The sequence below is a fragment of the Rhinolophus sinicus genome, chromosome 12 (genome assembly GCF_057876585.1).
Source record: "Rhinolophus sinicus isolate RSI-liver-muscle chromosome 12, RSI-T2T, whole genome shotgun sequence".
Taxonomy (NCBI): Eukaryota; Metazoa; Chordata; class Mammalia; order Chiroptera; family Rhinolophidae; genus Rhinolophus; species Rhinolophus sinicus.
In genome coordinates, this window is record NC_142512.1 from 16,238,296 (window position 1) to 16,371,531 (window position 133,236).

Below are 133,236 nucleotides of genomic sequence, written 5' to 3' on the forward strand. Positions count from 1 at the left end.
ACTCTGCCCTCTAGATTGTCACCCTCAGTAAAAACTGCCAGCCTCAAGACTGCTGAGGAGAGACAAATGTTCCTCTGCGTCTTCAAATGGTATTTTTATTGGTGGCGAGAGGAAAGGCGAGACTCTTTGTTCATCAGATTCTCGCACTAATGAGTATACCTGAAGTAATGGAGCAATCGTAATTAGGCCAGGAGCTCTACATATTTGAAAGGACCATAAATAAGAATGAGGCTTTACTTAACCTTTCCATGAAAGGCCTGAGAGAGGGAGGGATGGAGAAAGAGGCTGAGCAGGGAGTGTCTCCCTCCCAAATAGCAGCTACTCGGAGCCAGTCAGGATGGCCCTTCACCTATGGACCATTCAATCAAGGTGAAATTCAAGGGCGAGTCTCTGGTACGAAATTTGGAAAGCCCAGGGCGAAAGAACGAAAACCAAGTGTCCAGATGCCGTCTGTCAGAGGACCCAAACCTGGACTGCCATGTTGTCATCACGCAGACGGTTAACATGGGGAGAGGCCAGGTCTCCCACGCTTTCCATGGAGGATCTATTATTTGGGGAGAGCAGGAGCCAGGGACGGCCCAAGTGGCCTGTCACTCCCCAGCTCTCTCCACCCTCACTGGCTGCCAGGACCCCATAGGAGCATAGTGACCCCATAGGAGCATAGTGACCCCATAGGAGCAGTGACCTTGTAGGAAATTAAAAGAAGTGCCAGCTCTGCTCTGCTTAGTTTGGCTCGTCCTCACCACTGCCACTTATTGAGCACTAGACGTGCGGGTGAAAGGATGCCAAGCTTTGGATCCAAGCCCTGTGTGTGTCAATTCCAGGCTCGGCCACTCACAGCCATGTGACCTAAGCAAGCCATGTCCTCCCCCTGAGCTGAGGCTCTTCTGCCAAGTGGCACAAACACTGCCCACCAGGAAGCAGGAGAAGGCACTCAAAAAGGGTGCCAATTAGTCCTCAGGGCTCACACCAGGCCTCCTGCAAAGCCTGTGCCCTTGACGGCTGAACTGTTGGCTGAATGCATCTGACTGAGGTTGCCTGGCCATTTCTTGTGGATGAGCAGGTGTTTGCCATGGCGTCTACCTTGAGATGCAGGCCAACCCTTAGAGATCACTGCTGGCTATACCCTCCTCACAGCTGGCGGTCCTACAACTGAGGGTATCCTCACCTGAGAGGGGGCTGTGCTCCCGTAGGACAGAAAAATGCTGACTCTAGTCCCCATTTGTGGCATCTGGGCCTGAATTCAAATTCTGACCCAGCCCCTGACGAGCGGGGAGACCCAGCACATGTCAACCTCTCTGTGTTCCTTTCCTCCCTCCAGCCTGGAGAACACTTGATACGTGAGCAGCAGGGTCCTGGCAGAAGATGGGGCCCACTCAAAGGGGTGGCTGTGGAGAGCTGAATGAAGGGGCAGGTGTGATTCAGGGGACCAGTCAGGAATGGGGAGCACCCAGGGACTAGCAGGGTGAGAACAGTTGTCACACTCAGTCCTGAAGGGCCCAGGGAAGGCATTGCTGCTCAAGGGAGCAGTGAGAGCTGGGGCCTGGAAGGGCTGACTAACACCAGTGCCACCACGGGTCAACGAGCACAGCCACTGCAAACCCTCAGCCCGGCAAAGGGGGGAGGGAGAAAGAAAGGCCCATCTTCCTCTCCTCCACGCAGATCTCCTGCTGGTGCCTCCTGTTGCCAAATCCAAATGGAGGCCGGAGGCCCAGGGAGCCAGGAAGCATCAGCATGTGTGGCCTGTCAGGGGACAGAGCAGGCCAGAGAACAAGTCTGGGGACAAAGGGAGACTGTGGTAGGTAGGCTCTATGATGGCCCCCAAAGATGCCATATCCTAATCTCCAGAACTTGTGACAGGGTTACCTTGATGGCAAAAGAGACTTTGCACATGTGATTAAGTGAAGGGTCTTGAAATAAGGAGGTGACCCTGGATTATCCAGGGGCCCCAAAGTATCACAGGGTTCTTACACAAGGGAGTCAAGAGGGTCCCAGACACTCACAGGGGATGTGAAGACAGTAGCAAAGGGACACAGAGAGAGCCTGGAAGATGCTACGCTGCTGGCATTGAAGATGGAGGAAAGGGCCACCGACCAAGGAATGCAAGTGGCCTCTAGAAGCTGGAAAAGGTAAGGAAACTGCTTCTCCCCTAGAGCCTCCAGAAAGAACACAGCCTTGCTGACCCTTTTGAGGACTTCTGAGTTCCAGAACTGTAAGAGAATAAATCTGTGCTGCTTTCAGCCATTAAGTTTGTGGGAATGTGCTATAGCAGCCCTAGGAAACTGAAAAACCTGCAAGGGAATCCCTCTGGCCACGCAGCCCCCTCTCTGGTCTTCAGATCCACATCAAGTGTGGCTAGACACAGGTCAGAGGGTGCCTCATACTTGGGACCAAATGCCATGATTAACCAATAATGATGCTTAGGAGGCGGCCCACACAAGCCCCTCTCACGTTCATCCCTCTAACTGCTCCCAAACAAACGCTACAGACATGCTCTGTGTTGCTCCCTAACAGAAGTTTCATATTTTCCTCCTTCCCTTCTGTGTGTGTGTCTGTGTGTGTGTGTGTCTGTGTGTGTGTGTGTGTGTGTGTTACATCACACCCATGTATGGACTGTTTGGTGAGGGAAGCAACATAGTGTGGAACAAAAAGCCCCAGCCCCAGAAGTCTGGAAACTTGGATGCTAATTCTGGGTCTACCCCAGCTCTGAAGTGGGATCTAGAAAGTTACTGCCCTTCTTTGAGCCTCAGTTTCCCCAATTGTGCATGGGGGTGGGACTGAGGCCCTAGTCTAGTGGCATTCTGATTCCATGGTCCTAAACACCTCTTTCCCTGTCACCAGCCAGCCTGACCCTGTAGGAATAGGGTCATCAGGGCTCACGGGGAGCCACCACATCTGGGGCTCAAAGCTTTCTCTGGAAGATCCAGCTGACCCCCAGTTCCTGACCCAGGGACCACAATCTGCTTATCTTCTGCTGCCCCTGCTGGCCACTTGAAAAAAAGGCTTCCAGTTGGATCCCTTGCAAAAGGTTAACAGTTTAAAGGGACCCTCAGGATGCCCCCCTGCAAGCTTCTGCATCTGCCTGCCCAGGACTTCCCTGGAGGCTATTCTCAGAAACCACAGGAAGCCAATGCAGGAACCAAAAGATGGGGAGGCTGCCTGCTTGGGGCCTCTGGGTCAGCTCTCCCCATTCCTGTATCCACCTCCTGTGCACTGGTGAGTTGAGGTATGAGAGGCTGTGAGTTCTAAAAAGTGGTGCTGTTGTCCCATTCTCTGCCTTTGAGTGATCGTGACAATAGGATGAGGTGTCCCTGTTCTCTCTCTCTCTCTCTCTCTCTCTCTCTCTCTCTCTCTCTCTCTCTCCCTCTCCCTCTCACAAGAATTCATACAAGAGCAGCACACTAATAAGTAAGAAGTGTGCTTGACAAGGCAGACAGTACCAGTGAGAAGTGCACTGACAAGGCGCCAAGAGGGCTGCCTCCAGAAAAAGAAGACAGGCTGTGCAATACCATGATTAAGAGGCTGCCTAAACCTGAGGCATGTCAAAGGCACATTATTCACCATAAAGAAAGACAGGGAATTAGAAATGCAGGGCCAGGTGAGGCCGGGTCAAAGCCGACCAAGAAAGTCATGAACCAAAAATGTGGCTTGATTTCAATCCACTGGATGGCATATAAGAAGGAATTCCTGGGGCCTTTCTAATAGAAATGTCCCAAACAACTGTGGAGGAGAGAAAGGGGGTCTCCAGTTGTTTCAGTTCAACACCTCCTCAAATACTAATGCCACAACACTCCATGGGCATCCGGGCCCCTACCTTTCTTTTTTCTTGGGCTTGCAAATGTCCTGGGGCATCAGGAGCGGAGGCATCAGGAGCACACAGAAGGAGTTGGACAGGACCAAGCAGGGTCCTGGAAAACATTCAGGCATCAGTTCTGCTGAAAGGACCACAGCTGAAGTGAGATCCTCACTGTCCCAGAAAAGGGGTGACTGGTGGGAATGCTGCATACAGAAAATGGACAGGACAATGAAGTCTGAGAGGTCAGTAGGAAGTCCCTGGTCCTCAAATAATGCCCTTTGCCACTCTCTTTATCTGCTTCTGAGCCTGAGCCACACTTGAGACTCTGGCGGCTCAGACACCATCAGGAGCAGGGGAAGGTCCCCTCTGCTCTCCTCTTCCAGCCTCCACCCTGCCCACCTTCTCCAGCTCAGGGAGCTCTCTCTGGCCCCAGGAAACTCCTCCCTTCCTGCTTCTACAGGTCATAATGTCTCCTTCCTTTGTCTTCCTGTAAAATCTCCTCCTGGTTGAGTTCTAGTCAAGATGGTAGCATAAATAAATGTTATGCTTACCTTCTCCCATGACCACGTCAAAATTACAACTAAGCCACAGAACAATCATCATTGAGAATCACTTGAAGTCTTGCCAAACCAAAGCCATACAACTAAGGACATACAGAATAAGCCACCTGGAAACTGGTAGGAGGGGCAGAGATGCAGAATGGGCTGGTTGCACACCCACACGTGACCATTAAAAATTGGGAAGGATGTCTCGACTGTGGAGGTACACACACACACACACACACACACACACACACAACAGAGGAGTGAGAGGTCCCAGCCCCTCCCCAGCCCAGGGTTCCAGTGCTGCGGAGAGAAGTCCTCAAAATTTCTGGTTGTAAAAACCAGTAGAGATTGTGGCTGAGTAAGATGGAGGGCAGCTGGAGTCCCAGGGACTCCTCTAAAAGGGACCGTGCTGGACTAACTCACCAATGGAATCACTGGCTCTGAGCTCCAGCACCAGGGAAGCAGCTGGAGAGGTGACAGGAACATATGGGAGGGAACTAAGTTGTCTGGCTTCCAAAATGGGGAGACAAAGAAACATGTCCCAAATAAATGAACAAAACAAAGCTCCAGAAAAGAAATAAACAAAATGGAGACAAGTAATCTACCAGACGCAGAGTTACGTACAAGGGAGCTCCCACTGGTTATGAGGCTCAATGATCTCAGGGAGAACTTCAACAAAGATACAGGAAACATAAAAAATGGAGATAGAAACATGTTTTTAAAAGGTCAGAAATAAAGAATACAATAACTAAAATTAAGAATACATTACAGGGAATCAACAGTTAATTAGAAAAAGCAGAGAATTGAATCAGCAATTTAGAAGATAAGGTAGCAGAAAACACCCAATCAGAACAGCAAAAAGAAAAAAGAATCCAAAAAAATGAGGAGAGTTTAAGAGGCCTCTGGGACAACATCAAGCACACCAACGTTTGCATTATAAAGTAGCAGAAGAAGAGAGAGAGTAAGGAATTGAAAACCTATTTGAAGAAATAATGACAGAAAACTTTCCTAACCTGGTGAAGGAAATAAATACACTAGCTCAGGAAGCACAGAGTCCCAAACAAGATGAACCCAAAGAGGCCAACACCAAGGTACATCATAATTAAAATGGCCAAGGTTAACAACAAAGAGAGAATCTTAAAAGCAGCAAGAGAAAAGCAGTTCGTTACCTACAAGGGAGCTCCCATAAGACTTTCAGTTCATTTCTCAACAGAAATTTTGCAGGCCAGAAGAAATTGGCAGGAAGTATTCAGAGTGATGAAGAGCAAGGACCTACAACCAAGACTACTCTCCCCAGCAAAGCTATCATTTAGAATTGAAGAATAGATAAAGAGCTTCCCAGGTAAGAAAAAGCTAAAAGAGTTCATCACTGAACCAGTATTACAAGGAATGTTAGAGGGACTTCTTTAAGACAAAAAATAAAAAATATGAATGTTAAAATGGCAATACCCACATACCTATCCACAATTACTTTCAACATAAATGGATTAAATGCTCCAATGAAAAGATAAGGAGGCTGAATGGATAAGAACACAAGACCCATATATATGCTGCCTACAAGAGACTCACTTCAGATCGAAAGACACAGACAGAAAGTAAAGGGATGGAAAAAGATATTCCATGAAAATGAAAACAAACAAAAATCTGAAGTAGCAATACTTATACCAGACAACATAGGCTTTAAAACAAAGACTATAACAAGAGACAAAGAAGGACCTAGTAATCCCATTTCTGGGTATTTATCTGAAGAAATCCAAAATACTACTTCGAGTCCCATCTATATGTTCATTGCAGCATTGTTTACAATAGCTAAGATATGAAGGCAATCTGGGTGTCCCTGAATAGAAGAATTGATAAAAAGAGGTTTTATATATATATATATATATATATATATATATATATATATACATATATATATATATATATATACATATATATATGTATATATATATGTATGTATATGTATGTATATGTGTGTACATGTATATATGTATATATACACATATATGTATATATAAACATATATGTATATGTATATATATACATATATATGTATATGTATGTATGTATATACATATATATATACACACACACAATGGAATATTACTCAGCCATTAAAAAGAATGAAATCTTGCTATCTACAACAACCTGGATGGACCTAGAGGGTATTGTGCTGAGTGTAGTAAATCAGACAGTGAAAGACAAATGTCACATGATCTCACTCATAAGTGGAATCTAAAGAACAAAATAAACAAATAAACGAACCAGAAACAAACTCATAGATAGAGAACATTTTAATGGTTGCCAGATGGGAGGGGGTTTGGGGGTGGTAAAAATGGGGAAGAGATTAAGAAGTACAAATTGGTTGTTACACAGTAGTCACGGGGATGTAGGGTATCGCATAAGGAATATAGTCAATAATATTGTAATAACTACGTATGGCGTAAGATGGGTACTAGATCGATCGGGGTGATAGATGGGAGGGGGGTTGGGGGCAGGGTAAAAAAGGTGAAGGGTTATGAAGTACAAACTGGTAATTACAAAATAGCCACAGGGATGTAAAATAAAGTATAGGGAATATAATCAACAGCACAGTAATAACTATGTATAGTGCCAGGTGGGTACTAGTCAGGGGGATCACTTTGTAAATTATATAAATGTCTAATCACTATGCTGTGCACCTGAAACTAATATAAAATAACATTGAATGTCAACTTTAATTGAAAAATTAAAAAGGGAGGGAAGATTAAGGGGAATAAGAGGTTCAAAGTTCCAGGTATAAAACAAATAAATCTTGGGGATGTAATGTACAGCATAAGGAATATAGTCAATAATATTGTGATTGTGGTACAGTGTCCAGTGGTTGCTGGACTTACCACGGTGATCACTTCTTTAGCATAGGGAATATGATCGATAATAATGGTAATAACTCAGTTTCAGGTGGTTACTGTTGAACAACTTTGATATACACCTGAAGCTAATATAATATTGTATGTTAGCTATATTTTAATTAAAAATCTTTAAATAAATAAATTTGCACACATAAAATAAATAAATAAAACCTCCTCCTGGTTCTCTCTCAATATACCTGGCCACCAAGGTGCCCACTAGACACAAGCCTGAATCAACCAAAAATTAACCTCCATGGTGGGAGGGCTTGAACCTCAAATTACCTAGTGCCGCAAAAGCAGGGAAGAAACGAAAAAAATAAAACACTCCCCCTTAAAATATCTGCTGCTACTTCCCATGGAAGGATATCCTCAATCTATGGCCTGGGATCATAAATTTGGAAGCACAGAAAAAGAAACGCAATCGCAGCCCCACTGCGGGGCCCTTCGGGAAAATATATTCACAGGGCCATTTCATGTAAATGCCATGTATTGATTTTCGAATTTTAGACTCACCCTTTGGACCAAGCACAGAAGACGGAATTTTGGAGCCGGGATCACGGAAAAGTAAAGGTACATCAGACCGCTAGGTAGGAGGGAAGTCGGGGTTGGGGGGAGGGTCCCAGTGCTGTCACCCTCATACTATACAGAAGAGAGACAATGGGATTTGATAGAGTTCTGGCTGAAGTGGATAAAGTTACAAAAAATAACCAAGCAAAGAACCAAAAATATAGCTACCCAAAACTGAAAGAAGGGGAAGGAAGGAATGAAGCATCAGAGCATTAAATTCTCATTTTTTGTTGACATGGGCTAAAAATGACACAGGGAGAAATTGTGATTTAAACATATTATTTGGAGATAAACTACTAAAAGAGTAAAAAACAGGGTCTAACTGCTGGCTCTGGGCTAAAAATGGAAGGGAAGATATAGAGCAGGAAACCTCACTTTTATTTATAAGCTCTTCTGTGCCCTTTGGGTTTTTTTGTTTGTTTACCATGGGCATGCACTATTTTGATTTAAAGGATTAATTTTAAGTTTTAAGAAGTGACACCAAAATCCTAGCCAACTGAGCCAGAAATGGCCAGGCCATCTGCTGGCTGCCGGGTGCCCACTTGTCTGATGGGCACAGAGGGGTCAGTGAGGTGGTAGGTGCCCTGGTTGGAGGAGGGACCGGGAAGCCAAAGAGGCAGCGGGAAAGGCCCAGCGCACGCGCCTTAGCCCAGCATGTTCCGGCAACGCAGCCGCTCCTCCTCCCGCTTCTCCTCCACGCGGCTCGCCAGCAGCCTCAGCTCCCTGTGCACCGCCTTCCTCATGGAGGGCTCCAGCTCCAGCACCTTCTCCAGGTCTGCCTTGGCCTCCGCCTCGTTCCACACCTCTGCGTGAGCCCTGGCCCGCACGTAGTAGGCCTTCACAATGCCTGTGGGGAGGATCGAGCTGGAGCCGCTGCCCAGTCCCAGAGGCAGATCCCACCCACGGGGCCTGCCCCGCTTACGAAATCTGTGACCTTGACCACGATCCCTAACTTCTCTGTACTTCCGGAGCCCCGAGTCCACGACTATGAAATGGGGATGATGATAATAATAGCGGTTGCTACTCCTCACCCTGGTGCAGACCCTTCCAAGGCCTCATAACTAATTTCATATTCATAACTTTCTATTCTTTTACTTATAGAGGCTCCCCAAATGGCAAACACTTCAGGCCCTATCCTTGCACCTACCCTGTGTGGTTATTATGCGGATTACATGACAGGACAAATACGCAGAATTTAGTGCCTGGCGCACAGTAAGTGTCTGATGCTGTTGTTAACGTGGTTCAAATACCATTGTCACAAACGGTCCTGTGATCCTGCCACACCCATATAGCACAGATACTAGTATTTACTTAGTAGCGTTCTCTGTACTGATGGCCCCCTTTTAAAAAAAAGTCCTGTTTACTGCTTCACACAATCACAGGCTTGTCAAGCTACTTCTATGTTTGTCCTAATGCACATTAAAATACCTCTGCAAGAAGCATTGCTTGTCCATCACCTGTCAGATGGCTCCAGACTAGGGAAACCCTGCTGGGCCCAGGCAAGGTTTGGAGCCTTGACAGCACCAGAAAAGGAGCCCATAGAGGTCTGTGCAGGTGACTGCAGCGCTGGGCCGGACCCCACCCCCTCCGACCCTGCCCCGCCCGCCGGCCAGCCACCTGGGTGCTGCCGAAGGATGTCACTCGTGTGCTCCAGCACCTCGTAATACTCCCCCCTCCTCAGGAGGCACTGGCAGTAGTTGAGGATGAGGGTGTTTATCATCTTCTCCAGCTTCAGCCACTGCGCCTCCCAGGGCTTCTCCTACCCGTGGAGAAAGGTCTGCCGTGAGCTCGGGCTGCTGCCGGACACCCCTCCCCCCCAGGGCTCTGGCCCTGGCCCCGGCAAGTCTGCTCCCCCAACGGCGGACCTCTTCCCACCTTGGTCTGCAGGTTCCTCAGGCAGACAATGGCTTCCTGGTACTTGGTGGAGGCCTCCTCGTAGCGGCCCAACTTGAAGAGCCGGTTTCCTTCTCCGTGCAGAATGGGCACTGCCTGCATCTTCTCCGTGTTGCTCAGGTTCCAGGTCTCTCTCTGGTACTCACTCGGGGCCTCCACCTGGCCCAAGAGATGCAGGGTAGCGAGGTGGGGCCCCAGGGGCCTGCACCCCAGCAGGCAGAGACCCCAGCACATCTCACTGAGGTCAGCTCTGCATTTTCCACAGTGAGGGTTCACCGGCACAATCATGCTTGCTGATCAAACACATATAAACAGGGAAAGGAAGCAACTAGGTCCCAGGGGCCCCACCTTAAATCAGCGCCTCTGTGCAAATTAGGAAAAGACACCACTTTGTCAACACTCTTTACTTCCAATATTCAGAAAATTGCCATAATATTTGTGTCATTAGAACAAGACACTTAATTGCCATCTGCTGGAGAATTGTCATTATAAAAGTACAAATATACAAAGTCTATAATGAGCATCTTAAAGGTGATGCCCTGGTTCGGTGTACAACTGTTCAAACAGGCCCTTAGGTGACAGTTTCGTATTTGTTTGTTTTCACCCACATAGGCCTCGGGCTGAGCCTCAGCTCAGCCATAGCTGAGTCCCTCACCACCCCATAAACACGGGCTATCACTCACTCTGGGTCAGTGAATGTGGACAGTTCCACATTGCCTCTTCTATTAGAGAACCAGGTCTGAACCCACAAACCACCAGGACTAGAAATGAGGATATAATTCTAAACTTTTGAAAACAGAAATGGAAGTAGAGAACCAATAGGAGTAAAATGCCTCCAAAATGAAAACGAATGACATTTTTAAAAAATTGGTCCCAAATGGGCTTTTCCCTTGGAAAAGGCAAAAGTTATCTTTTTGGGGGAGGGGTTCAAATTCCAATTCTCCTTTGGTTTATGAACCCTTTCTTGTTCTTTAAAGGGAAAATGGGTGATAGCTAATGACTTGTGGTGTTGGGCTCCCATGATGCCCACTGGCCCTGGTCTCTCTCTGATGCTGGGACAGCCCTCTCCCCCCCACCTCCCACCCCCAGGGTCCCACCTGCAGCAGCTCAATCACAAAGATCAGAGGCTGCGGCTCCTTCTGCAGCTCGTCCAGGTCCTCATAGCCCAGTGTGTGGTAGGCGAACATGTTGGCCAGCCCGCATGTATGCACATGCCACTCGGTGGGGTCCTTGCCCTCTGCCATCTGACGCAGACTCCGGGACAGGATGGGGTACACTCCCGTGTGCTGTGCGAAAGACAGGCAGATGGCATTGGGGTTGTCTGCTCTGAGCTCACTGGACTTCCGAGTCCCTGATCTGAACCGCTCCCCAGCAGGAATCCTGCTGCCCCACTACACCTACCCCATGGCTATAACCACCTATTGCCCCCAACGTACCCCCACTAATAGCTGAAGGTAATTTTGCGGTGGGCAAAGTGCTCTACATCTGTTAGCTCCTTCCATTCTTAAGATGACCCAACAAGGGAGGCACTTTCACAGATGAGGAAGCTAGACCCCAGAGAGGTTGAGTAACTTGCTTAAGGTCACACAGCTAGGAAATGACAGAGCCTGGATTCAAACCCAGCTCCAGAGGCCACGCTGTAGCCACAATGCCATGCTGCCTCTTGCTGACCCTTGTAGTCAACTCTAATGAGTTTCTGTCCCAAGGATACCCCGAGTCCATAAAGCCTGTGACTCGCAGGCAGGGAAGTGTGGAGTGCACTGGGAGCAGCAGGGCTCTGGGGTCTGAGAGAGCTGAGTGGGCATCCTGACAGTGCTGCTGGTTAGCAGTGAGCCCAGATCACCACCCCTCTCTGTGCTCCGGTCCCCTCGGGTGCACCTGTCTAGTAGTAGGGCTGTGACAGGGATTAAATGAGATGGTACAATATAGGTCCAGCTCACCATAGCCTCAGCCTCGGGGAGCTGGGATTTGCCACCTCGAGGTGGAAGAGGGCTGGGGAAATCAGGCTCTTGGCCTCAGGCCAGGCCTCTGCCATGCTGGGCCTCAGCTGCCCCATCTGTAAGCTGGGAAACCTCATAAGACGGTCTTTGAGAACCCCTCTTCTTGGGCTGGGTCCTGACCTGGCCCCTCTCAGGCTCGTGCACAGCAACTCCAGTAAAGACACACTGTTGAGAAGTGAAGCGGCGGAAATGGTTCCGCTTGTCTTCCAATGGGGATGAAGGTCACCCTCTCCCACCAGCCAGGATCAGCCCCGAATGCCCTAGGCTTCTCTGAGAGGTAACCAGATGGCAGTTAAATCTGTTGGGATTAAGGCTGAACTACGGGAGGGAGAGGCCCCCAGGATTAGCTTGCTACAGGAAAGAGGCACTCCTGGCCCTGGCGTGGCAGCCCCCAGCTCACAGGCCTCTGCCCCCCACCAGTCGAGTGTGAGCCGTGGAACCGAAGGTCAGGTGGCTCTTTGGCCATGACCTCCAAGGCTTTGTCCTGCTTTACACAGCTGCCCTAGCGCTGCCAGGGCCTGGTAAGCATGGTGGGCTATGGGATGTTGCCAGGAGTGGGACAAAATTTCAGGAAGGAAGATAAAGGTGAGAGAAGGAACAGAACTCCAGAATCCCACCCCCACATGGCAGCACCTCGCAGGGAGGAACAGAGTAAAGGTCTCAGTTCTGTGCCTACTCTTGAGGCCCTGCTTGCCCAACTGCAGGCCAGAGGGGCAGCCGGAGTCACAAGAGGGTCTCTTTGGAGCTAGACTCTGGCCTTTAGGACTCACTCAGCCCACTGGACTGTGACTGGGGCAGGGGGCACCCGGGAACACTGCCCCCCTCTGGGGCTTCAAGGCCAGAGCCTGGTTCTAAGGGGCTATATTTATTCTGAAGTTTGCAAACTGGCGTGCTGCAGATGGGTTTGTCTCATCCTTCACGTTGTGGGACTTTCTGTTAATTAGTTGCCAACATTTAAACACTGAGAGAGTTCACATACTAAGGAAGATTTTTGGCTTGTCTCAAAAAGTCAAACGATCCAGCCGCATTGGGTCTGCCCCTTTCACATGACAACCATCCATGGGAGCTGAGGGTAAGCTGGGCCCCCTTTGGATAGGGCAGACAATCTCCAGTCAATCAGGGCTCCTAACACCTTGTGGAATTTGAATTTGCAACCCCTGGCCTCACAAGATTGGGTACCAGCAAGATGCCCACATAGAAACCAGGATCCTCCCCAGGAGGGGGAGGGGGAGGGTGGAACAAGGAGGAATACATTTCAGGGCAGAAGCTCCCTGAGCCTCCTGACTGACCCTGCCTGGGTGGTTTAGGGGAGGGGTGGGAGGGAGGAAGCCCCCTGCCCCTGCAGAGACCTAAACGTCAAGGTGATCCAGTGAGGACTGCCCAGGAAGAGGGTTCTGCAGGGAGTGACAAGCAGCAACTGCTGGGGGAAAACCAGGCCTCCTAAGTCCTGTGTCAAATGACACGATTGCCCCACTGATTGCGGAGTCTTTCCAAAACTCAGATTCTGAAGTCAAGAGAGGTCCCGTAGAAGAGAGGGGCCAACTAAATGAAACATGCCAAGCTGTTTCACACTTCCTGGCCTGGAGCTGCCTCCCGTCACACTTCTAGAGCTGGTGAAATCCTGTGCATCCTTCAAGACCCAGCTCAATGTCATCTTCTTGAAGAAGTCCCCCTAAGGCCCTCACGCAGTCGCCCCTCTTCTGTGGCCTTAAAGTACTCTGCCGTCACTTAATGATGTCGTCACACTAGCTGCCTGCACTGTATTTACTTAGGTGTCTGCTCCTCCTCCAGAATGCAAGTTCTTTGAGGGCCAAGGACATCGCTTGTTTTATTCCTGACACCCAGCAAAGGCCAAATCTGGTGCCCAGTGAATATTTTCTAGATATAAGGTTGGTGCAAAAGTAATTGTGGTTTAAAAGGTTAAAAATAATTGCAAAACCCGCAATTATTTTTGCACCAACCTAATAGATAGCTAGATAGATGCTTAGTGAGGGAAGTCTGAAGTATGAATACTATTGGTTGAAAGAAAGGATGGATGAATTGATACCTGGGTGTGTGGATGGATAGAAGGATGGATAAAACATGGATGTGTAAGTAGGTAAATGACTCAAGAAGGGGTGTGCGTGTGTGTGTGCATGCGTGTGTGCGTGTGTGTGTGTGTGCCATCATAGCAGCTGTGGGCCAGTAGATGTGGGGAGGTGGAGAGGCCCTACTGGAAAAACCAAGTCACTGTGGTATAAAAGTTACCAGCCTGTGAGATGGGCAGTGCACTTGTGTGACTACTGATGTGGCCCAAGGAACACAGACAACACAGGAATCAAAGGGCCATGCCCACATTACGGAAATAACCACAGCTTGTGTTTTCGAAAACAACACATCAACCAATCAAGAATCTATTGACAGCCTTCTATACACTCAGCTTACCTCTATCAGCAAATACACAAATGGAGAGGGAGCCCTTGTGGTGACCAAGCCTCTAACCTATGGCCTAAATTACAGGTACATATGGGTCTAAAAAGTGCAGGAACTCTTCATTGTAAGAAAGTCAGTAGATATCACTTTAAACTGAAACCACAAAGAAGCCAATTTTCTGAAGACCTGACTTGTTAAAAATAAAACATCTTTTTCAAAAATTCAAAACATCGGGATGAAGAACAACACAGGCATTGATGGTACAAAGGAAAGATGTGCAACTAAGTAATACTGAGTATTTTGCTAAGCGGATGAAGAAATGAATAACGCATTGAACGGGGTCCCCTAGTGGTCGAAGACGATATTGCAGCCTGACTCCGCCATTGTGAGGAGAAACACGGGATAAGGAGTGAGGGGACCAGAGGACCCACCCTGATTCTGTCCCTTAACTTATTCCACCAAGAGCAAGTTATTTTCCTTCTCTGAGTCTTAAATTTCCTCATCAGTAAAACAAGAGAGTCGGTCTCTAATACTCTTCTACTTCCACATACTAGCTCCTACTTTTCAATTGCCTCGTGCCATGATTTGCCCTTGTATTCATCGTATCATGTAATCCCCACAACAGCTCCTTCACTTAGGGATTTGTTTATTTATAAATGAGCAAATAGATTTCCAGTAGGGAAAAATGACTTTCCCAGGGTCACACAGCTAATAAACGACAGAGCAAAGTTCAAACTCAGCTCCCTATCTGTCCATCTCCCCCAAATTGCTCTCCTGGAAGGTCAGTGGCCCCTGGCAAAATAATGAGTCTGGGCATCTGCCACCAATGGCTGCTGAATGCATTAGGTGACAGTCAAGGGGGAGCTTTGTAATGACTGGATCAGGCTGTCAACATCTGAACCCATCAATCAATGAGAGGTAAGCAGACATGGAGTGCCTCCCAGGGGGAAACACAGCACAATCTCTAGAAAATGCAGGGGGTAGAGGAACATGTTAGATAACCCCGTGGCGAAGCAATTAGCAAAATCAGAATGTGGGGACTTCTACAGGACGAGTGACCCAGTTCCTCCGACAAATCCATGTCAAGGGTAAAAAGAGGGAGGAGAACCCACAGATCAAAAGAAGCTTGAGAGATGTATCAACAAAGATCTATGCATTGACTTTGCGGGGATGCTTATTTGAATAGGCCAGTCCTAAAGAGTAAATGAGGCCACAGTGGGAGAAATTTGAACAGTGCCTGGATATTAGTTGTTATGAAGGAATTATTGGGGTTTGTAAAAGATGTAATAATGATGTTGAGGTTATTTTTTTTAACTGCTTTCTTTTTAGAGACATACATTTTAGTATTTACAGATGAAATGCTCTGGTGTCTGGAATGTACTTAAACCATGTGGGATAAAGAAGAGAAGTGGATTATGGGGGGAATGAAACAAGACTGGCCGTGGGGTGACGGTGGCTGGCACTGGATGATGAGAGCTTGGAAGTCCAGAATATTTTTGTCAACTTTTATATATGTTTGAGAGTTTCCGTAAGAAATGTTTGTGTAAAGGCCAGTGAGTTTTGCCATTTCTATCTGGGCCACAGAACAAGCAGGCTAATGTGTATGGGTGATTTGTAAGAGTGCCATAAATGTGAAAACAATTTTGCAATGTGGGCAGAAGTGGGGAGGAGGACAGAAAAGTGACCAATGGCTGAAAGTCTCCAGGATCTAATAATCCTGTACAAAAGTGAGGATTGTGAAGTGGGCAGGCTGCTCCTACGGGGCATGGCCCTGCTCCCACCTCTCACCAGCCAGCCGTGACACTGATTGTCACTTTAGGGCTTGTTCTTTCGGGTGCATCCATCTCCATCTATATTGTGGCAGGGAGGGAGAGTGCAAGATGGGGCTTGCAGAGGTTTGTCTTAACCCCACTTTCCTGAAACACAGCAGCCCTGCAAAATGCACGGGGGTGGGGAGGGCTGTATAAGGCAAATCCAGGGAATGGGCCAGCATGGCCTACTTACGATGGTGTCACACCAGAACTCAGCCACTTCTCTGATCCGCATGGACGTCAGCAGGATTTCCCAGACCTCCAGCTTGAACATATTCCCAACGACAATGCGCATGGGCTGGCCCACCTGCTTGCTGTCATCTATCACCGTCCGCTCCTCATCGCATTTCATGGTGCGGAAATGAAAGGTCACCTGGTCACCAAGAGAGTGGACCCTGGTCTAGACATACCTCCCAAGGCCCAGCAGAAGCCACCCCACTATCACCAACTCTCAGGGCTGTCCTCAGGGATCAGCTCACCCAACCCCTCAGATGCCTCAGACCCCCAGAGCATACCTACGCTGCCTGCACTCCCCCATGGACAAGGAACACACCCCCTCCTAAAAGACCCCATCCCATTCTTGACCACTTTGCAGGTTAGGATGACCTTCCTTAAATAAGCCCTAAATCTGAGGCCACAGACCCAGCCGCTCCATCATCCAGGGAAGTCCACCAGAGATTTGTGGACAAACACCATGACCCCTGAGGGCCCTTCCTTCTCGCTTAACATTTGGGACTCCAGAAAAATTCCCAAAGCCTTCCCCCCACCCCGTGCTGAAGTTTAATTTACAAAGTATTAAACATGCCCAATGAATGGGCACCAATTCGGAGCTTCCCAGATGCCGATAATTCCAGGGAGGACCCATCTTACTATTTTTTGGAAACACTGAAGCCTGTTAGCAGTTCCATTGGGGCTCAGTGGGAATGCAGAGGCTTCCGTGGAGGGCCCCTATCTGGTCTTGGGGGCCAGGCCTCACTCACTCACTTGGGATCCGGTGAGGAAGTTTGGGAGCTCCCCCGTGCCCCCATGCAGAATGGTTTTCTTGATCCCTTCCACGTTCAGGAGCAGAGCAGCTTCCATGGCTCGGGGTGGAGGACGACGCCCAGCCCAGGCTGAGATAATCTTGCTGGGGAGAAGGCGCTCAGGCTGAGATCTGGGGATTTGCCGGGCCGGGAGGGGTGCAAACAAGAGGAGTAAGGAGGGGTTGGGCCCAAAGCTGGTGTAGGCTGCTCTCAGGGCCACTACCCACAGCCCAGCCTTCTGCCCCATCCATCCACTGCTCCTCTCAGGGATGGGAGGCCCCTACCTGACATTATTACACCAGTTTTAGTTTTGTCCCACCTCAGAAAGAAAAGGAAATCAGCTGGAGCTTTCTGAAAGAAGACAAGGGAGAGGGAAGAGTGAGCAGGAGAGAGGCCTCAGGCCACCAAAGGGGAAAAGGAAGGAAGCCCCTCTGCCCTGCCTGGCCCCTGGTGCTTCGTCCCTTTAGATGCCAGGCCAGGGCCCTGCAGCCTCTGCAGTTCCTGCCTTCCTTCTTTCCTGTTTCCTCTCCCTTTCTCCCCCAAGCTTGGTCTACCCACAAGAGGATGTGACATGTGGCAGGAGTGGCAGATTTCTGGCTTGGGAGAACACTAAAACAGAGTAAGAGAAGGGACAGGCTTGGGGAAAGTTGAGGAGCCCTCTCCCAGCCCCACTCCTGCTTCCCCTTCCCTACAAGGTCTGGCTGGAGGCAGCGGGGCTCTCTCCTCCCCTTTGGAGCGTCTCAGCCCTGTGCCACGGGACCCAGGCAGAACTTACACCGGGCATTGAGATCCCCTTTCTGGTTTCAAGTGAAAAATCATGTGAAGATTTGGTGTTTGGTGCCACCTTGTGGCCAGTTCAAGTTTTTATGCCTTGGCTCCTCTGAGTCTTGGGGGTGAGGAGATTCCGAAAGCCAGCCACAAAACTTTTTTCTTCTTGACCAGAGACTGACGTGTTACAGAGAGAAGGGACACAGGACCTTACCACAAGGAGAGATGAGAACACTGGACGAGGAGCCAGCTAGTGCTGCGTCCAAAGGGCTGATGCCACCTCTTATTTCCTGATATTGTGGCCTTGGGTGTCTCCTCTCCCTAACTCTATTTTCTCAACTGAGACAGGAAAATCGACCTCTCCTGCCTCCCTCTACTGGAACTTGAGAGGTATCCTGGGAGCACTGAACCCGACCCCAAAACCCAGCACCCCTGAAGGTCTTCCGTGAGGAGCCATCAGCATACAGGAGGCCCAGCTGGGGCCAACTGGTCTGGGCCTAGGAACCAAGAATGGGGTCCCTGCAGGACCCCACCCTAAGTGATCAGGTTCCCCCCCCCCCCCAGGCCCAGCTCCATTCCTCTCTGGGGGCAGGACATCAGGCTGGAGAGGACAGAGGTCTTCTTTTTCTTCTGTTCCATCCTTTCTCGGGCCACACAACAACACAGAGCAGTCTGCATAAAGTGTTTCCCCAAAAATAAGACCGGGTCTGTCACGCAGGGTGTCATGCGGGGTCTCTGGTCCCTCTCCCCACATAAGAACACAGGATAGGGTGAGGCCAAAAAGGAACACCCACAGAGCCACAGATAGGGGAGTCATACCACTATAGTCTCGCTGGCGGCTGGGTTGGAGACACAGGAAGCAGGAGCCACACTATCTGCAATCCACTGCCCACTTCTCTGCCAACCAATTTCACTTGCTAGCTTCACATGGCAATCCGCCATGCTAACTGCAATCCACTCTTGCTAGCTCAGCCACCATCCTCTTGCTAGCCGCCATTTACTGCTAGCGTAGCCACAGCAGCTATATTAGTGGCCAATGGCTCACTGGTTATAGCTGATGGCCAAATAGCCACAGCTGATGGCTATCCAATCACAGTTGATGGCCATTTACTACCCGAGTGAGCACCTTTCCACATGAGGGTGAGAGCCTGGAAACTGCACTCCTGGCTCTGTCCCCATAGGGCCTTATATTAATTTTTGCTCCATTAGGGCGTATTTTCAGAGGATGTCTTATTTTTTCATGTACAACAATCTATATTTATTCAAATACAGTCACGTCATCTTCTTCTGGAACATGGTCGTAACGTACTAAATGCGATCGTCTGGCTGATGATCTTAATTGGGCCTTATTTTCAGCGTAGGTCTTATTTTGGGGGAAACATGGTACATAGGAGGAAAGATGGATGCTTCGATGGTAAAACTATAAAGAAAATAAAAGTGATTACCATAAAATCCAGGAAGGGAGGGAGGACACTCAGCGGGGTGGGGGTTGCTTCTTCTGGGGTCCTGGTAATGTTGTTTCTTCACTGCGTGATGGTGTCTTCACATGGATGTTTGCTTTATAAGTATTCATTATACTAAGCTTCCTGATTTAGGCATTTTTCTCTGTGATATAATTCACAATGGAAGAAAAAGAAATAATCATGTCTCACCCTTAAATCTCTCCTATTGTTTAAATTGCTTCCCTTTATAAAAGGGTCAAAGGACGCACAGGGATTGCAATTATCAAGAGGACGTAGAGCTGATCCACTGGGCCTGTGGTTGCCAGGGTGGGAGGTGGGGGGCATGCGGGGAATGGGATGTTGAAGCTGATGCCAGTGGTTTCGATTTCACTGCTGAGAACAACAAAGTGCTCCAGCCACAGCTTCCAGATGGACCCCAGCCACCACTTGGCCCCCAAAATAACCTCCTAACCGACTTCATTAAAATGTAACTCTAATAACTCCACTCCCCTCTTCGAATTCAGCCAAGGCTTCCCACTGCCCTCAGGATAAATTCTAAGCTCCTTTCCTGCCAAGGAACCCTGCAGCTCCTGGTTCTTGCCATCGCAGACCCTGCCCTCTATGTCTCCTTCTCTGGTCCTGGAACCTGGCATGTTCTGGCCTCCCAGCATTGGCCTTTGCAGAGCCCTCTATCAGACAACCTCGTCCCCTCACTTTGTCCCACTAACTCCTCAGCTAAAATACCATATGCTAAGGGCAGCCTGCCCTGACCTCCAGCTCCAGTGGAGTTCCCCATCCCCTTACACACCATGGTTGCCCCCGAGCACTTGGCATTTGTGGCATTTTTGCAGTTTAATGTCTGCTGCTTCCCTCAGATTGACAGTTTCATGAGGCCAAGGAAACTGGTGGAAGCTTTGCTGTTGGACAGGGTTCCCCCAGGGCAGGGCAGGGCTGGAGCTGGACCCCAGAAAGCCTCAGCTTGGAACAACGGACTGGCTTTCCTCCTTACAAGGAGCTGGAGCCCCTGCACGCCCCCCACCAACCCCTCAACTAGTAGTCTGCTAGCTTCAGCACACCCTCCTTCCCACCCCCTCACTACACCCCTCCCTGAAAGGCAGAGGGAGAGCCTTCTCATTCAGAAAAAAATGTTTCTTCCTTCTCTCGTTGCCATGGAGACTGTTCTTCCTTCACCTGGTCTGCCAGTTACAGTTCTAAGAGAAGGGGTAGGAATGCCCCAAGCAGGGAGAGCCTCTTCCTACATTTACTCATTTGTCCCCCGATGCTTGATGAGGCCATTTAATTAAAGGTTAAGAATTCAGATATTACAGTCAGACACCCAGGGTTCAAGTTCCAGCTCTGACTCTGTTCCAGCCTAGGCAGGACACTTCACCCATCTGAATCTGTTTTGTCATTTGTAATGGGAATAAAAATACTCTACTTCATAGAGTTGCTGTGAGGATTAAGGCAGAGTAAAGAAATGCACTTAGCACACATGTGGTAAGGGCTGGACAGATATAAGCTGCTGTATCGATGCCCACGGCATACCAGGCATTCTGACAGGTACTGACAGACAACTGTGACAAGACAACCCAACTTGAAAGACTTTCTAAGTGTTTCACCTTCACTGAGTCTTTCCCACACTTTCAATTTCATTTTTCTAAAAATACTCTTGCTTTCCCTCCACATATTTCACTGGTAAAGGACATGAATTAATTACAATAACAAATACCAGCATAAACAGGCTTGGGAACAAACACGTCTGACACTTGGGAAACAACTCTATTAGGGAACAAGGTGAGTGAGCAGGCAAACTAGAGCAGTGAGCCATTGTAAAATAAATGTAATGAGCTGTCACCAGCACTAAAAAAATAATAAAATAATAAAATCTCAAAGGACATCACACATAGTCAAGTACTGTTTCAGGAAACGTTTGTTTCAGTTATATATATGTGTGTGTACTGGGTGACTTACCTGGGGACTAGTCCCCTTGATATTCCCTGTGCAAGAACCCCACACACATGGCACCACACACACACACACACGCACACACACACACTCACACTCAAACACAAACATACACACTCAGACACACACATTCTTTGTTTGGTTAACTCATTCTCTAGGCCTCAGACCTAGATAATAATTTTTGTGTCATAATTTTCTTTGATTGATTAATTAATTATTGATTATTTGACGCATTCGTGTCCATCTCTTCCCACATGCTAGATTTGAGCTCCATGAGGGTAAGGAATGCTTTGTGGCCCATTTTTAGCATAATGCTTAATCTATTATGTTGGTGCAAAAGTAATTGTGGTTTTTGCAATTGTTTTTAACCTTTTAAACCACAATTACTTTTGCACTAACATAATATTAAACACCATTAGGTATTTAGAATAACATGAGAGAGGGGACGTGGGGAAGGAGAAGGGCTGGGCGAGACCAAGGTGATGCCCTCTGAGGCCTGTTGGTTAAAAGTGCCTGCAGTGCCCAGGAGCAGTTGGGTATCCAGGAGGTGAGTGGATACACCTGTATGGGAGAGGTGCAGAAGGAGGAGAAGCAGTGTTGTGCGGTGGTTTGGCACTTGGAGTCTGGCCCCAGACTGGCAGAGTTTGAATCCTTGGCCCTGAGACTTACTAACTGAGGGAAATTGGGGCCCAACCTAACCGTTTGTCTATGCCTTAGTCTCCTCATTTAGTCGCAGGCTGCCATGAGGGTCAAATGAGCTCATAATATAAAGTGCTTAGAACACAGGTAGCTGGTGCATAGTAAGTACTCCATACATGCTCTTCCGTCTCACCATCCCAGGGAGGGGAGGGCAGGGGAGCAGTAGCTGAGGCCACAGAAGTGGGTGAGATCAGCCAGAGACGAAGAAGAGGCTAAGGACAGAGCTTCAAGGAGCCCATCAGCAAAAGAATGACCAGAGAGGTGGGGAGTGGTGGGGCTAGTAATGGAGGGGAGATCAGATGAGGACGGCAGCAAGGAAACCGAGGGTCCGGACTGGCCAGTGCTGCTAAAGATGGGGGAAATGGGGGGAGCTTTCTGTATGGCATATTTTTTAGATTGTTTAGATGCTAAAGGGAGGGAGACATTCAGCTGAAGAGAGGGGAGGGTCAGTGGGGGGGGGGGGGGGCTTAATTGGAGGAGAGCAGGAGATGTACTTCTCCGGGGCAGAGCGAGGGTAAACACAGACGGTAGAGGGCCAAGTGGGAAGTTTGAAACAAAACATCCACGGGAACCCAGGCCCTGAGTTCTTTGTGACAAAACCACTGAGACCTCCTGGCAGTATGGGAGGGATCCCTCTGAGCCTGAAAGGCCGCCTTCGCCCCGCCCAATCAGACCAGCCCGAATCCTTTGTAGCTCGAAGAGGGGCCCCGGCGGCCTGGGGCTGAGCGTCCCGGAGGTGGAGCAGGGGGGCCTGGCTGGCGGGCAGTGGCGGATTCCCGCTGTGGCGCGGGCTGGACCTGCAGATACAAAGGGGCAGCTTCGCTGGGCGCCTAGCCCCGCGGGGGTCCTGAGGGATGAATGGGGACGGCCGGGCCAATCCGAGAGCAGAATTCACAGCCTCTAGAGCAGAAGGCCAATAAGATCCCCGGTGCGACAGCGACGCGGGGAACTAACCAATCAGATGTGAGAACTGGGCCGGGGGCGGATCCGCGCGGAGTTTCAAATCAGCTGGGATGGGCTAGGAGCATCTGTGCTCGGCTTCTGTTCTACTTGGGGGCTGCTGGGTGAGTGCGGGCCGGGGCGTTGTGGGGCTTCTGTTCTGAAGGGACCTGGGCCCGGGGGGAAGCGTGGAGGTCTAGTTAGGACGGGCACGCTGGTGGGGTGTCTGGGTATTGCAAGGTGGAAATCGGGGGGTCTTGTCAGCCGGTGGGGGTCTGGGCAGGAGCGCGTTGGCTCACGGCTAGTTTGTCAAAGAGCCACAGGTCGTCCTGTGCCCGGGGCCCAGTGCTGAGGCTCGACAAGGGCGGCTCCTGACCCTGCCTCCCTGCTTCAGGCGACAGCGGAGAGGAGGCTGAGATGAAAAGACAGCTGTTTTAGACACTTGCAGCCAGGAAATGCTGACTGGCCTTGTTCAGCCTCTGCCCTCTTCTGGGCCTCGCTGACCTCCCTTTCAGGAAACACCCTCCTCTCCGCAGCCACAGTTGCCAAGTGCCTCCACCCCAGGACATGAGCCTCTATCCCATCTCTTCCCTCATACCCAGGGTCTCTGCGGAGCCTGGGAATGGGATGCAGGATGCCTTGCTGACCTGCCTTTTGACCTCCCCAGGGGCTGGTGAGCAGAACAGACTCTTGGCCAGGCAGATGGCCTCTCGATGGCCAAGTGTGCAGGTCTCCATGCGCAGGAGATCTCTCCAGGACCAGGAGCAGCTGGAGGAGAGCGAGGTGCTGCAGCCTGCTATTGGCCATCTGGAGACCTCCAGCAGGGCCCTGGGCTCCCTCTGCAGAGAGTTCCAACGGAGGCTGCCCCTGAGAGCAGTCAGCCTCAACCTGGGGCCAGGCCCCTCCTGGAAACGCCTGAAAACCCCAGAGCCAGGGCAGCAGGGTCTCCAGGCTGCAGCTCACTCAGCTAAAAATGCCTTTGGTGCCATGTCCCAGGTAATGCTGACCATGTCCAGGTATGGCGGGCTTCCTTGGTGCCAGACAACTGCTGCCCCAAGGAGCCCCCAAGAATATTGACTCCATGAAGACAATGACTTTGATTTGTTCATTGCTGTGTTCCCAGCACCCCAAGTAGTTCCTGGCACATAGTAGGTGCTCAACAGATAGTTAAGTGAGTGAAGGAAAACAGTGTCATAGAAGAAACATCCTTACAACATAAGATGGTAGAGCTGTATTGTGATGGGAAATTGCAAGCAAGTGGCTAATGGTGGGGGGAAACCAGAAACAAGTTTAGTTGGTGAAGGCTTTCCAGAAGAGGTGAATCCATGGAATTCACACAGGAAAGGGGAAGAATGGGGAGTGTATAAGGCAGGTGAAGTAGTATGAGTCCAGACCCGGAGCTGAGGGGGAGCAGAATGCTGAAGAGAGATGGAAAGAGCTTAGTCTGGGTGTGGCATGAGGACAGAGCAAGGTGAGGCAGTGAAAGAAGGGTCCAGTGTGCTGAAGGTGTTTAGATGGTTCCAAGAGCCAATGGGAAGAATTTACAACAGTGGGAATCAGGTCCAATTGGCATATTAGAACTTGTTCTTTAGCTACTTGAAGGAAAAGGGATTAGTAACATTCTCCCATGAGGGGGGCCTGGGGGTCTGGCCTTGCAGAGGAGTGAACAACTTTGAGAGTTACTTGAACAGTAGATTTGAGAGGGTTTGGGGACAGATGAGATGTGTGGGCAGGAAGATGTCACATATGTTGGGCGTGAGATGCCTGCGGGCCTTCCAGATGGATGTGTCTTCTAACCTGGAGTTGGAGATGTGCGGAGGTTCCCCTAGAAAGGACAGAGGCCAGGAGAGTGAATAGACCTCCGAGGAGAGAACTGAGGGTGGGAAGAGGTTCTCCTTGGTGTCTGATTGGGACTCTGAAGATGTGAGACGGGGAAAGCTGTTTCTGAACGCTTTACAGAGAGGTCTCTGAACCAAATGTTAATCCTTGTCTGGAAGAGCCCTATGACTGTTTTATTCCCAGGCATCAGACATGAAACACGGTAGCCTGCCCAAGGTCACATATCTCACCAAATGTAACTCCAGCTGGCTCTAAGCTCTGGACTCTGGTTTGCCAAGGCAAAGACAGTCTAGCTGAGGAAGAGCCTTCACGTTCATCCCCCGGCTGGTGTGAAAGACACAAGAGTTAGGTCTTGACCTGTGGGTAACGAGGATTACTAGAAGGGTATTGATCAGAACTGCCGTTGAGAAGGATCTCTGTGCACCAGCGGAGGGTAGATTCGAGTGAGTGAGACCAGAGGCAGGGAAATAGGTTATCTCACTGTGTCCTGGGGGGCAGGCTTTGCCCTTGAGTCCCTGGGTCAATCTGTGATCTGAAAGGGTTTGGACTTAGGCAAATAGAGGTTCTACAAGCCAGTGGTTCTGCTGCTGCCCCCTGCACTCACATCTGGGAGCTCTGAGCTGGGTCCCTGCAGTGGACCCACGTCATAGGGTATCACCTACATCCCTCACCCTTGAGACTAACTGCCTGTGTGTGTAGGACAGCTGATAGGTGGAGGGGTCAGAGGTATGGCTTGGAGATTGGGGTGGCTCACCCTTGGCTTGTCTGTGCTCACTTTTCCATGTACTTATCTCAGCGAATCCAGGAGTCCTGCCAAAGTGGCACCAAGTGGCTGGTGGAGACCCAGGTGAAAGCCAGAAGGAGGAAGAAAGAGGCACAGAAGGGCAGTAGCGTGCCAGCTCGCAATCTGAACCAGAGGAGCACCCGCCTGTCTGGAACTGCCCCTGCCCGTTCAACCCTGGGCCCCTGGGAGAGGGAGCGTCATCGCCACTCCACTCAGATGGGCTCACGGGCCCACCCACTTCGGCGGTCGAGGAGGGAGGCCGCCTTCCGGAGCCCCTACTCCTCTACAGAGCCCCTCTGCTCCCCCAGGCAAGTGGAAGAGAGCTTTGCCTCCAAAATACTAATGGGCCCCAAGGGCGTCTGAGCCCCTCCTGGGGCTCCCTAGAACCAGGGGCACCCTAAGCTTCATCACGTCTGTATGCTGCCCCAGCTCTGTCCCCCACTAGTTGGGGATCTGGGAAAGTCCTTTGCAGCCTTAGTTTCCCTATCTGTAAAGGAAGAGGTGAGCCCAAAAGCCAGATTTGAAGCCATCTGGAGGCTGAGACTCAAGTGGGAAGAGCAGGGCTTTGTTTTGCAAGATCAGCTGCCCTTCACTTTGGCCTCATGAGCCTTGATCCATCTGTTCTCTGCCAGCTGCTCCAAGTCACTCTGATGTCACTTCCTGGAGTGAGGGTCTCGGGTGATGACCAGCCCCTACTGGCCCCAGGCTGCAGTGCTGGGTTGGGAGGGGCTCCAGCCACAGGTTTCCAACTAGTCACTGGTGCCTGCGGCTTTTCCTTCCCTTCAGTGAGTCTGACAGTGACCTGGAGCCTGTGGGGGCAGGAGTCCAGCACCTCCAGATGCTGTCCCAAGAGCTGGATGAGGCTATTATGGCTGAAGAGAGGTGAGTTGGCATTCCATGCTTCAAAGTGCAATGGCCGGGAGGGTCCCCCTGGAGTCATACCATCTTTTAGGCAGGACGCTGGGTCTGGGTCTGGCTCTGGCCCACTATGTGACCATGGCCAGCGCCCCCTCTTCTCTGAGCCTCGGCCTCCTCTTCTGTAACATGAGGGAATGAAGGACCTAGATTGGGGTGGTGATTAAGATGTACCCTGGATTTCCATGGCCCCCTGGGCCTTGGGCCCCCATGTTTGTCCATCACCTGGAACCTCACCAGGCTGGGTACCTGATTCCTGAAAGAACTGCCCTCCCTCCAACACTCCCCATGGCTCCTCTATGCCCTGCCTGCCCATGGAACTGGGAAAAGTTGCATGGCTGCTGTGTAGTTTCTGATCTCTGCTCAGAACCCCATCTTGAGAGCAGGGCCTGGGTCTGGAGCTGCCCTAACTTGGGGCCTTTTGTTCCTGGCTGTGATGGGCTCTTAGGTGGGCCCCTGCCAGTTCTGACTATATGCTGAGTGGGCCACCTTACAATGTAGCCAGGTCTGGTCTTGTCTAGTCCCAGCTGGGAGGGACCCTCAGAGCCTGCAGCCCCCAATGGCATCTGTCTCTCCTTTCCCATCTCTAGCAGCGACATGACCATTTCCCTCCTTCGTGACTGAGGATAGTGCCCTTCAGGTAATGCCTTCCTCGCGAGCATCTTTCTCAGTGTCCTCCCACTCCTCCCCCTCCTGCATGAGCACATACGCATATTTGGAGACATGTTAATCTTTCCTGGAAAAACCTGCAGAACGGATGGGCCCTGCAAAGTAGTAAGTGTGCAGCCTTCCTACGGGCTCAGAGCCAGAGATGCTGACCTCACTGACCCCATCACAAACGGAGCATACTGGGACCCCTCATAGCTACAGCCACCTTCCAGCTCCTTGTGCGGGGAGGCTACCGTTTCCATGCCTCCCCTGCTTGAGCACAGTGATATGCACGAAGGGAGCTCTGTCTTACAGGAAACAAGCCATCCCTGACCCCCACGTCCCCACGCCCAGGATCGGGGCCGCCCCATGAGTTCCTGGAAGAAGCCCCTAGGAGTCGGCAGTGCCCCTGGTCCGCTGCCAACAAGGACCCGGGTAGGGGCTGCTCTGGGCCTCTGCTCTCCTGCTCCAGCCACATCTGCACCTGCCAGTGACTGCCTGCCACAGCCCGAGGGTGACTCAGGACGACCTGCAGGAGTGGGAGCATTGTGCATCCTCCCCTTGTGGGCTTTGAAACACTCCCCACACTTGAGCCTTGTTGCTGCTTTGTTTGCAACGTGACACGCAGGCTGCAGAACATACCTGAGGGCACTGACCCGGGGGGTCTGCAGGAAGTCACCCACTGTGTCACCAAGTGCTGAGGCTCTTGGGAACCAGCTCCCGTCCTTGCTCTGGAAAAAGCGATGGGAGGGATTTCCAGGCTCTGAGACCCTGGGTCCACAAGTCCCTATTTATGTTCTCAGCACAGGGCACTGTGGGTGGGCAGGGGTGGGGAGCACTGCTCAGGAGCAATTCTGCCCTTCGTAAATTATTTAAGAAATCTGCTTTGTCATTTTATTAGAAAGAAACCAGTGTGTAACTTACCTAGATAACGTTGCTTTTCATAATAAAGACTCCCTCTCTGTATCTGACATCTCTTCTCTATCACCGCCGTCTCCCAGACCCTCTGAGCCATAGGTCTGTGGTTCGGAGCCAGGTTTTGTTCCCCGCATGCACCCCCACTCTGAGTCAGTCTGCCCCCCAGCTCAGGGAGAACAGGAGCAACGGGAAAGTTGTCTCAGCTTCTTTCAGAGCAAAGCACATTGTAAAGGCAAATAAGGTTTTTATTTAAGTGACAACGTTTGAGAGTTAAAAACCAGCTCACATCAAAATCAAGACCAGTTGTAAAAATCTTTTAACTCCGTAATGCTGTTTTTGTCTTGTTAGAAATCTGGTATTTTAAATGTTCTTTTCTAACGGATTTTGTACAAGGCAGCCATGAGGAATATAATAAACCTTTTTCACCACAGAACCATCCACCACAGATAATACTGAGAGTAACACACTTAGGAACAGTCAGACCACGGACGAGATCAGACAGGCTGCCACCACCAAGTAAACAAATAGAAAAGGACAGCAGGATCCGGGGGTGGGGGTCCCCATGAGTGAGCTGCCCTCTTGGCCTGCCCCTCTTTGGTGTCACTTGCCTCTTCTTGTCCCAACAAGAGTGGTGTCCCACTGATATTTCTCCCGACCACTCTGTTGGTTCCTCAGCAAGGAGAACAGGACCCAGACCAGGCCTAAGTGCTTAGACTTAACCCGAACTATGATTTTTCAGAAAGTTTCCCCAAGCCCAGAGGGAGCAGAAGGAGGGAGGTGACTTTGCTTTTGGCAGAGTCAAAGAATAGGTTTCAGAGCACTTGGCACCCAAACCCCCAGGATTCCGCAGGAAAGTTTAAGGCGGGGTCAGCTGCGAGGCCTCTTTGCAGTCAGGGCACCCCTCCCGGGCAGGGCTGCTCCTGGGCTAGGTGGGAGAGTGTCCATGCAAAACCATGCCACCTCCGGACTCTGTCTCCGGTCCAGCTTTCATTTAAAAACTGGTGACTTATTTTGTCTGCAGGACACTTCTGGATGTGGGTAGAGGCTTCAGAGTGGTAAAAGGTGTTTGTTTAAAAGCCATGAGACCCAGCCTCTCCTCTTTCAGAGAGCCCGCCCCCCAGTAATCTCTGAAATACTGGGGTTCAAACATGTGTGTTTTCTCTGGCCCTGCATCCAGGCAGGAGGCCCATTCATCCAAATGCATGAAACGTTTCCTTTTTTTAAAAAATATTTTGCGGAGTCTAAGGGAGGAGTCGAGCACTTGAGAAAAAAAAAAACAACAACAACAGAAAAAACCATGCCGCCAGAAGAGCAGGCCCCAGCTACAAGTGCACCCTGAACCCCCAACAGGGCAAAAGTAGAGGAAGGCGGCAGGCAGTCCCTCTGTCAGGACAGCCACCAGACTGGAAAGAACAAACATGCCACATGAGAAACAGGGAGCTTTGGTCAGGCGGGAAGATCTGTTTCCAGCTCCCGAGGAGCAAGCACACCGGAAGCTGGAAGGATTCTCTAGAAAACAGCCGGACATGTGTCACAGAACTACTCGGGGAGAGGCAGCGACCCCCCTCCATGGAACAACACGACTTGGTTCTTTGTTTTTCTCCCATGTAACTGGACAGACAAAACTGAACAAACCACTACTAGAGAAAGTGCATATTGGTTACAGAGTTGCTGGGAAAGCATTACTGAAACCGTCATTGTCTGAGGCTGGTCACTACACAGAACCACACATACAGCCAGTCACACACCGACTAAAGCTCCTAGAGCACGTGCTCACAACATCGCACTGTACACCTTCAGCATCTCAGAGGGAATCGTCAGAGCCCCAATCCGGAGCTCTGGAAAGGAAGGGGTGGTGGCACTCCTGCTGGGGCTGGCATCCCAGTTCCGTCCCCCAGAACCACAGAACCCTGCTCAAGTGGACTCCAAATCCCCCCGGGTCCTGCCCAGCTCCAAGCCTGGGGTTCTCAGACAGGGCAGAGGGAATCGAACTTGGGGACAAGTATCCCACGATAATTATTTTATCATTCGAAAGTAATACATCAGTGGCTTCTCCAAAAAGGAGATGGTAGAGTGTCAGAATCAGACTAAGTCTGCCCAAGTTTAACTCAGGGGATATTTTGGGAAGGGATTAGGGTTGAGGCGGTTATGCCACATGAGCCGGTACCTCACGGAGAGCCGTGAAAGATGACATGTGAGAGGAGGGATGTGAGCTGCCAGGAGGCAGGCCCAGAGAGGAAGCAGAGGGTGGTCACCCCTCCCCGGCAGACTTGCCAGCAGCTCAGTGCAGCTTAAATGCATATGCAGGGCTGAAAGTGGAGCACAGAGCTGGGAGACAGGTGGAGTGGATGCGGCCGGAGCTGGCAGACTGGAGAAGACACGTTTCTAGTAGAGGGAGCAAAGGTGGGGGCTGGGAGCCTGGAGCCCTCCAGCCCCCACAGGGTGCCCCATATGCGGGTGGTGCCACCCGCCCCTACCAGCAGCTGCGGTCGGGAGGACACTGGCCACATGGGAAGTGCAAGAGGTAGACAATGAGCAGAAGCGACACTGAGCTGACACAGGTGCCTGCTGTGCATACATTTGTCTGGGCTCGGGGACAGCCTGGCCCCTGACACAGAGCCCTGGCTGAAAGAGCTGGATCGGCCTCAGGGGCAGCCCACGGGGGCTCAGAAGCAAGCCCTGGCAGCCCCCCATGGCGGGTGTGAGCCTGAGCCAGAGAGCAGGGGGAAAGTGCAGGAGACCAATGCTCAGGCCAGGGGCCCAGCAGCACAGAGGCCTGTGCAGGCTTTGAGGGGCCCCAGGAAAGCCACACCCTGCCAACCTCAGCGCATGACCCAGGAGGAAGTCATGGGCACCAAACCAAGCTAAGTGGTAGGGGGAAGGGAAGAGAATACAACAGTTTGAGCCAAAACTACATGAACCCCCAGAGCTCTGGGATCTCATCTCTACGCCTTTCAGGAGCCAAAAGGAAGAAATCAGCCCAGGCAGAGCTGGGGAGGAGCAGTCAGATCAGTGCCCTCTGGGAAAATGTCTCTGTCCCTGGGACACTGGGTTTGGGCATCAGTGCAAAGCAAATCTCTCCATGGAGCAGGGACCCCTACGCCCCACCCTGCACCCCCCGGGGCTTCCTTTGGAGTGGTGGGGCACCAGCTGCTTCCTCTTGACCCACAAGAGCCCCCCTCTCAGACTATAGGGACGGTAGAGATCACTGAGCACTCGGAGGGAGTCTTAGGCCTGAAAAGCCACAGGGGGCAGAAATACGGGACAGCCGAGGAGTCAAAAACTCGCACCAATCTCAAGCTGGTGCAATTGAGATCCCTCAATTACATAAGGAAGGCAGGGCCCAGAGAGGGCAAACAACTGGCTCAAGGGCTCACAGCCAGCCCAGTTAAGCCAGAGCCCAAGGCCAACGCCTCACCTGGGAGGGCACTAGGCAGGACTCTGGGAAGAGGAACAACTGTCCTCAACTGCCACGGGAGAATGGTGATGATACAGAGGACAAGGGGGGTGTGAACAGCTGCAGGAGGACAGGCCGTCAGCACCAGACCCTGCCCCCAAGGGCTATGGACAGACACCTGAACATAGGAGGAGCCCAGGGGACATCCTCTCACTCCCCAAAAGTGGCCACTTTGCCATAAGAGAGCCAGGCTCAAGAAGGTAACCCAGGCTCAAGAAGGTAACCCAGGATGTCACAGGGAGGGCAGGCACAAATGCCACGTGCCCCTCCACCAGACAGCCAAGGAGCTGTACCTGCCAGCGACTGTCTACCTCTGGTCTGGGGGCTTCTCCCTTTGGGGCCCGCCTAGCATTGCTGCGGAAGCCTCAGGAACTCAGAAAGGTGGTCGACTCTGTCAACTACTCCAGCTCCGGCATGCCTGCCCCCAGGATTAAACAGACATCAACCCTGACTTGGGCTTGAAGTCGCAGGCACGGGGGAGGCGGCAGCAGCGGCACCGAGACCCCGGATCGCACCCCCTTGCAGCCTAGGGAGTCCCCAAGGCCGGGCAGAGTCCCTCCCCCTAGTGGTCGGACACTGCTGGACGGACACAGGAGGAAAAAAGCAGGAAAAGGCCTGTGTCGGGGAGAAGGCAGCGCTCCGGTCCCCGCAGGCAGCCTGGCAGGGCCTCCCTGCTCTGCGCATAGGCCAGCCCTCAGGGCACCGACTCAAACTTGGGGGGCCCACGCGCCCAGCTGAGCGCAGGCAGCGACCGCTCATGGTCTTTGTCGGACTCAGGCTGGCTCTGCGCCCTCTCGGGTTTGGGGTTGGCGGGTGGGTCCGGCTGCTGCACCGACATGGTCCTACGCAGGTGGTTGCGCTTCCGCAGGAAGTCAGGCTGTGCGTGCAGGCCGAAGCTGCCCTTGCGCAGGACCATGCGCGAATTGTTCTTCTTGGGGCGCGAGCGGTGGCTGGCTTCCAGGGCGGCCAGGTGTGCGGCGTAGCCTTCACTCAGGAACTGCGGAGGGCGCAGGAGTTAGGCCCGCAGGGCAGGCCCCTAGTCCTGCCCCCACCCCAATATCATCCTACCCCCACCAACACCCCACCATGAGGTCTCCCGGCTTCTCCATAGAATTCCGGAAAACGGGAAGCTCTGGAGGTTCCACAGAGAAGCTCATTACCATTCAAGGCTCCCAACCTGCTTTGGACAAATGAGCGTTTCTATCTGTACGTGTGGGTCACGAGAGCGTACTGTAGATTCTTGATGGGGGCGAAACTCCCATCTTCGTCACTTACACTAAAATCCCCAAATATGTCTCTCCCGTCATCCACCTCCCAACATCGTCATTTTCTGACCCCCACAGCTACTGTTCTTGCCAATCCCCCCACTGTGTCCTCAGTTTGCTACTCAAAGTGTGGTCCCTGGACCCTTGTTAGGCAGAATCTCAGGCCCCACCAGAGGCCCACGGAATCAGAATCTGCATTTAAACCAGATTCCCACGTGGTCCGTGTGTACATGCAGAGTTTGAGATCAGCATTGCTCTACTGTCCCCACACTGAGGTCCCTCCATCTTCGCACCCTCCACCTGCCAGTCAGCATCAGACACCTCACACTCAACATGCCCCCAAAAGGAGATCACCTTCCCTTCAATTTGCTCCTAACATCTGCTTCTCATTCCAATAATGGCACCCAGTTACTGAGCTAGAAATGGGCACCATCCTTGGCTTTCCCCTTCCTTCATGCCGCAAATCTCATCTGCTCATTACCAAATCCAATCCATTGTGCCTAGAAATGTCTCTGAGACCCCCTGCCTTCTCCCCTCCCTACCATGCCCCTGCCTCGGCTTCCCTCCCTCCCTCCATCTGCCTTCCACCTGCAGCCTGAGGGAGGTCTCTGAATCACAAACTCACTCTGAAGAGTTCAAATCCCAACTCGGCACGGCACACGGGCCACAGAGAAGCACTGCCACTCCAGCCCCCCTCCCTCACCCTCCCACGTCACACTCAGCCAAGCTGAGTCACTTGTAGTTCCCAGAATGTATATATTCTCTGTTATCTCCTGACCTTTTACTTTTGCTTCTGCCTCTGTCACAAATGTTCCTCCAGCCTCAGGCTCTTCCTGGACAATTCCTTCAAACTCCTGAAAACCAGCCTTGCCCCGAGTATAGCTTAGCTGCTCCTGGCTGGGGCCCTACAAGTCTCTGTCTCCCCGTCTTTCATTGTGGCTCTTGCCACTCTGCACTGTTATTGTCTGCAAATTTTCCCATCTCCCCACTAGACTGGATGGCATGACATCCAGTTCCACCGGGGACCCTCCCCTGCTCCCAACACAGGGCCTGGTCAGAGGCAGGTGCCCAGTAATATTTGTTCAATGAATGAATGAATAAATGAGCAAATGAAGGAATGAACAAAAAAGGAATGAACCACCTCCTCCCCCTACCATTTTGCCCCTCCACCCGCCCCCAGCCCCCAGCCGTGGCCCGGCCTCCACTCACCTGGCACTGGGTCTGGTACTTCTTGGTGGCCCGTCCCACAATGAAGATCTGGGAGGGTGGCAGGCCCAGCACACTGTAGACAGAGATGTCCTTTGTGGAGCCATAGGCGGCGCTGATTTTGATGAAACACTGAAACACAGGGCAGCTCATGGAGGAGAGGAGGCCCTATCAAACCGCTCCCCAAAGGATTCCTAGACCTCCCGGGGAGCCCTTGCCAGGGGCACCCTTTCTCTGCACACCGATGGACTCCAAGCCATGGGTCCACCTTGCAGCAGCCTCCCCTTCCGGCCCCCACCCTGCACCCAGGCCGATACAGGGCTTTTGCTGGTAAAGTCACAAGCTCATGATTCACTGACCCAACTCGGTCAGCACTATGCATAGGTTACGTAACAACTGGCAAAGCTCCTTTGTTTGTGGACAAGGAAATTGAGGGCCAGAACTGCAGCCAGTTCTGTCCGGCCTCTGACCCTGTGCCATCCACACTGCACCAGACTATGGCACGCCATTTGGCCACTCGCTGGTGCTGGCGGGTCTGATGTTCTCTCCAGAAGCCTCATCCCAATTAAAAGAAGTGCCCAGCTCCTCCTCACTGCAGGGTCACATGCAGATCGCCACCCACCCCACCGGGATTAAACCATCCCCACCTTTGAGGTGCTCACCACCCTATGGCTCCTAACGTTGAGCCTCTCATTAACGTCACCTTCTTTTCTCCCATCCCACCCTCCCTCCAAGTTCACTTGAGACTTTTGTTTGCAGGCCACAGCTTTCCTTCCTCCTAAGTCCCACCATCACTGGAATGACTTCCTGTCCATGTGGATGACCCACCAACACCTGAGCCTCTCTCTCCATGTCTTGGCTTCTTTAAGGTCAGTGACTGTCACCTCCAGGACTGAACCCAGAACTGCCCTCTGTGAACTCGGAATGTCTGCGTTCCCATGCTGACCCGCTCCTTCCCTCCAGGTTTCTGACAGCCTTTCCAGCCTCACGCACACCTTCATTCTCTGGACACCCCTGCCTGGGCTCTCTGTAGCCCCCCTGTGTTCTCTGGGCTCCACCTTGGATTCTCTGGCCCTTCAGCTTCCTCCCACACCAGCCTGGCCACACCTCAGCCTGGAATTTCTTCACACCCACCTTCTTCCTATGAGAATATGCTAGCTGCTGAGAGCTGCTGGAGAAACACAAAACCACGCAGCTCTGACCCCACATATTCTTTCTGTTCTACCACCCACCCCCCAAAAAAGTCTCCCAATTTTTACTTCCCTCCCTAAGCTTCTACGCGGTCCTACAGGTGACTTTGTCTTGGGTGTCGAACCAAAGAGAGGGTTTCCTCAGCCCACTGGCCCCTCTCCTCATTCATTGGCTGATTCCCAACCTGCCTGTAGCTCAAAGGAAGGAGCAGCTGCTTTGTCCTTCCCTGGCCCACCTCCTGATACACACCCGCTCACTCCTACAACTTCAAGCCAGCGAGTCCACTCCCATCTGCACTACCCATCAAAGCCACGACCCACCTTCCCTGCTCCTCACCCCACTGCTTCTGCCCCCTTGAGTCTCTGAGGTGTCCCTTCCTCACTGAGGTCATCAGCGTCCAGTGTTCACCATGAGGACATTTCTCACCAAACCACACTCCTTCACAAGAAGGATGCTCTCTCCTTCTTGAAACCCTCTCTTCCCTAACACCAGGAGGCTTCTCTCTGCTGACTCCCTCCCCACCTGGCTCCCTCTGGTTCCTCTGCTGGCTTCTCTTCCTGCTCTCAGAGGGCGCAGCACAGCTTGTTCTCACCCCCTCCCATGGCTTCACTGACCTGCTTCAGCTGGGGCTGACATGTCTTGTGTCCCATGTCCCATGGTTATACTAGTCTCAGTGCGTCCACCAATGAGCTCATCTTCTTCCAGCCTGGTCCTCTTCTGTGTCCCCTCTCATTTCATTCATTCACTCATTGATTCTACTAACGTTTATGGAATGTCTGCAGGGTGCCATCATCGCCTCAGATGCCAGAGATATATTGGTGACAAAATAGATGCAAGCTCTGGCTCCATGGAGATCACGATCTGGTTAGAAGCACCTCCATCCCTCCTGGCCACTCAAGAAGGACATCTGAGAGCTCCTCACCCCTTCCATCCAACCGTCACTGAGTCCTGACAATTCTACCTCCTGATTCACCCACACCTTTTTCTCCATCCATGGCCACCACCTGGATTCCAGTCTTCCTGTCTCTTGTTTGGGCCACAGCCTCCTAATTCACTTCCCTGCCTCTCATATCTCCTACCAACCTGTTCTCCACATGGCTACCAGAAGGCTCTTTATACAACCCAAGCCACATACTGCCACTCCCTGCTGTAAGCTCTTCCATGGGTTCCCACTGGTCTCAGCAGAGTTCATGGTCGTTGCCTGGTTTCCACGTTTTTCAAGGCCTACCAAGCCCAGGTGCCTGATGACCTCCAGGGCCTCAGCTCCCACTTGACCTTGGTCTAACCCTGCCCACACCCCTATGCAGGACGCCTGCAGCTCTGAAATTGTCTGAGGCTCTATCATACCTCAGTGCCTTTGCATACGCTGGTTCTGGGGCCACCTGACAAACTCATACTCATGCTTCAAAACTCAGCTCAAAAGCTTCTACCACTTCCTAGAAGCCTTCTCTGGCCTCCCCAGTCCTTTCTCCTCTGCTTGCCAATAGGCCTTTTCTAATTATCTACCAGTAAATTGTCAATTTACAAGTCTTTTTTTCCGGTAGATCAGGGATTGGCAGACTTTTTATATGAAAGACCAGATAGTAAATATTTTAGGCTGTGCACTCTGTTGCCACTACTCGACTGCTCCATTGTAGCCCAAAAGCAGCCATAGACAACACAAAGCGAATGAGCTTGGTTGTGTTCCAACGAAATTTTGTTTATGGACACTGAAATTTGAGTTTCACATAGCTTCCACATGTCAGGAAACATTATTCTTCTTTTGATTTTTCAGTCAACCATTTAAAAGTATATAAACGATTCGCAGCTCACAGGTCATATAAAAGCAGGCGATGGGTCATAGTTTGTCAACCCCTGCTCTAGGTCAGCCGTCCTCAAAATTTTGTAAGCATCAGAATCCCCTGGAGGGTTTGCTAAAACACAGATTGCTGGGCCCCGCCCCAGAGTTTCTGATTCAGTAAATCTGGGGGCAGGGGAGGGACAGAGAATCTGCATTTCTAACAAGCTCCCAGGGGTGGAGTAATGAGGGTCCTGGGAACACACTGAGAGAACCAAACTGCAGCTTTAGGTCAAAGCTCTGGAGAGCTTGTCCCATATTCTGTTTGTCTCTGTGTGGCCCCCAGAACTAGGACAGGGTAAAGAATTTAATAGGTCCTTAGGTGTCTGTTGAATGAATAACCAAATGCAGAAACCAGAGTGTAGGCCTTAAAGCCAGGAGATAAAGGATGCAAGTCTGACTCTGAGATCTTAGCAAGTCAGGGAGCCCCGCCTCTCTCATCTGTCACTGAGGACAGTAATACCATCTTGCAGGGCTAGGAAAGGACCCGGCCAGAGCCACGTGCATGTGCTTGGCAAACGGGGCATGGCTTGTGCAGTGGAAGTTGGTGGGGTACATGGATGAGGCCTCACTGGGCTGAGGGAGGAGGGGAGGAGCGTAGAGGAGGGTCCTGGAGGCCTCATCCCCTCCCAGGCCGAAGCCCCCCCCCCCCTCAGGGCCGACACTCACCTCCTGCACGAGGTTGCGGAGGAAGATGGTCTTTTGCCTCAGCGGGTCGTGTACCAGCCCGTCCGAGAAGAAGATCATGCCCTGTGGGAAGTTGTGCTGGGACAGCCACGACACCACCCGCTGCTTCTGCATGTCCGGCCGCCCCGTGATGTACAGGATCATGTAGCCCAGGTCCTGCCAGTGTCTGGCGAGACAGCATGACAGGGTCCAGCCCAACCCCCGCCCCATGCCAGCCACCCGTGCCCAGTGGCCTTCCCCACCTGCTGCCCTCCTGAGAAGCCAGAGCGGCTGCTCCCAGGGGGACCCCCGAATCCACATTCCCGGTGAAGCCCTGTGAGGCCTGGACATCTGGTTGGATCATAGGGACCGCATGCCCACAGCCAACTGACCCCCCACTCCTGCTCCCTCTGCTCCTCTAATCAGTGAGTCGACCTTTCATTCCACCAGGCGGGATTTTTACTCCACACTCTCATTTTAATCCACTTCTCAGCGTTAGCTCAGGCCCCATCTCTTACCTGGGCCCCTACAAGAACCTGCTGGGAGGACACTTTGCCTCCAATCCTCTCACTTCAATCTAACTGGTGCATGCAACCTCGGGCAGGTTATTTAACCCTCAGGGTTTCAGTTTCCCCATCTGTAAAATGGGGATAATAATAGCAACACCGCATAGGTCATGCCTAAGGATGAAATTAATTAATCCCAAATGTGCCTACAGCATGCTGCGATCCCTACAGTTGTTTCCCTGGTGATGTCTGTAAATCGCAAATCTAACCCTATTATTCCTTTGCCTAAAGCCTTTCCTGGCTCCCCAGTTCTCCAAGGTCACAAGCCTTCTCTGCACTAGTGGCCCTCCATGCTGTGGCCTTGAGCCTGTCCTCCCCCCAGTCACATGGAGCTGCTTGGCTGCCCCAGACCAGCCCTGTGCTCTACTGCTGCAGACCCCACCCCTTGACAGCTTTCATGGCTCCATCTCCTTATGTTTCCACCCTCCCATCTTTTCAGGCCCTCCTCCTCCAGGCTGCCTTCCCTGCTTCCCAGGCAGAATCAGCCTCTTTTCTCTGCCCTCACAGCTGACTTCACATGGTATCCTGGTTGTAAGATGTCAGATAAGCCCACACCTATTTGGGAGCTTTTGTGGCACCAGCCACCAACTGGCTACTATAGATTGGAGGTTTCCAAACCTAGAAACCAAATCTGAGAGATTTGGGGAGGTTTTGTAACGATGCACAGGCCCAGGTGTCACCTCCAGGATTCTGGTTAGTTCTAAGGTAGGGTTCAGTGATCTGTGGTGACAAAAAGCAGCTTCTGATAAGTACCTGGAGAACACCACGGGAAGGAGGTGAGAGCACCAGGTGGATCCCCAGAGAGGCAGGACTATAGCCCCCTTCCCAGCTGTGGGATGCTGACTCGGGAGGCCGTTTGGAGAAGATGTTGTAATGGGAATACACGACCCAGCCTTACAAGGGGGAAGCTGACCCCTGAGATAAGACGGAGCCTGTCCAGGACCTGTCCCCACAGGGCCAGTGGGCAGGATGAGGTCAGCAGTGTCCTAGGAGCCCCCGAGCCAGGCTAGTCTTCTCTCCTGAAAGCGATCTCTGCTACTGGGGTGAGGCAGGATAGTCCCTGCCCCCACCCCAAGAACTCCCAGGGCCCAGGGTCTGTTCCACTCTTGGGGTTCTGACCCCTTGGAGTCCCAGATCAGTTTCTCAGCCCCATGACTTGTCTTCCCCACGGAACTGTGAGATGCCTCCTACTCGGGTCTCTCCCTGCACCAGTGCCCAGCACAGACCCGGCTCAGGAAAGGGTGGAGGGAGGCAAGGAGGGCGGGAGGGACTAAAGTGTTAGCTCTTTTGCTTTTCTGTTGGCAAAACCCTTTGCACTCCTCTTAGCAATAAGATAGCCCTGAGAGGCTGTGTTTCTAACCACACCTCCTGCTCTGTCCTCATCTGCTTCCAAAATCCAACAACCCTGAACTTGTCACACCTGTTTCCCACACATGCTCTGCTCTTTCCTGTCCTTGTCACCTTGATTTCTCCTTCTTGGCATAGCAAAATCAACTTTATGTGTTCTTTCTTTTTTTTGGTCTTTCTTCGTTTGCTAATATTTGTACCATGGCATGGATTGAAAATATATATACATCCATCCTTCAGGAGCTATCTTAAATGCCACCTCTCCCAGAAAGACGGCTCTGCTTTTTCCAATCAGCTGGAATAGCTCTCATCTCTCAGTTAGCACTGTGTGTTAGCTAGTCGCTAGAGATGGCCCCCCAGGGAGCCATGTGTCCCAGTGTTCACACCTTTATGTGGTTCCTTCCCCTTGAATCTGGGCTGATCCTGCAACTAGCTTATAACCAATAGAATGCAGTGCACAGGACGCTGTGACTCCCAAGGCTGGGTCATTGGAACGCTTGCAGCTTCCACCTGGGTCTCTAGAAACCAGGGGAAGCTGGCCACCCTGTAGAAAACCTGAATAGTCTGAGACTTCCCAGGCTAGCCACATGGAGCGGCCACACGGAGAGACAGAAGGAGAGACCCAGCATGCACAAGCCATCCCTCTTGAAAATCAACCAGTGGAGCCTTTGGATGACCCCCCAGCCCAGACCACCATTTGACTACACTTGCTAGAGAGACCCCGTAAGAGAACCTTCCAGCAGGACCTGTGAATCCGTAGACACATGAGACAGAATAATAAGTTATTATTTTAAGCTGCTAAGTTTGGAGCCATTTGTTACACAGCAAGAAATCATCAGAACACAATGATTTTAACCTGACTGGGGTCAGAATGTGAGATACCAGGCCTGAGTCACAGCAGAGGATACTCAGACAGTGTTAGAATAAATGGAGGAAGGCGGGCAGGGAAGGAGGAACTGGGGTCTAGAAAGTCGCAGGGAGTTTCTCAAGGACGCTCAGTAAATTAACATTGGAGGTGAAGCCAGGACTGCCCGGTCCTGGCCCAGAGACCAGTGAAATTCCTCGAGGAAACTAAAAAGAAAAAACATACCCACCTCCCCCGGCCCAGGTCTGCTGGCTCCTGCCCTGGTGGTGGCAGCGTGTGGGAAACAGGTCCATTGAGGGAAAGTAGCACTCACCGAACAACATCCACTGCCCCTGGCCGGACCTTGGGGTCACTTCCCATGATAGACACGCTGGCCGCGAAGGACCCATCGATGCTGAACACCACGCACTCCATGCCGCGGGGCAGCACCGTGAGGTAGCTCATCGCACAGGTCTGGTCGCCCCTGAAAAGTACTACCTGTGGTCAGCTGTTTGCTCAGGGCCAGGTGTTAGCCTGAGGCCAGGGGTCAGTCTGGGGGCACAAAGACAATCTGGGTGATGACCTTGTCCATTTTGCTCTCTCCCCACAGACAGGGTTGAGGACCAAAGGACAGCACCCCGAGGACCCTGTCTTCCGGACACGTCTGGCTGGAAGGGTCATGAAAATGGGCGAAACCACCACGAGAATGTCCCCTGGGTCTCACCTGACGACCATCTTCACAGGGTACACACCGACGCCCAGGCGTCGGGGCCGCGGCACGCTGTAGGTGATTCGGCCACTGCTGTTGGTGATCTCTGTGTCCAGGTGCACCCAGTGGCCCGAGGACGGCTCTGCCATCACCAGGATGTCCACCTGCAGGCAGCAGAGGGGACAGGGGACTCACTGAAGGCTGGGGGGCTGCAGACTTGGCCTGGGGGCTGGGCCACGGAACTCTCTACCAAGACAGCAGGCTCCAGGGCTTAGCGTCCTGGCTCCAATCATCCTCTCTGTCTCCACTGCAGCCACACAAGCCTCTCAGATACCTCAAGTTCATCCCTTGCTCCTCGCTTGCCCTCTCCGACCTGCCCCTGCAGGGCAAGTGTCTCCCAGCTCAGCCCTCCCGGAGCCCTCACCCCACATGCCATGTGGCACCACGAGGCAGCTGGTGCACATGTAGCCAGCCGAGGAGGGGATGGCCCAGCCTCCATACCTTCTCTCCTGTCAGAGCCACCATGTCAAGGGGCCCGTACATGAATCGCCCCACCAGGACCTGGGGGCCATCTTCAGCAGCAATGACGTCGTTGGCCCGGTGGTTAGCAGTGACGTTCTGGAAGGACAGAAACCAGCTCAGCCTTTGCAAGCGGGGCTGGACCTTGCATTTCTATTACACATCTCTAGGACTGGCTGGAATCATGCCTTCCTATGAACTCCCATTAGAGTTTCGGAGACATGTTCCCCTGGGACCCATGAGGAAAACAGACCTTAGCCCTGACGCTGTCTCCAAGGAGCACTAGGGTTCCTGTAGATGTGTGTTGTGTTCTCTGCTCTTGATTCTCCCCCACGGCCCTGAGGAACCGCCAGTCCCCACCACCTGTCATCCTTCTTGTTTCCTCGGCTGGAAACTGCCAGTCACCTTTGCTTCTTCCTGCCACGTCACGGCTCACATGCCATAGCCACTTACCACGGCTGTCTTAGCGGGAGGTTTCAAGAGTGCACGAGGAGAGAGAACAGGGTAACGAAGCCTTGTGTGCCCAGCACCAGTTCCTCCGCATATCAGCTCATAGCCACTCTGATGTCCCTCGTCCCTGGCTGAGTCCCCACCCCTATCCTACCGCAGATGATTTTGGAGCCATCGTGGCCATCGCATCATTTTATCTGTGAGCATCCCAACATCCCCATCCTTCTTCACTTCTCATTTCAATTCATTCCACAGCGCCAAGGCCTCCATTGGCCCAACCACCCACCACGCCCAGCCCAGCTTTAACACCCGAGTCCCCCCCCTTCCATTACAGAATTGCCCACTTGGTATCTCTCCCCACACCCGTGTTGCCTCTCGCCTGGACTCCGCTAATAGCTTCTTAATGAAGAGCCTTATTCATAAAACAGACCCTGTGGCAGATCCATCATCTTTACAAAACACAGATCTGTTAACACCCAGTGCCCTCCAAATGAAGTCCAAATCCTGCAGTCAGCATCAAAGCCTTGCCTGGCAGCCTTTTCAGTCTCGTCTCCTGCTGTTCCCCTTCAAAGTCCCTCTGGTCTTTGCAGGCCAGTCTCTGCAGTGGCCTCCAGGTCTACAAAGAGTTGGGCCCCCCACTCTACAGCCATCGCTGGCCCTCTGCCCTCACATTCCAGCCCATCCCCTCTGACCTGACTCAACTTTGTCCCCTCCAAAAAGCCCTGCTTAGATTCCCCTGTGGCCTCTACCTCCTCTCAATTCCCATTGTAGTTCAATTCAACAAACACTTGCAGTCATCTCATCTGCATTAATCCCTAACCTGGGCTCTGGGCACACAGAGAGGAACCAGTCATGAAACCTGCCCTGGAGATACTCCATCAAGTGTCGGACATAAGCGCCCTGATAGCAATGCTGGAGAGGGAAGAGTTGATTCATGGAAACAAACACCGGGAAAGATGCTCAACCTCACTAGTCATCAGGGAAATGCAAATTAAAACCACAATGAGGTATTCCTTCATGCTCACTAGGATGATAGAATCAAAAAGACAGATAATAACAAGTCCTGGCCAGGAGGTGGAAAAATTGGAACCCTCATACACTGCTGGGGGCAACGTAAAATGATTTCGCTGCTTTAGAAAAATTTGGCAGTTCCTCAAATAATGAAAGTAGGGTTAATGTTTGATCCAGTAATTCCACTCCTGGGTATATGTCCTGAAGAAATGAAAACATATGTCCACACAAAAACTTATAAACAAATATTTATAGCAGTATTTGCAGTAGACAAAATGTAGAAACAATCCAAATGTCCAACAAGTAAGGAATGTATAACCATACAGTGGAATATTATTCAGCCATGAAAAGGAATGAAGTGCGGACACATGATACAATATGGATAAAACTTGAAAACATTATACTAGGTGAAAGAAACCAAACACAAAATACACTGTATGGTTCCATTTACATGAGATGTCAGAATTGGCAAATTTATAGAGATAAAAAGTAGATTATTAATTGCTTATGGTTGGGGGGAATTGGGATGGGGTTAATAGCTTTATAAATGGTAAGGGGTTTCTTCTTGAGATGATGCAAATAGTCTAAAATTGACTGTGATTTTGGTTGCACACATCTGTGAATACACTAAAATCCATTAATTGTATAGTTTAAGCGAGTGAATTGTATGATATATGAGTTATATCTCAATAATACGCTTACCAAAAAAAGTCAATTCATGGAGCATTAATCACCTTCTACCTTGAGGATTGTTTGTGGGGTCCATGTCTGATCTTCTCACCAGACTGCAAGTGTCCCCCATTGCACAGTCTGTATCTGTAAATCCCTATTCTCCGCTCGCTAGCAGAGGGCCTGGGACACAGTAGGCACTGATGATTGTTTGCTGAGTAAATGAATGAATGTATGCATACCAAACTCCTATTCAAACTTCAATACCCTATAAAGGTAACTCTTCATGAAAGCCGGGCATGGCCTGCCCTGCAATCCTTCTCTCCATCATCTTCCTAATCTGTGCCTCCCTCTATCACGGCAAACACCACACCAGGTGACTCAGACTGCAAGCCCTGTGATCACGGACAGGACTCTTTCTGATTCATATCTACAGAGGCCTGGCATTTTGCTCCATAATTGGCATCTCCTCACCATCCCCAGTGCCCTGGATCCACATGTCAGGGGCTCCTATGGAGCCAGGCCGCCAGGAACCAGTACTCCCATCTCACATACACCTCACCCCCCACCCCACCCCCACTGCAGAGCATGGGCCTCATCTAAGCATGAAGCCCAGAATGTGTGGGCGCTCAGCTCTGAGGGGCAAATCAAAGGCCTTAACTGCCATGCGGGTGCCAACAGCCCCCAGGACAACCCAACTCCCTGAGGCCACGTCCCAACTAGCATGGGGCTCCAACAAGCACATACCCGCAGCTTGACCTGGGTCCTCTTACGAAGCCACTTTTCCCGGGAATTTGCGGGGCTCAGGGCTGCAGGATCCAAGCCAGCGCTCTCCTTGACATTCACGCTCTCATAGCGCATCACCTGATATACAGCCAAGCAGGGCTCCAGGTCAGGTGCCTCAGCCCCTCTCCCTCCTTCCCAGGGTGCCAGGGCCCACCAGCTTGTGGCCAGCAGGCCCTCCTCCAGGCCTCCCCACTTCCCAGCTTGGAACGCGCAGGAAGTTGGAGGCCCCAGGACCCATCTCCCTGCCTGCCTGTCCTGACAGGAGGGTGGAGGGGTGGTGGGGGGTGTGGGTAGGGGGGGTCAGATCACTGTCTAGCAAATGCTGTCATCTAGGAGCAGCCTCTGCCCTCCATGCCCACACCTAGCAGCTACCTGTGTCTGTACCCATTCTCTGCCTTCCCTCCTGTCACGGTGGGTGACCCTCACCTCAGGCCAGCTGGAGCCCTGATCCCAGCCCCTCCCACCCACTCAAGCACATGCTCCCGCAGCTCTCCCTCTCCACGCTGCACCACTGATTAGTCCCTGAATGATTCCTAGGATCATTCTCCTTTGCATCAAAACACACTGTAATCGTGCCCATCGTAAAAAAAAACAAAAAAGACTCTCCCTAGGACCCCGGTGCCCCTCCAATGACCACACACTTCTCTGCTGTCCCTTACATGGACATTCCACAAAAGACTTACCCCACGCCCTGTCTCCCCTGCCCCACTTGCCTCCTCCCCTCCACCCACTCCAGTCCGGCTTCTGTCCCCATCAGTCCACGGAAGCCATTCTTGCCAAGGCACTGTCATTTCCATCCTGCCCAACTCAGAGGTCCACTCCTCTCTCGGTTCTCCTCCAACCTCAGAGGATGCCCTCTCCTCTCCCATCTCCTTTGGTTGTTCCTCCTCTCTCCCCATGGAGCTGCAGGACTCACCCCGGAACTTCTCCATCTAATGGAAACTGCTTCGTATCTGTGGTGTTGTGATTTATCATAAGTATATATTTGGTCCTAAAGCCCTTCTCATTTCCTAAGTGCGGAGAGTGACAAAGGTACCTCTTGCTGTGTTGGTGAGGTGACTTTTGGGGGCTGGTTGCCAGGGGAACCAGCCATGTGAATTGAGGGTTTTCACTTACAGCCCCAATCCCTGACCTCCAGGGACGGAAGAGGGGCTAGAGGTTGGATCAATCACCAATGGTCAATGACGTAATCAATCATGTCTATGTAAGGAAACCTCCATAAAAAATGGGGTTCACAGAGCATCCAGCTTGGAGAGCACACGGAGGTCTGGGAAGAGTAACATCCCTGGAGAACTTTTGCACACACACCTTTCCCAATATCTTGTCCCAAGCATCTCTTCCATCTGGCTCTTCCTGAGTTGTATCTTTTTATAATAAATTACTAAACTAGTATGTAAAATGTTTCTCTGATTTCTGTGAGCCATGTTAGCAAAGGAAAAGGCATTGGAACCTCTGACCTACAGCCAGGTGGTCAGAAGTCCGGGTGACAACCTGGACTTGCGATTGGCATCTGAAGGCGGGGTGGGGTTAGACTTGTGAGACTGAATCCTTACCCTGGGGGATCTGAGCTATTTCCAGGTAGATAGTGTCGGAATTCAGTTGAATTGTATGATACCAGCTGGTGTCAGAGAACTGCTTGGTATGGGGAACAAACCACACATTGGAACTGGTGTCAAAATCAGAGCACTGTACCCTTCACTGGTTTTAAATGCCACCCAAGCTCTGACGACCCCACATTTTTATCTCTTTGCCTCACATCTTCCCTAAGCTCCAGACTCTCTACTCACCTTCCTTCCCAACATCTAACAGGCATGTTACCTTCCCAGGTCCAGAGCCAAGATTCTGTTTCCCCACCTCACCCCATCCCTGTTCTTCCCCAACCCTAGGGAATAGCAACGCTGTAGATACTCAGGTGGAAAACAGGACCCACTGGCCTCCCCTCTTTCCCTCACAGCCCAGAGACCAGCAAGTCCTGTCAGCACAACTCAAATGCAGCTGCTCCTCAGAACCTTGACCCCCAGCATCCTAGCCCAAGCCCTCATCTTGAAAGCTGGGCTCCTAAAGGGCCTAATGCTTTCTCTTTCCTCCACCCCCCGCCCCTGCAAACAGCAGCTAAAAATGCAATTCAGTTGCTATCTCTCCCTTGCTCAAAACCGTGCAATGGCTTCTCACTGGACCCAGCATAAAATCAACTCCTGACCTTGGCCATGGAGGCTGCCCGTGATCCGACCTGCCCCCACCTCCCCACGTCCTTCCTGCCAGCCTCTCCCTCAGTTACTGGCCTCTCTGCTCCACCTTCTCTGTTACAGAGAAGAACACTGAGACCTACAAGAGAGCAGGCATTTATTACTGCGGTCTCCAAGTCAAAACACGGGTATATTCTCCTATGTAGTATCTTTTTAATTTTCTAGAAAGTACCATTCCATTAGCCAGAAGTCAGTGCTCTTTATGAAACCCATTGTCTGACTGTCACCCCCCACTTGGCTGAGTGTCCCAATGCCTTCCCAAAGCCCAGTGCGGTCTGCAGGGTAAGCCTCTTGTCCAGACACAGAACGGCGGGACCCTTCAGAGGGGCCCCACAGGCAGGGCCCGGGGAAGGGGCAGGTACCTGTCTCAGGATGAAGGCCACCACGTCCGTGGACTCCCAGTAGCTGGCATGGAAGAGGTGGGGCAGCGCCACAGTGGGGAAGGCGGTGAGGACTTCCGGGCAGTACAGGGCATAGTCGATGCGCTTGGTGCCCCACCACTTGACCGTGACTGCAGGGTCGAGAGGAAGGTGAGGACAGAGTGGCCTGCCCAGGGCTGCGGCCCAAGGGGCAGTGTGGGACCCTGTTACACAGACCCAGTGGGAGACATGCCACCAGGGCACAAGTCTGGGGTCAGAGCACCCAGCTTACAATGCGCTCTGGGAAATGGGCTGCTCCCCCTCCCACCTTCTCATAACCCACCAGCCCTTTCCCCTGTACACCACTCCCCTAGGACACGTGCTGCATATTGGTCCCCAGGAATGGGGACCCATGGAGATGTCCACAGTATTATTACCCCAGCGCTGCTGGGCAGCAGGGGCTCCCAGTGGGAAAACTGAATGTTGGGATTAAGGCTCTGGCTGAGGTCAGAGCTCAGTCTATGCCTGGAGAGGTCATGGCTCAGTTCAAGGTCAGAAGTCAGGGTCCTGTACAGGGTCAGAGGTCAAAAAGTTCTCTCTGAGGTCAGAGTTCCATCTAGATTTCCTTTACCCCTCCTCCCCACCTGAGGCTTGCCCCCAGCAGCCCTGGCAGTGGACCGGCGGCCACCTAGAGGAAGGTCCCTCTCCCCTGAACCCAAGCAGGCCCCAGAGGACCCTCACTCACTGCGGGAGGCACCCATGGGTGCCAGGCTGTCTGAGGACTCTGAGCTCTCGCTGTGGGAGCTGCCCTGGCTCATCTTCCGTGCTGGGCCCTGGGACCTCGGGGCCTGAGAGGGTGAGACGGGGGCATCCAGAAGCGGTGGGCGGCCTGGGGAGCTACCCTCCAGGAAGAGGGAGCTGTGGGTGTGCAGGGCATCGGCTAGAAGGAAAATGTCATGGTCAGGGTTGCATAGCATGTCTCAATAGAGCCGCCCATGCTGTGCCAGCCCTGTCAGGGCAAGAGGCTGGGTGCTCAGTGAAGACCCAGCCTTGGCCCTGCTCACTCACCCACCAACAGGCAACCTGCACCTCTCATCCCCCTGGGACCTGACAGGACTCCACCATAGTGTGTTGTTGAGTTTCATGTCCTCTAAGTTGTGGGTTATGAAGGCACAAGTCAGGATCCCAACTGTCACCCCTGCCCCCAATAAAGCTGCCGAGGGCACCTCTGGGAGAGTGCCCCCCCAAAGCACCAGCTGAGGTCATGGGGTGACCATTAACCATGTGCTTTTGTATCAAACTTCTCTCATGAGCCACAGAGGACGCTGGCTGAGCTTGGAAGTGAATGGGGACCCAAGCCTGGGAACTAGGGCACTCTCTGTGGGCAGGGAGATGTGCTGGCCAAAGAGGGACACATTTTATGGTGTAGGAGGGAGGTTTTAGAGCCTCTTCTCTCTATGGAAGCTCATGACAAAGCTTTGGAAATTAAGCTTCCATTGAAATGGGGTGGGCAGGAGCTGGGTTTTAATCTTGAATGAGCCACATGCACAGAAGTCCCCCCACATCTGGCCCCAACCTCAGAACAGGCTCTGGGGTATGGAGCCAAGGCTCTGATTTCAAGCCCCTAACTGTCCATTCCAGGCCTCCCCTTGACCTCACCCCAGTCCATGCCCTGCTCACCCGGAGTCCACAAGCCCTCCCCTAAACCCACCTGCCCTTGCTCCTTCCACCTAGAAGGTTCCCCAACCCCCATTCTCCAGCCCTTCTCCACCTGTCCAAATGCCTTGGTCGAAGGCCCCCTCTTCCACGAAGCCTACCAGGATGAGATACTCCCTGCTCTGCACCTGCAGAGTCCAGGCTGGGCACTGGGCCATAGTACTCAGCTGGATTCTTAGACTTTTAATCAAGCCTCACATCTCCAGTCGTATGTTGGCTCTGGCTATAGGAGCTTGTCGGGCAGAGCCTGGGTCTCTGAGCCCCAAGATGCCTCCTACAGAGCAGGTGTTTGCACAGGTGGGCTGATCAGAAGGCGGATGAATCAGCTGTTTGCCTGTTCTCCTCTATCCCAAGAGCACAGACCCTGCTCAGTTGGGTCTAGTCACTCCATCAGCTGACAGCGTGGAGGGGCTAGATCAGAAGGCGGCCCTGAGTGCTGCCTGGCTGGGAGCCAGCCTCTGGCTCATCACACTCTCTCACACCCCTGAGAGCCTACCGAGGAGGAGGGACTGTCCGTCGCCCAGTGGGAACCTCTGGTAGCGGGGCACACTGACGGGCGGCACCAGGTGGAAGCTGGGCTCCAGCAGTGGCTCGAGCCGTGAGGCGGAGGGGTCTGCGCAGTGGAAGAAACTGTAGACCTGGCTGCAGGCAGGACGCACCTGGAAGCCTGGTGGGAGGAAACATGGGGGAGCCCCTTGCTAGCACCTGCTCCCTCGACCCTGGGAGGCTCCCCTGAGTGCAGCTTTGAGTGAACTACTCCTCTGCTCAAGAACCTGCCATGGCTCCCGGCTCCAACGGGATCAAAGCCATCGTGTTCAGTTTGGCATTCAAGGCCTTGCCAAGCTGCCCCACCTAGGAGCATCGCTGTAAGCACCCAGCACTGCAGCCATGGTGGTCACCTGCCACTCCCCAACCGGTCTTGCTGCGTTCCTTTCTCTGTGCCTTAGTTCACGCTGCCCCTCCTCTAGCAGGCCCTCCTTCCATTACCTACACTGGTCAAACTCCTTTAAATTGGTCCAGCTTTCACTTAGTTGCTACCTGATCTATGAAGCTGACCCAGGGTCGTTTGGTCAGCATCAGCTGCCCCTCCCTCCAGCCCCCATTCAATTCCTAGGCCTGGTAGAGTAAGTGGTTTGCCAGAGCCCGCAGTACACTTCTCTCACAGACCAGCAGGTGGCTCCACTGAGGCCTCCTCCTGATCAGTGCGACTTCCAGTCCCTGTAGGTCAGGGATCTGGGCAGTCCAGCATCCAGGGAGCCCGAAGGTTCCTTAGTGACATTAGGGCAGCCATGGGGTCCTGTCTCCTCAGCCCACTTCACCATCTGCTGGTGCAAATCGCCTCAGTGTGTATTTTAGAGGAATGGAGGAAGGCATTCAAAGCTGTGGGTGCTGTATGAACAAAGGCACTGAGGTGGGCCTGGGTACATGCAGGGGTCCGTAAGATGCACCTGGCAGCCGTGAGTCTGCCTGGGCACTGGGGAAGGAGAGGATGGGTGCAAGAGGGTAAATATACGGCTTCTCTTCCCATAGAGCATGACAACTGGACAAGAGGGCCACAAATGGGCCAGAGGCATGTGACAAGGACAATGAAATTCACCAAGGGCCTACCTCACCTTTGCTTCATCTGGAGAAACAGCCCCACCTTTCCCCTTCCCCTCCTTCTTCCTTTCTTCTCTGTCCACCTACCCCAACTCCGTCCGTGAGCCTCCCGCCCCTCCCCCATCCCCCACTCTCCCCAATTCGAGGCCCTGACATGGTGGCCTGGTGACACAAGGCATCTCAGGCCCCAGCCCATGCCACACCCACCATCCAGCCCCGGCAGCACTGTCCTCCGCATGGCCAGCACCAGGCCAAGGGGCGAGCCGAAGAGGAAGAAGTCCGACACATCAAAGTCCAAGCGGCCCAGGCTGACCTCAGGGGGCTGGGCCGTCCCGGCTGCGGGGGGCTCGGCCTCATCCTTCAGCATACTGGAGTGGATGCTGCCGGAGAGAAGAACACACAGCAGGGCGGGTTAGGGAAGGAGCGACTTGTGGCGAGCTCACTTAGCAGGGCCGCCTGAGGCTGGGTGTGGACAGCCCCGCCCTCCCCCTCCGGGGCGGGGCCCAGGACCAGAGTCCACTAGCCGGACGCTGTCAACATAAGAAGCAACCATCTTAGCACTGGCCACCAACGCCGGGCCAACGTTTGGGGTCAGCCAACTTTTTCTGTAAAGAGCCAGAGGTAAATATTTTAGACTTTGAGGGCCATATGGCCTCCATCATATCCACTTAACTCTGCTGTGTAGCATGCAAGCAGCCATAGATGATACTTGAACAAATACACATGGCTGTGATCCAGTAAAACTTGATTAACTAAAACGGGCTCAGCACCTGAGGACACCTAAGCATCCTACGAGCTGGCAGGCCTGCCGCACCATGCTGGGTTTGTGATGGCCACACTGTGAATTTCTGCACCGTCTACCAGAGAAGCCCAGCTGGCCAATACACAGACCAGCTGGGTGATATCAGTCCTGCCAGGATTAGGGCTTTGGTTGTAACTCATGTTCCAGGTAACCCGCAGACACAGATGCAAACAGCTTGGTCTTCTCTCCCCTCCAGCCCGCAGAGGAAGCAGAGCTTGAAGAGAAAACCGTGAGACCCACAGAATTCCGACCCTTCGCATGCCAGGCACCCATTGCAACCAAAGAGTTCAAGGTGATGTTTAGCCACAGACCCAGAGCAGGCTACGCAGGCTGGGTAGGAAAACTGGGAACCTCCCTGTTCTTTCAGCTGGCATTTGGGGACAGCTTCACGTTTAAGACAATCCAGTGGGATTGCGTGATCTGTGAATCAAGACTGCAAATTCAACTAACACCCTCAAGTTAGAGGAGAAAGAGAATTTTATAAATAACAGTTGAAATAGTGTGTGAGTGAGGGTCCAGAAAGTTGAATCTGAATCCCCCTGCTCCTCTGCCTCTCATAGTGTGAGCATCTCCCAGTAAGGATGAGGGCTCTCGTGTTTAACAATACATATTTCATGTACAGCGTGGTCCCCAAACACACGCCAACTACTTAATTGCCAAAGAAAGAGCCATCTGTCCCTTTACCAGAGGGAAAAGCTGACTGTGTTGGACCAGCTACTGAAATCCTCCAACTTCTTGTCATTCTCCAAATTTGGGGCTTAAAGGATTTTTCAAGGATGAACCAGAAATGTAGAGATTTTATTTTGCAACCTGGACTTGAAATGTAGCTGCTTTTCTAAAGAATAATCTGTCAGAGAGGCTGTAAATAGTCAGAGACTTAAACATGCAGAGCCTTTGCCCTAATAATAATTCACCCTCCAGGAATCCTTGCAAACAAAATAACCTAATATATCCATATGTGGTTATGCACCGAGATGGCAACCAGAATGCTACTTATCATTGCAAAGAATTGGAAAAAGCCAAAGTGTCCAATGACTGGGATTCAGATGGTGTCCATTCACTTAATAAAAGATTAGGAATATTTACCAAGTACAGTACTTTTAATTATATGGGGGAAAGATCATAATATAAGGGTTTTGGGGTTTTCTAAAGTAAAACTATATGCAAAGCATGTAAAAAAAAATATGCCAAAGTGTTAGCAATGGTTCCCTCTGGGTGGTGAGACGATCTATTTTCTAAATGTTGTACTGATCTCATGCTATGATACTTATCACCTGGGTAAGAAAGAAGGTGGGAGGGAGGAAAGGAGGGAGAGAGTGGAGGAGACAGGGAAGAAGAGGCATTTGTGCATCCTGAATAAATGTGCAGATAATTCATTTAGGCGGTATCGATGAACATGTCTCTTCTAGAAAGTTAAAGGGTGGAAGTTCTGTGGAGAGCCCTGCCTGGCCTGTGAATAAACACGTGTTGTGTTTGGGGATTGGGAGACCAGAATGCTGACCCCAGCTCTTCAGTAATTGGCTGTGTGATCCCAGGAAAGTTCCCAACCTATCTGGCCTGTTACCCCATCTGACAAATAACAAGACCACACACCTGGAGTAGCTCACAAAACACACCCCCACCCGTTCTTTCACTAGACTCTTAAAACCACCAGTGAAGTAGGCTGAGCAGCATTTCCCCTTTTGCAGAAGGTGAAGCTGAGGCTCAGCGACATGAGAACAATTGTCCTGTCCCTCTACAAGCCCAGGTGGAGCAGGGACAGAGCACAGGGTCCCAGGTTTCAGCCCAGGGCCGATGGGGAGTGGCCTTGGTCTCAGCATTTCAGTGCTTGTCTATGGGCACCCATGGAGGGGCCTGGGACATACTGGTCCCAGGCCTCCCAGATGACTTTGAGCCAAGGTCCCCTCTCCCCTGGACGCTTTGCTGGAAGGAAGGGGAGGCACAGGGAGTGGTTACCTTGATAGGAAGGCATGATGCTGGGTGATGGCCTCGCAGTCATAGGTGGAAGAGTCGCTCTGTTTCCGTGGCAACGGTCTCTTGGGCTCCTCGTCCTCCAACACGCTGGAGACGTCAATGCTGCTTTTGCTGAGCCGCTTGCTGCTGGCCAGACTGCACTCCTCCTCCACCATAACTGGGGAGTCCTTGGGGCCCAAGGAAGGGCAGGAGGGCACCGTGGTCACCAGAGACTTTGGGGCCCTGGCTCCTCCCCCAGGCACATGTAACCCCTGTTTCCTAGATGTGAGAGGCCATACTGCTTCCAAAAGAAGCATGGAAGCTACACAAGCATGTGCCTCATGATGGCATTTTTAGGCACAAAGCTGTTTCCTGCATCTAAATGGATTAGCAATTCGGATGGACGCTGGGTCGCTGTCTAGGGACCCTACCTTCTGGGCCTCAGTTTCCTCACCTGTGGTAGTAATCTCTCGCTACTCTTTTAAGGCTGTGATACCATACTTTGTAACGTTTATCTCCTGGTACAAGTATTAAGGGCTAACACTACCTCCCCCAGAGAGGTCCCTGCTCCCAAGGACAGACCCCGCCACCATCCCCACATCTGGCCCGCACCTGCGTGCTGCTGACGCTCCCCTTCCGGCTGCTGCTGCCAGGGCTGTCACCTGAGGGCCCCGCACTGTAGCAGATGGCATCAAAGGCCAGGAGGCCCCCCACACAGTCCCCGATGAGACACACCTGGAGAAGGCACAGCTGGGACTACAGGCCTGGCCACCACTTGACCCCTTACCCCCACACCCATTCTGAGCTTGGAAGAACAAGGAACCTGTCCCAGAAAGGCCTGAGAGAGCCCCAGTACCGGGAGGGGTGCTCACTCTGGGACCGGGGTCAGCCTGAGGACAGGAACCAAGCTAGGGTCAGGGGTCAGACTGGGGCCAAGGTCAGCCTGAGGGCAGGAATCAGGATTGGACCAGAGGTCAGGCTTCAGTAGGGTCAGCCTGAGGACAGGAACCAGGCTAGAATCAGGGGTCAGATTTAGGCAGGATCAGCCTGGATAGGAATCTGGCTGGGTCAACCTGAGGCCGGGAACTAGGCTGGAGTCAGGGAGCAGACATGGGCCAGGGATCAGCATGCGCTCACAATCAGAGCTCAGCTGTTGGCCTCAGTTTTCCTCTCTGTAAAATGAGGACAATCTCAAAGATCTCAAAAGCCTCTTTGGATCTCAGAAGTTACCACTCCAGAATAGCCTGGTCTAGATTCTTCAGGCAGATCCCAGCCTGTCGCCGGGCAGGGCCAGGATGGGGAGGTGGGAGCAGGCTGTCCTACCTGCCCACTGAAGCCAATGCCATCAGAGGACTTGAGGAACTCTGCGTAGACCTGGTTGGCTCGCTCGATGACGGTGGCAACCGCATCCTGGTACTGCGGGGAGGAGATGGCCAACAGGGGCAGGGCGGCCAGAGGGACGTGGTCCTGGCTGTTGCTGAGAGAGCCCTCATCATGACTGTAGGGGTTCAGGCTGCAGACAGGGGGCCAAGGTAAGCCCAGCCAGGATCAGGCAGGGAGGTGGGTTTGGGGCTGTGGACTGGGGACAAGAGAGCGTGTGCTGGCCAAGACCTGGGCCCGCCCTCCACGTCAGACTCTTCAGGAGAATCCAGGCAGGAGCCAGATGAGACAAAGTGCAAAGGTGGGGGTGGGGGTAAGGGTGGGGTGGGGGTGCCAAGCCTGTACGGACTCCCCTACTTGTCCATCCCATGCCGGCCTGTGATGTGGGCGCTGAAGCCTTGTGACAGTGGCTCTCTCCTACCCACTTCTGTGTGGCCCCCAAAAGCACCCCAATTGTTGGAGAAGCCACTGGTGTGGATCAGGGTGGGGACATATCACGACAAATTTCCTGGAGGAAGTGGGGTTTGAACTAAGCCTCAAAGAAGAGTGTAGGGAAACTAGGTGAAGAGAGGGCATGCCAGATATGTGCATTATATGTTGGTCATAGCTTGGAGGTAGGCACATAGCTGCATGCATGACAGCATGTCCATCTTTCTGGTACAGGGATCCAGGGCCTTCTTTCATAGGCTTTGCAGGAAACTGTGACTCCAGAAAGGACTAAGAGCTCCTGCCCACTGCCAGTGGATTGTCCAGCACCAGAATGGACCCCCCTCACTTCCCTGTCTCCCCACTAGGAAGTCCCTCAGTCCCTGGGCAGCTCGGACCCCTCTCGGCTCAGCTTCCAGTTGCCTGCCACTACTTCCACCCCACCCACCCTACCTCTGTCCCCTGGGGCATCAGACCCAGCTGGCCAGGAGAGACCACAGAGGGGGGAACTGCCCACCCCCTACCCAAAGCCTGCCCTGCCCCAATAGTCCAAGCTCAGGCTGACAGAGGTTGAAACTGGGGCAGGTGACACGACTCGGGCACCCTGGGCAGGTGACAGAGACCTCGTGGTGTGCAAGGCCAGCCTAACAGCCATCCTTCATCTCCAAAGAACACAAATTAGAGGAAACAGGCCTCGATTGCAGCCGGAGAGATTTTAATTAGCTGAGAAAGAGCTCCCTCCCAGCAGTGATTAGGGCTGATGGATGGCCTGGCAAGGCACTGCCGGGGGCAGAAGTACGGGGGAGAAGTACCCTCCCTCCTACTATCCCCTCGAGTGGCCAGGCCATCCATCTTCTTGAAGATCGGGCCAGGGCTGGGTGACCCAGTTGTGGGGGTCAGATGTCCTGGGGGCCGGGGTGGGGGTGGTACCTGAGATTGATTATGAAGGCGCACAATTAACTCCAACTGTTGGAGTGTGAAGAGGATGGTGCTGTGTCAGCTCAGCTTCCCAAACACCGCTGCAGAGCAGACACTCGGAGCAGATTAATCTGCTAAAGAAGCAGATTCCAGGGCCCTGCCTGCCGGATTCAGAAGCCCCAGGGATGAGGCCTTATGCCTTGTGGTTTAACAAGAATCACACAGGATTTGGGGCCTTAGCCAGGTTGGGGAACAACTGACCTACTCTCCTGCCTTCCTTCCAACTCTGATTGAGATCTGCCCTGCCCGCGTCCTGGAGCACAGATAAATGAGAGACAGGTCTCTGCTCCCTGTCCAGGAACTAACTTTCCTTTCCCTCATAGACCAGAAAAGTGAGGCCCAGCACGGCCTCACAGCTCCTGCCCCTCCCAGCACTGCTGAGCCCTCAGGGCCACATTTGACTGCAAGTCTGGGACGTCCTGTCCACCCTCCCCAAGTCCCACATGGGAGAAGGCTCCTCTCTGTGAAGCCTCAAGGTTCTAGCAGAGTCAACAGGAAAGGGAGTGAGGGGCAGCCTCCCTTTCATACCTAACCGCGAAAACTTCCCAGCGTCCAGTCCCCGCCATTTTCCACATGCTCTATGAGACATGCGTTCTACAGGTGCTCGGGCCTTCTTTGCCCATTATATTGGCGTGCAGCCAGGGCTCCCACCTGGCTCTTTGCACCCATTTTAAGTAATTCAACAGAACAGAGACCTGGGGAGCACAGAGCCCTCAGGTCTTGGAGCAGTGGGTTGGATCTCCCATAGGTCCCCAGGTTCTGGAGGGGCCCCTGATTTCCCAGTTTATCCCCCACAGGGAGCAAGGCAGGTTTGGATGAAGAACCCAGGCCCAGGGAGCACGCTGCCTCATTCCCGCCAGTTGGGTTCTCTGCTGGGAGACACAAACAGCTCCCTTCCCAGCTCCCTGTCCACCAACAGAAAGAGCCCCTTCTCCCCCATGAGAACGATAATGTGAGTCATAGCAAATCCTCACCATGCTCTTTCTATGTGCCTCATTCTGTGCTAGGTGCTTCATATACACTGGCACAAAGAATCCTCGCATAAACTCTAGGAGGTGGTTATCACGTAATTATATGTATTTCAGAGATGAAACTGACACAGGGAGAGCTAAATAACTTCCCCTAGGTCACACAGCTAGAACTCAAATCCAGGCTGACCAGAGAACCCACACACTTAGCCATGTTATGCTACTCTTACAGCACACGCCAAAGTCACCTCCTCCAGGAAGCCTTCCTGGCCCTCATCCTGAGTGTCCTCAGTGCTCTGTGCTATCTGCCTTAGAGCCCACATCCCTACTGGGCTCTAATTGTGTGGCTCAGGAATGAGGCTACCTGGATTTGACTCCTGGCTCTATTCTGAGGTAACCCTGGGGGAAACTGCTTAACCTCTCAACACCTCAGCTTTCTTATCTGGGCCAAGGAGATCAGAGCTTGTTGAGCCTGGCTTGGGGCAGCAGAGGACTCAGGGCATGAGTGCTAATTGCTTTGGACTCTTGCTGACCACTTCCCACAGGTGATGTTCATGGTCAGTAAAGATTTGATGTCCCAGAGAGGCCTCAGCAGGTACCCACATGGCAGGGGCAGCCCCTCCATTTAGTCCTCCCTGCCAGCCCCAGCCAGTCCAAACAAGCAGAAAGGGACTCACTTGGAGACGAGTGAGAAAGCTTCCGAGCAGATGGCAGGACAGGGGACGAACTTGATGAGGATGTGGCCCAGGGCTGCGGGGAAGTGGGCGCGTGTGACCTTCTCCAGCACGGAGCTAAAGGTGTGGATGTCGGCCGCCTTGCAGGAGGGATCCCCCGAACCCGAGTCCAGGATGTTGCCCCCGTGCAGCACCAGCAGGAGGACATGCGTCTTGCAGGAGCGCTGTGGGCAGGCTTCCTGAGAGAAACAGCAGTGGGGATAGAGCGACAGGCAGCAGGGAGCCTGCATGTGGGGGAGGGGAGGGGGAAACACACACTCACACGCGCACACACACGCGCACGTGCACGCACACATGCATGCGCACACGCACGCACACGCATACATGTGTGTACACACATGCACACACGGATGCACGTGCGTGAGCGCGCACACGTGTGCGCACACCCGTACACACACGGCTGCGGCCAGAGAAGCATGTCCAGCCTGTCTCAGCTCCACGTCGGCGAGTTCTCCACCCCCTCCTGTGATAGGACCTCCTGTTTTTCCAGAGTAAAGGGCACAGGCTGCCAGGAGGATAAGCCCCTCACTGTCAGGGCAGGAAGGGTCCCAAGAGGCCTTTCTTGTTCATATGGGAGCTGGAAGCCCAGAGAAGAACAGGGGGCTGCCCGGGGTCACACAGAAAGTCAAATGAAGAGCTAGGTGGAAACTAGGCAGCCTGTCTACCGGCCCAGGGCGCTTCCTAAAATCCTGACCACAGAGGTGGGCCCAGACGGCCCCCGAAACCCAGCCCACCTCATTGTCTTCATGGATCTCAATGCTCCCCTGGGCTGGGAACTTCTGTCTTCTCAAGGACACCCGGTACAGTTCTCCTGTGGGGGAAACAGAGGAGCTCTCAGTGGGCGGAGGCACGGGCTTGCAGGCAAGCAGAACCACAGGTGCGGAGCTAGGGACTCACCACACCCAGCCCCCTGCCTCTGAAATCAACACAATATGAAACCCTTTCTCCTCCTAAGAAAAGGAAAACCAGTGGGGTGAGGCCATCATGGATGCTGTCCCTGCAGCCATGGGGGATGGGGGGTCCTAGAGAAGAACTGTCCTGCTTTTCTTCACCAGTAACAGCCACAACGTGAATGTTGTCTGATGGCTTCTACTCGCAGTAATGGACAGAAATTTGGGCCAAGCATCCCTCTGAAAACAACTACAGTTGCTGTATTTAAAAAAAAAAAAAAAGTTTTTAAAAATATATTTCAAGCTATCAGAGAGATAGCAAGGCCTTGAAGTACGGGACCCCTGTCCAGGGGAAGGTGAACCCTCAAAGAGGTAAGGCCAGCATTTGGGACCATACTTATTATCACCGATGAGCTTTGTGGTGAAGCCACTCACTATCAGAAATGTTCTCCTTGCTTCTCTCAGCTGCCTGGGCTCAACTTGTCCTCCAGGAAGTGCTTCTTGGCATCCAGCCCTCTCTGAGCTCTCCTGCCTCTAACACAGGGATCGGTGAACTATAGCCATGGACCAAATCTGGTGGGCCACGTTTTGTACATAAAGTTTTATTGGAACACATTGTCTATAGCTGCTTATGTTCCACAGGGACGTTACCGCCTGCAAAGCCTAACATATTTACTATCTGGCCCTTTACAGAAAAGTCTGTGGACCCCCAATCTAACACCTGTATTCCTGAATGCCATTGCTTTGGATGCTCAAGTGCAGAGAGACCTCAAAGACACTGAATGGTCCCCTCATTGTCCCCCAATAATGCTGCCCCTGAGGAATCCTTCCTTCCATCAAGCTGACATTATCTCTTCTCCTTTCTCCCCATGGGAAGGATATTATTTTCTCTGTGTGGTTGAACCTCACAGCTAGACTGTGAACCACCTGTTTGCTTTCAATGACAGGGAACTCATATACAGCCATACCACCCTGAAAGCACCCAAGCTTCTCTGATTTCGGAAGCTAAGCAGGGTCGGAGCTGGTTAGTACTTGGATGGGAGACAGGAAACTCGTCTCATAGCAGCTGGTTTTAGGCAAGCATAGCCCTTTCCTTCTTCCCCATGCCAGGAACCGGCTACAACCTGCTAGGAGGTGCATTTGGGGAGAGTCCTTCCCAAGAGCGTTGTAGGCAACCCTACAGTAGATATGGGTGGGGACCCTGGCCAATGTGTGTCAGCATCAACATCTCCTCAGCCTCTGCTGGCCCCAGGGGAGAGCACATCCTCATAGAATTCCAAATAAGAAGCTTTTCGCAGGAGGGAAGTGCATTTCTGAAATAGTCTGTCCTCACAGACACGACCCTGGTCTAAGGATAACTGCTTTATGAGCTCGGGGCTGCTTGCCCACACAGACAGGAAATCATTTCCTAACTGATGGAAGGCTTTGGTTTGGAGGAGGAAGAGGCAAAACGTTTCTGAAGCCTGGCTCTGCCCAGGACTTCCTAAGGCTCCTTCCAGGGGCTCAGACTCTTCTGCCTTATTTCTAACATCCTATAGGCCTCGCCCTGGACTTGGCTAAAAGAGACCTGTGCCCTGCCCTTAGGACAGGATCGGAATAAAAGACAACAGGAGATGGCTCAGTTTTCCTGGTTACTTATGTCCCAGGCACTATGTGTTATACAGGTGTTATCGCATCTAGTCCCCACAAGTAACCTCTGAGTTTGGCTCCTCTTTACAGATGAGCAAACTGAGGCTCAAACAACCTAGGTCACTTGCCCACAGGCCACACAACTAAGACGACTGAGTGGGCTGGCACATGAACCCAGCTAAGAGTACCCCACGTTCAACAGAAAACGATGCTTGACAAAGTGCTCCCCCATTCTTCTGAACTCCACAGCTTCCCGGTGGGGTGGACACAATAATCCTCATTCTGCAGGGAAAGAAACGGGAGCACAAATTGATAAGTGGCACCTGGAAGACTGAAGTTCAGGTATGCCACGGGAGAGCAGTTCACCAGCAGGAAAGAGAGTGTTTGAGGGAAACAGAGTATGCCTTTCTGTGTACAGCCTCATGTGTGGCTCTGGGGCAGGTAGACCAGAAGAAACCAGGAGCTGGCAGGGCTGATGTCGTGGGGAGGCCCCTGGGGCTGGGAGGGACCCAGTGGAAACCATGGACTTTGGAGCCAGAATGCCTGAATGCAAATCTTGGCTCTTACCAGCTATGTGACCTGTGCCTCAGTTGCCTTATCTGGAATATGGGGATAATAATAGTAGCTACCTCTTAAAATGGTGTGATGGGGATAAATGACTTTATATAGATATAGATGATACAGATATAGATATAGATACAGATGGCTTAGAATGGGACCTGGAACACAATAAGTACGTGTGTTACTTGTTACCATCCAGGGTGCATCAGGGGACACAGAGCCAGGGCCACCGCTGACAAGATGGAGCTGGAGGCTGATAGGGACAATGCTGCCTCCACACTCTCCTGCCCTGTCCCCAAGTCCCTCTCGGAGCCCTGGCAGGCTCCCCAGACTCACTGGGCTGGGTGCCTGCTTGCACTGAGGAGCCTGTGTGCAGTGTGATTACAGGATTAAATACTGTGATTGCCACAAATTACCATAGCGAGGCTATAAATAAGTGGCAAGAAGACATGAGGGTCCTGTCATTTCCTGGGCACCATGCCCTCCGTTAGGTGGGGGCTGCGTCCTGTCCCCTCACTGATTACACAGACGGAGGAGAACCCATATCCTTGATCTGCCTGTCGCCCACATGATGTTCTGGGCATCGACTGGGTGGACGAGGGCCATATCCTGGCTGCAAATGATGCTGAGACAGTTCCTGGCTCGGTGGGGAGGGAGACGGTAGGCTTATCCTCAGCATCTCACCTGCTCCCTAGCAAAGGGGAAGAGTCTGGCCTCTAGCGCTGTTTGGGGTGGAGCCTTGCTACCTTTCAATGCACAAAAGGCAGAGATGCTTTGTTCTGGAACAGGGAAGACGGGAGACCTAGCCTGCCAGATGTAGCTTCTGGCCCCTAGAGAGTTGACTAATAGGACAAGAGTTACCCCAATTGAAGTTACCCCACTGTCTCCAGTCTTAGACAAGTAGAAAGGCAGCCTCGACGCCCCCCTGCCGGTACCTTGCCCACAAGTGCTCTGCTCTCCCAAGAACCAGACATTCCCACCGCAGTTATTGAGGCCACTGGCTGTGACGCCCACAAGACATAACTCTTTCACTCCTCCATGCCCTTGCTCATCCTGAGCCCTCTGGCGGATAAGCCCTTTCCTCCCTTGGCAGACCAGCCAATTCCCACTTGTCCTTCCAAACTCTGCTCAACTTGTCACCACCTCTGGAAAGCCTTCTAGGATCTATTTTAGTGGAGATGGTTACCGCCCAGCATGCTGAGCTAGGCCTGGCTTATTGCTGTGGGGTACTTGTCTCCTTCCCCATCAGACTGTGGACACCTTGAGAACAGGGTGTCAGGACCTAGCATGGCATTTTTATGAAAACTTGTTACACGTGAAGATTCAGGGTACACACAGACTGTGAGACAGCTCTATGCTGCCAAACCCCTTGGGAGATCGAGTTTAGGGGAGCATTATCCACTGGAAAGCACAGTTCTTAAAAGTCCCCAGGGAAACCATATGGGGAAATCTCTGGGAATTCTAGAATAGCCTGCCCCGGGCTTTATGGCTCCACATCTAGGGGCTTCCCCAAAACCTCTGATGACAAGAACTGCTGGCAGGGGTCCTGGGTGGTGGGGAGCCACATGCCAGGGGCCCACTTCCTGTTCATTTCTGTCTGCCTGGCCCTATTCAGGCTGGGTCCCTGCCATGCCCAGACGTGGGATGGCGGGAACCCACAGCTGTTTTTGTGGCGATGCTTTGTAACAAGCTTTGAGGCAAGCCTGCTCCCGGCACTCCTGCCAGTCCTGGCACTGGGTCCAGTGGCCCACCCAGCTCACCATGGTTCCTCCTCCCAGCTGAAGAATGGAGGCTATTTTTGCTTAATCACCACCTTGGGAAGGCACAAATTGTCATGATCATCCCTTCTAATTACTGACTGCTCTTGAGACAAAAACCAAAGTCATCACCCATGCATTCAGTACCCTAAACAGAGAGTCACCTGGCTTGGCTGGGGCGTCCAGCTATCTCCACCTCTCTTGCCACCAGCTGCTGGGACCCATGAGGGGTGGATGCTGGGGTGCCCCTGGGCTAAAGCTGACCACTCAATTTCACCCTCCCTCTTATCAGCCTCTGCAGTGGCCCCCGTCTCCATTAGTCACCCCTAGGATCAACTGAGCAGAGCTGGGCCCAGCTTAAGACCATGGGGCATGTCCTGAAAAGCATCCACGAAAGTACCTAATCCTCTGTGACCATGTGGAAGCACATGCACGGGCATAAGCTCACACGTTTTGTGAATGAACCCAATGGCTCTGCGATCTTGCTCTGATATGGGCTGCAGAAGATACACCTGGGAAGATCTGGGAAGAGCTAGAGCCTCATTCAGCAGGGGGCTCAGGGACCCCAGGTAAGCCACACAGGGACACACACACACACACACGAGGAGACAGGCCATGGAAAGAATCATGCAATGGGAAATGAATGCCCTAGTCAGAGGGTAACCTTGGACGCCCTCTCCTCACCACCGCAGAATGAGGGAGTTGGCCTGTATTCCCTCTTAAGACTCAGGCAGTTGGAGAGTCCCTAATTCCAAGCATGAGGAGCCGGTGCCCTGCGTGAGTTCAAACTTCATGCCCAGCAGAATTCATCCCTAGGACCATGATGGGACCTGCAGGCATGACAGGAGAGTCACTTTGAAGGACTAAGGAGAAAGAAAAGAGAACCAGGAAACTGAAGGTGGAAAACGTCACCTGGATTTTCAAAGTGGTTGGTTCCAGCTAGGGAGCTTGGTGTCAGTTCCCAGGCAAGTCGTAAGCATGTGTTTAGGGAGTCGTTAGCAAAGGAAGCAGTGCCCCTAGAGCTCCGAGGGGTTCTTGCCAACCCCACCTCGTTGTTTGTTGAGTAGGGTTACTGGTCTGGGAACTTGTGGGAATGTCAAGGGCATCTGGGGAGGAGAAAGACACCGGCAGAATGACAAACTACCGTGTTTCCCTGAAAATAAGACCTAGCTGGACCATCAGCTCTAATGTGTCCTTTGGAGCAAACATTAAACAAGACCCGGTATTTATATTATATTATATTATATTATATTATATTATATTATATTATATTATATTATATTAGACCCAGTCTTACATTATAGTAAAATAAGACCGGTCTTATATTAATGTTTGCTCCAAAAGACACATTAGAGCTGATGGTCTGGCTAGGTCTTATTTTCAGGGAAACACGGCATGTGCATGTCGAGAATGCCCAGCTCTCACAGCCCCTCAGGGGGTGTGGGTCAATGAATTGCAGCCAGCACAGGAAACCTGACACCATGCTTCAGGCCTCTGCCAGATAGCAGGATGTGGATGGCACAGCACGGAGCAGGGGACTGAGTGGGCCATCGTTGGATGGTTTTAAAACCTTTTAAAAACAGGGAAATCTTTTTTCCCATGAAATTTTCCTTAGGCTCCCAAACTGCAAAACAGATGAAAGTGGATCAGCTCTGGCTGAAGCAGGTTGGGGGGCCCACAGCCCCACTTCCTTACTCCACCCCAACGCTGCCCCTGGGGGCTCCACAGAACACAACCAAAAAGCCATCTTCCTGTCTGCCAGCCAAACTCCAGGCCACCCTCTTCTACAGTGCCCCAGACCCAGCCTTGTGAAAAACAACAATCTAGGTGGAGAGGTGAGTGGGTCAGGGACCAGGGGCCATTTTGGTGTTTCACACCAAAATGTTCGTAAGTGGTTTTCTCTAAATGGTAGGACAATGGGTGATTTTCTTTTTTTTTTTTCCTACTTTCTATTTTTGTCTATTTTCCAACTTTTCTCTAGTGAGCCCATATTTCTTTTAGTTTAAAACTATTTATGAATGTATTTATTGAAGGGATAATACAAGCATGTGTCATGTTTGCAATAAGAACATTTTAAACAAGCCACAATCCCCTACTTTACTAAATGCAAACACCACAAACAAAATAAATCCGTGAAACGCTGTCCCGCCCTCTCGGAGCTGACAGGCTAATGAGGGAATGTAAAAAGGAAAAGAAATCCTTGTGTAAGGAACAAATACATGTGAAACACGATGAGTGAATGATGATCCTGCATTTGGGTTTAAAAATATATATATATTACACATCACTTGCCAATTCCTACTCTATTTATTCTTGCCCAAATTTGTGTCAGGGCTAAAAACACCAAGATGAATCTGATACAACACGTGACTTCAAGGCAGCACCTAGGGTCACATGATCATGGCCAAGCCACATGACAAAGACCTAGGTCATGTGACCAAGCCCAGGCACATGACCAATGGCTGCAAAGCCTGAGAGCCAGGGTAATGAGACTGCCAGAGATACCTTTCAGCCTCTGAGGCTGCATGCACTAGATACCTCAGCTCAGAATAACGAGGGGACAACCCTGCTCGGCCCTGCAGCTCAGGCCACTTTGAGGACATGTCTGGAGACCAATAACTGGGCAGGAAAGCTGTGGCCGAAGGCCCAGCCTGGAGAAGAGCAGGCTCTAGGGGACTGCCTGCAAATCCCTGCAGAGCTTTGTTTGGGTCACAGGAGCAGAGGGCAGAGCCAGGATGAATGGGAGTGTTTCTGGAGAGTTCCAAGTTTCAACACAACTTAGGAAATGTTTACAACAGTTGAAGGATGACCCGTGCTGGCCTAGAGGCAGGGAGTTCTCCTTCACCAGGTTATACAAGCAAGTTATGTAAGTGGCCACTTAGAAGGGATGCTAGGGCAGAATTTCCAACCAGGCTTGGGGAACTAGAGGCTGAGGCCCCTCCAGGGACACCTTAACCCTTTCAGTGTCAGAATCCAATCAAGTCAGCCTGAATTCATCTGGCTAATGAGGCCAAAACCCAAGGGGGTCAATTAGCCCATTCGCAGAGACACTAGCCCAGGCTAAGGCCTGAGCCTTGCTGGCGTCTGGGTCCCAGATCCTGCCTCTTAAAAACATGCTGTTGGCCACCCCAAGTGAGCAAGGGAATAGCAACTCCTCTTGAAACCCAGCTCATATGGAGAGTGTCGCCATCTTGAATCAAGCCCAGTGAAGATTCCGGACATACAACCACAGGAAAATCCTTCCACCACACTACACAGTGATGCCAGAAGGGCTTGGCATCCCCCACCCTGGTGAATCTCCTGTAATGAACTCAGCCCTCCGAAGAATTGTCTTGAGTTTCTAGTCATCATCCAGTGTCTCAGGTAATCTTCACATGAACCCTGAGAGGTCAGGGTGCTCTCCCCATTTTACAGATGAGAAAACTGAGGCTCAGAGAGTTTAAGTGATTTATCTATCTCTGTAAGTAAGTGAAAAGGTAGAGATTTGAATCAGGTCACCAGGCCAGGGCTCTTTTATTCTCCTGCAGCATTGCCCCACAAAAACAAGGTAAAAGAAAGGGGTGTTCTCGCCACTCTTACAAAGGTCTCCACAACACTGCCTGCCCCGCAGAATGATCCCTGGCAGGGAGGACAAAGGGGACAGAGGCTGTTATTAGCCAAATAGGACCTTTCAATCTACCCCCTAAGGAATCCCTGTCAAGCCCACCCTGGCTCTGCTTGGAAGTAGGCACCAAAACAAAGAAATACAACAGCTCACTCTGACCCACACATTCTCTCCCACCCCAGTAATCCCCTCGAAATGAATGTGGGTTCCAGAAAAGGACTGAGAATGGCTGTTAAACATAAGAAAAGGTGCTCAACCGCAGAACCCTAAATTAAAGGAATGCTCATAGAAATTACTCTAAAACACCTTTTCTTTCCACCTCTCAAACTAGCAATTATCAACACCATACTGCCCAGGGTGTGGGAAAACAGCTCTTCCTCATTCATTGCTGGTGAAAGTGAAAACCAGTACAATCTCTGGAGCCAGGAATTTGACGATGTCATTCAAAAATGCCAAAGGCCCTTAACCCAGCAAGTCCAAGTCCATGTGCAAAATGACATAGGTACAAGGCTAACCCCTGCCACACTATTTATAACATAGACAAAAGACAGAAAGCAACCTATGTGCCCACCAAGAGGGGACTGGTTAAGCAAATTATGCTGCAGTGAAACATGACACACCATTGCAAAGGATGCACCTCTACATGTATTGAGATAGTAGCATAATCCCAGTACATTATTACCTGAGAAAGCGAAGTGCTGTGGAATGCACCGTATGCTCCCATCTGTGTGGGGTATATATAGAAATACAGACGAATGAATAAGGAGATATCCACATATGCAGAGAATATCTTTGGAATGGTCTATAAAAAAAATCGTAATAATCGCTGTTTCTGGGGGAGGGACTGAGTGAGCTGGAGGATGGGACAAGGAGGCATACTTGTCACCTTTTGATCCTTTAGAATTTTATACCACGTACGTGTGCTACCTACTCAAAAGGCATAGTAAAAATCGGAATTGTTTTCAATGTACATGTAGCAGGGTGATTTTTTTTCTGAGACACTAATTTCTTTTCTCTCCCTGCTCTGGCTTCTTTGCCTCTGGGGAGGTTTGTGGCAGAGCTTCCTGGGTTTTGTTTCCAAAAGAACCTTTGTTCCAAGGAGAAAAGGATTTGAGGTGACAAAGATTCTCTCAGGCTGACCGGAGATCCCTACCCCCACTCCAGGCTGAGAGGAGGACAGAGACCAATGCTGGGTGCCCTCCCAACTTGGGGTACCCTCACAACTCCAGGAAGACGGGGAACAACTTCAGGAGGCCTGGCCACCCTGTGCCCCGAGAGATTCAGACCAGGACAGAAGAGACCACCAGGCTGGGGCCCGGCTCACTCGTGTAGACAGACAGCTCCCTGCACACATATGCGTGTGCTCAGACATGAGTGCAGAAACACACCATTCCACCATCAAGGTGTTGAGAAAGACACCTGGGAGCTTTGGGACAACAGCAGAAGACTGCGGAAAGGAGAAGCCCCTGGAATCACAGAGGGGGAGTCTCTCTAGTTGGGTATGCAGAGTCAAAATTATAAATTGGCTTCTGCAAAAATAAAGGAAAATGTTGTTCTCTCCCATGTAAGTCAGTGGACTAGGCAGTAGGGTCTCCACTTGCCCCTTCAGATCCACCCTCTATGCTCCCAGCCCAGCTAGGGCCTGAGGCAGAGGCTCCCTTGCTTCCCACTAGGTTTGGCCAGTGGAAGGAGCCCAGAGAACTGGGGAGACTGAGGTTCCCTCCCTGCCAGGTCACCAGAGGCTGGTCCCACAGCTCCTGCAGGGTGGGGGGCTCTCCACACAGCTAGCTCCAGGTGTGGGAAGGACCAGGGAATTGCTCTGTGTCTGGTGGGTTTCCTTATACCTGTGAATATAGCCTTTTTATGCGACTCTCCTCCAGTCATGCTGTTAGCAGGAGCCTTCCTTTTCCTGCTGGAGCCCTGACTGAATCATGCACTAGAGCCTAACTGCTCTACAAATATCTACCACATCATCCCACACCGTCCTTTCCTCTGGCTTCCCACATCCTGACCAAGGCCCGGTGTGGTCTACCCACAGGCCTCACCCTCCACCCACTTCTCTCACCACTCCCCCCTCCCTCTCTGAGCTCAGCCAGGTTTTGCTGCCTGTGCCCAGATATTTCCTACAGAAACCTCAGTGTTCCTTCCTCCTGGGGGCTTTCCAGTCTTATTCTCCTCTTCCTGGGCCCTCCTCCACCCTGGCCCTCTTTCCTGGGACTAATTCTTATATGTTTGGTTTTGAATTTCATTGATTTCTGTCTTCCCCTCCTCCATCCCTCAGACTATAAGACCCTTAAAGGCTGGGATTTGGTTCGGCTTTGCTCCATTTTGTCCCCAGAGACTATCAAAGTGCTGGCATATAAAAGATGCTCATTAAATACTTTTCACACAAATGGATGAATGAAGAAATAATTTGTGCCCATTTTGCACCCCTATTAAATGTCAGAAGCTGTACACGTCCCCAGCAGAGCACACACACTACACAGATAGACTCCCACAGACACACACTTATCCTCGTGTCAGTGAATGCACCAACGCATCGACCTACACCTAATGCACACACACAAATGCACAGGCACACACGCACTAGAACAGACCATGCCAAGCATAGACATACGCACACACGCAAGGAAAGTGCTCCCAAGGCGGATGTCTGCCACCCTGTGCTCATTAAAATCAGCTAAATATAGCCCGTCTGCAGCTGTGCTCAGCAAGCTGCCCACACAGGCCAGGAAAAGATACCAGTTACCAGGCAGAGGAGTGGGGAGGCCAGCTGTGGGCAGGGGGCTTCGTGAACCACGCCTGTGTGAGGCTGCAGGGCTGAGGGACACAGAAGAGGATGCCCCTCGGGAGCTGGGCATTCAGAGCTCCAGTCACTGACCCCAGACAGTGGGACATGAGGTGAAGCCACGTCCCCACAATGGAGTGGGGTGATGCTGAGTGCCCCCACCTTCTCTCTCTGTCCCTTTGGGACAACCACACAGGTTTGTCTGACAGTTCATGAGGTCAAGGAACCAAGCTCAGTCCAGGACCAGGGCTGGCATCAGGACACAGACTGGGACAAATCAGGGCTCCAATGGTGGCTAGGGTAGTGACTCGGGAGGATAAAGATCAGGGGTCATTCTGGAACCGGGATTGGGACTCAGTCTGGACCAGTGTCCGCTCTTGGTCTGGGGACAAGAGAGAGTTCAGAGCCCCACTGAGCACCCCACTCTAATAAGCAGGCGTGGCCATGGGCAGACCCTCCCCATACCTGGGGCAGCCACCTGCTGCCTCCATCCCCACCTCTGATGCCAGACACTGACCCTGACAAAGCCACTGACAACCACGAGGGTGGGTCACATGTGTCAGGTCACGCACTCTGCACTGGCTGGGCCCGACTCACAGGGGCCCAAGTCCTCCTGTCCTGGCACCTCCACCCACCAGGTGGGATGAGACAGAAGTCCCTCCAACTCGTACTGTGCAAAGGAAGAATTGCAGGAAAATGGGAGTTCAGAGCAGACATGAGACCAAGCTCTGGAGATGGAGGAGTGAGGAGACTGGGCTTGAACACCTTCCTCGGAAGATTATTCGCTCCGTGTTCTCATTGTGACATGCTTGTAATGACTGCAGCCCTTCCCAGCTCCCAAGTCATTATGAAGATCAGGGAGAAGGACCCGGACAGCACCCTGCACCCTGTGGAGCTGCTGAGATGGGAAGAGAGAGAGTGAGGCAGCCACAGGCCTCATGGGAGACTCATGCTTCTCCTTGGAGATGGACCTGGTGGGCAGAGGAAGGAGAGTCACTGCGCTGCTGAGACAACAGCTCTGCTCTCAGGCGCTTCCGAGATGAAGGCAGGTCCCAGCAGGGAGGGGAGAGCCCAGCTCCCTGATCCAGGCATCGGTGAACGGAGCAGAGAGGGCAGAGGCCCACAGGGCTGGGTCCCAAGGGAGGAATCACTCTGGGACCCCAAGTTCTTCCTACCATCTGCTTTGGAGGAGGCTGGTTGGGTCCCCTTCCCAGGCAGGAAGAGAATGCTCCAGCTTCCCAGTCAGCTTCTGAGAAAACTGTGTTTGGTTAGAGTCTCTACACTCCTAGAAGCCAGCGTGGACAGGAACGGGGAGAGCCGGTAGGGCAGGGGGCAGGCGGGTTTCGCAGAGGCAAGGCTCATCCTTTGCTGGAGAGAAATCACAGGAGGCCAGCAGGGGACCACAAGGACAAATGTGCCTCCTGTAGAGGACTCTCTGACACTCTGGAGGAAGGACTGGTGTGGGGGACACTGGAGGCAGGGAGGACAGCACACGGAGGACAGACCAGCCTGGGAGAGAAGAAGGTGGCCTCAAGTAGAGGAGGGACGGGAGACAGAGAGGGGTGAAGCACTGAGAGCTCTGTTGGCGGTAGAATGGATACTCTCAGGGCTCTGATCTGGCTCTGGAAGGTGACAGCGATGGAGAAGTCTAGTTGGACCCCAGCTTTCTAGCTTGAGTTCCTGGACACTGGAAGCATTCGCTTTGGACGAAGGAACAGGAGTGAGGTTCGAGGAGCAGATGATGAGTTCCCTGAGACCCGCACCCGGCACGAGGTCAGATGTGCTGGAAGCGCCCCGTGGATATTGGCTGTGCCGTGGGGCAGCATGAACAGGGTAGAACAGAAAGACGTACAGACCAAGGAACCCAGGAGACAAAGAGGCAGCAACAGAAAACCAGAGACCGCTACCATATCAGAATTACAAGGGTCTCCACGCACAGACAGGACAGGACACAGGCCGCAGGCCCGAGCTGAGGTTGCCCAGCAAATCAGTGGGAGGGGCTCAGGTGTCCCAGCCCCCTGTCCAAGGCCCTCTCTCCCCTCTGTCCCCCCCCGGGTCCCCCCCCACACACACACAATGGCTCCCTAGACTTCCTCAGGTCTGGTTCTAAATAACACGCACAAGCCAGTGGCAGCAGGCTGCCAGGCTGTCTGTGCAACCACAGGATGAAAGCTGGGGCTACCTGACAGCCACAATGCAGGGCGGATTCTAGGACACTCCCCACCAAGGCCACTGCAGAAGGCCCAGACAGGCCTCCTCCTTCCCTGCACTCACAGTCCCTGTGGCCAGCTCAGGAGGACTCTCTGGGACTCAGACTCAGGAGGAAACCTCTGTGTGACAGTGATAACTGAGGCAGCCACAGAACCAGCAGAGCGTCAAAAAGACTGAGCTCCATGACGACATTCATGCCCCACACCTACGCCAGGTGTTCCAGATGCCGAGGCTCCTCCCAAAGCCAATAATAAGTGAGAATTAGTACAGCGGTACCTCAGTTTTCGAATGTCTCCGTTGACGAACATTTCGGTTTACGAACGCCGTAAATTTTATGGGTCTATGGTATCATTACATAGTAAAATTCATGCTAAATTTGTAGTTTTAGGAGTTGATTTTAGAGGTCTGGAACCGATTAATCCATTTTGCATTACTTTCTATGGGGAAACCGTGCCTCGGTTTTCGAACGTTTCAGAACTCGAACGGTCTTCTGGAACGGATTGCATTCGAAAACTGAAGTACCACCGTACATGCTTCCTCTATGTGAGGTGTGGATCTTGGCACTTGTAATGACTGTAGCCCTTCCCAGCTTCCAGGTCAGCAAACCCAGTATGTAGCCATTATGGTCGTCTTTCCACAACTGAGTAACCTGAGACTCAGAGACATTAGGTAACTTGTGCAACGTGGCACAGCAAGCAAATAAAGGAACTGGGCCTCAAACCCAGGCCCGAGACCTTTAAAGCTCAGGTGCCACAGCATCAGTCCCAGGATTTTCTGACTCCTGGTCCAGGGCAATTTGTACCACCTCCCACCTTGCTTTTAGTACCAAGTGGAAATATTAAAAAAGATAATATACATGGAAGTGACTGTGAATGGTAAACCGCATTATAAACATCAGGCATTTCTATTATTCTGTTTATTCAGGGTCAGACTTTTATTTTGCCAATTTTGGATTAGAAATAAATAAAGCACCATCAATCACCACCATCATTTCATGAAAGAAAAAGTATTTGAATGCCCAAATTTTAGGTAGGATGTAACTGTGAAATAAAAAGCAGTCCTTCCAACTGGATGCATTCAATGCTATGGAAAAAGACGTAAGAGTGTTGCTGTTCTTACTCAGAAATGTTGGGTTTATCCTGGGACTCACTGACTTCAACGACCATTTCAGCTCCAGAATTTGTCTATGCACCTACTGTTATTCTTTACGAAATAAGAATACCCTTAAACAACATAAAATTTATAATCATGGTGGGAAAAAAACAACAACAACTTTGCCTCTACTTAAACATGCATATTTTTCAGTCAGCTCCAGAAGACACCAAACATCTGGTCAATTCAACTGTGTCTGTGGAAAACAGAGCTGTGGATTGGCATCATGAGGACAGCCCCACGGCAGCCAGGTGGCTGTGTTTTTCCCTTTGAGGCTGCAGCGTGGTGTCTTCTGTTTAGAGGCCCAGAAGGAACCATCTGGGCTCTTTTCCTCTCTCACATTCCTGACATCCCTGTTATTATTAATCATGTTTTTTTATTCGATGAAGTTTTGACGTCTTGGGGGTGCCTGGCAGGCCAGGGGGAGCCTGCCCCTCCCAAGGGCATGCTAATTCCTGGAGACAATAAACAGGGCCTGCATCTTTCATATGCAAACCGACCAACCCACCTCTTTTCTCTAACTCTCACACACCTAACCAATATTCCCCCTGCCCTAAATCACTCCAGGGCCAGGTATGAAGTAGGGATGGTCTCTTAGCCTGTCCTAAGCCGTGTCCCATGCCCTGCCCTCATTTCCCTCTGAAAACACAATAAAGGCTCTGGCCCATGCTTTCCACAGGCTCTTTCTACCTCCTGATCAAACCTTCTGCTTCTGCTGTGGCCCTGCGTGGTGTGGCATGTCCGCTCCTCTGGGGAACTGTACATAATAAATTCTTTCAATGGCATTGACCTCTCCATGTTGTCACTCAGTTACCTCTATAAATTAAAATCCCAGGGTACATTTTAACACAGCTTCTCCCCCATCCCCTGGCTGAGCTCAGTTCCTTACATTCTATGAGGACACAGGAAAGAGAAGTGCCCCCTCTCTGTACTGCCGTGCGCTCGCCCACTGCACTTGTGGCCTGAGCCTTGGGGGTGCCCCTGACAGAGACACTCATGCCACTGGATGTTACGCATATAGAAAGCTCCTCAGGAGGCTTGGGCACCTACTCGGGGCTGCAGCCAGGCATGAGAAGCTGGCACTGCAGGGACCCCTAGTGCATTGGAAGGATGGAAGAGCTGGGAGGAAGGCCTCCAGCAAGGCTTGCACTGGGGGAGGGGGTGGGCAGAGTGGGCTGAGCCCCCTGCGGAGAAGCAGAGCTTGCCACCCCAAAATATGCCTCTTGGGATATCGATTATTTCAAGCTTGTTATTTTTAAGAAACAAAAGACTCCCCTTTGTGTCCCATTGTTCTGGGGGGCCCAGCAAGAATTTGTTTACAGCGTGTTTGCTCCTTACCTACCTTTGAATTGCCTCCCTTCCCTTTGAAATCCCAGACCCCTGCCTCCCTCGCCTTAGTCCAAAACGGCATAGAAGCCTCAAATGCCTATGTGTCCTCAGGTCCCATATTCTTAAGGAACTCCCACAGGCACATAAGCAATACATTTGGTCATGTTTTCTATTATTTCACGACCTGTCTCATGTTAATTTGATTGTTAGTCAACTAGAAGAACTTAGAAGGGTAGAAGGGAAATTGTTTTTCCTCCCCTACACCCCCAAAGTGGCAATCACAGATCAAAACAGGAGAGAGAAGTAAGGAAAGTTCTGAGCATACATTCTCCTGTCACCTCCAAACATACACATAGACTCCTCTCCCTGCCCCCAGGCTCAGGTGAAACTCAATACTGACCAAAGCAAGACATTTGGCTCAGACAGCACCCCATAAGTCTACCCCAACCTCCAGGAACAATGTCCTGAGGTTACTTTGTCAGCAAATCAACATCTTTACCAAGTCTTTCCTGGGTCCAATCCTGTGCTCAGCCCCCTGAGAAAACACAGGCAGAAGGGCCGCTGGAGAAGTGTATATGCGGCAAAGGACAGCAGGGCCTTAGGAGCGCCCTGGGTTCTGCAGGCATGGCCTCTGAGTGATGGCATGGAAGGCTCTTAACCCTTGAACGAAGGGCCTCGGACTTCAGTCAACACATCCCAAAGAGGATGGTCTCAAAGGTGCAGGAGGGTTTGTTCCCCATTCCTGCCCTCGTCTCTCTCTGCCCACGTGCCAATGACACACGCAAGGCTTTCTGTGACCCTGTCTGGGCTGGGCTGGGCTCAGCTTCCCAGCCCACTAGCCTTAGGCCCTCGCTCTGGCTCTGATGCCTGAGTTGCCCAGTGTGTGTGGGAAGTCAGGAACCAAGAGCTCAACTCATGGGGCAGAGAGTGGCCCTGGGCCCTCCAATCGGGTGGAGTGGTGGTGAAGATCCTACCACCCTCTGAGCTCTGAGTGGACCAGAGCTTGGACCGAGCCAAGGGGAAGGAAAGCCTGCTTCGGGGGGCAGGCTTAACTCACGCTGCTTCTCCTGGAGGGTGCTGGACGTGCACGGCGCACTCCCTTCTCCTGCAGAAAAAAAAAAAGAAAGAGAGAGAGAGAGAGAGAGAGAGAGAGAGAGAGAGAGAGAGAGAAAGAGAGAGAGAAACGTGAGCAGACTCCTCAGTATCTGTTGATCAGCCTCTGCCCCTCGTCTCAATGCCTCCCTCCCAGAGCTGGGGTGGGCAGAGGTCTCTCCCACCCCCTCATGCCCCACCCCACCACTGCCACACATAGCTCTTGGTTCTTTATACAAGACAAAGCATAAGGCCATGCGGTCATTGCCTGGGGAGGTGTGGCCTGGCCACGTTTCACCTCAGCCTTCTTGCCTGGCACCTCCTCTCCTCCCACCGTCACAAAGCACCCGCCCCCTGTACACTTACTTTCCCCTCTAACAGTCAGCACTGAACACATCAGTGCAGATAGTTGGCAAATCTCTGTCTCTACTCTAGCCCTCTCTTTTGAGTTCTTGACCCCAATCGCCTGCTGCCTCCTGGACATCGGCCCTGGATGCTCCTCAGGTAGCGCACACCCCCATGACCACGTGAGGCTCCTGGAGCTGCCCTTCTTCCCAAGTCCCCACCTCAGTGAAGGTACCACTGCTCCCCCTGATGGGAGTCGGCCCTGACCCTTTCCCCTCCCTTACCCCACATTCAGTCAGTCACAGGGTGCTGTGGGGTCTGCCTCCTTATCTCCTCACTACTCTCTCCCTCTTCACAAGACATAGAGTCCACAATGCAAGGTATTTCTATGTTGTTCATTGGTGTGTCCCCAGGCCTATGCTTTTCAATCAATGTTTGTTGAATGAATAAATAAATGAACCCCCGCCCCAAACACATACACATACTACCCAAAGATAGAACTCCATGCTACCTTTCTGGACTATCTCGATAGCTCTGCCTTTTAATGAGGAGCTTTGTTTCTATAATTATGAAAGCAATACAAGCTCCTTATTGATAATTTGGGAAACACTAACAAACATAAAGAAGAAAAAGATTCCTTATAATCCCATGAGACAGAAAATCACTGATCTCATTTTATGTCATTCCTCCCAGTCCTTTTTTCCATATGCATGTTGGGGCCTATTGAGATCATATCAGCTTTCTGCAGGCAGGACTTGTCATTTATCTCTGTATTCCCAGTAACTAGATCAATGGCTGGCTCACGGAAGGCATCGTAGGTGATAAAGAAGCCCAAATTACACCTTCTGTACTTCAAATTACAGCATAAATAGTTCCCAGTAAAGTTACACCACTTCTGTGACGTCAGTCCCACAGCTATATATGCTTCTACTCAGAGGATACATCATGGCTGACTTTGAAATTATCCCATTGGTGGAAAGTTTCAAAATGTCACCTTTGTAATTACTGCTGCAATGCACACCTTTGTGGTTGGTGCCCTTTCTGCATTTTCCACGATTTCCTTAAAATACATCCACAGAAGGAGGATTCTGGGCCCAAGGGTAGGAATCTTTATGACTCCTGATGTTATTGCCTGATTGCTTTCCAGTGAGGTGTGTCTTCTGATTTGCACACCCACCCGCAGCAGAAGGTAAGTACTGTTCTCAACAGATACTCACCACTCCAGCATGTACATTGATCTGTTGAATTTCTCTGCCTCCGGTTTCAGCAGGTTAATTTTTCTAAAGCCAGCTGGCCTGGCCACTCTCTTGCTTAAGACCCTCTAGTTGTTCCCCATCATCAAATTCTGAGCCTGGCAAACAAGTTTCTCCATAAAGTGGCCCCTGCCCCCCTCTCCAGCATGTCCCTACCCCTTCCTGCTCACTATCCACCAGCCAAATCCCTGTTCGTGGGTGTGCACTCATGGCACAGCCTGCACACCTTTACCTGTCCTTCTACCTTCCTCTGTCAAATTCACTGTATCCTGCAAGCTGGAATGAGAACCAACCCAGGGCCACCCCTTCCATGAAGCTTCAATTCTTCCCCAGAAACCTCAGTTTTCAGGACCTCTGTCCTCAAAGGTCAACTCTGGGATCCAAGGACCAGCACAGGGTCAGGTTCAGCAAAGGCTAGTTCCCTTCCCTCTTGAATGCTCTCCTCAAGCCCACCCCACCTGACTCGGCGGCTCAAAGGGATGTAAGCCCAAACGCCCGGGAGCTAGAAAGCTCCCTGTCCCCACACTGAGGCTGGGGCATGAGAAGCAGAGTCCCCAGACCCCAGCCACCTGGACCCCAGTCAGTCAGCAGCTCTGTCTGAGCCCCCAAGGCGCTGCAGCCAGGGAGAGACTCTTGATGTCAGGAGTCCTAGCCCTCGCTCTGTTGCACTGTGTTTTGGCCTCGATTAGTCCCATCTGTCCAATGGAAGACTGTACCCTACCATGCTAAAAGGCCCCACAGTTCTGCCTTTCCTGCTTCCCAGGAGGAAGTGTCTTGGGCCTGGGGGGTGGCACAAAGGTGGCTGGACTGCGGTCTGGGATAAGAGTAAGCGATGTAGAGGCCATGCCTTCAGCCTGAAAATTCTAGCTTTCGGATCTAGAAGCAGGATCCTGCTGCCTGGTAGGACCATCTCTTCTGAACTTGACCACGCCAGGAGAACCTAGAGATACCAAGCCTGCCCCGCCCCAGCTTCCTGAGCAAATCTGAGTTCCCCCCCAAAATTGTGTCCACAACTTCTCCAAGGACCCCAGTTCTCCGAGGAAAAAACCAGGAGGGAGTGTCATTGAGATGCTAGTGTGCAGAATTCACATGAGTATCCACACAGATAGAAGGAAGACTGTTAGGAAAGAAGGTGAGAGCCACCCCGTGAGCACGGGCTCAGTGGTGTAAGTGGGAAAGGCTGGCCCTGGGTGTATAGAAGCTTTATGGTTTGCCAGGTGCTTCCCACTCATTAAATCATCATGATTTCACACCTGTGCGGAACAGGTCCCCTTCCCAGATAAGGAAACAGAGGCTCAGAAGGATAGTCACTAACCCAATGTTTAGATCTGGTCCCTTTGTCACCCCAACTCTGCAGAGGGCTCCTCTCATGACCTCAGCTCTGCCCTCTCTAGGGTTTGGGGAGGCTTTCTAGAGCAGAAGCTTCCTGGGATGGCCCAGGTGGAAAGGGCAGTACTTCCTGAAGTGGGGAGTCACCAAGGCAGACAAAGGCTGTGACAAGTCAGGAACTGAGGCGGGGGAGCAGGGGCCGTGGAGAAGGGGCTGTTTGCAAGGGGTGCTGGGGAGAAGCACCCAGAGGCTTTGGCTGACCCATGTTTCCTCAGACTTAGTCTCTTCTGCAGTGAAGCCTGAGCCAGGCATCCAAGGGGCAGGGGGCTGGAAGGAGCTTGCCGGTTGACAAGGTGAGTACGAGCCAGCACAGCAGGGAGCCGGCCTCCCCTGCCCAGCCACCAGCCAGTGAGTGGAGGAGTCAGCTGTGAACCTGGCTTCCTGATGAGCAGACTCCCAGGATGAGGGTGATTAACCAAATCGGCAGCTGGCTCAGCCACTGCCTAAATGAGACCCCACTTGGCCTAGAGCTTTCCAGGGCCCCTGGGCCCCACAGCCTTGCCTCAGCTGGAGCTTTCTTCATAAGCAGGAGCTGCCTGGATGGCTACACAGAGAGGCTGGGAACCAGGAAGGCAGGGCCTTGGTAGCCTGTCCCCGGCTCAGCCGCTAATCAGCCTGTCCCAATCCCACAACCCTGTGAATCTGAGCCACATCATCTCCTTAAACAGTTTCCTGAGCGATTCTGTTTCCTCTTCCCAATCCCCTTTCCAACAAATTGAAATGCCCAAGAGCAAGAGGTAGCCAAGATCAGAAGCGCTTTCGCTAAACACCTGAAACAGGAGTGTCTTCTTGCCTCTAAGGGGAAGATGAGGTGGCTGCTGGGGGAGCAATTCAGACAGATGGGCCTTGGTGAAGAAGGAATTGGGAATTCTCCTCCTGAGACTCCAGAAAGCGTCAGCAGCCCCCATGGAGCAGGAATGGGAGCAGCTGAAGCGCCGTGATTTATAGGCCTTGGGGGCTCCAACCAGGCCTTGGCCCAGCCTGGTAACTCAGCTCATGGAGTAAGGCTGACAAGGAGAGACCCACACACTCCCACCCTACTCAGGGTGTTCCCCAAACCCTGAGCCTCTACTGAGTTGCAGGGCCAAGGTTCACCCTTATAACCTCTCATCTGGCCCGTCACAATCCCTCTATACTCATTCCGTCCCCCCATAATTTCCTCATTGGCTTCCAGAATGATCTTTCTAAAAAGTGGCTTGTCACACTGCTGCTTACACTATTCCATGGGTCCCCAGGGGCCTCCCTGAGAAGAACCCATCTCTTCAGCCTGACATTCAAGGCCTTCATCTCCAGCTTCCCCACTCCGCCTTTTCTCCCAGACCTCCTCACCTGTTACACCATCCCACAGACCAACACCTTGTACCCCAACCTCAGTCAAGATGCACTCTGTGTGGCTCCCCAAATTCCCCTGCTTTCTCATACCCCTCCCCCCCACATCTCTGCACCTGCTGTTCCCTCTGCCTGTTGCACCCTCTTGGTTCTGTCCAGAACCCCGAAAGGCCCCCTCAGCTCCTCATGTCTCAGCTCAAGCTCCATGTCCTCTTTGATCCCTCTGTCCTTTGTTTCCACTCTTGTGAGAGCAGTTAGCTCACTGGACTGTAACTGCCCCACCTTCGAGTCTGGGAGTCGGTCATTTCTGAGTCATCACTGTGTCCCCAACTTTGACTGGCACAAGGTCTGACACAGAGTAAGTATCAGAGCATGCGTACTGAATGCATTAGTGAGGGAGGGATGCATGAATGCACGATGAGCCCTCACTACTGCAGATTCAGAAACAGAGGCAAAGCACACACTCAGAAAAACACAACTGGAAGCAGACAAGTCAGTGCTGCAGGGGATGGTCCAACTAAGCTGTGCTGGATGTGAGGGAGCTGGTCTGAGAGAGGCGGGAGTATCGGGGAGACTCCCTGAGGAAGTGCACAGGATTGCGAGAGCTAGAGATGAAATCAGGAGGAAAGCAAGGGAAGGCAGGAAACAGAAGAGCTTACGTGGGCTCGAGGGTCAGCAAGCAGCCCCTGGGCATTTGGCTGGAACATAGGGTGAACAGAAAAGGAGGCGAGGTGTAGTCCGGAAGCAATAAATACCAGAGGCAGAGCTAACCGTGGGATCACCAGATTTAGCAATAATCGGACAGCCCCTTGATAATATCCCTCATGTAGCAACTTCCTCCTTGCTACAGGAATGAAACAGCCATTCCAAGACTGTATGGTTCCTGCAGCAATGAGGAAGTGGCTGTCCCTAGACAATTATAATTATTAGAAGGAAGAACCACTCTGATTGCCTCCCATGCCAGGCTGGGGGATTTATACTGCATTCTGCAGGCAATAAACCCCTGGTTGCTAACACCACAGCAGGATTGTATTACTGGATTTATGTTTGAGAAGCATTACACTAGGGTTGGATAAAGATGGTAAACTGGCAACATGATCCAACCTTTGTTTTCTGCCCCAAATCCCTAGAAAATGAAACTACATATTGCCTATGAATTAATCTTCAGTAGCATTATAAAAGAAGAAGGGGTGTCCTTAGCAGACCAGAAATGGTAGGACATCCCCAAAAGACAGAAGGCAGAGAGATCCAACGGAGGGAGGCAGGACTGGCTGTATAATTTGCAGGGTCCATGAAAAATGAAAATGTGGGGCCCTTGTTCAAAAGTATTAAGCTCTTAATGATTTCAAAATTATTAAGCATTTCAAGGCAGCAATAGCAGAGCATAAACTCAATTGTGAGACCCTGTGAAACGTGGAGCCTTGTGTGACTGTGAAAGTCAAGTGCTCATAAAGCCAACTCAGGAGAGAGGAAACCATAGCCTCAATCCTTCAAAGGAAGGTTTGTGGTCAAAGATGCAGGCATCCCAGAAGGAACAGCAGACTCACAGGTAGAAAATACAGGAGCAAAGGAAGCATTTGCCACTGTCTGGGCTTCCATGGTAGAGAAGCCAGGTGCTATGGTCCTCCCCCGAATCCCTTCTTGTGCCAGCCAGAGGCATTTGTCCCCAGGTGTAAGAAGGGATGAATGTTTGAAGGACAGGATACCTTGGAAGGCCAAACCTACTCAAGAGGAATAAACCAGGAGCTAATGGCTCAACTCACCCACCAGCATTTTCTACCCCCCCCCAATAATCAGATGACAGCAGGTTGCAGTAAACACACTTATCACATCACTCAGAGATGGACTAAGAGGAACTGCAAATACAAAGTGGAGTACACATTCAAGTATTACTAAATATTAGAGGAAAATCAACAATGTGGAAGAAAGATATCAAACTCAATGACTAAAGGAAGGAGAAACGGGGAAATGGATCTGGGGATTCCTCGAACCAAAGTAGTATCATAATAATCAATGGTTGTCAAATTTTAGCAAGCACCAGAATCACCTAAAGGGCGAGCTGAAACACAGACACTGAGCCCTACCCCCAGAGTATCTGATTCAGTAAGTCAGGGACGGGGCTCCAAAATCTACATTTTTGACAAATTTCCTAGTGGTGCTCATGCTGTTGGTCCAGGTTCCACTCTTTGCGAACCACATCGCTGGATACAAGGACATACACTAGAGTCAGGGGGTGAATGGGAGGGGAAACTAGCTCTCTGGAGAGTTGAAGACAGAGAAACTGACCAAGGACAAATAGGCTTGACTGGATCCTTTCTCTCAATGAGTATGTGGCCTTGATGACATTAAGTTTCAAAAACAAGAGCCCTGAATGTAAATAGTCACTTAAGTGACAGCTCATAAACTCTTAGTATAAATTATTCTGGAAGAGACATGTAAACCCTGAGCATACAAGATTAGTGACATGCCAAGGACCAAACGGAATTTATCCCAGGAATGCAACATTGTTCGACATATGAAAATCAATCAATGTAATACATCATATTAACAGAACAAAGGACCAAAAATAAGAATATGATCATCTCAATCGATGCAGAAAGAGCATTTGGCAAAGTCTGACAGCTTTTCACGATATAAGCATTTAACAAACTCAGAAGAGAGTACTTCCTCAACCAGATAAAGGATAATTACGAGAAACTCACAGCTAACATATAGAATGATGAAAGACTAAAAACATTCCCCCTAAGATCAGGAACAAGACAAGAGGTTGGCTCTCCCCATTTCTAGTCAATATTATGCCAAAGGATCTAGCCAGGGAAATTAGGTAAGAAAAGGAAACAAAGGGCACCCAGACTGGAAGAGAAGAAGTAAAACTACCTCTATTTGGAGACGACATGACCTTATATGTATAGAAAATCCTAAGGAACCCCCTCAAAAACAACAACAACAAAACTAATAAATGAGTTCAGCAAAGGTGCAGGATACAAAATCAATATACAAAAATCAATCTCATTTCTATACACTTGTAATGAACAATCCACAAATAAAATTAGGAAAATAATTCCAGCTGCATCAAGAAGAATAAAATACTTAGGAACAAATGTAACAAAATAAATGTAAGACTTATACACTGAAACCTATAAAATATCATTGAAAGAAATTAAAGAAGACTAAATAAATGGAAAAACATCCCATGTTCATGGGTTAGAAAACTAATATTGTTAAGATGGCAATACTCCCCAAATCGATCTATAGATGCAACACAATCCCTATCAAAATCCCAACTGACTTTTTGCAGAAGTTGATAAGCTGATTCTAAAATTCATATGGAAATGCAAAATAGCCAAAACAAACTTGCAAAAGAAGGATAAAATTGGTGGACTCCCAGACTTCCACTTCTTTCTTTTTTCTTTTTCTTTTTTTTAGATTATGATTTTTTTTTATTAAAATGTATTGGGGTGACAATAGTCAACAAAGCTACATAGGTTTCAAGTGTACAATTCTATAATACATCATCTATATGCCAAGATAATTCAGTAAGGAAAGAATAATCTTTTCAATAAATGATGCTAGTACATCTAGTTACTCACATGCAAAAGAATGAAGTTGAACACCATAGACAAAAAGTAAATGTAAAGAGAAAACATAGGAGTAAATGTTTTCTTAGATATGACACCAAAAGCACAAACAATAAAAATACATAAATTAAACTTCATCAAAATTTGTTAAATTTGTGCTCCAAAGGACACTGTTAAGAAAGTGAAAAGACAACTCACAGAATGGGAGAAAATATTTATAAGTCACATATATGATAGGGGTCTAGTATCTAGAATATATAAAGAACACTTATAATTCAACAATAAAAAGATAAATAACCCAATGTAAAAATGGGCAAAAGATTTGCATAGACATTTCTCCAAAGAAGATGAACAAATGACCAATAAGCACAATGAGCATCTGAAAATATGCTCAATATCATTAGTCATCAGGGAACTGCAAATCAAAATCACAATTATATATCACTTCACACCAACTAGGATGGCTATCATATAAAAGACAATAACAAGTGTTGGCAAGAATGGGGAGAAATTGGAAGTTATACAGTACTCGCAGGACTGTAAAGTGGTGCAGCCACTTTGGAAAAAAGTTTGTCAGTTCTTCAAAAAGTTAAACAGAGTTATTATACGGTACAGCAATTCCACTCCTAAATACATGCCCAAGAGACTTGAAAATTTCACACAAAAATTTGTACATGAGTACTTACAGCAGCACTATTCATAACAGTAACAAAAAATAGAAACAACTCAAATGTCCATCAACTTATAAATGAATAAATAATCTGTGGTGTATCCATATAAGGGGGCAATATTCGGTCATAAAATGGAATGAAGTGCTGATTCATATAACAAGGATGAAACTCAGAAACATTACACTAAGCCAAAGACATCAGACACAAAGGGTCATATATTGTTTGATTCCATGTGTATGAAATTCCAGGGGCTTGAGGGAGAGGAAAATGGGGAATGACTATTAATGCGTATGAGATTTCTTTTGAGGGTGATACAAATGTTCTGGAACTAGATTGTGGTGCTCATTGTACACCTTCATGAATGTACTAAAAACCCACTGAACTGTATACTTTGTAAATGGAAATTTCACAATATGTGAATGATGTTTCAGTTTGTTTGTTTTTTTAAAAAAAAGGCAAGACCTTCTTTACTTGAACAATGTTAATGACAGCTGTGTGCTTCTTTAGATAATTAGAATGAAGCTTGCTCCTGCTCTGTATTATAATCTCACTTATGGATCTTTGGCTAATGAATCCAATTTGAAGCATGTGTGGTCTTTCCCATCCACCTCTGACCTACCAGAAAATTCCCATGGTTAAAAGAACAAAAAGATGGAGACTTTAAAAAGCCATGAGTCCATGGCATGTATGAGTCTATATCAAATTTTATGAAGAAGAACGAATCAGAGCACATGAAAATGAAAAGATGATTGTTTAAAAAAAAAAAAAAAAAAAAAACCCTCCACAGAATAGCAGACCAGAAGAATGGAAACAACTGAAAATGAGAAAATTGATGAGCTGATGGTTAGGTTAGAACCAAGGTATAATTCCAGAACCCAGGAAAGACCAAGAAATAAGATTGGGAAGGGCAAGTTGAGACATGGTCCAGCATCTATCTAACATAAGTTTTGGAAGGAGAAAACATAGAAAAAGGAATACCTGAAGAAATAATAAAAAGTCATAATAATGAAGAAAGAGTATACCAGGTGCCGATATGATAAACAACTAAACATGAGCCACAAACATTGGTTGTGACTTCATCAAAAGAATAAATATTTTAAAACATAAAGTTTCAAGAAGAGGGAAAAACAGGTTACTCACAAATGTACCTCAGACTTCACACCAACAACACTAAATGCAAGAAGGCCACGAGGAATAGCTTTAAAGATAGTTGGGAACACGGTTATGAGTACAGGCAAACCGGCATTCAAATGAGAAATCAAGATACGTCTAGAAAGGCAAGGACTTGGAAAGTTCCTATCACAGTTCTTATCTGAAAGAATTACTTGAGGAGATATTCCAGCAAAAAGAGGAAGTAAGTCCAAAGGGAAGTCATGGAATTTAAGAAGCAGAAACAAGTACAAAGAGTGAATTATGGAATGTAAGTCATACCTCAATATACTTAACTGAAGAAGAATGAGGAAGAGGAGGGGAAGGAGGAGAAGGGGGGAGGAGGAGCAGGGGAAGGAGATTACAGAATTATAGTCAGGATCAAACAAGAAAGCCTCCTATAACTCCTGCTAGTCAGCACCTATCTGGAGATCCTGTGCAATGCAGTTTAATAAGAAAAATGAAGCAATCGGTGTAAATATTGACAAAGATATAACCATTAAGATTTGTAAATGAGTTGACATGCTACCTAGAAAATCCAAGAGTCAACTGACAAACTATTAGGACTAATAAAAGTCAGTCATGTGGCATGATTCAAGAAACAAACATTTCAAATATATAGCGAACAAATAATTAATATCCAGAATATCTGTAAAGAACGCCTAAAATCCAATAAGAAAAAAATAAATCATCCAATAGAAGATAAGCAAAAAGCATGCTGAAGGAATTCAGAAAAATGAAAATAGTGTTGGTCACCACATTTATGAGAAGGTGATCAACCTCACAGGCAATCAAGTAAGGACAAAACGAAACAACTAGAGAATGTCTTCACCTATCAATCAGGTAAAATTTTAAAGTCTGATAATATCAAGTCTGGTAACGTTGCAGGGACATGGCTAACCTAATCTACAGATGGCATGAATCTAAATTTGCACAGTCTTTTTGGAAAACTCTTTAGCAGTATGCGTTTCAATTGTCAATGCTTGTACTTTTCAATCCATGTAGCTTCTTTTTCATGATGAAAAATTCCAATGTCTATTATTACAGAATAAATAAATTCTTGTCAATCTATTGTGGAGGCCACTATAGTACAGGTAAAAAGAATGAGTCGAATCTATATACACTCATGTAAAAAGCTCTCCAACATCTACTATTCAATGAAAAACAAATTAAGTGGCAGTAATAACACCTAATATGATCTATCTTTACAGAGATAGCCTCCACTTTGATAAACTCTGCAGTAAGGTCTGCAAATGGAAGTAGAAAAGGGAGACTTTGTCTGTTTGTTTGTTGACAATGAGAATGTATCCAAGAAATAAGGTGGTTATTTGTACACCAATGTTTATAGCAGCATTATTCACAACAGCTAAAGGTGGGAATATGTACACCAGTAGAAGAAAGGATAAACAAAGTGAGGTATGTACATACAACGGAATACTGTTCATCCTTAAAAAGGAAGGAACTTCTGACACGTGCTGCAACATAGGGAACCTGGAGGGCTTTATGCTCAGTGAAACAAACCAAACATAAAAAGACAAATACTGCATGAGTCCACTTATATGAGGTTCCTAGAGTAGTCAAATTCATAGGGACACAAAGTAGAATGGCAGGTGCCAGGGGTGAGGGGAGGGGAGGGAGGGGCGAGTTCATGTTTAATGAGTATAGAGTTTCGTTTGGGATAATGGAAAAGTTCTGGAGATGGGTGGTGCTAATGATTGCACAAGAATCTGAATGTGCTTAATACCATAAACTGTACACTTGAAAATGTTAAAATGGTAATTTGTATATTATGTATATTTTACCAAATTAAAAAAATCTAAATAAAAATAACAAGATAAGCAATTATAAAAATAATAATGTTCATAAGGTGAACTGAGCTCCTGTTGGAGGATCCCGTTCCATTAAAATGCCTATACACTGGGCAATATATTACCAAAAATGTACATATATAACCAAACTCAAAATAAAGAATGGATCATACACAAATACCAGAAAAAAGGAGGGAACTACCATCTAGAGACGAAAGCAGAAGCTGACCTGGAGGAGACCCGTGGAAGATTCAGATGGATAGACGCTCCAGGACTAGAGGCTGAAACTCTTATTGTTAACTCCACAGACTTGGCCTCAGCCTGTGGGAGGTGAGGAGAGGAAGTGGCGTGCCCTGTACTGTAGGGGTCCTTGGAGAATTGCTCCATCCATAAAGGAAGTTTAGAAAACAAAACACTGCTTTGGGGAAGCAGCAAAGAAACCACTCACACCGTGAGAACGAAAAAAATCACGCATGAGTAATTAAAACCCTAAGCCTCTGCCACATATGGGTGTAGGGTCTAAATTTATACCACTCATATAGAATGGAAACACTAACCTATAAATTGAGCCTATAAAATGCCCAAGATTCGTGAAGCACTCAGGCCCAGCAGATACACAAGACCAGTCTCTATAAAGACATTTTCACAACCCAAGGGTACACGAGATTCCCACAGAAAATGTGGAAGTGACCAAGATGAGTTTACAATAAAAAATAAAGAAACAGAACTCGTGAGGTACACTTAGCTTGCACTCACACATGCACACATACACAAACACCCCAGAATCAGTACCCTCAAGAACTGGAGCAAACAGACCATTCCGAAAGTGCCCGTGCAATATATGCTTTAAACAGCTAAGAAGACAAAACATGGACTAAAGCATAATTACGGTTTAGGAGGAAAAAGTTCAGCTCCATTTGGGGAACTTGAAGTATAGTCTTCAGAACATACTCTGGGAGGCTCCTGAAAAGCTAAGTCTGGAGCCCAGCAGATAGACTTGAGGTCATCACCTCAGGTAGCTGTGACGGACCAGGGCATAAGCCCTGAGAAGCGGGGAAGGGGGGGGGTCTGTAGAGTGAGCCCTGCATTTAACGGCAGGAAACTTGAAGCAGGCAGGAATAGAGCGCCATCGACACCACCGGTTTTGATGGCAGCCTTTTCCAGGAAGTGTTTTCAGACTTTCCTCTCCCCAGATAGTCCCAGACCCTTCTCCTAAGGCCCCTTACTCAGCCCGTCTTATTGCACCATCTCTTCTCACTGCTGCCAGCTCCTAAAAAAAGTGACAACACCAGCTCCTGTTTATTTCCCCCACATCTAGCACAAGGTTGAGCTCCTATCGTGGCTCCATAAATGACTGTTGAAATGAGTGAAATTAATGTGTGTTCTGTCGTGCTGTGGGAATTCACATTATGAATTCACTGGGGAACGGGACTCAGAAGGAGCTGGAAACATGGCTGGTTTCCTCTTCCTCGCCTCCTCTTCTCTCGCTCCCTCCTGCTCCCCATTCTGCACTGGGAGGTCACAGCCTCGATTCTCAGAGCCAGGCAAGCATTGTCCGTAATTCCACCTGTTGTGAGTACCATGGAGCCTTTAAGTTGTATTTGTGCACTCGTATGTTTTACTCTTCTCTCCCTCTTGCACACACTCTAATAGCCTGTTATTGAATGCACTGTGCAAGCATTAGCTCTTTAATCCTCACAACTTTTGTATTAGCCCCACTCTGTAGATGAAGAAACTGAGGCTCAGAGAGGTGATGTGACTTTCCATGGCCACAAAGCCACAGACTGGCAGGGCCGACGTTCAAACCCAGACCTCTTAGATTCCAAAGCTGTGTTTTCAGCCTCTCCCATCAATCGCCCTCTGCTTCCTTCTCCTCTGCCCCCCCCCCCCGGGCACACTGACTCTTGCTCGCCCCTCCTTAGCTCACACTGTGTCTAAGTCACACATACTCTAGCAGACGAGTGAGGGTGCCAGTGGGAAATGGATGACCAGATGGGTGGTGAGTATAAGTCTGTGTTTGTCTATTCATGGCTACCAAGCATTGTCCTAGGGAAGCACCTGGAACCCATGACCCCTTCTGGGCCCCCTCCATGTTCCTGGGGGGAAGGAAAGAGCAGACAAGGGTGCATCTGCAAATGTGTGGCTGTGAAGTCTGGGAAATTGTCCTTGGACTGGCCCTGGCGACCAGACTCAGATCCTGCCATTCCTATGAATGTGACAGAGGCCCATGGGGAGTGGGGGGGGGGGGCTTTCCTTTAAGACTCTGGGTGTCTTGAACCTGACTTCGCAGGGGCCTAGGACTGTCCCTGGCCTCAGTCCAATCTGGCAGATAACGCCCTGGTCTGGGAATCAGGAGACCAGGGATCTGAGCACAATGCCGCTGCCAAGTTGGAGGACCCTGGGCAAGACATTGCTTCTCTGAGCCTTGGGTTTCTTCACTTGTAAAATGGAACAGTCATCCCAGGCCTGTCCATTTCTCAGGACGGGCACATTGGCACGGAGAGGGCTCCTTTCCAAGGAGGAAAGGAGCAGAGCTACAGGCAAGGCAGCCAGTATCAAGATGTGTCATTCTCTTGGGCTGGGCCAGGACTATCTCACTGAACACCTGATAGCACGGCCTTAGCCCGTCACCAAGCTCCGGGATTGGAGTGGGACATGAGCCATGACTGAGGAATGAAGGGCCAGGAGAGAAAGAAAGGAGAGGAGGAAGAGGGGAAGTTGGAACAATGATACATAGGGAGCGGCGGGGGAATAGAAAAAACTGGCCTCAGGATAACAGGTCCAGACGTCAGCACCCTGGGTCCCAGGTAGCATTCGAGCCCCAGCTCTGGCCCTCATTCCACCCACGTGTTAGTCAAGTGCAGCTCCTCTGAGCTTTGGTTTCTCACGTCATCTCACATGTTACAACCTCAGCGACATCCTCCATTTGCCTTTCAGAGCCTGGCTCCATAGCTTCACTGTCAAGAACCCTTCCTTGAGCTTTCTTTCTCCTGCCACCTAAAATTCCTGCCTTTCCCCTCTGGGCCCAACAATCCTCAGTGTGAGCCGGACTCCCTTATGTCTAGACTCATACTGTGTCACATGTCCTAATACAGAGGCCGCAGTTGAGTCACCTTTGGTCGCTCCTAGCAAGCATTTTATACACAGGTGCTTAGCAGACATTCTGTGAGTGATGCAATGTGGTCAAACAGAGAGATGGATGGGATGTCTGAAAGGATATGCCTGCTTTGTCTGCTGATTAAGCTCCTGGTCAAAACTCCTCTCCACTAAAAGCCTCCTGGATTCATTCTCAGCCACATGCTCCTTCTTCCACAACCGAGCCCAAAAAGTTACCATCCCCACTCCTGCCCCTCTGCCCTGTCCCATCTCAAAGCCTCCTCCACTGGTCACCCTTCCTTAACCAGCAGATTCCAACACCACAGGCCTGTCAGTCCAAGGAGCTTGGACCCTGCCGCCTGCCCTTGTTTACTGGTGCTCCTGAGTGGTCATCCTATGGACAAGGGATGTTTGTTGAAGTACCCTGGAGCTTTTCTGCCACAGAAAACCCCACAGAAGTCCTCATGAGGGTTCCTGCAGGTGACAGAATTCAGGGGTCACAGGCTCAGGGAGGGGAGGTGCCCAGACAGATAGATGACTCTTCATGGAAGACCCAAGTCCTAGCCCCAAATTGCTAGCAGTTCAACCCATCCTGCAACACACATAGGTACACACCCTGGTCAAGAGAGAAGCAGAATCTTACCTGGATGCTCCTCCAGCTTTCCCATGGTCTCCATCTGCTCCACCAGGTCGTTTGAATTCCACTGGCTCATCCCAATGAGGATGGCACTCTTCCCTTCAGCTATCTCCTCTGTGGGAAGGAGCAGAGATGGGCATGAGCAGGCATGGCTGGGTATAGCAGCCCTCACAGGAGCTTATATCTGAGGGAGTCTTTATTTCATCATTTGAGCTGAGGTGTCTGTAGTACTGACAGGTATGAGACATTTTGGAATTTTTCATTGCAAGAGAGTGCTGTTGTTGTACCCTACTGGGCCTCCACGTGTTAAACCAAAAGAAAGTTAACAAGGGGACAGTCATGAGAGAACCCATAGCAGGCTCCATTCCTAGCCCTAAAGGCAACATTTCTTGAAAGGAAGTGCATTTGGGGGGAAAAAAACAAACAAACAAACAACCAATTTGCCACTATTAGCAGTTTTTCTTTGGGTAAGTTACTTGCCTTTTCTGAGTCTCAGTTTTACCACCAATAAAATGGGACTGGAAATGTCTAACTCACAGAGTTGTTATGAGGACTAAGTGATATAAGGGGTGTGAGGGTCTTGCTGCATAGGGGGTGTTCATAGACAAGAGACACTACAATTATTTCTTCACACGAGAAGTCAGTTGCCATCAGTATTTAAGTGGACCGGGATTGGAGTGGGACATGAGCCATTGTGGAGTAACTGGAAGAGCAGAAGACTTCTGCTGGCTCTAAGCAGGCCTTGAGCTCTGTGGAACCCACATTGCAACCGTAGGAACCTCTTAATGCCTCCATTCCCCACCCCCAAGCCTCCCCTCAACCCTGTCTCTCTCCTTGCTCTTTCCCGGTCTGAGCTTAGATTACCCTGGGAGGAATTGGTGCAGCCATATTCCCTAACCACACAGGACACAAGCCCCTGGGTCCCACACCTCCGCTGCTGTCGCTCATCCAAGAAAGGGCCATGTCCTCAAGAGCAAACCCCCAAGAATGCTCCCCACCCCTCGTTGAAGAGATGGGCCTTCTTGGTGAAGAGCGGTGTGTCTTCCCGCATAGAATAGACATTAAACGGTGGTGAGGCAAATCCTCAAGTGCATGATAACCAAGAATAAAGAGAGGAAACCATTTCACTTCGAAGAATTTTACGGAGCAGGTGGAACCAATACGATGGAGCTGCAGCTTGGGGAGCTGTCCAAAGTTCTGAACCGCTCCCTAGCTTGGTGATCTAAACCCCCCTTCTGGCTGGGACCTGGGTTATTTATTATTAATTATTATTATTATTATTGTTCCTGACTTACCTGATTTATTTAACAACACATCAAATGCTTACTATGCACTGAGATTTTTATAAATATTAATTCACAATTCTCAAAACAATACTAAAAAGGTTCAATTGGTACTATTTCCATTTAGTAGACAAGGAAAGTGAGGCATGGACTAGTTCAGTAACTTGCCCAATGTCTGTGTCTAGAACCAGGATTTAAACTCAGACCTACTATTTCAAGAGTCCTTAAATCTTGTCCTCCTGATGGCCTGCCCTGGGCATCCTGTATTGGCTGCCGCCCACTCTAGCCAGTCACCACTCACCCCCCGACAGGCACCAGTGTACACCTCTAAGCAGCACTGTGATCTGGGCAGAGCCCTGACTGGCTTCCAGTCCCACATGTGAGCCTGTGCCTTTTGCACACGTCCCTTAACTCTTCTTGTTTTATGTCTTCAACGGGAATAACAACTCTGGTTCTACAACTCTTTCTAGCAAGCTGTCATGAGGACAATGATATAGTAAATTTGCAAAAGCCACACATGCCAAAATGCTGTAAACCAATATGAGGTAGTATTTCTCTGGGAAAAGCAGGATCACAACGAGGGCAAGAGCTCAGCTCTGGTGTTACGTTGCCTTTTTCAATCCTGGGTGCACTGTCTGCTAGCTATCCGCCCTTGGACAGTAACTTATGTTTTCTGAGTCTCAGTCTCCTCATCTATAAAATGATATCATTGTCGTTCCTGCGTCATAGGATTGGTGTAAAGACGAAATGAGATAACAAAGGCTAAGTGTTTACAAGCATGACTAGCACACAGTGAGAGCACAGCACCGGAAGATGATGGTTGACCGTCACCGCCCCCACCAGGGCATGTGGTGTTATGCCCCCAAGACTCACTCTCGGATCCAGTTAGGCTGTGGTCTGGCCCCACCACACTCAGAGCCAGCTCCAGAGTGGGGCAGTCAGCATCAGCCTGCAGCCCACCTTGCACGCCTAGGAATCTGGCCCAGTTAACCAAGCATATAGTTGTCCACTTGTTCATTCTACATTGAATGGATTCCTGTCGTGTGCGTTGTGAGACACAACCTCCATCCTGTGGGAACCAGTCTTGTGAAAAAACACAAGAGTAAATAACCGACACAGGAAGATGAGTGAGCCAGGGCTCCTGGTCCAGTGCCTGGGATGCAGCAGGTGCTCAGCAGTTGCTAACATATCCTCGCTCCCATCTTTTCTACAACGTGTAAGCCCGATCCCAGGGGCGTACGTGAGTCTGTCAGAACCCCGAGGGCCTCCCAGGCTTGAGGTCTGAGCATGCCTATTTCTGCACCACCCTCAGTCTCTTTCTTCTCTTTCCAGGTTTGTGCATGACCCTCCGCCATCTTTGCCTCTTGGTCTTTTGTCTTTCTAGTCGATGTACCTCCCTCTCAGACTCCTACCATGCTCTCTCTGCCTGGTGTCTGACCCTATCCCACTCAGATCTGATCTCACCCGATCTCTTTCCATGGATCTCTGTCCGCCTTGGTCTTTGCATTTCTCTGTCTCTCTCAGGCTCTTGGCACTCTCGGCCATGCCCATCCCTCTGTCTGGGAGGGCCTGCATCGTGCTCCCATACTCTCTGCTCTTCCTCTCTCTTTATCCCAGCATCTGTCTCTCTTTCTCTCTCTCTGGGTTTCTCTTTCTTTTTCTGGGTCCTGCCCCTCAGGACCTCTCTACCCATGCAGGTCTTTCTTGCTCTCTCTGGTCTTCTCTCTGTCCTTCTGGGTCACTGTCTCTGTCAGCTCTCCCTGGTTCTCTCCGTGTGTGTGTGTGTGTGTGTGTGTGTGTGTGTGTGTGTCTCCCTTTCTCCCATCCCCCCTGAGTCTCTTGCTCTCTCTTTCCCTCTGTGCTTTCTCACCTTTTCCCTGGCTTTCTTGTTCTCTCTCTCTCTCTCTCTCTCTCTCTCTCTCTCTCTCTCTCTCTCTCTCTCTCTCTCTCTCTCTCTCTCTCCCCCCTGTCCCCATCTCTCCAGCTGCTTACCGTCCCCCACCTCTCAGACAGGCTTTCTCTGGGCCTCTCCCCTGCCCCCTGCTCTCAACACTCAGCCTTCAGATCTTCACTCTGGCAACAATGGGCTTGTCCCCTGAGAGGCACTGAGAAAACACATGAACACACACACACACACACGCGCGCACGCACGCACACACGGCCAAGATTGCTCCTTTCAGAGTCACTGAGGAAGCCGGAGCCACAAGTCTCTGCCCTACTTCCCCTCACTGTGGTACATGCCTCCCACCAGGGCCCACGGAGGCCACAAAGGGCTTCTTTGGGTAAATGTCCTGGTTATTGATTTTGCTTTTCGACTTCTAATGACGGTTCCCTGCATGTTAATTCTCATCCCCAGTGACCTGTGGTGCAGACACAGTTTTTGCATCTATGTCACCGCCACTGGGCCCCAGACTAGGTACCAGGCTGAACCCCACCCAGAGGCACCACAACCCTGGCCTGGACCCCAGTCTGACTCTCACCCTGACCAAAACCTGGATACACCCCTGTAAGCACAACCTCCAGGGCCATCAGGAAAGCCTTTCTTCCTACTGCAGGGCCTCTGTTTCTGCTGGATCCACGGGACTTCAGAGCAGAGAACCTTCTTGTCCAGGGCCAGGAAGGCTTTACCTCCAGCTCATGGAGCTGAGGGCATGCACACCTTCTGCTGCTGGCTGGCCCAATACCATCCATCACCCCTTGTATCAGGCCTACGATGCCAGTCTTTCTGTGGACTTGGATATACACCGCTCTGGGGTCTCTGGGGTACAAGATTGCTAATCCTCCCCTGGGGCTGTTTAACACTCACCCCATCCACCCACCAACTGCCTCCCCACTACTCTATTCATCAGGGAATGGGCCTGGGCCCTACTGCTGAGACGGCCTGACAAGGCCAGTTAGGAGCCTCCTGGAATGTTTAGAGCTGAAAGGAGCCATGGAGGGGAAGTCCAACCCCCTCACTTTACAGATGCAGAGCTGCAGAGCTGGCCCAGGTCACACAGCGCCTCAGGGGCAGGGCCAGGCCAGGAATTCAGGTTCTTCTGCCTGCTACCCAGTACATTCCCCACTGACACCATCTTGTAGCTGTTGAGTTTATGGTTCAGTTGGAGGCTTTGTTTGTACCTAATGCTTGGTGGCTTTTAAGATTCCTCTCATTGGACTATGTATTGCATCTAAGGGGAAGGTTACTGTGAAGGAAGCACCTGATATTTTCCAAATGAAGACATATTTTGCTATAGAAACCAGCCATCAGCGACCCATGCTTGATATATCCAACCACATCCCCAAGAAACTCATCCGATGTCACAGTGGTCACACTCGCCCCAACCAGCACCCTTCTAGGGAGCATGACTCCAAAAGACATAATCATTTTCTCTCTAGAACTTAGCATTTCATGGTCAGGAACCATATGACATCTGGGTTGTCCCTCCTTGGCCTACTAAGCTCTGCTTACCCAGGTTCTGGCCACAGCACCTGCCACCCAGCAATCTTCATCACTCACAATGAGAGCCCAGCCTCTCAGGGCCCAGGCATGTTTCCATTGCAGGGGTCCATCTGCACCAAAGATCCTGAATTCTGAGTCTCTGGCCTCCTGTGTGGCAGGGGCAGGTGTACCCAGGGCCACCCCGAAGCCTGGGCAGGAAAGCACATCCTGAGGCCACTGAGTCTGCCCTCCCTCCCCCTGCTGGGGCAGTGGGTACCCAGCACTAAGCAGGCGCCCCCTGGCTCACTCCCGCCACACCAGCCCTCCTGCTCATTCCTCCAGGAAGAGCTTTGCGCAGCCTCTTCCCACTGTCCAGAACTCTATTCCCCAGGCCCTCACATGGCTCATTGTTATTCAGCTCACATGTCAAAGCCACATCCTCTGGGGCCTCCTACAGTCACGCAGTCACTCGATTGCGTGCCCTTACGTTATATTGGGAGGAGCGCCTCTATTTTTTACAACAGCATTATTGGGGTCTAATTGACATTCAATAAAGTACACATATTTAAAATACACAATTTGAGAGAGCACCTCTCTATTATTTATTTACTAGACGGGATACTGCCCCATTCATGAATCGATCAATAAAGCCAATTAGACTTTCAAATTAAAATTAAAATAAAATGTACAATGTGATAACTTTGACATATGTACACACTCATGAAACCATCACCCCAATCAAGACAATGACTGTGTATCCATCACCCTCAGTTTTCTCCTGTCCCTTTTTATCTCTCCTTCCCCCTGACCTGCTCCTGTCACTATAGACTCACTTGCATTTTCTAGAGGTTTCTATAAATGGAAGCATACAGTATGTTCCCTTTCTCCATCTGACTCTTTTCACTCAGCCTGCTTATTTTGAGACTCACCCACACGGTACCGGTATCAGTAGTTCATGCCTTCGTATTGCCGAGGCGTATTTCACTGCATGGGTGTACAGTTTGTTTATCCATTCACTCACTGATGCACATTGGAGTTGTTTTCAGTTTGGGGCTCTAATAAATAAAGCTGCTATGAACATGTATGGACAGGTGTTTCTTTGCTCTTGGGTAAATCCCTAGGAATGGAGGGGCTGGTTCACGTGGTGGTGAACTATGATTCCCTTTTTAAGACGCTGCCGTCTGTTTTCCAAAATGGCTGTACCATTGTACATTCTCACCAGCAGCGTTTAAACGTTTCAATTCCTCCATCTCCTGATCAGGGGTTTTAATTAGCCATTCTAATAGGTGCGCGGGACCTCAGTGCGGTTTTCGTTTGCATTTACTTTGTATTTAATGACTAATGATGATGTTGAGCATATTTTAATTTTTGCCATTCATGTCTCTTCTTTGGTGAGGTGTCTGTGCCTTTATGCTATTTTATTTATGGTAATGAGCAATGTGATTTACATGCTTGTTTGTTGCCTTCCCACCCACCACCCATCACCACTAAACTGCTTCCTGAGGGCTGGGACCAGCTCTATTTGTCCCTATAACCCCGACACCTCGAATAGTGCCCGGTGCTTAACGGGCAGATGCTCAATAAATACTTGAAAGAGTGAATGAATGAGTCTGTATTCTAGCCCCTGCTCTGCCTGACTCTTTGTGTGACCCTGAGCACGTTTCCCAGTTCTCTGGCCTCAGTTTCCCATCTTGTAAAATGGGGTGGGGCCCTCCAGCTCTGACGTGGTCTGGATTTGAGGCACATTCCCTCTTGGCCACTTGGGTTTTCCCTCATTCTGCCCTCCAACCTTGGTAGACCAGGCTGTGGCTCCCAGATGTCCTGTCACTATATTGACAGGAGAGGGAGTGACACCTCTTGAGTCTGGGGTGTCTGTACCCCATTGCTCACCCTGCAGCATTCAATCAAGAGCACCAGCCACCCCTGAGGACCCAGGCCTGCCGCTTTGGCCCAAGAAGCCGGCATCCTGCCCAGAGGCTGTTATGGACCAGACGGTTCCACACTCTTGCCTGCCTGCCCCCCAGTCCCTCCTATGCCTTACATGCATGATCAGAGCCCCCAGAGCCTAAGAGTCTCCCCTCTGCTACAAGACCATGAGGCATGAGGGTTTCTGGTCCCATCAGGTAAACCCAGTGCTGGGCCAAAGGGCAAAGGCTTAAGGAAGAAAGGGGATCAGAAGGTCCCAATTTCAGTGATAAGTCCAAGAAAAGGGCCTGACCTGGACACTAAACTCCTGGGTTCCAGCCTTTCGTCTCTACCTTGATGCGTGATCTTAGGGGATCCCTTCCATGCTCTGGCCTCAGTTTCCCCATCAGTGCATTGAGGAGGAGGACATAAGGTTCCAAGGGCCTGTTTGGTGCTGAGACCCACTGGTGTAGCTCCACCACGGCTGCACTTGGAACCTAAGAGGCAGCAGGATGCAGGACCTGCTAGGGTGGGGACAGAGAACATACCCCAGGTCAGGCACAGGGCTTAGCCTGGCTGGAGAACAGAGGCCAGGGTGGTGGCCCTTCAGCCATGCCCAGGTGGAGCGTAGACAAGCTCCTGGGAGCAGAGAAGGATGGCTTCACCTCTTACTGCCTTGAGCCAAGGAAACATGCAAAGGCCTTGTCCAGGGAGGCGGCCTGGAACTGACAGGAGTTCAGCAGTCGTCAGCTTAGAACTAAGAGGGTTCTAGCCGCCTGTGTGGGGCAGCTCCTGTGGCTGAGGGCTATAGATAGTCAGGAAGGGCTGAGAGGGGAGGAGGGCGCAGAGACCTGAGGTCGGGTAGGGAGAGCTGAGAGGTGGAAGACTGGGAAACAGACAGGAGAGTCTGGGACCCTGGACAGTGGAGAGAAGGAAAGACAAGGTGAGGAGAAGGGGAGGAGATGAAGGGAAGGAAGAGATGGTGGGGCCATCAATAAGAGAGGAGTGAGAGGTGAGGCCAATTGGGGAAGCGCAGACAGAGCGATGAGCTCATGGGAGGGGATGACAGGGCTGAGGGAGGCAGCAGCCAGCAGGGAGGAGAGCAGACATGCCCACAGCTGCTCGCAGGGAGAACAGGTGAGCAGAGCCCCAAGGGATGGGATGGAGCTGACCCACACCACCCCCAGACGCCTCCCACCGCAAGCCACCATAGTCATCTGGGGACGCAGAGCCCTGACAAACTGCAAAAATATTTTAAATAAAAGTGCTCTAGGCATCAAAATATTGAAGCCGTGTTGTCATACTGTGGGTTAGTTGCTATGGAGAAACTCAGCCCTGGCAGACACTCCAATCAGACCCCATGGGAGACAGGAAATGAGCCCCAAATGGGTTGGTTTAGGGTTGGCATGAATGAGGGGTTCTCTGCTCAGAACCAAGAATGGGGGAGACCAGAGCTGGGACAGTATCCCACTACCCAGCCATGCTTCCTGAAAATCACCTGAACTAGGTAGTCTCCATTTCTGGAGGCACAGCGCTAATGGGGAAACTGAGGCCGAGAGACGGTGAAAGACTTGCCCAAGATCAGAAAATAAGTCAATGGTATGGCTGAGCCCATGTCTCAAGTGTCCTGCTCTGGGTCCAGATGTCTTCCCAGCAGTCTCTTTCTCTTTCAAGACCCCATTTTGCCAGGAATTACAAAGCTGGCCCTGTTTCAGGAGTAAGTCAACCCCCCAAATATGGTGACGCTGCCTCCCGCTGGTCCCCATCCCTGCCCTGCACGTTCTCACCTCTGAGCCTTTGCTCAGGCTGATTGCTTTGCCTGAAATACACACCCCGTTTGGTGCTCTTTTCTGCAATTCTTACAGTGCTTCTTGTTCTTCCCTCCCTGCTTTACAAGTGCCCCTCGCGATGTCCTGCGTGCTGGTCATGCACCCAGAACTGGGGCTCAGAGCTGATGTCTGCCCACCATTGTCTCTCAGCTGAACGGTTGCAATACTCTTCCTAACTGGTTCCTACTTCCACTCTGGCTCCCCTCCTTTCTGTGGGCTGATCTAAGCCACTCACTGAATCACGAGCCGCCTCATTGCTCCTCGGCCCCTTGCTCACTACCTCCCTGCCACATGGGTCTTCTTCAGTTCCTGGAATGCCCCCATCTTCCTGCTTCGGCACCATCATACCTGCTGTGTCCTCTGTCTGGAAGGCTCTTTCTCTCACTCCTCCCCTTGCCAACTCCCACCCTCAGTTCTGCACAGAGGATGTGAAGGACCTCCGCACCCTAAGTTAGGTACCCTGTCATCACTTTCTATGAACACCTGGTACTTTTTACTCGGTGGCATTGTTCCCATCCGTGATTGTATACCCCTCTGGGTAGCTGTTTCATGTTTGTCGCTCCCACGAGACTATAAGCTTGATGAGAACGGTGACCATGTCTACAGTTTACGGTAATACTGAGAGTGCCTAGCACAGTTCCTGAAACAGATCAGGGACTCAGCAAACACTCAAAGAGTGAGTGGATGAGTGCTGAGCCCCAGCCCTTGGAGAATTCACAGATTGCATGAGTATGAAGTCTGGAACCACTGTGTCTGAGTGGGGAGAGATGCTAAGCCCCAACAGATTCCTTCTTGGTACTTCCAGAAAGGTCACCCAGCCAATGATGAGAGGATGGGGTTGACTCACCTCTAGCATCAAAGAATTCATCATCCGAGCTCTCCACTGAGTCACTGAGGACATTTCGAAGGTGCCAGGGGGCACCGCCGCCCGGGGTAGGGCCACCTGCCAAAGGGAACACATCCATTAACCAAGCCTGAGACAGTGTCCTGAAATGAAGGAGGTAGACCAAGACCATCCCTGGACCAGGGTCAGGCAGCATCCTCCCCACCCCTGTCCTGTCCCGTGCAGTATTCACTACCTCACAGAGCTCTCCAACTACCCTGCTTTCATTTCGGCCCCAAATACCTCTCTGAGATGGCTCAGCAGGGCAGCAACAAGCGTTCCCATTTTGTATGCGCTAAAACCGAATCTGGAGGTAGTCAGTAGACGTGGGCAAGGTGACACGGTGTATCCATAAGCACAAGGTAAGTTTTGCTGTACTAACAAATGATCTCAGCTGCTTAAAACAACAATGGTCTATTTCTCACTCACACACAGGTTAGAAGGAGGCTGTAGTCATGGCAGCCACTCAAAGGCATCACCACCTTACGATGCCACCATCTCAAAATGACACCTCAAAGTCTGCCAAAACAGGGGAGAAGAGCACAGAAAATCGCACCCAGTCGTAAAGGCTTCTTCCCACAAGGGACATATTTCTGCACACATTTCATTGGCCGAAAGAAGTCACATGGCCGTGCCCAACTTCAGTAGGGTAGAGGAGGGGAGAAGCAGACATCCCGACGAGCACTAGGAATGTCTACTACACACGGCAGCGCAGGCTGGCCTAGGACTGCAGCCGCCAGTAGAAAACGTGTCCCAAACTAAGAGAAGGGGGGCCTGAGCTTGGGCTCTACTCCATCTCTGCCACTTACAATCTGTATGGCTTTTCCCTTTCCGTACTACAGCCCCAGTTTCCCCATGTATAGAGTATCAGTACTTTATAGATTGATACTGAGTCACTGAGGACATTTCATGCTCAGTGCCTGTATCTCAGGAGGCCCAGTAATGGCAACTTCTATTATCATTAAGATCTGTAGAGGCCAGGACGTGGGGCTAAGGGGTTCTCCCAAGCAGGCAGGAGCAGGCACAGAGAGAATATGGCCCCTTCCCTAAACTCTGTCCCAACCCACCTCCTGCTCCAGGACCAGGGGGAGGAAGTCAGAGACAGAGTGGGGGACAGGAGCGTCTCTCCCCACTCCCCATTCTCCGAGCTCCTCTCCCAGGCACTTCGGGACTCACAGGAAACCAGCTGGTGCCCAGCACATCCATGAACCTCTCCGCGTGCTCCCTGGACACATGAAATACTGGGGATTGCAGATGGACTCAAATTTAATTGTAAGAATTAAAACCATAAAAGTGTTAGAAGAAAATGGACCTGGTAATTTTCCTGAGGAAATAATCAGAGTACACAAAGATGGAAGTGTACAGCTGATCATCTCAGTGTTCTGGTACTATATAAAAAATAAAAAATAAATAAATAAATAAAAACCTGGAAGAAATCCCAGTGTCCATCCGTAGGGGACTGGATGTACGTTCAAATACAGTCATAAAGGGAATTCTTTGCAACTATTGGAAAAAATGAAGTAGCTCCTTGTGTACTGACATGGCAAGATGCCCATGGAATATGGTTAGAAGGAAAAAATGCAGGTAGGTCCCAGAACGGTATGTTCCTTTTGACCTCGTTTTTGAAAAACATACTTATACCTGCATACCGAGAATACGTGCAGCATGTTTAAGAGCTCCGGCTCTGAGGTTGGAGTGGCCTGGATTCAAGCTCAGGCCTTGCCTCTTAGAAGCTGTGTGATGTCAGATGAGGCCCTTCACCTCTCTGTGCCTCAGTTTCCTCAGCCATAAAGTGAGGACAGCTCACATCTGCCTCGTGAGCCTGTTGTAACGATTAAATAAAATGCATCAAAGTGCTTAGCACAGGGCCTAACATATAGTAGCAACTGTTCACAACAATAATTACTGTATAAATATACTTGCAGATGCATTAAAATGTCTAGAAGGACATGCACCAAAATGTCAATAGAGATTATCTTTACCGAGAAGAGACGGGAAACTCAGCTCTTACACTGCACATGTAATTTTATATGACTATTAATTTTATTAATTCATCTTATTTTGTCAGTTCTAAGATGCATATTTTTTACACTTTTAAAATTGGGGTGCATCGTACATGATGGCATATCATCACTGGCATTGTTTATTCTCTCCTGGGGCATGGAAAATAAGGGTGCATCTGATAACTGATTGCATCTTAGATTCAGTGGAAAACAGTAAAACCACTATGCACACAGCATACACCTTCCCTGAGGCTTCAGCCCTGGCCACCAGGCACACAAGTCCTGCCTCTAGAGAGACTTGGGTTCCTATAGCAGCAATGCCCTTGACTCAGTTTCCCCATCTTTACAATGAGAAATCCAACAGAGACTGTCCCTTGGAACTTTGCAACTCAGACTGATGTTTGAGGAGCCCATGTGGCACACCACAGATGTCAATGAACAGGGGAGAGGTGGGCTGTACCCCCAGCCATGGCTAGTGTGCACAGTATGATACAGTCTTTGGAGGACATCCTGCAGCCCCCGCTCACCACACCTGTCACCCTGCAGCACGCTGGCACTTATGTTCTGGGATCTGGGCTCCCTGCCCTGAGCCCAGATCCCAGAACATAAACTATTCCTGAAGGGAGAGACACAGCCCTCCTGCCTGGTCCCCCTGCCCCACCCACCATGAACTGCCCAAAATACAGCCAGCTTGAGCTCCATAGCTTGGAGCGAGGTGAGAATCACGTGCTGAGACACAGAGGAGGCAGAAGCCACAGGGAACACTGACCCAGGAGTCACCTCTGGGCACAAAGCTGGGTCTGCCCCACACTACCCTCTAAACTTTTGATTCTCATCCACCAGTGAGGAGAGCATGACAGTCTTGTCAGCAATTTCCCACCCACGGGCCCTGGACTTACTGCAAGGGAGGTTTAGAATCCAGATGCACCAAAACTGAGTATTCCTAACGTGGATATGGGAGTGTTTTCTAAATGAATGTGGAGGAAGTTCTAGCTAGTGCACTAAGACAAGAAAAAGAAATAAAAGGTATACATATTGGAATGAAAAAAAAAATAAAACTGCCTTTATTCTTGAATGGCGTGATTGTCTATATAGAAAACAAAAACTCTACAAAATCTACAAAAGGCCCCACTGTAACTAATAATTGAGTATAGCAAGATCGCAGTATACAAGATTAATATACAGAAGTCAATTGCACTCCTATATATCTGCAATTAACAACCAGAATTTGGAATTTAAAAACAAATATCATTTACAATAGCACACGTGCGCTCATGCGCACACACATACACACACAGAAATAAAAATTTTTAAAAAGTGCTTAGGTATAAATGAACTGTATGTGGAGATTTCTGTGACTCAAAAAATACAACCACTTAAAATTCTTTCTAAATTTACATTAATTCTATGTTTTCCCAACAGATAATAAAGGTATGAAACCTATCACACATTCTATATTAATACACAAATATCCCTTGCTGTCCAAATCTACTCCATTCCTAAGAAGCAAGAATTTGGATAATCAGGACAGTTACATTATCCTCATCCATTTGATTCCTGAGTTCTGGATGATGGGCAGCATGAGTTTAAATGGTGATGGGTCCATCTGAAGATTTATCTGAGACTATTTCATGCCTGAGTTTGAATAGCAAGAGTTAAAGAGAGAAGTTCCTAGATGGTGGCCCTCATACCTGGACAGTAGACACTCCACCCAAGAACTAAGACAAGAATATTTCTGCAAACGTCCCCCTCACAAATAGCATGTGCTAGAGCCTAAGGAAAAGAGGAAAGCTCTAGAATGTGTCCCTCCTCACCATCCCCACCTAATCCATCCCTTCAGGCACCGTCATCCTAGGTCACAGCAACACTGACGACGTGTCATGGGCTGGCCATTGTGGGAGTCCCAGTGGGGAGAACGAGGCAGAGGGAAGGCTGCAGGAAGACCAGTTCCGCTCTATTTGAGGGAGGTGTTCTCCAGCTTGAGGAAGGCAGAGAGGGAAGGGCGTTTGGGGGTCAAAGGGAGCTGTCCATCCCACAGGCACTGTGTTAGGTGCTGGGGACTCCAAAGTGAATAAGAGGGACAGGGTGGGGCCCTCACAGAGCTTACATTCTGCCGGGGGCAGGGAGAGACTGACCTGCAACAAGTAAACAAGGATAATTTCAGCAGTGGAAAATGCTATAAAGAAAATAAAACCTCTACCTTCCTACCTTCACCTCTACCACGTCCTCCTTCCGTGAGGGTCTCTTACGATGTAATTCTAGCCTGAAGAACAGACAGGCATGGACACGTGGCTCTGTATATCCACCAAGGGAGACAGATGAGGGCAACCAGCCTCAGTCATCAAAAGAATGTTGTCACTAATACTGTGTCTCTCCTTTCAGGTGACCCTTCACCTGACTGGTGATTCTCCTTTGTGGTCAAAATCTGTATGTGAATTTCTTTTCAGAGGCATATTTGATCTCATTTACTTTTCTCCTCTTTGTTCTCAAAATGTACACCTGCCCTGGTTCTTAAATGGATACTCCAAGTTTGTTTAAATGTGCTACCAGTCCCTCCCTCCTCTCAGGCAGGGGTTGCCCAAAACAACTCCTGGAAAGGTGGGTGCATGGGGGGAATGTTGGCTGTCTGCCCTTGTGTAAAAAAGAACCAGCACAAACGTATAAAGCTAGGAAGCGGCCGTCACCTGGCTTCTGGGTGGGAGATGCTTCCTTCAGCATTTCCTCCTGCTTGCGGATTTGTTAGCAAACAGCAAAAGTCATATGTCAGAAAAGGAAAACAGCAATGGACAGAATATCTTGGGAAGGGTGTGAGGGGAAGGCCTTGCTGCAAGGGTACCAGGGGAGTGGAAGCTTGAATGCTAAGTACAAGTGTATAAGTGTGTGTGCACGCATGCACCTGCACACATACATATGGAATGGACAGGCAGGGTGCATCGATGAGAGCCTTCCAGAATGAAGGAACTGCAGGGAAAGGTTGCACATGTGAGCTTGGCACGTCCGAGGGACAGAAAGAAACCCATGTGGCTGGGAGAGGTGATGGAGGGGGAGACAGGTAAAAGAGGAGGAGCCAGAGAAGGTGGGTTTGGCCTGTTGTGGAGGGGAGTTCAGAACAGGTGGGTTTTAAGGTTCCAACCGCCATCTAGAGTCTACCTCTCGCATAGGAAGAAGGGAACACAGATGCCCAAGGGGGTCAGGAAGTCTCCTGAGGGGTGGGACGGAGGGCACAAGTCAGGTGTGCTAAAGGCCACACACGGTCTTGAGAGTCAGAAAAGGTGGGCACCACGGTCCAGAACAGCAAAGGCAAAGGCCCAGAAGGCCAGGCTCTTAGAGGCAGGTCCTGCACTAACCTTTCTGCATTGTCTGTGTCCACTATGTGGTCCCAGGAGGAAGAGGACCAAGCAGTAACACGCTGCTAGCTGCTTCACAGGTATGAATTATCCTAACCAAGCCCTGTGTAGTGGGTGCCCTGACTCCACATCTTACAGCTAAGGAAACAAAGATTCAGAGATGGAAGTGCTCGAGGTCATAAAGCCAACAAGTGATGGAGGCAGGATTTGAACCCAGATCCATCTGCCTCCAAGGTCTGTGCTCAGGACTACCATGCTGGGTACTTTCTATCAGCAAGGGGTTCCCAGATCTCCTCCTCTCTCTTGGTCAATCATAACCCTCCCACCTGTTGCTGGTCAGCTGGGCAGGGGCCGGAGGCCTGTCTCTTGTTACTTTCAGGAGGGGGCAGCCGTGGGAGCAGCTGTCCCAATTCTAGAACCATCTGCCCAGCAGATCTGCAAATTAGTGTCTGGGTATCCTTGCATCTGTGTGAAAATCTAAATGTGTGTTCACATTCCTTGAAGAGCACAAGCCTCCCCAACCAGCCACTCCCCCTTCCTAAGCCCATTCCTAAGACACATCCATGAACACATGTTCTCATGTACTCTCTCCCTTATCCCTGACACACACACACACACACACACACACACACCAGCTCTCTGCTATGGGTGAAAATTTAGCAGAAATGTTAGAGCATGGGCTTTGAAGCGACATGAACCTGGGTTCAATGCTACCACTTACTAGTCTGTGACCTGAAGCAAATTAACCTCTCTGAGCCTCACTTTTCTCATCTGTAAAATGGGTATCATAATTCTTGCCTCACTGTAAGGCAATTTAACTAAGATCACCCACTAAAGTGTCCACTACTGCCTGGCATGCAGAAGAGGGTGCCCCTCATCAGCTACAGGATCAAGGTGTAGGCAGGGCTCTGGCAGCCACCTGTGTGCCCTGTGGGGCTTCATCCAGGGCACCTCCCCAAGGCTGCAGGGTTCCTTCTGTATTCTCTAATACCCAGCCTACACACTCCAGCAGACTGCCCTTCTGTCACACCTTCACTACCACACTGATTTAAAACTATAAGTCAGAATAAAAGAGACAGGGGGCTATCTCAACCTTTCCCCAGCAATCCAGAAACAAATGATCCCTCACACCCCAGGATGCCCTGATCTCCCAGCAGAGTTCCAAGCTGGGTGCTACGGGGGGAAGGGCTGCCGGGAGCCTTCCCTTCTCTCTCCTGGCCCTTCTCCTCAGCTCCTGCACGTCCAGTGTGGTCTCCGGGACCTTGTCACAGGCTTAGGCCTCCCCATCACGAGTGCAGCCAGAGTGCTGGCTCAGGTCATCCACAGCACATGCCCACCTTCCCCACCTCAGCCCTGGCTCCCAGGGACACAGGATACGCACACAGATGGACAGGAGTGTGTTGTAGGTGCTCTGCCCTAAATCGGGACCTCAGGCAGCCCTCGCCTAAGGGCCAAAGCCCTGCCAGAAGGGAGAGACCACCTTGCTCTCAGGAGCCCAGTCTGAAGCGAGAGCTATTTCACAGTAAGGCAAGCCCTGGCATAGTGAGTGAGGGATGCAGGTATTGGCCAACTCTTCCTGGGCCAGACCTTGGGCCAGATGGTACCCAAGAGGAAGGAGTTGGGGACAGAGCTGAACTGGATCAGCCCCTGCCCTGGGGTGCCAGCCTCAAGGCCCAGCCCTGTGCCACCCCTGCACAGAGCACAGGACAAAGGAGTGGGCAGCCGAGCACCGGGGCTAAATGCGTATATCCCCCGTCCCATCGGGGTAGATGGCACCTTCCTGAGGCAGAAACCCTGCAGGCTGGAGGGACCAGGAGGCCTTCCTGGGAGGGGCAAGCTGAGCCTTAAAGGAAGGCTGGGCAGGGAGGGAGGGAGGAGGGACATGAGTCAAAGCAATCAGGCCATTTCTAGGAGAAGCTGGATCTAGAAGTTTCTCAAGAGTAAGCAGTCTGGTTAGTCAGAGCAAGGGAGAAGACATCGGCGCCTGCTATGACAGCCACAGCCCTGCAAGAGGTCAGGTCACACCCGCCAATTCTCAGACCTCCGGGGAGCCACAGGCACCTCTGAGTGGCCAAGGTGGGGTGCCCTGAGCTGGCCCTGCTGCCTGTGACTGCGGCTTCTGGGCCCAGCCCTGCCTGAGACTGTATCTGGGACCGTGGCCTGGCATGTCTGCTGGATTCAGCAATCTGTGCCTCAGAAGGGGAGAGGGGCCAAGAGGTAGAAAAGTGCTTGGCTGCAGCTCATTCAGATGGGCCCTCTATCTCCCCCCCCCACACACACACACACAGAGTCTCACACACATACATTCATTTCTATCACACCTCACTGCCCCCCACTGGCCTAGAACCCCAGGGCCCCACATGTAGGGTGCAGAGTATAAGATGAGTGGAGTCTGGGTGAAGCTCCCAGGCCGGTGACTGTCCTCCTCTCTGCGCCCCCTCCTGGAGCCTGGCCTTCCCCCTCTTTCACATGAACCACTGTCCCATTTCCACTTCCACTTGAGGTTGGTTCAAATCCCATCTCTGCTGCTTATTAATTGGGGATCTTACTAAATATCCCTGTACACGTCTTTGTGCCTTAGCTTCCTCCTCTGTAAAATGGGGGTAATATTAGGGTTGCTATAAGGATGAAGTGAATTAATATTTGAAAAAGGTTTAGCATAATGCCTGGCACTCAGTGCTATAAAAGGGTTTGTTAAGCACTATAAATAATCATGATTATCCACAGGCCTTTCTTTGATCCCTTTCTACGTGAAGTCTCCCAAGGGTGGGCCCCTCGCCTTCTCGGCCCCTGGAATGGGATCCCAGAGGGCAGATCAGGAACTGCCCTCCTCTCCCTAAGGCTGGAAGTACTTGTTCCCCGATTCTCAGGGAACGCTTTTGGTACACGGCTAATCCCTCTCTCCTCTCTTCCAGCAGAGCTCTGTGCAGCTATGTTTTGTCTGCCCCTCAAACCTTGAACTATGTTCCAAAACGCCCTTTGCCCGTGCCCAGCAGAGCACCTATCTGCAGACGGGGACCAGGCCTGCCTGCAGCCCGGGGCAGACACCTGGTAGGAATCCTCTCCAGGTTCTCCCAGGCCAGGGCTGGGTACAGAGAAAGCTCTTGTTATGTGCAGCATGGCCCAGCACGGGGTAGGTCCCAGAAGGGTCCCCTCAGGGAAGTGTCCCATAGGACATGTCCTCAGGCCCCCTGTCTGGGTCAGGATGAGTCTGGGGACCAGACCCGACCAGCCTATGCTCAAACATCAAGGGGCTGTGGGGCCACCCAGGGAGGGACAAGAGGCCAGGAGACGCTGCTTCCAGAAAAAGGCATCACCGAAGGAAACCAGTGCTGGTTGGGGTTTGGTTGCTATAGAAACATGTCCTAACTATCTCTCAAACTGCTGTATACACCACTGATGAGCTTGTGTGCTGGGCTGTTTCAGGGGACATGCAGGGAGCCCCAGAAGGGCCTGTCTGCTGGAGTTCCCAGCACCTGAAGCCCAGATCCTGAAGGACCCGGAAGGAATCCAGCTTCTGGGGCAACCAGGCAGCTCCATCATCAGTCCAGGGATGGATTCAAGGATCGAGGCTGAGACTCCAGGCTGCAGAATTATCCTGAGACTCACCACAGCCCCAACCTTGACCTCAACCACAGTCTGAACCTTGAGCTGGCCACAGACCAAGGCATAGCCCTGATCACAGAACAAGCTGAGACCCGGCCGCAGACCAGGCCACAACCGCGATCTCAAACCAAGCTATGACGTTGACCACAGACCAAGCCACAAAATAAACCTTGACCCAGCCACAGACCCCGTCGCAAATTCAGCAACCCATTAAGCAATGACTCCAGCCTGACTCCAGCCTGACCCTGGCCGTCCACAGCCCCAGGCACAATCCAGGGGCTGCATCAAATAACATCAAGGACATTTTTACAGCTAACGCTAAATTCTGGACAGCATTTTCCACCACTGCCAGGGACTGGTATGGCCTTCACTTCCTATTGTCTTCACCAGAGCCCAGTGAGGTCATTAAAGAAGGGCCACGATCCCTGTTTGCAGATGAGAAAAGGGAAACTCAGGGGAGGAAGCTGACCTGCCCACTGTCACACTCCCATTACCAGGGGTGGGCAACGGTGGGATTGTGGGCTGGTGTCCCCAGCAGGACACAGTTGGACAACTCAGTTGCTTTGGAAAAGATGTGCTTTTTGAAGACCTGCTGGTATCTCATAAATATGTCATTTAAACACCCATTAATTACCTTATTTAGGAGCTAATTAGTGATTAATAGCTTTGGCTATCTATTGTACTTTCATTTGCTCTGCTAATTCGGCTCCCAACAGTTCTGAGTTATTTGGAACAATTCTCCCAAGCCCCAGATGTCCCCCCTCTGTCCCTCCAGACTCTGGCTCCATAAGGAACTTTCTCCTCCCTCTAAAGGGAACTCCCCTAGCATCTGTCACTGATGGCTTTGCCACCTGTAGGCTGCTCAGGAGGGCAGTGAGGGGAGCCCCAAAAGAGGGGACAGAGGGCCCCCTCTGCAGCCACAGGAAGGCACTCCTTCCAATCATCCCAGGACCCACTGTGGGGAGCAGGCAAAGGAGGCTAGGGACCCAGGCACCCAACCAAGGCACGGAGAGACCATGTTGGGGTCACAGATTCTATTGAGGATACTGGGGGCTCTTTCAGAGACCCCCCCACCTGCCCCCAACCTCCATCATCAGCCAGCCAGCGTTTTGGTAAGTGCACGAAAGGCTACCATCAGCCTGATGCAAGCCGCAGCAAGAAAGCAGCCTCTCCCCCAGCAAGGACCTAGGTGACTTCACAGGGTCCATTTGTACCACGTGCCACTCTGGATTGTTATTGAGCAAGCATGGGACCCCAGGTTGCCTCTGTCCCCAAGCTCTCTATTTGGTGCCAAATCCCAGCACTTGGAATTACCAGCCAGGACCCTGGAGGCAAGGCTGCTTAATGCTCTCACGGCTGTTCCAGATTACACTGTACAAGAAGGAAACAAACAGGCAGCAAGGGATAAACACCCCCCCTCCACTGGGCAGTAATGGGAAAGCTGAAAATAGCCCTTTTTATACCACTAGGGATGATTCCAGGGTTGCTCAGCTGGGACCAGCCTCACGGGAGGCAGGAGGCGGGAAGTGGGGGTGAAGAAAGGAGAAGGAAGCTACGGGGCAATGGGAGGCCGAAGGGAGTTCTGATCAGGAGGGCAGAGATCTGGAGCATTCTGGAGCAGCCCAGAAAAAGGTCAGAGGTGTATGCGTGTCCACAGATGCTCAAAACCTTCCAAAGACGGACTCTTAGGACAGCTGCCATCCCCGCCAGCGTACAGTTTGTATCCCGCACACCTAGGTCTCTCCCCGAGGTCAGGAGTGCAGGCGCGATGTGCTCAGCAAACACTGAGAGCCAAGCAAACACAGCATCAGCAGCAGACGGCTCAGAAGAGGCTCTCAATCCTCCAGAACTCAGCGCCCCTCCCAGATAGAGCCGGACGTGTTTCTATTTTTGCTTTCAACCCTTGTTTGGCATCCCCAGCTAACAGACGGCTACTTCCCCTCCCTCCAGAATAATGGGGCATCTGGGAAAGGGGACACCTCCTCGCTGGTCTCCCCTGTCCCTGGCTTGCAAATAAACAGACTGGCCCTCACAGAGGAAGATGAGGCCCCAGACACCCCCGGTGACACCCTGGCAGGGTGTCAGCTCCCAGCTCTCCTGCTCACCAGCCCTGGAGAGGAGCCTCACCGAGAAACCGAGAAAGAACAGCTTGACACGCAAGAACTTTGGTTTCCAGAGGCAAAGGCACCTGCCCCCTGCCAAGCCTGGCCGTCCACACTGACCTCGCTCCCCACGGCCACAAAGCCTTCCTCCAGGGTCCCAAACTCAGCCCAGAGACAGACCACAACCCAAACCCCTACATGCCACCCCCGCCTTGAACCAAGCCCTGACATGGCCACACCGGTTCTTAGCTGGGCCCCAGCTGGAGCCATGGCCCCAAGTGTAAGAGAACTCAGGAATGCAGCCCTGAGGAGAGCCTGGAGGAAGCAGGGTGGGGTCCCACCGCAGAGCCTCTAATGGCAGGAGACTCCCCACCCATCCACCCTTTCCACACATGACCCCCATGGGGGCTGGTGGCCACACAGCTGTGCAGGTCTCCACAGGCAGACGTGGGCCCTGGAGGTGGCATTTACCTCCGGAGTGACTCACTAAGGCTCCCATTCCTTTGTGAAAGGGGGTGCAATTTAGCATTTTCTTTCTCTGTAGAAAACAAGAATTTTAAAAGCAAGAGTATAGAGATTTGAGGGAGTGGGTGGGGAGCTCAGATCTCATTTGATTTCTAAACTCATTTGTTATGCATTCTCTCATCCCCCCTCCCACCCCTAGCCCTTCCCCTGGGGGTTCTGGCCACCCCCTTCCACAGTGGCTCCTGGCTGCAGCTCTGGTGATGGGTTGGGGCCCAGGGCCCCCAGGAGGCACGTGCTCTTCATGTGCCTGTCCTCAGCACCCCATTTGTTCCCCCAGCCCCACCAGCCTTCTGGAAGTGTCCTTGTGAAGTAGGAGATGGGAGGAGGTGATGCCCCTGGAGGCACAGTAAAGCCAGCAGGGAAGGAGGCCGACAAAGAAGGAGCAGTGTTAGAGCTGGAACGGACTCAAAGCTCGTCCTGACCCCCCAACTCTTCCCTCCCCTTCCCCTTTTACAGATGAGGAAACTGAGGCCCAGAGGGGCCGTTCAAGGTCAGTTACAGAGCCAGGTCTCTTCTTTGTTAAAATTTAGCTCCTAGGAATGCTGACTCCAAGAGTAGAAGATACCTAAGTTCTAATTCCAGCTCTGTCTCTATTTGTGTGTGTGATTCCTGATCCAGACACTTAACCTCTCCGGGCCTCAGTTTTCTCATCCATGAAATGGGATAACATCAGCCCTACCTCAGAAAGACGCTGTCGAGCCATTGGACAGGAAAGCATGCAGAGGACTGCTACCAAAAAATGAGCCAGATTGTTCTCAGGCTAATCCCTGCCCTGTTCCCTCCTCTCTCAAGCCTGGAATCTCAGAGAATTCCTGGGAGGAGGCCAAGTCTAGTGGGAAGTCCCCAATCCGCAAAGTCTCACTGGTCTCCGGGTGCTCCTTGAAGACACCAGACCTCAGAGAAGGGCCCTCTGCCTTTCTGGCCTCGGTCTCCCACCCTGCATAATGAACATATAGAACTAGAAGACCTCCAAGCCTTTTCTAGCCATGAAATATCACAATGTACTAAGAGGTATATGAGAAAACATCACGTCTTCTGGCCAATTCAACACAGACACGGCCCCAGCAATGGGGGGTCTAGCCATGTCCTCACACTGTGTCTTACCACCAGACTCCCACACATCAGCCAGGTCTCCGGGGCCTCCAGTTGGGACAGTATGCTTGAGGTGGGGCTTCTGTGTGAGCGATGTTGTCTTTGACTCATGTAACCACACCACAGACAGGACTAAGAGGCAGCAAAGGGTCTCAAACTGGGGCCTTTTGGGGCCTGCTGGGGCCTGCCAGGTCTGCTAGACAGGTAACTCAGCAGGGGAACAAGAGACCTGCCCAACCTCCAGCACTTCCCTAACTGCAGAGAGGTCCGCGAAGGCTTCCTAGAGGCAGAGTTTTAGGAAAACCTTGAGTCGGAACATTGGCAACTGTTTTGGCCCCATCCTTCCCCCTGGGCATCTGAATTTGCAATCTCCTTCCAGAATATGCTGATCTTCCCAAGATATATCCCAAAGCAATCCTGGTACCCTGAGCTTGGGGTTTCTCCAGAGTCCTGCCTCAAATCCTCTGGCACGTACCCAGAGTCCTGAGGATGCCAGGGCTGGTCTCTTTCAAATGTTCCCTCCTCTGAGAGGTCTAGCCACTTGTTCCTACTCCTAGAAGCCGTGGAGCAGGGGCCCAGAAGGTCTGACTTTGGGATGGTGAGAGGAAGCTGACTCAGCTGAGCAAAGTCCAAACCGAGACTCTGGAAAGTCAGGTTCTAGACCCTGCTCTGCCACCACCTTCTTCTGTGGCCTTTGGCAAATACTTACCCCTCCCCAGGTGTCAGTGTCCCCCTGGTGATGAGGGCTTTGAACATCTGAACATTTGAATATCTGGAAATGTCCTCCAGCTCTAACACTGTAGGATCAGTATATCACTGACTCGAATTACTGGGTTTGATACACTCCAGCCCACTGCTCCTCCCCTCAGAGCACAGGCCAACACCTGGGAGCAAATAAACTGGTTCCTCCAGCCTGGAAGGCCCAGCCCTGTGGCCCCAGCCCAGCCTCTCCAGACGGTCCTGCCCCAGCCTGAGAGGTTCCAAGACCCTCTGTTTCTTCTTGGCTGGGGCGTCCCACTTGCACTACCCCAGGACTGGCAGATACCCCTGCCACCCTGCTGGGAAGCAGAGAAAGGACCTCAGGGCATAAGGAGTAAGAGAGGGGTAGTGTGCTTGGCAGGAACCAGACAAACCCTTTCCAGCCCGGCAAAGCCTCTCTCCACCCTCCCAGGAGCCCTCTTGTAGCAGCCAGAGGGACCTGTGGACACACCCAAATCTTACCGCGTCACCCCTGCCTTCGATGCTCTCTAAAGTTCCTTTCAGCTCTCTGCACCCCTCTAGGAACCCGACACCCCAGCCAGCCAGATTTCTCCACCTTTGGGCATCTTCTGCCCACCCACCTCCATTCCCACCCAGCATCTTCCCACTCCCCACTTACACCTTTCCATTCCAACCTCCTAGCCTTTGTTCACGCTGTTACCCCCACCTGGAAGCCTGCCCCTTATCATCTTCCTGTCCAAATTCTGCCAGCTTTTGAAGCCCAACTCCTAGAGAAATCCCGCCTTCACTGTTTCAAGCCACCCCTGGCCACCCCTCTCTCTGTGCTGCACTGAGACCTGTCCATGGGCAGCTCTTATTGCGAATTATCATTTCCTAAATGGAGCCCCTGGATCTTTCTCCAACCCCAGCCCCTACCTCCCTACAGCTGACTTTCATCCCCAAGGTAAGGCCTCTGTTCCCCTCTGTCCACCAGACCAAGAGCTCCCTCAGGACAAGGCCAAGGGCTCTCCTTCCCTGGCCTTTCCTCTCAAGGCTGAACGTGGGGCACCATGACAATCCTGGTCTGTGTGACTGAAATCTCCCCAGAGATTGGGAACTGGTAATCACTCATTTGGGATCCATCCTCTGCGATTTTTCCAATCCTTTCCAGGACCTGATTACATTTTCTTTCTCATACTGGTGTTCTTCGGGCAACATGAAAATCCTTTCACTGCCTCCCTTCAGCTCCTGTCTGACACAGTTGGCACAGCCATGGCTGGCTGCTCAGGCTGTGCACTGCACAAGTCTAGGGATGCCATTTACTAGACTACAGTGTGATGACCCCGGAGTCACACACTATGGTGCCCCTGAGTCCCAAACCCTATCTCTTCCCTCAGTAGGTGATCCCGTTGGCCAGTTTTTGGAGGGAACATCTCATAAATCATGGAGTGGATCCCTCACTCACAAGCCAGGTTCCTACAGCCTCCTCACCTGGCCTTCAGCCTCCCTTCGTTCTAATGTCACCTCCAGAGTGAAAGCCTGATTATTTATGACCATCAGTCTGTGCATGCAAGGTAGATGGTCCCGAATAGCCACCCCTTTCTGTATTATATCCCCTGCTTGAGCCTCAATTTCTCTAGCTGTAAAGAGAGGGACTTGGGCTCCTGTCTCCGAGGACTCCCTCTGTTGTAAAGCTCACCAATCTATTCTACAGAGACTGCCAGGAGGAGAGATGAGACTCCCAGATGCACATGGCTGCATGCTGTTTTCAATTCAGTCGGCTTAGGAGCCTAAAGAAGAAGGACCTTTACAAAATGCAAAGTAGCCTGGAAGAGGTGAGCAAAGGAGGAGTAATCGGATTGTGCTGGGGCCAATCCCAAAAGGCTCCTCGGAGTGGCCACTGAGTATGGGAGAGAAGAGCCTGGGCAGTTCGATCCGGAGGGGAGTCTGTGCTGCCCTGAGGGAAAGGACCAAGCATGAAATTGCAGCAGGAAAGACAAACTGTTAGAACAGTACAAAGCACTGATGCTCAAAGCAGGGCAGTTTTTTTTACCTGTCACTGGCAACAAATTCCCACAGACTCCACAGACCAAGGCAGAGGGGCTGGGACAGCAACCCCATTCCATAAGGGGGTGACCGATCAGGGCAGGGATGGAGAAAACCCATCACTTAGAGTCCTGAGAATCCAACAGAGCTGGCTCTGTGACCAGGGTCTGCCCAGACCCTCTGGGCCACCTTGAGGGAGCTATTTCTCTGAGTATGTGTTTCCAGATGTTTAAAAAAGGGGGGAGAATAACATTTCCTGCTTCCTAGGATCGTTGTACACATTGCCCGGTGCCTAGTACAAGCAGTAAGTGTTAACTGCTATTGTGATGGCAGCGCCCTGGCAGGGGTGTGCACGCACACACACACACACATACACACACAAAGCAGGGCAGTAGGCGGACACACACCCTGTCTTGCGCACTTTGGGAGGAATGGGGGTGGGTAAGGACCCAACTCAGTGGATAAAGGAGGGAGATAGCCTTTTCCAGCCTCCCTGGTGTCATCTCACTGTGCCTCCTCCAGGCAGGGAGAAGGGAGGGAAGCGAGAAAGGGGGTGTTTAAATGTGTTCCATAATTTCTGTGTCTCACACAACCAACCCCACCCCAACAGGACAACTCGGGGACAGAATGGGGGTATATTCTCAGACACCTAAATCACACACCCAGCCTGTGTAGAGGGGGCACCTGAACCCAGTCCAGGGTCTGGGGCAGCATTTGTGGGGTGGCAGTGGATTTACAAACAGCCCACTGGTATCCACACCAAGTGTGTATACAGGTGAATACACACTCATTCCATCACTGTCATCACTTATGGGTAGAGTGTTGGGGTTCATGCCAGGCCAATGCTTAGTTCCCAGGGGATGGCATGGCACCTGCCAACGTCACTGGTTGGATATGACTTCATGGTAGATTTACACACGTCAGCATCACAAGCCAGCCCTGCTAAGACCAGGCTTGCTGCCCCCACTGTATGGCCAGCCCTATGGACTTTCCTCAACCCGGGCCTCCCAAGGCACCATCAGGCCCAGAGTGTGCAAACAGGGGCAGAGTCTGGTCCACGTCCTGATCCCGAGTGCCCAGCTCGGGGCCTGCCCACAGAGCAGGTGTTGGTGAATGAACGTCTGTCTGAATGAACGAATGAATGAATGAATGAATGAATGAATGAATGACTAACGCCCACTCCCTTGCACCAGCGGTCTATACCTCTTGAGTCTGGGGGAGGGCAGCGCCCACGGGACCCCAAATGAGGCCCCCTACCTTCAGACCTCAGCACCTGAGGATCTGCCTCAGGGGTCCGGGTGGGGGGAGGGGGCGGGACAGTCACTGGCGGGTGCGGCGCGGAGCACCCCTCCTTCCCAAGAAGAAATCTGGGTCTCCTGGCTGAGCTGGGGGCAGGGGTTGTGGCGTCCTGGAAAGAGCGAGCGGCAGTACAAGGGGGCGCGTCCTGCTTTGCTTTGGGGGGCGTGGGATGGAGCAGCGGCCGCGGGACAGCCCCTTTGGTCCCTGTGCCTGGTCTACCCAGGGCCTCCAGGGGGTGGTGAGAGCTCCCACAGCTGGAATGAACAGGGGCGCCGCAGCCCTGGTCCTTTCCAGCGGGGCCATGGCTAGTGGGACGTGGTGTCCCACGAGGTGACCGGGGGCGCAGGAAGGACGCGGGGCGCGCGGAGCCCCCTTTGCACGCGCCGGGGTTCCGGCCTCGCCGCTGCGGGCTGCAGCCCTCCCGGAACCTCCGCCCACCTGCGCGAGGGGCTCACCTGGGCCGGCCGCCCCTCCTCGAGCCGCGCGGTCCCTCCCCCGGGCCACCGGCCCTGCCCTCCGGGCGCACGCCCGCCCTCACCTGCACGGCCCGCCTTGGCCATGTCCCGGGCGGCGGGCTCCGGCGGTGCTGCCCGGCTCCTCGCGATTCCCGGGCCCGGCCCCGGTCCCAAGCCGCCTCCGGCCCGAGCGGACTCCGAGCGCCGCGCCCCGCGCCCCCGCCCCGCGCGCTCGGCTGCCGCCACCGCAGCCGCCGCCGCCTCGCCGCTCCCTCCCGCTCCCTTAAAGGCGCCGAGCGGCGACCGCGCCGGCCCCCCCGCCGCCGGGGAGGGACTGACGGAGGAAGGCGCCCCACCCGCCCCCGCGGGCCCGCACTCCGCCGGGACCGCGGCCGCCGCTCCAGCCCGCTCGGCTCAGGCCCGCGCGGCCACCGCAGCGCGCGGGGGGCGACCACCGAGACCCCGCCGGGCGCAGAGACCAGGAGCAGAGACCGCGCGAGAGACACGAGACACTGCAGTCCAGACAGAGATGGGAGTCAGGGGCACAGAGACATTGAGACACAGCGTTAGCGAGAACCCCCCTGGGGCTGAAACACCAGCGTGGAGAGAGAAATTCCCAGATGGAAATTCAGAGACTAGAGACCCAGAGCCTGGCACCAGGAGAGTGACTGAGCCTTCAGAGATGAGGAGAGAGGAAGGAAGAAGGGACAAGGAAGCCTCCACGAAGCCAAGAAGAAGGTGGCTCTGGGGATCAGATTCAGACAAGAAGTAGACCCTCCATTAGCCTGTCCCACTACAGGGTTCTGGATCGTTTCTAGGGTCTGGCCAAGCCTCAGAGGGGAAGGGATTTTGGTGCCCTTAACTGTAAAGGAACAAGTAAAACATACGCAAATCCCCCTGTGACTACAGGCTGGAGCTGAGTTTGGGGAAGCCAGCAGCCTAGATGTGAGAAGTACCCTCTCCACCTCCCAAATCTGGAATGCAGACGTTTTGGTGAACAGGCCCAGTGGAGGATGGAGGAGACTTGGGTTGTGGCTGCCGCAGACAGGAATCCACAGTCCGGCCCCAACAGGGGGCAGGAGGTGGGCAGCTGTTCCGTTCCTGGGTGGTAACCAGGTGGGAGGCCCCAGGGGAAAGCAGTCCTCTCCTTAGCTCAGGGCCAGGCCAGATCTGTGGGCTCAACCCATGTCTGACCAGCCTTTGGCAGCTCCCAACATCCCCCAAGCCAGCTGCCTGGCTCCCTGCTGCTGGAACGGGATATGGGGCAGCATCTCCTCCAATGACTTTTCAATTCCCACCAAGCCCTCCCCTGAGAAGATGCCCTCTGCTTCCTTCTGAGGAATTGGTAAGGGCTAAAGCCCAGTTACAATCGACAGCCAGGCACCCCACCTGCCCTTTCCTACCCCAACCCTCCAGGGAAAAGGTCTATCAGGTAATTACACCCTTGGTCTAGCCATGGTCCTGTATGGAAACTGGGCACATATGAGGCGAAAAGGGGCATTTAGTCCAGCACCCCTTCTGGGGCTGTGACTCTGCCCACAGGATCCCCATAAAGTGGCCCTCCAGTTCCTGGCTGATTACTTCCAAGGACAGGGAGCTCAGTGCCTCCAGCAAGAGTTCTTCCATCTTTGGATGGTATTGACCATGAGAATGTTTTCACTCATTTGAGCTGAATTCTGTGTTTTATATGACCCACCTATGGGTCCTTCTGAAATCCAAGAAATCCAAGGCTCCCCAGGGTCCTGTCCAAAATCACTAGTGTGGTGTCACTGACCATCATGGTTTGCCAGAGACTGTCCTGGTTTTAGGACTGAAAGTGCCACATCCCAGGAAACCCTTCAGTCTGAAGAGCTCTGAGTCCCAGAACTACGTAGCAGTGCTAACAGAATTTCAGACAGAATTCAGTAGACAGAATTTCAAAAGTGCCAAGGTCATGAAGGCAGAGCTGTTCACCAGTGTGTGCCAGTGGTGACTAGCTGGGAGAGTGAATGGATCCCTGCAGCCCTTCCCACTACTGGAGTGTTGTGGGGATGGGAATAGCAATGAATACTTGCTGGACAGGCAGTGTGCTCAGGGCATTACACACACCGTGTCACATAACCCTCAGGTACCCTCTGGGGTGCCTAATATCTCCAGTTTACGCATAAAGAAATGGAGGCTGAGAAAGTTGTGTGCTCACCGTCATGCAGGATTAGATTTCAGGCCTGTGCTCCATCCTGCCCTCACCCTTCCCGCAGGAGGGGCACAATCAGAGGCCTGACTGCCTGGATAATGTCCAGGTTTGGCCACCTGGTCTGTGAGGGTGAGTGGTCCCAGAGGAGCAATCATCCTGCCTCAAAGGGGACACACCTGGGCCTGAGCACCTTCCCAGGCCCTTAGCTCACAGTCTGGTAGGGCCCCTGCTGTCTCCTTGCACGTCTTGTGTGTGTGTGGGGGGGGTGCACGCATGCACGCGCATACACACACGAGCAAACACATCTTGCTCAAGGAAGATGCGCCCTGAAGTGGACACTGAGACCTCTCCCCACCATTCGGTCCCGTCACCACAAACCCTTGGGAAAGGGTGGGTGGAGCAGTTAAGGGGAGGTACAGGGTTGATGGGAATTGCAGAAATCATCTACCTAGAGCCCTCTCCACAACCTTATTTCTCAGATGGGAGGCCAATGGGCCGGAGATGGAAGGGATTTGCCACATGACAACGAACTTCCAGGCTTAACCCATGGCTTCCGCTCTGGAAACCACTACAGCCCCAGCCCCGCGTGAGGTGCAGTCCTCTTACATGGATCTGGAATCTGACGGGGTATGTGGGGCCCTGGCCCCCCCAGGGCAGCTCCTGAGTGCGCTCGCTGTTACAGCTGCCTTCAGCCCTGCCTTCAGACACAGCAAACACATCAGGACTCAAGGCCATTGGATTAACTGGTGGGAGTTAACTTCCTGTGTCAGTAGAATCGCCCTTAATTGAAGAAAGGAATAACTAGCAATTTAGAGATGATGACCTCGGCTGCCTGCAGAAGACAGAAGCAGGGTCCAGCAGGTGTTTCTTGGGCCCCCCAGTTCTGTGATGGGAATGATGGTGTCAGCGTTCCAGACAGAACCCTTTCTTGGGCACCTGCTGCCCAAGCCCTTTCCCCTGACCACAGTCTGTTCTGTCTCTGTGTCCAAAGTGACCAGCTGCTCCCAGGCCCAGCCAAGCATTTTCCAGCCCAGAGAACTGGGGGGAAAAAGTGCAGAGGCAAGTGCCGCCTATTACGTGGGAGAGTGGGTGCACAGATGTGGACAGTTGGAGAGCTCCAGGCCAGTAGGGAGTGGGAGCCAGCTGGGACAACTCCTCAACCAGCAGATCCAAGGCCAGGTTATCAATCCTGGACAGGTGGTATCCAAACACTTGGAAAGGCAAGTGACAGTCTTTAGGAGCCAACATGGCCCCGTGGAAGGCAGTCAGGCCAGGCTACGCGCTCTTCCTTTTGGATACATTATGACTGGTGGTGATAGGTATTGGCATGCCTGCTGGGTCTGGCATGGCTGCAGCCCAACTCTCTGATAGTGACTTTGTGAACAGTATGGGAGTCGTGAGCGGGACAATGGGCAGGGCAAGTGACTTATCCCTGATCCCTGCTGATGGAAGGAAGCCTGGGACAGGATGTGGGCCCGCTCAAGCACCTCCGCAAGGGCGCCCCATAGGGGAGTCCCTCTGCTTCTGCCAGTGTCACATTATTATCACTCCCTGAGCCATTGCCCGTGCCTTCCCTCCTTGCAGTGTCCCTGGCCTAGCTCTCCACCTTTCTGGGCCCCCTCCTCACCGATTCCTACACTTTCAAGCCCCTTGGTTGTTGCCCACTGCCGTGGGGACCGCCTATCCCTATTCCCTCTGGTGAGAGCTCCTTCTCAGCCATTATATCAACAACCACGGCCTTACCTGCAAGAAGATTCTAGAAAGGAGGCCAAAAGTCTCATCTGTGGCCTCCTGCAGAGGCAGGAAGATTCCCTACAGATCAATAAATGACGCCTAAGGTGAGTCCCAGACCCCCTTGTGTAAGGACCCACAGCCAAGACAGACCCCCACCCAGTAGAACAGGCTGAACGCTCTACTTTACTCAGACCACATTCCCACTCGAAGCCACAGGGTGGGCTTCGAAATCTAGACGAGCATTCGTGTGCTTGTATCCTCAGTATTTTCCAAAGATATTTGGGGACATCTTGCAGAATCTGTTGAACGGGACCTCATGAAATTTTTACTTGAGTGCTGAGATGAACTGAGGCGTCAGCCTGGATTTCATTTCATCAATGGCTGTTTTACTTGCTTCTCGGCCTTACCGAGTGGGGTGTGCTGGTAGGTGGGATTTTGGAGAGAGGGTCTGGAGAGGCTGGGGGGTGGGTTCCTCAAGAAAAAGGGGGGTTGGATGGAGATGGATAGATATAGCAAGCAGCTGCTCCAAGGAGGGGAACCATGGGGAATGAGCTGGTTAAAGAGGGAGGCTATCCGATAGGTTTTTCTGTAGAACAGAGTAGGACCGCTCCTCCACTGCCCATGGAACCGTCAGCAACAATTGACCACGTCCTCAAGCTTTTGCAGGGGGAGCTGTGTTTTGTGTTTGTTTGATGTTAAGACTGTTGAGCTTGGTCCCAAGCAAGCTCAAGTGTTCTCAAGTTATACTTAGACTAAATAAATACCAATTAGAAACTAGGTGAAAATCTCAAACTCTGCTGGAAAAGTAGTTCTTCCCGTCTGCACTCCTGCAACACCCTTCGGTGCCATGTGCCCAGAACAAGCACATGCAGAGGCGCTCACCTCAGCTCGTCACTCCTCCGTCCTGGCCCCCGCACAACATTGTTTGTTTATGACAGATTCCAGAGCTCAGAAAACCAAACACAGTTGTAGATGATAAGGCACTAAAGAAGCAATAGATCAATGGGAAATTGCCTATGGTTCCTGATTACTAAAGCAACAGTATTGACAAAGGCAGGAAATCGCAATCAGACTATGTAAATAGATGATGTAATAGACGGCAGCGTTATCTGCACCTAGCATACTATCTACACCTGGTATGGCTCTTGTACGACTTGTTTCAGGTACAGCTTTCTCTCGCTCAGGCATGATCTTTGCTCTGGACCCCAGTGGGGTTCCAGCTCTAGCCATGCCGGCCAAGTACCTCAGAAGCACTGGATGGCCATGTTGGAAGGTCCTGAAGGATCGTCTGGACATAAACCATCTTCGTTTATTTTGTTTTAACCTGAGATGCACATAATAGGATATAATAGCTTTGCTGTTACCATCCTATTCCTCAGCTCATGGCAACTCCCATTAATCTGGGCAGTCTTTTCTCTCTCTCTCTCTCTCTCTCTCTCTCTCTCTCTCTCTCTCTCTCTCTTTCTCTCTCTCTCTCTCTCTTTCTCTCTCTCTCTCTCTCTCTCTCTCTCTCTCTTTCTCTCTCTCTCTCTCTCTCTCTTCTTTTGTCCTCAGCCCCCATCATTCCATTCCTCTCCTCCAAATGTTGTGTTTTTCCAATCTACCTTCAAGAACGTTCTCCTATGTGTGTATGCACAAACACGACATACCTGTATGTGTGTGTGAAAAACATAATGGCACTTGGTGGCCAGAATGTTCTGTCTTCTTACTTTCCGCCCTTAATATTGTTTCTGAGAGCCAGCCACACTGATATGTGTAGATGTGCCTTGTTCCTTTTGACTGCTGCCTACTATTTTATAGTGTGATAACACCTCGTTCTTTTTCTAGTCCCCTCTTAATGGCCCGTTAGGTTCCACAGCTCCTCTCTGCTACAAATGCTGCTGGAACGAACATCCCAGTGCTGCTTGAGTTCCCGAGGGAGAGATTCTCTGGGGCACACGCACAGCATTGGATTGTGGGGCTGTCAGAACATGCACCTAAATACTGTTTTGCCAAATTGCTCTCGAGAAAAGTTGTTCTGCCAATAACTTCACTGATGGATGGTAAAACCAAGGCCCGAACAGGCCAGTGACTTGCCCTAGTTTAGAACCCGAGTGTGCTGCTTTCCAGCCTGGAGTCTGCCTGCTCAGACAGAACATTCCACTGCCTCTGCCGGGCCCCTGGCAGTTTCCCATGGAGCCAGCCCAGCGGCTACAGGCTCACTGAGCCAGAACCTCAGCCTGTGATACCAATTCCGTCTCTCTCCTCCATGTCTGAGCACGGCGGTACCCACCACAAACCTTCCCAGGCGGTGTTAGAGGAGGTGGGAGGTCTGAGCTGAAAGCAACAGGGAAAGGCCTCCTGTACAACCACAGGAATGAACGTGGGTAGCCCCATTACCCACATGTGATGAAAGCTCCCGCTACCGGCCCTCCCTGCACTGCTCTGCTCTGTACTTGTTGATACAGATCTCACATGAATTAGTCTTGACTCCCCAGAGAGCACCCCAGACAGATTGGGGCTCAGGCAGCCGCTGAATTAATGCCAAGACAGAGTCACTGGGGGGAAGTAACCCCTAAGAGAGGGTCATTCTTTTCATCCTCCTGCCTCCAGACTCTGCTAACACCTTCAGGCCTCTTAACAGAGAGGATAGCTGGGAAGTTCTTCCTCACATCTGCTTTAGTCTCTCCTACTGTAACAACAGCACAATAATAACAACAACAACAGAGTAATAGAGATTCGCTGAGTGACGACTATGTGCCCAGAAATATTTTAAGTGTTTTTCATGTGTTACCTCATTTACTAATCCTTACAACAACATAATGAGACAGGTGTTATTATGACCATTCCCATTTTACAGATAAGGAAACTGAGGCTCAGAGAGGCTAGGTATCTTTCTTTGGGTCACACAGCTAATAAGTAGTGGGGCAAGTATTCTAACCCAAGCCTTCTGATGTTCGGGAACCTGCCTTAACCACTAGAGGGAAGAAGACCAAAATAAATAAATAAATAAATAAAACAAAAACGAGACACAGGAAACCAAGAGGCTGAGACTGCCGCCTCGGACAGTTCACTGCCTGCCCTGTCTCTGAGCTACCTTGTCTATTCTACACTTGCAAGTTGCCCAGAAACTTTGCAGCTTGGCTACGAGCTGGGTTCCCAAAGCCCCCACGAGGTGCCCTGACAAGTCGAGAAGCTTGAGTCAGCAGGATTCTCCAGGGCACAGGTGCTGCAGCCTGGGCCTTGGCAGCAGCCTCCTGGGGCGATCAATGCCTCCCTCCTCCAAGGCTGCCAACCCAACATCCCTGGGCCGATCTCCGGTGCTGCTCTTGCTATCTATCTATTCATGTTGGAATTTGAATGCTTATGGTCAGAATGACTAAAAGGCTGAATTTTACAAGGGTTTTGAAAGTGAATTGACTCCACTTATTAAAGATATACTAGATTATTCGCTCAGTATAAGGACACTCTGGGGACTCCAGGCATCGCAGCCTTTCACGAAGACAGAAACATCCCTTTCCGCCAGCCGTTCCCGGTAAACCACGGTGGGAGACATTTCACCAGGCAGAGGCCAATTAAATTACCGGCTGAAGGATCGCAGGCAGTTAAGGAAACATCCTGGCCCAGAAGGGCTGCGGGTGAATAAAGAGGCAGCTCTAGAAATCCCCTCTGGTTGTGTTATGTAAATCCATTTCCAAAGGCAAGAAGGCAAAGGCTCTAAGGCAGCATTCCTGGGAAGCCTTGACTTTCAGTCCAGAAATGTATGAGGAAGGGACGGTGATCACGTGGGGTGTTGAGCCCTCAGAATGCGACGGGCTGGGTGCTGGGCAGAGGGCACGCACTGCTCTCTGTTTTCAGATTCAGAGACCCTGGGAAGTGACTCCTAAGTGGGGGAGGAGGGGCTTCTTTATGCAGACGAGGCAGTTAAATAGAAGGGTATAAGGACTCACACCTGTCAGAGTTGGCAGGCCCTCCAGACCCCGGTCATTGGGTCCAGCTCCAGCTCAGTGAACCCAGCACCTCACTGTACAGATGGGGAAGTGGGGCCCCAGGTACTGGATGGGGGAGGTCAAAAACAGGGTGTTGGTGGCACAGCAGGGTCTGAGTGAGGATGTCCGGGCTCCTAGGTCAGGGCTCTGTCCTCACAGCCTCCCATGGAGGCGGAGGGCGTGCTCACTGGCTGGGAGCAAGGAGTCTCTTCTCTCTGTCCTTGTCCCCTCCACCCCTCGCTGCCAGGAGAAGCAGTGACAAGTTGCTGGTGTGTGGGCAGCATTTGCTTGTGGAAATAATAATACAAGGTCCAGACACTGTGCAGGCCACATGGCTCCTTCCTGTTGTAACAGGCACAGACTTGGGCTCCCTTAAGCAAAAAGGGAATTTAGGGGCAGGCTATCAGAGTCTCAGAGACCCCAAGGGGTCTGCAAGGACAGGTTTGGAGAGCAGACACGAGCTGAGGCAGCACGAGAAGGCCAAGAACCGTAAAGCGCAGCAGCTATCTTGTAACAGAATGTCTCTGGCTTGATGGCCACTCTTCACCACAACACCCCCAGCACGGAATGGGCTCTAACGGAACGTCATCTTCACACCACTCATTCAAGCCAGGCTTGATTGGCCAAGTCTGGGACGTGTGGCCATGCCCCAGCTTCCGGGGTAGGAAGGGGAGCTCTGAGAATCTTGCCAAGGGAGGTGGTCTCCTGCATCCACAGGACGATATTCTCAGGGCACTGGGTGTGTCCATACTTCTGAGGGCTGCACAATTTCCATGAGAGGCTGCATCATGAATTGCAATTTACTTAGATATCGGGGGCTGTGTCATCTCTTGGCTCCTGCAATCATCCGCCAAAGCTCATTTCCGAATACCTGCCAAAGTGAAGGGTTCCAGAAACATTCAGGAAAGTTCCGCTGTCTGCTGTTCAGGGGTGTGTGAATGAGGACTTCCTAAAGTCGCCTGTGATTGGCACGCCTCTGTGCACGAGGGTCCCGGGGCACCCTCGGCTGGAAACTTCGGGGAAGGGGCTAGATTAACGGCACCAATACCTGAAGAGGCTGTCAGTCCTTCTGTAGGCGTTTCAGTTGGGACTGCCACAGGCTGTATGGTTTTCAGTGTTTCAACATGACTATATTTCATATTTGGGGAAAAAGAACAACTCTGATTTCCAGGGTTCAAATTATATTTCAAGCTATAGAAAGTAAAACTTAACAAAAAAAACCTTCTTGGCCTAGGAGACAGTGAAACCTCCACTTGGGGAGGTACATTTCTGCTCCCCTTCCCACAGTGAGTTACTAGAAATTCCTGGGGTGGGGGAAGTGAGGTCCCCACCCCCACCTCCCCACCCCCGCATCAAAAGGGAGCGTGGCCTAAAACAGTGAGAGGAAATAGTGATGGAGTCGCTGAGCCCCACGCTAGGCAGAGGACGACCTGGGATCTAGACCTAGTTTCACTGCTGACTTCCTGGGAGATCCATCCCTAGGCTGGACTTTTGTTCTAGTCTGCAGGAAAGGGGTTAAGAAATCCTTCTCTGTCCACCTCAGAGTAAGAAATTCGGAAATGCTTTGTGGGGGAGACACTGCTGTGTGCATAGACTACTTCAGGTAGTGTGACAGGGGCCAGGGCTGGGCCCCAGAATCCTTCAGCTCAGGGTTCTTTCACCCGGTGCCCAGGCCTGCTGGACCTAGGAATTGTGAGGCCCCTAAACCTGCATGTGAAACTGCAAGTGTATGCGCATGTGTGCGTATACATATATGTGCGTGTGTGTATAGGTGTGTGTATGTGTGTACATGTGTATGATGTGTAAGGTGAGTGCATGTGTATATGTATATAAGTGTATATATGTGTGTACATGTATATGTGTGTATGTTTACTACGGAAAGAATCCATAGCTTTTTCCAGATTTTAAAGAGGTCTTGACCCTTCAAAGTAGCAAGAACTCCTACTTTGTGTGGACAGGAAACAAGCCTCCTAAGTGAGGGTGGGGAGTCTGGGGCTTGTTGGTGTCTAAAGCTGTGAACGATTATCTGAGTTAATTAAACGCTTTGGCAGAGCCAAGCCCGTATCCCCGTCCCCTCCCACAGCCAGGCGGCCTTCTGTCACACATGCCACAGGTCACAGGGCAGCAACTGTGCTCTCCGTGGGTCACAGGCCCCAGCATGGAATGAGGAACTGGTCTTCCAGGCTTGGCTTCCCTGCGGAGACAAGGACATAGGTTCAACCCTGGCAGAAAGGCCGACACCCTAAGGCCGGCCTAGATTGTCCTCACAAAGACCCCACCGCTCGGTGGGCCCCACGTCTGTTTTAAACATTCCTGGGAATTTCTTTTTGACGCTAAAGTAAATGCTGGCTGGAGCGCCACCTACGCGGCTCACTGACAAAGACTGCCGGCATCTCATTGGAGGGCCCGGAGGAGATTCTGCAAGTCTTTGAAGATTGCCAAGACTCCTCCGTCACACTGAGCAGATATAAAATCCATTACCAAGCGCTAATAAAAGCAAGGAGGCCAGGCTGAGGACGATACCCAGCTGGCCCAGGGGGCATGCGTTCAGGCCCAGAGCTGGCCGGGCTCCGCGGCCGCCCCACCACAGCTGCTCAGCCTTCAGTATTTGCCCCTCTTGGACACACCTCCGTCAGTCACCCATTGTTCTCGATTCAATAGTTTGGGCAGCAATTCTGTTTCTCATTCACTATAAAAAAGCATGTCCCTGCAGACCTTTCAGCACATTTACTTGTGAGGCTGGAATTTTTAACAGCTTAGATTTCAGCGGCGGGATTGATTACAGATGGAGCATTTGGCAGGGACCTGGGGCTCCCCATAGACTCCCCCCATTTAGAAACACAATAAAGATTATGAAGTTTGAGCAAGGGCAATTTGGGGCAAATCATGCTTTCAAGGAAAGGGAAGATGGACGCGTGAGGGAAAAACTGTTGATCCCTGGTGAAGGCCATCTTCTTGAAGCCAATCAAAATTTCTTGGTTGAGAGAGAGTAATGAGCTGCAGAGATCACTCCTCTCTGCCTCAGACACACTCAGTCTCCTGCACAGATGCTCTCCTTTTCACCTGTATTGGGACTGAGATGGCGGTAGGGTTGTCTCACTCTGGCTAAACCCTTCTAGCACCTTAGCCTAATGGCATTCTGTTCACACACACCCTCCCCTTTCAAGATTTCTGGCCTCATCTGTGTGGCTCCCTTTGCCTTGGAGGGTCCTTCTTCCCTTCTTGACCCATCAGAGTCTCAATTATCTCTCAAGGTCTAACTCAAATGCCACCTCCTCCATGAAGACTGCCACAACTGAAACCCTCACTCAGTGAAAATGAATCAGACCTTGTAATGCACATCTGGTGGTTACCAGATGCTATTTTCCTCTCTATTTCTCCTTCGTTTTCATTCCGCCTTACGAGGGTCTGTGCCTTCACTATCCCTGCATTTCCCTAGCATGGAGTGAACCTTACATGAATGCTAATTCAAATGAAGTGTGTCTTATTACCCAGCCCTAGGGAGACATGCTACTTTGTGCAGTGTGCCCTGGCAGGCTTTGCCTGTCCAGCATCAACTCCCACTGCTTCAGGTAATAGGGCCTCGATTTTCCATGTTCAGTCCATGTGGTTGAGATGCAGCAGATCTATCCCCTTTGCCAGGGGTGGGCATGTGACACAGATCTGACCAATCAGAGCACAGAGTTTAGGTCAGGGTTGGGCTTGGGCCAACCAGACCAATGAGCAGTAACCAAGGAGCATGTGCTAGGCCTGCTGGGAGTGAAGGGCTTCTTTCTGCTGTGGTTGCTAAACGGAAAACTGTCAGGCCGGGGCTGCTGGTGCCAGTGTGCCACCGTGGGGAGGGGCTTTCTGAGAACGGTGCCTTTAAGGAGGAGGAGGAAGGAACTAGAATGGAGGGCTAGGGACACTGGCTTTGCCACCACTGCTGACCTGGAGGGATCAGGAGGGCATGTGTGGAACAGTGCTGGGCAAGCACAGTACGCCCAGGTACTGCCCAAATAAGGGCTGGTACAAGCATGTCCAGTTCAGCACATGGCCCTGGCACAGGAGGCAAGGACACAGGTGAGCCTTCATAGCAGTGTGGAGTGGCTGTGGCTGATTCGTTCCTTCAGGGCAGAGCCCCAGCCCCTGGCGGGAGGTTCTGGGAGGGCAAGACTGGCGGGCTGAATGCCAGGGCCCAGAGACGCCACTGCAGTACACTGGGAAGGGCCAAGATGTGCCGTCAGACCTGGTGACAGTTATGTTCTCGTTGGGTAAATTTCCATATCACTGGGCTTCAGTTTCCTCTATAAAATGGGTTAATAATCTCTATGTCAGTGTTAGTGTGCGAGTCAGATGCGATCATGTAAACAAAGTACCTAGTATAGTCAGCACTCAAGCAGTGGGTCATCGGCGTTACTCTGTGGGCTGGTTTCTGGTCAGGGCCCGGCCGTCGCAGGAGTGCAGGGGATGAGGGGCGTGCATGCAAACTCGTGTGCATGCAGCAGCTCGGCTCTGGGTAGCTGCGGCGCTGTACTGGGCTGTGTTAGGAAGGTAGGAAACTCATCTTAGTCACCTGGATGCCCAGAAATAAGCACAGTGCCTGGCATGGAGCAGGACCATAGCAAAGGTTAAAAACCGGAGAGTGCACTTACAATTGACATCTACTGAGATTTTCTAGGCCATCTAAGAAGCATCCACTTGAGAGAAAGATAAAATTATGTCACAGAATGGAAAGGATACTAGGCTTGAAGTCAAAAGATGCAGATTGAGTTTTGGTTCTGTCATTGTGTGTCTGTAAGACCCTGAGCCAGTCTCTTAACTTCTGGAGACCTCAATTTCTTCAGCTGTAAAATGAGGCTATTCATACTGCCTGCTCCACAAGGGTGTGGTCCAGTTCAGAAAGTTCTAGTGGCACTGGAAGCCCCAGAGCAAGCTTGCAGGAGCACTGTGCCCAGTACACTTAGTCCCATGGCCAAAAGGGACATGTATCTGAGGCAGCCCAGGAAAACCATCTGGAGTGGGGAACCAGATGTGGGACCATTGGCAGGGCAGCCAATGGCATGGTGAGAAAAAGTGTTGCCAAGTGGTCATCTTGAAGGGCAAGGCCAGGAGGGATGGGATTATGCATAAGCAGGAGATTACACAACAGGAGGAAGAAGAAGGAAAGCACTTCAGAACTAAGGCCGTGAGAACAAGCCACAAGGTTCCCTCTTACAAAGTTCTTAGTAACAAACCTAATAGTTGACATTTCCTGAGCATATACTATCTGCCAGGTGCTATTCTAGGCATTTGTGTGGTTTATCTCCCTTAATCCTCACAATAACCCTGGGTGGGAACTACTGCTATTGCCCATTTCACAGATTGGGAAACTGAGCCATGGAGGGTGTCACATGGGATTTTAACTTGTGGCTCACATTCTTACCTAGCCTGAATTACTGCCAGTACACAAAGTAGGGTGGTTACAATGACCGCAAGAGAGAAGAGAATATATTTAAAGGCATTTTGTAAAGGGCTGAGTAGATGTGGGATGATGTTTATTCACCTAACCTTTCTAGATGTAACTCTATAAAAACGGTGTGTTGGACAATTGTGGTTAACCACCTCTCCTCCTAAGCCTGGCCCTGGAGATTGGACTCTCTCCCAGGAGGCGTCTAGGGGCCAGAAAGGAAGGTGGCTGCATGGGGTCCAGTGGCCAGCTTTATTTCCCCAGCTCTCTGGACTCCAGACTCCTGTGAGCTCCAGAGGAAACGGTCTGCTGGGGGCTTCCTGGGTCGATTCAGCCCAGGCTGAGGGAGCCCTAGGGCTGTGGGGTAGATGGCAGAGCCCACAAGTCCACCCGGAACCTGAATGTTCCTGCCCCTCTGATCACAGTATGTCAGAGCCAGAAGCCTCCCTGGAGTTCTCCCATTCCCAAGCAGGTTGCCAGACATGGGAAGAGACAGACTAGGGTCCTGGGGGGCCCTCCCAGCGGGTGGCAGAAACGTGCAGTGGGCTTCTCAGCATAGGCACCGAGCCCTTTTGCAGGATTCTGCAGCCCACCAGTGCGAGGGCTCAGGCTGACCTCATCAAGACCGAGTGAAGACAGAGGAAGGATGTGTGGGTGGGAGATTCTAGGGAGCCTAGCGCAGCAGAAGGGAAATGCATGACTAGGTCCAGGAGGGAGGCAGTGAGGTCTGGCTGGGGTGGGGGAGGGTGGGAGGAAAGTGAGGGAAGAGACCCCAAGATGGGGAGCAGAAGACAGGGATGGAGGGTTGCAATGAAAGCATAGGGCCCATAACTCCAGGGGAAGTGAAGGCTGTGACAAGAGGGGAGACGGACAGCGAGTGTCTGGGTGCTGACTAGCTCCCAGGGGCACACTTACAGCTGGCTGCTGACATGCAGGAGTTAAGCATCTTTTGGTGTAAGAATGCTCCAGAAACTACTAGATCTTTTAAGGTTTTCTCCAAAGGGCTTTAAGGGATTGGAATGGACAGAGAGGGGCCAAGGGATGGCATGGCATGTATGGATGGCCTGGACGTCCTAAGGGGAGAAACCACCCTGTGACGACAGTACAGCAGTGGCCAGAAGAGACGATGGACGCGAGGAGAGCTGAATGGCTTTTCCTGGCTCCACGGAGGAATGGGAGGGGAATAGCCCCCATGGTAGACCCCACGCTGAGCCAGGCCTTTGGGAAGGATGGAAGTGAAGATGTCTTACTTATTTCATGGCAGCAGGACATGGTGAGCCTATCCTCTGGACACACCCGCTGGTGGGGAGAGAGCTGGAGGTGGAAGCAGATTAGGTGGCAGGAACAGATGGATGCAGTCAGTTACAGGCCCCAGCAAAGCATCAGGTAGAATACATGAAAAGCCAGCCAGAAACAATGGGACGAGGTAGCAGGTTTGGTTCAAGAAAAATAGATGCGAGTTACGAGGCAGATGGAGCATGGAAACAACCAAGGGGACCCTAGGGAGGGCAGCAGATAAAGGGAGCACATCTAGGAGGGCAGGTGCAGTTTCAGGGCTCCGTGCCCCAGGCTGAGGGTCAGAAGCTATATTTTAGGCCATGTGAAGACTGGTGAGAGCAAAGCAGAGCCCAGTGTTACAGGAACTGGGCCCTGGGTAGGCTGGCAAGGGCAATACCTACCGTGTTTCCCCGAAAATAAGACCTAACTGGAAAATAAGCCCTAGCACGATTTTTCAGGAGACATCCCCTGAACATAAGCCCGAATGCGTCTTTTGGAGCAAAATGTAATATAAGACCTGGTCTTATTTTTGGGGAAACACAGTAGTATTAGAGCTACAGCATGAAGGGAAGGCCCGATCACAGAAGCCATCGATAGTCTGGGATAGTCTGGTTATCAGAATGGTGTGCTCTGGGTTGGGCTGGGGCCCACAGTGATGGATCGGTTGACTGAGTTCACTTGGGCCTGACAGCGGGCCCGGGGTCCCAATCTGGGATTTTCTGGGGCCCTTACTGAGGCCTGACAGGAAGCACTCAGGACATCTCAGGGAAGCCCTTTTAACCCAGACCATGCCATTGAGCTCAACCACCTGATAAACATGCCCGTGTCCACACAGATCCCAGATCTCTGCTCTTGCACCAACAGGGCCGAATGAGAAGGCCAGCATTTAGGAAGATACCAGACATGCAGGCTGCTGCCTTTCTGCTGTTTTTTCAAGAGCACAAAGAACTACGAGCTCTCTCAGCAGCTGGCCCTTCCACAGGGCGATGACAACAGCATGGAGATGTGGTGGCATAGACACTCCTCATTTACAGGTTTGGAGGGAACTCTCATCCCTCTCTCAGAAACATACCCGAGTTAAGGGAGCCTACACGACGCCACCGAGAAAACGGGACCCTTTCCGACTCAGTCTAGAGCCCCTTCCTTTCCTGCTGGCCCTGGGGGCTTCACTCAGACCCTTACTCCTGCCTTCCAGACCCAGCAATGCCCACGATGCCCACCACAGCAGTACATGCCTCCTTCCACCCGCCCACTCCCCCTCTTACCTTCAGGGCAGCAGGAACTGCGAGCAACAGAGGTGAGGACCAGACTCTCCCATCACCATCTCTCCTCTGACCCCCTCTTCCCTGGTCCCAGCACCGACAGGCAGAGGGAGAAGGGACCAGAGCAGAGATGGTCCCATTCACCTCTCCGTCCTCTTCTCCAGTCCCAGGCCACTCCAAGCCCCGCTGGCCCACATGCCCACTCTGCAGTTCGCTGACCAAGGCACTCAGGGCCACGGGTAGCATGAGGACACGAGGCGTACCCCCTTGTTTAGAAGGGAGACAAGTTCCTGGGGTTCTGAGCTGGAATTCCAACTGCATCAGGGCCTCGGAGCGGGATGTGAAGTTCTCCGAAGGTGGCAGCCCACAGCAGGTCACAAGAGGTTAACACAAATTTGTACGGACCGTCCAGAGACATGATAGAACCCTGTACCAAAACCCTCCCAAGAAAAAGTATGCCTTCCTTCTCTCGTTAATTCAAAAGAATTTACTGAGCACTAGCTACATGCGAGGCAGAGGCCTTGCCCTCGAGGAGCTACATGAGCTAGAGGCAAACATGTCAACTAGTAAAAACCCCACGTGACCAGGGCTGTGAAGCTGGACAGAGCAGTGGTGAGGGCGAAAAACATATTTACGAATTTCAGCATCTCTGAAACTGGGAAGCCTAAGTAACACAGAAATGCTACACTCAACGCATGTTTCTGAAAATGATACATGAACAGGTGAGGAGAAAACTGAAGGGGATTAGAGAATAACCTCCACACAATCAGGCTGTGTTCATGAAGAACCCAAATTCTAGAGGTCTGGGATAGCGCAAGGCTACAAACAGGACAATTTATATTTGAAGCATTCCACTTCCCGCGTCTTTGGGGCTGTAAAGCAGACCCCAGATGTGGAGGCAGGTGTGAGCCTCATCCACACTGAGGCAGAGACGGGGAGACCCCTCTGGTGGGAGGAGCAGGGGAGAGACTGGAAAGATCCTGGAGCAAAGCAAAGGACTTGACCCTTCAGTGGACAAGAAGTGCTCCCTAAGGAAAGGGCGTGCTCCTGACGGCAGCATCTAGGCCCTGCTGAGTGGGGACAGGAGGCAGG

General features: G+C 51.3%; 3 protein-coding genes across 6 annotated transcripts; 1 reads left to right on the top strand and 2 right to left on the bottom strand.

Moving 5' to 3' along the window:
- Positions 1–6,647: 6,647 nt before the first annotated feature.
- On the bottom strand, positions 6,648–17,645 carry AIPL1 (AIP like 1 HSP90 co-chaperone). Its single transcript, XM_019743789.3, has 6 exons — positions 16,900–17,645; positions 16,109–16,288; positions 10,790–10,978; positions 9,675–9,851; positions 9,417–9,558; positions 6,648–8,646 (listed from the first exon to the last, which is right to left on the bottom strand). The coding sequence occupies exons 1-6, from the start codon at positions 17,182–17,184 to the stop codon at positions 8,444–8,446; spliced, it is 1,176 nt and encodes a 391-aa protein (XP_019599348.3). The 5' UTR covers positions 17,185–17,645; the 3' UTR covers positions 6,648–8,443.
- Positions 17,646–22,809: 5,164 nt separating this feature from the next.
- On the top strand, positions 22,810–27,900 carry PIMREG (PICALM interacting mitotic regulator). Of its 2 annotated transcripts, XM_074319383.2 has the most exons (6): positions 22,810–22,875; positions 23,418–23,746; positions 25,386–25,685; positions 26,164–26,255; positions 26,879–26,928; positions 27,252–27,900. In XM_074319383.2, the coding sequence occupies exons 2-5, from the start codon at positions 23,453–23,455 to the stop codon at positions 26,910–26,912; spliced, it is 720 nt and encodes a 239-aa protein (XP_074175484.2). In that variant the 5' UTR covers positions 22,810–22,875; positions 23,418–23,452; the 3' UTR covers positions 26,913–26,928; positions 27,252–27,900. The 2 variants fall into 2 exon arrangements, with proteins under 2 accessions (XP_074175484.2, XP_074175483.2); XM_074319382.2 differs by having other exon boundaries at positions 26,879–27,900.
- A 174-nt stretch (positions 27,901–28,074) lies between these two features.
- On the bottom strand, positions 28,075–116,549 carry PITPNM3 (PITPNM family member 3). Of its 3 annotated transcripts, none has more exons than XM_088801985.1 (20): positions 116,385–116,549; positions 99,092–99,187; positions 89,813–89,920; positions 74,517–74,561; positions 58,273–58,349; positions 57,482–57,717; positions 54,376–54,565; positions 53,665–53,787; positions 53,056–53,240; positions 50,505–50,677; positions 49,195–49,365; positions 47,728–47,922; positions 46,986–47,134; positions 44,339–44,455; positions 41,444–41,560; positions 40,958–41,106; positions 40,568–40,717; positions 37,480–37,663; positions 33,786–33,914; positions 28,075–32,308 (listed from the first exon to the last, which is right to left on the bottom strand). In XM_088801985.1, the coding sequence occupies exons 1-20, from the start codon at positions 116,404–116,406 to the stop codon at positions 32,006–32,008; spliced, it is 2,919 nt and encodes a 972-aa protein (XP_088658111.1). In that variant the 5' UTR covers positions 116,407–116,549; the 3' UTR covers positions 28,075–32,005. The 3 variants fall into 3 exon arrangements, with proteins under 3 accessions (XP_088658111.1, XP_074175482.1, XP_074175480.1); XM_074319381.2 differs by having other exon boundaries at positions 74,517–74,564; XM_074319379.2 differs by lacking the exon at positions 53,665–53,787 and having other exon boundaries at positions 74,517–74,564.
- Positions 116,550–133,236: the final 16,687 nt, after the last annotated feature.

Excerpts from the sequence above, each read along its gene's own strand:
- AIPL1 (XM_019743789.3), bottom strand. The coding sequence starts at position 17,184 with ATGGGGCAGAAGGCTGGGCTGTGGGTAGTGGCCCTGAGAGCAGCCTAC. Across the intron at positions 9,852-10,789 it reads TTGTGATTGAGCTGCTGCAG|GTGGAGGCCCCGAGTGAGTA; the intron begins GTGGGACCCTGG and ends CTCTTGGGCCAG. Across the intron at positions 8,647-9,416 it reads CATCCTTCGGCAGCACCCAG|GCATTGTGAAGGCCTACTAC; the intron begins GTGGCTGGCCGG and ends TCCTCCCCACAG.
- PIMREG (XM_074319382.2), top strand. The coding sequence starts at position 23,453 with ATGGCCTCTCGATGGCCAAGTGTGCAGGTCTCCATGCGCAGGAGATCT. Across the intron at positions 23,747-25,385 it reads CCTTTGGTGCCATGTCCCAG|CGAATCCAGGAGTCCTGCCA; the intron begins GTAATGCTGACC and ends TACTTATCTCAG. Across the intron at positions 25,686-26,163 it reads CCCTCTGCTCCCCCAGGCAA|TCTGACAGTGACCTGGAGCC; the intron begins GTGGAAGAGAGC and ends CCCTTCAGTGAG.
- PITPNM3 (XM_074319381.2), bottom strand. The coding sequence starts at position 116,406 with ATGGCCAAGGCGGGCCGTGCAG. Across the intron at positions 41,561-44,338 it reads GGACCCAGGTCAAGCTGCGG|AACGTCACTGCTAACCACCG; the intron begins GTATGTGCTTGT and ends CTGTCCTTCCAG. Across the intron at positions 32,309-33,785 it reads AGTACCAGACCCAGTGCCAG|TTCCTGAGTGAAGGCTACGC; the intron begins GTGAGTGGAGGC and ends CGCCCTCCGCAG.